This window comes from Rattus rattus, chromosome X, assembly GCF_011064425.1.
Source record: "Rattus rattus isolate New Zealand chromosome X, Rrattus_CSIRO_v1, whole genome shotgun sequence".
NCBI lineage: Eukaryota > Metazoa > Chordata > Mammalia > Rodentia > Muridae > Rattus > Rattus rattus.
Window position 1 is genome coordinate 93821852 of NC_046172.1, and position 144179 is coordinate 93966030.

The window sequence follows — 144179 nt, forward strand, 5'->3', positions numbered from 1 at the left end:
AATTTTGGAATGTGGTGTGAAGTCCATAAGAAAACACCAAGCCTAGATCTCCCTAAGATACTGTTAGTGCCTATACTGATAATTCTCCATCACTCCAGCGAAGGTCTCCATTACAGTTTTTCAGCCATTACCTGGAATGAGGTCATGCACTAAATACATTATCAGTCATTAATACTTTCCCCTGAAATACATTTGTCAAATTAGTCTTTACAGAAAACTGAGGCCCCTGGAGAAATGGGCTAGAAGGACAAAGTTCAATAAGGTGACAAAACAGGATTTTGCTTACTTGGACCTTTTACTCTTTGATGCCTGATCTCTAGATCAGCAGTACTACTTCATGGGAGTTGGTTCACCTGTCGACAAATAGCCTTATAATTGGAATAAACATGGGAGGGGTCCGTTCCATTTCATTGCAAGCAGCTTATTACATTGTCTCCATTCAGGGAGTCTTCTTCAAGCACTCTGTGCTGGGTCCTATAGAGAATGTGGAAAGTATTCCACGGTGTTCTTTAATGAGCGTGATTCCTCCCCTGTTCTTTCCCACACTTTTCAGCTCCCCCATCCCCTCTTGGCAGGTTTCACTCTGGGAAAAACCTATATTTATTCTAATCCCTACTCTTCTGTACCAGGTCACGCAGAGGCAATGACTAATCCTCCATCTTACCCAGCACCCCACACGCATGCTTTCTAGTAGTGAGAGCTAAGTCTGTAAAACATGCAATGTACACAGTTAAGAGCTGTCTAAGTGTGGTGATGAGTGCTTTAGAGAAAGGTTTGCACCGGGTGTTTCAGATGGAGCAGTCCAATTGGGCTTTTGAATAAAGATGGGAATGTGCCTAAAACCTTGAAAAATGAATATACTTTCAATGTGAACAGAAGAAAATGACTTTGTACACAGCACACAAACCATGGTTTAGACTTGGGAAAGAATCTGTAATATGTGTGGAGGACTCAAGTAAGAGATAAAGGTAGAGGCTAGAGAGGGTCCAGCAGTTAGGAGCTCTGGCTATATTTCATGGTGACTGAATTTGATTATAGCACCCATATCATATACAGCACCCATGTTCACAATCATCTGTAACTCCAACTTCAAGAAGGAATGTAATACTCTTTCCTGGCCTCCCTGGGAGCCAGGCACACAAGTGATAGACACACACACAGAGAGAGAGAGAGAGAGAGAGAGAGAGAGAGAGAGAGAGAGAGAGAGAGAAAGCAGACAAAACACCCATATAAATAAAATAAATTTAATTTCTTATAAAAGATAAGAGTAGAAAATAGCTTTATACCAGTGAGTAAAGAGCAGAGGACTGTTCATTTGAACATTTGTGGCAAAAATGAACATGCCCCAATTGTTATTGGTATCTCCGAGGCCTCAAGTTTTTTCCCTTAAGTAAGGAAGAGAAGGGCAATGAGTATTTGGGACTATAACTGGTTCAAGGAACAGTCTACCATCTCAGTAAAAATGGCCTGAGGATAACATTTAAGGGAATAATTGGCTTTGAAACATAGATTGAAAACTGGGAGTAGGGCAGTTATGAGAAGAAATAACCACAGTAGGCATTTGGGTGCCAGGCACCCATGTGAATCAAGCACTGTGCCAGCTCTCAGTTTGTTAATAATAAGTACCGCCATTCCTGCTGTTATAATCACTGAAAACTTTCTGTGTGGAAGACAGTATGCCAAGAACTTTGTGGGGCATCGTGGGTATTTGTCATTTGTAATTGCTTAGCATCCAACTGCCTTTCAGGTTTGGAAAGATTCTCCAATTATGTGACATTTAGTGTAAAGTTGGATTCTGCATCTCATAGTAAAAGCCAGCTACTTCCTTTCTCTGTCTTTGAGTAACTAGGATGTGGGCACAGAACTTATACTGAGTCAACTAGATTATTCTATCGGACTTTCAATCTGAAACAACTGAAGCTAAGATGGTGAGACAGAATTTAATCACAGAGGTAGGCAGTGTTTGCTGTGGTAATGGTCCTCTGGCCAGATTCTGCCATTCAGTCACCCATTCTTTAAGTAAGTTACAGATTGGCAACTACAAATCTAACCTATTAAGAGATTTAATAGAATAAAGAGATTTTAGAGCAACATCATGCATAGTCGTATGAAAGTTGTCTCTGTCTGCTTTTGTACTACAATGGAAGACTTGAATAATTGCATCAGATACAATATGGCCTACAGAGCTGAAAATATTGACTATTTGGCCATTAACAGAAAGTTTGGTCACCTCTAGACTTGTTTGATAAAGGCATGCAGAGTTCATTTCTGTTGCTTACAGTCAAGAACTTTAACTGATACAAATGAATTAGCTCATCCAGTCCCTATAACAATGCTGACTAGTTTATCCCCAAGCATGCCTCCATGCTCCCCAAACAGAAGGTAAGAAAACTGATGCCTGGAGAGACTATCATGATCATATTAGTTAGTAAGTGCTACTAATTGACACTGCTGAAGTGCCAATATAGATATGACACTATCAAACATGAAAGAAATGAAGAAAATGGAGGTAGAACTACTTACTCATGGTCCTGTCCTATTTTGAGATAGAAGGAAAGACTATCATTTCTCACCCAGTTGTTCAGAGAGGCACTCAAATGATCAGTGCTTCAGAAACAGAGAAGAAAAATAAAGAGAGCAGTGGCAAAGGTCTAAGAGGATTATCTCCTTCTTGGCTGTCTTGATGCAGTTAATTAGCATGTTGGTTAGAGCCTCTGTCAAAAAATTATACTGACTTCTCAATTCTTGGGTCCTCCACCAAACTTTGGTTTGCTGAGAAACTACAATATGTTCAAACTATGGTCCAGACTATGCTGTAGGCTTTGAAGTTTGAAGTTTGTCCATTTGGTCTATGTGGCCTACACTGAATTCAGATATCAGTAGCCAACAAGTAACAATTGAAACCACTATGAAAAGCTGCACCCTATGAAGGCAAGGCATAAGGTTTACCCTTTATGTTCACGTATATATTGAAATGTGAAATCTGTGCCTTCTATTAAGGAGACTCATATGCACATCTACAGAATATTATTTCACAGGAAGCCTTCTCAGTGTCACCTTCATGGTATATGCAGGATCATGGTGTTTTTGATAAATGCAAAGATACTGGCCAATAAGTCACAGATTTATGGTAGTAGGGTGGGATCTAACACACATAACCAGGTCCAGAGTCTCTTGAGTGTGAGACTGGCAAAATGCTGATCATGATATATTCTCTGCACTGTTTTATTGGAATAATTAAGCGACAAAGGTAGTGAAATTTCAGTTGGAAATGTCTGTAAAGAGATAGAATCAAATTTGAGATTGGTGAAGGAGGCTTCTTGGAGAAGGTTAATAGTAATGTCATTGGACTAATTTCATGTGGCTGCATATTCATATATGCATGTACCCTTCAGCTAAAATAAAATACTTCTTATAAGTAAGGTGATAACGTTTGGAAATTTTTTTATCTTATCACATGTTCTAATGTATTTTCCTTTGTGATTTTTGCCCCTCATAACTTATTTCTGTCGTAGGTAAAGAAAATATTTTAACGTTGAAGATTGGGATCTGAGGATTTATGGGAATCTTACATTTTGTTGCATATGAATGTTCTCTCTGGAATATCTTTTAACTGTCTCTTGCTCATATGATCATGATCTGGATGATACATGCACCCAGAATGTATATCAATGGTATTTAAAAGTAGACATGTCTTTGTTCTGGGTCAAGCCAAGTTCTGTGACCATTTAAGCTGGCCATTTTTCAGACGAGTGCCTGGAGCTACCTACCAAAGCATAAAGACCAAGAAACCTTCGTTAAGGTTAAAACTCTTCATTCTTACTTTTTGATGTGCTTCAGACAGTTGAGCCAGCCTGAAGTTCACCCATCTTAACCCCTTCAACACCTTCAAACACATTTATGACCTAATCACTGTGCTCCTACCATATTCACCAAGTTTTGAATTCTTTTCTAGAGCCCTTTCCAAGTGAAGCTTCTCTCAACCTTCTCATCATTTAAAGAAGGTACAATGATTAGGGGTCACCTTTGAGGTCAGATGTTCAACAACTGTGCCTTTCAGAGGCCAAGTGCACAGGTGTATATGTTCAGATGCCCTGAACTTGAGGCAGTGTGGTATTATTTGTCAGCCCAAGAATAAGCATAGCCTGAGGAAACTGAGTGCCTCCAGCATGTTTTTTTTTTTTAATGATTTTAAATGGCTGATGAGAGATTTTGACTCATTTGCTCGGATCCATTGATTTTGCTGTAAAACTCTTTCAAATCAAGTCTATTCTTTCCTGGCCTTACTCAACATTGATCTTTAGCCTCTCAAGTCAAATGCTCCTTAAAAGTGAGCTTATGAATGTTATGGAAGTACAATGATGCCTTATGCGATCTGAGAATAGTGGAAAATAGATCTCCTATTGTTCTCCCAGAAGGGAAGCAAAAATGTTGGCAAAACGTAGGAGAATGGTTCATTCTTCACTGGATTCCCACATGCAGAGTGGGGAGACAATCACATCCAGAGTGCAGCCAGCAAACAAGATACAAATTATAACACTATCCACAGGCAGAACTACAAGGTAATATGAGCACTATCTCTTTGTAGACATCACATGAACTGTAAGAGCATTGGGGAAGGTACTCATGACCATGATGGATATGACTCTGTTAAACAGGAGAAGACCTCATATCTATCCTGGAATTAATTGGTCATGTGATTCCAGGCATGGTGAAGGAAGGAAGATGCAAGGTGTTAAGAAAGAAATTAAGGTCATCCTTGACTACATGAATTTGAGGCCAGCTTGGACTGCATGAAACTCTGTCTCAAATACAAACTGCTGATACAGGTTGATGTTTTACCAAGAAAATTCATTAACTTTTGTGTTAATGTGGGTGCATGGATGATTGTACCTTTGATAACTTGTCCACTTCAATTATTACTTAGAGTGGAGCTTTGGATGTTCTAATGTTCTAATTGTACATTAGAATCACCAGGAGGATTTTGAAAGCAACTAGGTCATATCCTATTTCAGGCAGTTAAATACTATATGGTTTAAACAATGGAAATTAATTTTCTTGTAATTCAGAAGACTGGATATTCAAAACCATCATGGAAGCATGGGCAACCTCTGGTAAGTGCTTTCTCCCTCACTTTGTTAGACAGTTATTTTCCTGTTGTGTTCTCATGCAGAAGACAGGTCTGATGCCTCTAATTCAAAGTTCTACATTATAACTTCATTTAACCCGAATCACTTCTGTAAAGGTTCTGTCTTCAGTATAGCCACATTCAGGGTTAAATCCTCAACATATAAATTTGAGGGAAATACCATTCAGTCCAAGCATGCCTTGAGTGAGAAAGTCAAATCAGAACTTCTAGAAATGAAACCAGGAATGAGTAATCTTTTAAGCTTCTAGGTGATTCCAGTAGGAAGCCAATTTTTAAAAATATTAGTTTCCTTCTTTGTTACTAGAATGAAACCCATTGATCAGTAATGTCAACCTCACCTGGGAGCTTGTTAGAAGTAGAGTCTTAGATATCACCCTCAACCTATTGAATCAGAGCCTGTGCTTTAATGGGATCCCTAGGTGATTTATGGGCACAGTATTATCTTGAGAAGCACTGACTGAGAATATCTAAGATGTTCCTACACTAGATCCTCTTTCTCCTTCTTTATGTGGTCAAATGTTTGCAGCAGTAGCTGTGTGACAGTATGGTGTTCTGACATTTTCTTGATGGAATAGAATGTATGAATGGCATGCTGGAAGGCTGATGCAGATCACTAACGACAGGGCTGGGCATCTGATCACTCACTCAAGTGCCAAGCACATAGCTGGGTAACTTCCAGAAAACATATCAAATGAAGGTTGTAGGTTCTCTTCTAAAAACAGGTATATTCTCCATGCTCCTCTGAGTTATTTTTTTTTCCTTTTGGATTAGTTTCGCATAAATGTCTTCTCTGAAAAACCGTTTGCACCTTCTTGTTTGGGCTATGGACTCCACTTATTATGCTTAGCTGAATATTGCCAAAGACTTGTTTTTTTAGGAGAGTTTGCCATTAAACTAGTCTAGATGTTTCTACATGAACCACTCATATTTAGCTGTTTCCATGGTTCCCATTATGAATCAATTCCTTTGTCTGGTCTTGTTGCAACTTAGTCGTTAATTGCATGGCAGTGTTTCTCTTTGGCTCCTGCTACACTAGACTACATATTTTCTTTATTTTCATAAAAATGCATTTCACTAGTTTCAGTTGTGGAACATTAAAAATATGATAAATGGTAGTGATGGTTGCCCAATATAAATGGACTTAATGACACAGAACTATGCATTTAAGCATAGCTAAGAGGGAAAATGTTATGTATGTTGCCACAATTTAAAATGGAAATGAATTTTGCTTATTGTGGTCCAGAATCCTTGTTTGGATCCTCTAGTAGAGAAAGCATTAATATAAAGTTGTTAAAATATGAATAAAGCAGAGTGCACTCTTAATTGTATTATACCAGTGTTAACATCTTAGATTTGGGAAATTGGGGTGGTAGCAAAATTCTAATTTCTGCATTTTCTTTTTTAAATTTTATTTTTCTTGGATATTTTATGTATTTACATTTCAAATGGTATCCCCTTTCCCCCCTTCTCTCATACCCCCTCCCCATCCCCCTGTTTCTATGACGATGCTCCCACTCCCATTCCCACCCACTCCAACCTCGATGCCCTGGCATTATCCTGCATTGGGGAAACGAGCCTTCACAGGACCAAGGGCTTTTCCTCCTATTCATGACAGACAATGCCATCCTCTGCTACATACACAGCTGGAGCCATGGGTCCCTCCATGTGTACTCATTGGTTGGTGGTTTAGTCCCTGGGAGCTCTGGTGGGGTCTGGTTGGTTGATATTGTGTTCTTCCTATGGTGTTGCAAACCCCTTCAGCTCCTTCCTTTCTCTAACTCCTCCATTGGGGTCCCAGTGATCAGTCCGATGGTTAGCTGCAAGCATCCTCATCTGTTTCAGTAGGGCTCTGGAAGAACCACTCAGGAGAACCCATATCTGGTTCCTGTCAGCAAGCACTTCTTGGTATCAGCAATAGTGACTGCATTTGATGGCTGCATATGGGTTGGATCCCCAGGTGGGGCAGTCTCTAGATGACCTTTTCTTCAGTCCCTGCTCCACTTTTTGTCCCTATATTTCCTCCAATGGGTATTTTGTTCTCTCTTCTAAGAAGGAATGAAGCATCCACATTTTGGTCTTCCTTCTTCTTGAGCTTCATATGATCTGTGAATTTTTTCTTCGGTATTCCAAGTTTTTGGGCTAATATCCACTTATCAGTGAGAAACATGTTCCTCTTCCATGATGAACTATATGCCCTCAAACATTGAGGCCAAAATAAGTCTTTCTGGTTTTATGTTGTTTCTTACCAAGTATTTCATTAAAGCAATAAGAAAGTGGAGCAGGGGCTAACCATTGGACTGAACAAGGAGACCCCAATGGAGGAGTTAGAGAAAGGACTGAAGGAGCTAAGGTTTGCAACCCCATAGGAAGAACAACAATATCAACTAACCTCACTACTCAGAGCTCTCAGGGACTAAGCCACCAACCAAAGAGTATACAGGGCCTCGTCTGTGTTCCCACTACGTATGTAACAGAGAGGACTGCCTTACTGGGCATCAATGGGAGGGAAGGTACTTGGTCCTATGGAGGCTTCTTGTCCCAGAGAAGGGGGCTGGTAGAGGGGTGAGGTGGGAAAGAGTTGGTAGGTGGGGGAACACCCTCTTAGAGGCAAAGGGGAGGGGGAATAGAGTGGGGGTGTTCGTGGAAACCAGGAAGAGAGACATTTAAAATGTAAGTAAATAAAATAGTCAATTAAAAAAAAGAAAGCAGCGGGGGCAGGGGGAAATGAATAATCTTGAGCTGGGAAGATGACTCAGTGGTTAAAAGCACTTCATGTTCTCGCAGAGGACTCAGACTAACTTTCCAGCATGCAGTAGCTTACAACCACCTGTAACTCTGGTTCCCAGAGATTCAGTGCCCTTTTCTGAACTTTCTGTGCACTAGATTAATGGGTACATATGCATACGCTGAAGACAAATAAACAAAATATTTTTACATTTAGAATCGATCCTCACATACAGCCACCAAACTAGATAAGATTGATGAAGCAAAGAAGTGCAGGCTGACAGGAACTGGATGTAGATCTCTCCTGAGAGACACAGCCACAATGTGGCAAATACATAGGCGAATGCCAGCAGCAAACCACTGAACTGAGACTGGGACCCCCATTGAAGGAATCAGAGAAAGGACTGAAAGAGCTGAAGGGGCTTGAGACCCCATATGAACACCAATGCCAACCACCCAGAGCTTCCAAGGACTAAACCACTACCCAAAGACTATATACATGGACTGACCCTGGACTCTGACCTCATAGGTAGCAATGAATAGCCTAGTAAGAGCACCAGTGGAAGGGGGAGCCCTTGGTCCTGCCAAGACTGAACCCCAGTGAACAGGATTGTTGGGGGGAGGGCAGTAATGGGGGAGGATGGGGAGGAACAGATATATAGAAGGGGAGGGGGGAGGGTTTGGGGATGTTGGCCTGAAACCGGGAAAGAGAATAACATTTGAAATGTAAATAAGAAATACCCAATTTAATAAAGATGGGGGAAAAAAGAATCGGTCCTCATATTCCCTTAGTTTGAATAATGCTTTTGCCACTTTTCAAATATATGAATGTGGATTTATCTAACCTTCATTGCATCATTTTCTTCATAGATAAAGTACTTCCAATAATAATAATTCATAAGGGTTTCTTGGGGAGAGTGGTATACAATAAAACCATCCTTTGGATGTTTAATACCAACCCAACTCATAGTTAATGCTAGGTGTTACTGTTACTGGTAAGGAGATAGATATATCTGTGTGTGTGTGTGTGTGTGTGTGTGTGTGTGTGTGTGTGTGTGTGTCTGTATGTGTGTATTTCTATGCCTGTGTTTATATCTAGATATTTTCCATATATATATATGTATATATATATATGTACCAATAAATCTCCTTTGGATACAATGTGCTAAAATCGTAAGTGTACAACATAAAGATTTTTGACAGTTAATTCCCCTGATGATTCCAACCACTCCACAAACATTATCTTCACATCAGAAGCCTCCCATCTATCTCATCCCCCTTAGTCTGTCACAGCTTACTCCATTTTTTGCTGTTTCTATTCATATAGCGATTGTCCCAGTCTCCGCCTCCTATGGTTTAAGCTATTTAGAGGGTATATAAAGGATTAGTATACTTTAAAAATGAAAACCATTTATTAATAATTTAAAATTTATTTTTACCCAATATTTAATTTGAAGCCTTCTGGTATAATTGACAGTCTCCTCAACTCAATTAAGTGTTCGTAAAATATTCTCAACTCAGTTAACCAGTATTCAGTGAGCAATTACTTTGGCAAACTACTTTCTTTGGAAAGAAAAATATAGTAAATAAAAGACTGTCTTTAGATGTTCTAAGCATTACTTGGGAAACAGAAATTTAGAATTTTAGTACAAGATCTATTCTGAAGACAAGTTCTACATGTGGAATGGCCATTCACAATAATTACAGAAAATAAAACCATTAATATACCCCTTTGTAACTAACTAACCCAGCAAAAAGCATATTAGATATTTTACTGACACAGTTTATAATCCCTCCTAACAATAAGTGCAAATGACCTGAAAACATTGTAGAATATACCTCATTAAAGAGTGGTAAGGTTTATCACTAAAAGATGTCCAAACTTATAAAGTAAATGTAATTTCTATGAAAATACCAGGAGAATATTTTGAGGAAATTTAAAAATGTGTTTATCAAATATCCTATGTGTAGAAAATAAAATTAAAAATATAGCAGTTTATAATTTGAATCACTGTATCAAAAACTAAGTGTAGAAAAGTAAGATTAAAATTTAAGAGTTTTTTTAACATTTGAAATTGTATAAAACTTCTTGACACACCCCTCAAACCACAAATCTAAATTTACAGAACTTACAGATTTTATTGCATCAACTTTAATATTTCCAAACCCATGAAGAACTACCATAGACAGTGTTGCCAGATTGATGAAAGACTGAGAGAAGTCATTGGTTTCTGTGCTATCCAAAGAACTATGGTAAATTAATGAGAAAAAAGACCAAACTCGTAATCGTTACAATGGGCAAAGTATATTCACAAGATGGGGAACACAGAAGGGAAACTAGACTGGCCAGCAAATCTGTGAAAAGATGCTTTCCTTTTACTGGTATTCAAAGGAATAAAATTAAAACAATGAATTGGCTGACAACAATGAAAAAGTCAGGCAACACCAAGTGTTTTCAAGCATGCAGAGAGACAAAAGGAATGTCCACATATTACTTGTGGCATTGCAAGTAGACAGCATTTGAAGAGTAACTATATGTATTCATGAATATATAAGTATATTCACAAGAATATATATGTATATATAATATACATATATCTTTAAGACACTTATAAAATAAGAACTAAAATATAAATAGCTGAAAGACACTTGTCTTGATTTGAGTACACGAAAGTATAGATAGTTGATAGATACTTCATACCTTGAAAGAAAGCATGTACCCACATTGTAGCATTAGAGAAGGTACCTGTGAAGGGACAGGGATGGGAATGAGAAGGAAGACATGTGACAGGAATGAATAAGATTTTGCATTGAACTGAAGGGTCTGATTAATTTAGGTCTCTATGGCTTATTTCTTCACCCAAAATAGTTATTTTAAGTGATATGGAAAGGAAGATATTGACTCTAATCAGGGCAATTGGTTTGGAAAAGGTCACATTTGAGGCAAATTTTTGAGAATGGACAGAATATTGGTTAGAGAGTTCTGGAAGAGAAGAATGTCTTTAGCAAGTAAACCAGTTGATTCAAAGCCAGGCAGTAGGAGAGTACAAGACAAGCTTAAGTTATCAATAAAGAGTTATATCTGAAGTCTAGGGCAAGTAATGGTGTTTAATAGAATATAAGCCTGTGAAGACAGATAGAAACTGAAGGGTGAAGGGCTTTCGATGCCTGCTGAAAGAGTTCAGGTTTTATTTGAAAGTAATAGGTGTGATTCACAGTTTTTGAACAAGGCTGCAATAGGATCATAACTAGGAAGATGGCTGTCCAAAAAATGTTAGAAGAATTGCAGCTATGGTTGTATATGGAGGCTGTTGTCACTCTCTATGTGTGATCTAATGATGGACTGAGATAAGCTTCAATTGTTGGCTCTTAATGAGACCAATAAGAAGGAAGTGGATGTGGGCTTGGAAATTGACAGTGCCTGAGAAACAAATGAGTATGTGTCTCATGTGTATACTCAAGGTGGAGGAATCTACAGATGGTGAATAAAATCAGAAGTGAGTAGCAGTATCTATTGTGCAGAATAGTGGGGGGGCCAAAGAAAAGGGCTATAAGAAAGACACCTGAAGAGCTCACGGAATGCTGCTGCACTGAAAGCAATAGAAGAGCTTTCAGAAAGAACAGTAATAATTACTGCAAACAAGTCCTATACATAGCATAAGAACTTAGTGTGTTCACTGGTTACTTTCCCAAGAAGACTCTCAAGATACAGATATTTGTCAATCTAGGGTGCTAAGAGTTGGAAAAATAGGAAAACGGAAAGCAGAGGCTAGGACTTTTGACTGGTCTATCAAATAGTTTGTTCTTAAAAAGTGGTAAAGAAATTATGTAGCTTATGAGGAGAAAGGGTTTTGTTTCTTTGGTTGGTTGGTTGGTTTGGTTGGTTGGTTGGTTGGGTGGTTGGTTGGTTGGTTGGTTGGTTGGTTGGTTGGTTGGTTGGTTGGTGGGTGGGTGGGTGGTTGGTTGGTTGGGTGGTTGGTTGGTTGGGTGGGTGGTTGGTTGGTTGGTTGGTTGGTTGGTTGGTTGGTTGGTTGGTTGGGTGGTTGGGTGGGTAGTTCGTTTGTTAGTTGGTTGGTTGGTTGGTTGGTTTTAGTACCAAACAGATAAAAACAAGATTAAAGATGAAAAGAAAGTAAGATGCAAGGAAAGGAAAGATGGGCGGTCTTTCAGGCAAAGTTCATTGGATGCTAGCCTTGGTGGGTCTCTTTCTTCTCCTTGTGACCCTTGGCCTAGTTTTCTCTTCTAGGTGGACTCCTAATAGTCATCACCCCAACCCCTACACTTGTTTAGACTGGTTGAAACAAGACTAAGAAGAAGCCTGTCTTTGTCAGTCACAGGAGCAATTTGGGTGCTCGGTTCTCAGTCCAAAGGACCTGAAGCACTCAAAGCCTGAAAGGGGAAAATCCCTGAGGGTTGTGTTCCAGTCAGCTGTAGGGGACAATTGTTACTACTCTTGGCTGAGGCAAGTGTCACTGGGGACCTTATATGTACAGAATTCTCTGTGAACTTTATCTAATGATTGCCAGCACCAGATCTAGAAGGTTTATGAAATCCTCATAAAACCAGAGAATGAAAAAGATAGAGACAAAAGGGAGGGGGGAACATGAAATAGTGGGGCTTCCTGACCAGTTAACCCTCCCAGTGCAGGCTCCTAAACTAGCCAGCTCCTTTGGGCAATCTTTTTCTTTTACGAGTCCTGTTCTTTGGCAAGTTTTGCTTCCTGTTTTGCTTCTTCTGCTTCCTGTTCTGATCCATTTGCTTCCTGTCACACCCTCCTTTCACAGTTTTCCCCACGTTCTCTTGACATAGTTAATGGATTGCCCCTAGCTCTTTTTCACCCGGGAACCAGCTGACAAATATATTATTTAAAATGTCTTTATTGCTCTCAACTCTAAGCCAACAGTTGGCAACAGTGAGTTCTGACCAAAGTCAATGAGTGGAAGAAGGAACACACACAACATTAAGAACTCTAACAAACGTAATTCTTTGTTGAGACTTGAACATGAAAGCTGCTTTTCTATCTACATGGGACATTTAATCCTGACCTAGAAGTCAGAATTTCTATTTCTACAGTAGTGAAAAACATTTCTCTTTCAGTGTACTATTAGACCAAACACCATGTTCTTCAGTAAGGCTATATATGGCACAAAATTATTAATAGTCCCGTGAATTTTCTCTAGGTACACAGCTTTAGGGTCCTCTCTCTGGTTTATGACTCACTAAAAAATGACTGAAATACTACATACTGTACATAAGTTACACCGATAGGTAGTTCAGACTTCGCGCTTTGTGGGAAGCTAAAATTTCTAGCAAATCATCATTTGACAGGAATTGCTAGCTCTCTCTAGATGACTTTCCAACCTTGGGCCCAATATTAGCTGTTGTGATAGAATCACAGCTCGTGCCTAGACAGAAAATACCAGGCCAATACAGTCCCACGTGGAAGAGGGACAACGGAGACAGAATAGGGAGAGAGAGAAAAAAGAAAAGAGAAAGGGGGTGGGAAGAGTCTGCCTTTTATTTAAACTGTGACATAACTCCTCCCAGGTAAAGATGGGAGTTGAACCAAAAGTATGCTGAGAATATATTGCCATTGCCATGGCAACAGGTGTCCCTGTCGCCTGTGAGTGATATCACCACTGGGTTCAGAGGCAAAAGCCGGTTCCTCATACCAACATTAACTATTCTCACAATGCTCTAAAAAGTCCTATTGAGTTTGTTCTCCTGTTCAACTTCATTCTCACCTCTGGGACTCTTGATGCATCATACAATCCCCAACTCTGGAAATCCCCACCACCTGTCTCATCTATTCTTCTTCTTGGCTGCAGCTATTGTTTGAAGAACACATTAATATATACAAACCCAAGAGCAGTGGTTCTCAACCCTTCTAATGCTGTGTCCCTTTAATATAGTTCTTCATGTTGTGGTGACCCCCCCCCAACCACAAATATTTTTTGCTACTTCATAACTGTAACTTTGCTGCTGTTATGAATCATGTGAGAACTTTGTGAAAGGGTCAGTCTACCCTCAAAGGGGTCAAGACCCATAGGTTGAGAACTAGTACTCTAGAGTCAATGGAGCTCTTGGTACATCTTGGCAAGTCTTAACATTACTCAGTGACCTTCTTGCCATGTCCTCTGCAGCGTTTCCTCTGCACTTTAGTCACCCTTGACTCAACCACTTTTTTTCTCTCTGCTTTTGACCTAGATTCTTATGGTCATTGAGGGGATTTAGATGAATTTGAAACCAATTTTCTTTGCTTCCTTTTTAGTTACCAAAACTTGTCCTGAGTCTTTTCTTCATGGTCACCTTTCACTCTCTAGTATGGAGGACTCATAAACCTGTTCCTGAGTCTTTTCTTTACATATCTCCTTTCACATTCTAGTATGGCGGACTTAAGGATGAAATTTCCAAGACAAATTAGTCAGCAGTATTTTGACTTAGAATTATATCCCTCCTACCCACTATGACCTTTGTGTATATAGTTTTTCTTTCTTCTGAGTTAGACAAAGATCTGTATCTTAGTTACTTTTCTATCAATGAGAAAGCTTGACCAACACAACTTATGAATGGAAGCATCTAATTAAGACTATGTTTACAATATCAAAAGGTTAGAGTCTATGACTGTTGTGGTATGGAATATGGCAACAGACAGGCAAGCATGGTGCTAGAGCAGAAGCTGAGAACTTACATCTGATCCACAGCCACAAGGCAAAGAGAAAAATGTAACTAGGAACATCATGGACTTTTAAAACCCTAAAACTCACCCCCAAATGACTCAGCACCTCCAATAAAGCCACACTCCCCATTTTTTTTTACCAAATCATTCCACCAACTGAGGACCAAGAATTCAAATATATGAACCTATGGGGCCATTCTCGCCCAAACTGCCACAAGCACATTGGAAGGAAGACCTATTTCTATAACCAACAGATAGAATCATGCTTGGTACATTGTAGAGATTTGATAATTGATCCATAAACTGATGAGTTCTTAAGGGACAGAACAGATGAATTTCTGTTCTTTTGTCCTTGGTGTATCTACATAGCTATTTAATAAGAGTGCCTCTGAATAGCCAGGAAGTGTAAGGAAATTTTAAAAGATTTAACATGCTTTACATCCAGGGTTTTAGACAGAATTTTGCATAATATCTTGGTGGAAATTGTCAGCATGGAATTGACTCATCATTTAATAAAGGAGTAGTGGACAGAGCACTGGGTTGGGACTAAGATGTGTCTCTGCTAGCATCAGCTGTATTTATACCCATAGTTACTTTATTCAGCCCTTTGCATCCATTACTTTCTTATACATAGGAAGGGTCATCCTTACCACATCTACTATAGCTTCTGGCTTATCTTCCTTGTGCATTCAGAACTTGATTCCAACTACCCATCATGTAAAGTGAAAATAAATCAGAAATCTGAAGTCTTTATCCTTCAGAACCCACCCCCACTCCTGTCTCCTCTTTGGCCTAGGTATGTATATCCGGATAGTTTTACTAGTTCACAGGAGTGACTGTATATAGTAGGAGGGAGAGAAGGTAAGAGAGCTGTAAGTCATCCCAATTTTTTAATTCAAATCTGTTTTTATGCCTGTTTTATGGATGCTTCTTCTTCTACTGCATTGCCCTTTCTGGCCTTAACATGGTGGGGAGGGGTGTACCTAGTCTTGCTGCAACTTGATATGGTCATGTTTGGTTGGTATTCATAGGAGTCCTGCCCTTCTTTGAACAGAAACAGGAGGAGAGGAGTAGATGGGGGACAGTAAGTAGAGGGGAGTTGGGGGAGGAGAGATTGGGAGAAGAGGAAGGAGGGGAACTGTGGTCAGGATGCAACAAACAAAAATCAAAAGTTTTTCTTCACAAGCAAAAGAAAATAAAAAAAAAACAATTCACTGCTCGCTAGAAAGCATAATGTAAAGGAAGTCAGAGTACCACCAGCCTTACCACTTTGGCAGACTCCCATGGTTATGTACGTATTGGGGTTCGAACTTGTGTCTTTTCATCTTCACGAGTATGGATATGAATATTGCTCTAGTTTTCAAAGAATACACAGTGTTCACTTGCCTGAGAAGTATCCTGGCAGTGTGTGAATATACCCTTTTCATGGTTTTCCCCTGAGAGATCTCTGGGTTCTTTAATAAGTGAGTCACGGTAGAGAATTTCGTGTTTAAGAAGCAGTAGTTTGTTGTTGTCTGTTACCTCTAAAGTGTCACAATGTGAAGGTGCCTCTCAAGAAAATGTAGGAAGCCAACATTGGTCCAGATGCAATCACCTCATACCAGTCAGTATTAGACCAAAGAGCATGTAGTAGAGCAATAAAGGATAATTTATTGTCAGAGGAAAATGCTGCAAGTACCCCTTATCTAATGGAATAGACACGCTACAGCAAAAAAATTGCTCTAAAGTGAACGTCTGGCAGGTTATATTCTGCTGTGATTTTCATTATAAAACCATGCTGTTTTGATAGAAAAACTGAAAGAAAAAACATTGGCTCTCGCTTGTAATTAAACTGTATGCTTAAAAATAAACCACATATTTTAGCACTAAGTCTAATCGCTTTAAAACTATAATGAGAATCCTGTGCCACATCATTTGTCCCTGCTTTTCACTGCTTTAAATTCTGCTCCTTGTTTCATTCAATCTTTTCCTGCTGAAAACTCTTCCTCGTGAATCTTTAGTCATTTAAGGGCTTATTGCCTTAGGAACCCAATAAATGAGAATTTTGTTTTGAAATTGGACTTTACTTCTTCTCTTTGCCCCCAAAGCAAAGCTTTGCAAATGGAATGAATGCATAGCTCCTTTCCACATGTGTCTCTCAGGATGCTCAGAGCACCACAGAAAATAGGACGGATAATATAACCCCATTTTGTTGATGAGAAGACAGAGGTCTAGAGATTAGTCTCCTTTCTCCAAATCATACAGCAAGAAATTGCAAGTGGGAACTTGAACGTAAAACTCTTGTTTTTTTTAAAACGGGAAGATTTTCAGAGAAGCTGAAGCAACATCCGTGTTTGCTGGCAAGCATTTTAGTTGTAAACAGGCCTGCACGATCATTCTTGAGGTATTCTTCTAAATTCTAAGCAGAAAAAGAAAATGATAACAAATTAAGTAATCCATGTCTTTGCAACAAATGTACTGGCTGTAAGTTAAATTCATGCCAAATAGGGCCGTATGTATTTTCTCATACACACTGGGACTATTTGTATAGACTTCGCATCCATTCCAAGGAATGTACAGTCTCATTCAACCCTTTGTAATACTTGCAGAGGGGTTTATTTTGTTTCTATTTATATGATCAAATATTGCTCATATTTACAATTTTGTTTGACTTCTTGGTTCTTCCAATGTTCAATTATAGGAAAGTTGGTTCTACTTTGATCCCTGATATGGATTTAAGAATGGGTTCTGGAGAAGACAGACCTTCAGACTCATCAAACCATTCACCTCTATCTAGATATTCCCCATGGATAAAGGAAAGTTTGCCATTTAAAAACTAGATACTCCCATTATAAAATAAGTGGATTATGTCTACATTCCCTCATCTCCTCCTAAATAAATATGTGACCATTGGGACACTTAGAGCATCAAAATATGCCTACTAGAATCTGGTAAACTATCCATTGGCCAATAGGCTTAATAAATAGGGCATTTTGATTGCAGAACAAAAGAAATAATTTATATTCATAACATTTAAGTAGTGTCATTGCTTGAAGTACATTTTCTGATTTTATTAATCCTATTGGTACACATGTGTTTCTCAGTTCTCGTTCCAGTGAAAAATTTTGGGTGGAGTGAGATAAACGCCTTTCATATCAATGAAAAATTAACATGTTTTTCCTGGATAGCTCTTACTGTGGGTTTTATTTCTGTATTCAGAGCACTGTATAATGTAGAAAAGTGGGGAAAGGACATCACCATTACATTCAGAAAGGGAACTAGGAGTGTTGGTGGAAAGAGCTACATAGCAAGAGTTAAATTTATCAATCTGAGATTTGTCTTTCCCAACATTTCAACATGCTGACAACAGCCAATGGAACGGGTATGTGTGTGTCTGCAAACACAACTTGTAGATGCATGTTCATGCCAGGCAGTGCTGGCTGTTTCAAACACTGATTGCATCTGAAGAACCAGAAGTGTTTTCATGTAGGCTTGGAGAGCCAGATTCTGATACCTCTTCCTGTGCAGTGACACAGACAATTTGGGAGATTCACTCTTTGATAAATGCCCATCACTGTCTATCTACAAAATCTTTGTATAGTTATCCCTTTGTTTGTTTAGATAGGAAGGATTATTCCTATTACTGGCTGGCAAATGTGAATGATGTTGATATTATCAAATCAAAGTAGAACTTTGTAGGTTACAAAATTCTGTATATCCATATAAGGAGGTTTCGTTTATGCTGTTTGGGTTTTTAATATTTTTATTGTTTTGTCTGTTTACTTGTTTGACTCAGGGTCCCTTGTGGCCCACACTGGCCTCACACTGCATTACCTGTGTAGCCAAGGATATCCTTGATCCTGATCCTCCTGCCTCTGCTTTTCAAGTGCTAAGATTACAGGTGTACACTACTATACCCAGCTAAATCATTTAGTTGCCAAATACTACCAACATTTTTCCACCACAGGGGTACTCCTTCAGTGCTGCTACTAGGAAAATGACCTCAAAGGGCCCTGGCTCTTCTCATCTTAATTTTTTCTAATAAAGGAGCACAGAATTGATTGGAAATCCCTAACACTAAGCTCTACCACTGCGTAGCTGTGAGACTTTAAGGCCCATTGGTTTACTGTTTCTCTGCTTAGTGCTCACATCCTGCATCATGATGGCATTCTGATGACACAAAAGAGGGACTGAAAGAAAATCGTTCTGAATTCCCTTTCGTATTTCTGCTCTTGAACATATATTCATTGATATCTGCCTTATCGTATTGTATGACTAGTCTCTTTCGGCCAGATTCTGTCACATTTTTCATCCCCCCAAGCACATTCCCTATAAATAAGATAAGAATAAGAATTACAGTTATAAATTAAGGATGATTTGTAGAATCCAAGCCAACTCTTCCTGCACGGGAGCTCAAGAATCTCTGTATTCCATTCCTCAGGAACTCCTGGGGACGCACCAGGCTAGCAATAATTATTCAATCTCATTTGCCTCGAGTTAATAAGAGTTGGAGGAGTCTTTAAAATAAATCTATGTACACATTTAATTCTCTATTTTCATTCATTTCACAAGTAGGCTTTTCTTCTCCAATGTTGTTTTCAGTGCGTACCACGCTCTAGATACTGCACGTCCAAAGATACTGTGTCGTCCCTTGTCATTTCAAATTTTCCAGGCTAGTCAAAAAGCCACTGTTGTCTCTCACCTCAGACGTTCCAAGACTTCTTACATACAAACAGTCCAAACAGGAACTCCTCATCTGCCACCACAGGCTCTCGAGCTCCTCAAGTCAATGTGGAGATTTCTCAGAGGCCCTATCACATAACATGGGAATCAACCTTTGCACCTCCCTCAGTGTCACTCAACAAGGCGAGTCTAACGCAGCATCTTTGTCACCTTTACTCTCTGAAATATTGCTCGATGCTGCCTTCTCCCCAGCTGCAGTCCTAAGAATCTAATGCAGACCACGGAGGTCACAGCACTGATACTCCACCTCAGCTTCTGCTGCCCGTACACTTCCCTTTCTCTTGTGGCAAAATGAGAAAGAAGTAGAGGTACATTGAGCCATAGAAATCAAAGAATTCTGGAGGACTTGCTGAAATTTTGAACTTCTGAACGTCACAAGCCATAGTCTGTTAAGGAATGGCAGTATGCTAATAACCTATTGTTTATTGCACAGTTATTCTTCTAGATACCATGCAAAGCTATCTTCAGCAGGGATTCAGCAGTGTGGCCATCAGTCCAATAGCATGAGCACCACCTGGGCATTTATTAAATACACATATTTTTAGCCTCACCTAACTAGTCTGAAATGGAGGGTGGGCTGTGGTTATCTGTCTTTTTTCACTACGTTCAGGAGAATCTGCTGCATGCTAAGGAATAAGAACCATGAGTTTCACTAATTGCTTTGCATAAAATCTGTACGTGCCCTGCAAAGGGGCCACTAACTTATCTTTATTTGATATGAAGATGAGTAAAGTGAAGTCATCCTCTGTGCCATCACCCTACAGTGATGAAGAGGGGATGTGAATCCGGGACTTTTTATTCTGAATCTTTTCCCCTTAGATAATCGGTCTCTAAACTCCAAACGTAAGGATTAGAAAGTAGCTTATGGACCATAGTAAACCTCTTAAGACCCAGGGTCGTCTGCTTTTCTTCCCTGTCCCACTTTGCTCAAGCTAAGTCTGGCTCTTGCCCACCAAAGTTGATTTGCTAATTTCCACAAACACATTGTTCTCTATATTTGAAAGGCATTCACTAACATATTATTAAATGTTTCCTTATGTCTCTATCCTCTTGCTGGACCACACATCTCTAAATTCCTTTGGCACTGGTGCACTACAAGTTTTAAAGTTTATTGCATACGACTTTATCCTCAACCTCTTCTTATGATGAGCCTGCTCATTCCCGGGAAACAGGGTGGGCCATGTGGTAGGTTTTCTTATGTATTACCATTTCATTAGCTACACATAGATACATACATGTCTAGTTCAGAACTCTGTCCAAGATGGAAACTGTTGAATTAGTTTGATGGTGGGCTATGTACAATTGTTTTCAAGTCAGAAAATATTCTATTATCTGCCATTACCTACCCAAGTGCCTGGCATAGGGAAGATGCTGAATAAATTCCCTGTTGTGGAGGTGGCTGCCAATCAATCTAGGGAACAAAATCATTCTACCCAGAACTCAGAACACAGAGACTGCTCAGGATGTAGTCACCACATATTTAAAAAAATAAACCTTCAAATCTTTAGAAGACATCATGATGCTTTGTTTCCAAATGTTGATATTTGATGAACTTAGGCAATTCTCTTTTTCCAACCCTGAACTGGGTAATTCCAGAGTCTTATGCAGATCTATTTTCTGTGGTCCTTTGAGAAGTCCTTTCTTGATTGCACTCTCTTGCACCTGTGTAGACTTCCCAAGAAGATACCATCCTTTCTGAGCCACTGGCTTCTCAGTACGTATATTCATTCATTAGTTTCTCCATCCATTCACCAAACATGTATTGCCAAGCACTGAGATAAGTCTATGGGAAGTAAGGCATGAGTCTCAAGGAGCTCATTCTATCTTTGCTGGAACCTGGAGGATACATAGGAACTAGCCAGGACAACTAAGTTCACACATAAAGGCAATGTGTCAGGAATGAAACAAGACTGAGGATGGTAAGCTAATGTGGAAATACCACACATAGGGGAGAGATGAGGAAGTCATGACGTAAGACTATTGGGACAGAGACAAGCACATATATTTGGCTTATATTTGAGGTTGGATTGAGCATCCTTACTGATGATGGATTGAATGTGAGAAAGGAAGTGATGTGGAGAGGATTGGAGGATGGGATTGCAGAGAAAGCAATAACCCAATAAGCTCTTATTGGAGTTGAACTGAAACATCACAGTGCAGGGAACAGCCAAAGCATTGGCTGTAGGCTTATGGCACATTCAGAGGAGAAATCTAGCTAGAGGTTCACACTTGATTGTGCGTATTAAAATGTAGCTTGTGTTGCTTTAGCATAAAGTAGGAGCAGACACTGAGGACCCCAGAGTCAGGGAGAACGAGGACACAATCTATAAAGAAGGGAGAATTGGTCTCACAGATGTGGGTTGTCAGTATACATACTCCATCATCCCCTGACACCCCCTGCCAAGGCTCCTCAATAGCATCCATGCATTTCTCACTTAAACTTGATAAGCATGAATTATTCAGTCCTAACTGCCATATTCTATCATGAACGATACCTAAAGAGAAAAGGGAATTGATTTTTTGTTCTAGGTGCAAGGTATGTTTTCTAATCATTGACTCACTTAAATTCTAACAATAATCCTACACAATAGTGGGTATCATGCCCAAACTGTTGATACTCAGAATAGATAAGAAGCTTGCCTATGAATACAGCTAAAGTGGCTATGAGGAACTCTGGTTCCAGGGCCATGTAGCAGTGCTGCCAGACCTCACCACCTCGTAGAATACAGCTGGATCCTCAGGAAGGCTACCGTCTTCCTTCCCCTGCTTTGTAAATATCACTTGCATCCCTGGCCTAACGTTTTGTTCTCCATTAAAGGACAAGGCTCCCCTTGGGAAAAGTAAACCTCAAAGTCGTCAATCATTCATGCCCCAGTGGGAATGAGTTTCAGATTCTTAGGAACACATTTTAATTTTATGAGAGAGGACCACTGGAATCTTGAGGGAGGAATAATAAGGCAGAAACACGGCAAACTATGCAGTCAAATTCTTCCATCAATTTTGCCATCCCACCTCGTTTCAAGTATGTGCTTCTAAGAGTCTTAGATGCTATTCGTGCATATTTCTACTATGTTATAGGTACTTCCATTAATGGGTCCATTACACTAATTGTCTGGTTCTAATCAAAGATACACTGACTCCAAAACACCATGATCAGGAAGAGATAGCCAGCTTTAGCTATGGTTGTAGACCTGTAGTCCCTGGCCTTGGGCACAATTCCGAACCCTTGAGAATTAAGTCCTGCTGTGTACATTAAAAAATGTTGAGCAGATGGAGGCAGGAGAGCTTGTTGGAACAACGTAGAGGAGTCCCTTCTGCCCTGGATAGGTCCATCTGCCAAAATAAATGACATGTATCAGGGCATGGCACTAGTCCAAGCCCATTGAAATTCTGTGAGCCATCCAAACTGTGATGGCGCTTCAGATTGGGTCTGTGATCGGAGTTAGAGAGAGAGAGAGAAATGATGAGTGAGCATCTGGCTGCTGCAGCCTACTCATGGGAACAGTCCCAGAGGAGGCTCCAGGGTGAGAGGGAGACAGCCTCAATGGCCCCCTAGGAAATCTGCCACAGACAGACAAACAGGGTCTAACACCGAAAGATGATAGAGTTTCATGCCGTTCCTACTAGCTATGCGACCTAAAAAATAATCTCCCTTTTCTCTCAGCCTCCTCCACCCAGTATAAAATAAACCCTGGGCTAAATGCTCTCCAAGGCCCTTTCCCTGCTTGAACATTCTGTGACTTCGTTGACACCGGTTTGATTTCTCTTTCTCTGTGTGTGAAAGGCCCACCCACCCACCTGTTTATCTGCAGGCTCTGTGTGCCCACACTGACCTCTGCTGGCCATAAGGAAAAATGCCATCGATTATGTCTGCGGGGGAGTTGCGGGGGTGGGAGAGGAGGGGGGGGCGACAAAACAAAATATAATGCAGTCTATCGGTGATTCAGTATGAAGCTTAAGTACCACGCTGAAACTCTGCACTAGAGATGGGGGTGAGTGAAACCAAAGCAATGCTAAGCATAGATCAACACACACACACACACACACACACACACACACACACACAACACACACACACTAAAACACACACACACACACATACACACAAACACACACACACACACACACACACACACACACAACCAATCAGTTTCTCCCTCCTTTAATCAGAGCTTCCTTCATCTGTTCCTGGTGCTCTATGCCACGGTGTGAAAGGATTTCCGTGGGTGGCAATTTCTTGTCTCAGTGCACTACAAGGCCTTGGCACCACGCTGGGGAAGGCAGTTCGAGATAAGCCTCCAGCCACCTACCAGACACGGTCCTGTGCTGAAGTGAACCTGAGAGGTTTCCTTCCAGGCTGCCGACATATCCAAACAACATAAACAACCTGAGACCAGCCCCCAGCATCTTTGTTTCTCCAAGGGGTAACTTCCCCAAAGCCCCCATTGGATTTTTTTTTAATTTCGTGATTTCTTTTAGGTGACTTACCTTCAGCTTTCTGGTAAATTAATGTGCTCACTCAGACAAAAGAAAGGAAGCCGTTTTCTCACCCATCCCCTGCTGGATCAACTCAGAATTCTATTCCAGGCCCCTTGCTTAGCATTTCTCAAGCCTAAGTTTCCTTGTCTTCCTATGCTGGTGAGCTTGTGTTCAGAAATCTAAGAGAGCAGATGTGGATGCTCACATTGGGCACTGTTTGAGCTCCCATAGAGTGGGAGCAGAATGGGAACTGGGTCACATGACAACCCAGTCTCTTAGTACCTGTCACACAGTGTATCCTGTCCATCTACCCTTTATGGAAGAACCCTTTTTGGTGGTTCTGAGATTGGGCCAAACATTCTGTGGTCTGACTGGATCGTCTCTGTTAGTAGTAATACGAACAGCTCCAGGAAGTCGGCCATGTCTCCGTCCTCCCACCGAGCAGTCCTCTCCCCCAACAGCTGGTTCTTTCTTATCTACTTCCCTTGTTCCTGCCTCAGGGGGGCTGCCCCAGTGTCCTGATGATGCCCACATGTTCTCTACGACGCCTCCTGAGGAGTTACAGTTCTGAACACTGCTTTCTGCTTAACTGCTTCTCCAGGTCTGATCACACCATGCCTTCAATTTTCCTTCCTAACTCTCCAGGCCCCTTCCAGCTGGAGTTCACTTGGCCTTCCCAAGTAGCCATGACTCCTCCAGCCAGGGGCTAGGTGTTGTGCTCCATGGGCAGCCTTTCCTCTGTGTGCCTGAAGTGTTGCTCTCTGCACCATGTGAATGGGCAACTTTTGAGTGCTAGATGGTAATGCAGAGAGTTGCTTCACATTGGCTAGAACATCTTTCACTTCTTTGCAAGAGCTCTAGGTCTTCATGGGCCTGATTGACACTGCAAATTATATCCCAAAGGACCACACAGCGGGTGGGTTCAAGTATTAGCAGAACATAACTCTCAACACTGTATTTAAGGTGCTGTTTTCAGCCTTTTAAAGTTTAAAGCTTGAGGATGATTGGGAAGGGCACTTCAATGGGCTTTTTCAGAGTTTTCACTGAGTTTTAGGAAATTATGGGCAGTCACTAAAGGGGCAGGGAGATGGGACTGGAAGCACTTATGCAAATGGGATTTCTACCAGATACCAGATTCTCAGATAGGTAGTACACATGGCTAATGGTTTGCACTTTTCAGCCAAAAAAAAAAAAAAAGTCCCTCCTGGGATTTGTTCTAAGGATAATCCAGGCTGTCTGCTTTGTACCTACTGGGGTTAATTCTCAGTCTCAGACTGCTTTAAAATCTCAGCCTGAACTCTCAGACTTAATTATTGGCAGACATTTTATAACCAAGGCATTCAAAATCTTCAGGCTGCTCATTCCTGCTACCGTAATTGATATTTAGTAGCTATCCCCAGGCTTCTTGTGCTTTACACATTGGGTACTGTGCAAATAGAGGGAGGGGGCTGAAAAGGGGTATAAGAAGGAAGAGTGAAATGACAGTGTGGGGAGAGGGGTCCCTGTAAGTATTTGTTGCCAGGTATAATGACGGGGTCCTGGGATCAGCTGAGAAAGATGCATTTTGAAGATTATGCCGTTTCAGTGCTCACTGTTCTTTGCTCCCCTGGGGCAGCATTCTTTAGACATGGCCATTTCTGAACTTCAGTGCAAGCATGCGGTTGGCCATTTGGATGTGACTTATAAAATGCCATGATGCTCTCCGGTGTTCTGTTCTTTCCCTATTTTGACAATCTGATGGATGGCCTGGCATTAACTAGGAAGAGGACAGTATTATCCAGCCTGAATAAGCAATCTCCTAAGAAGTACAAAGGTGAAGGATCTTGGTGCACATGAATCTTACTAAACGTGCTTATAAAATGTGTTCTATCCAAATAAGCTTAACAGCCCCTAAAATAGCCCTTTCTGATCCCTGTCTGGAACACTGGCAGGCCTCACAGATCTCTAAGCCAAAGTTATTTAGTGAAGTGGTGCCCGTGCTTTGTGCGTGAGAAAATTGGAAATGTTGATGTTAAGTCTTCTGTTGACTAATTTTCAGTCTTTCTGTCCATCTTTAGGGGCACACTGGGCCAATTGGAACTCAAGGTCCAGCCGGTCCTGAAGGGTTTGCTGGTCCAACTGGTTTATCAGGGTTGAAAGGAGAAAGAGGCTCCCCAGGCCGTCTGGGACCATATGGACCCAAAGGAGATAAGGTAAGGAGCACTTTTGTTGCTAGGGTGGAAGGAGAGAACTCAATGTTCAGTCTCGGTTCTAAGGGGAATACTTTTGCTCCTAAAATTTTTGGTCCTAGGGCACACATTTAAGAAGAGCTGAGCCAAAGTACAGTATGTCCTTGTATGAAAATGTCTTTGTGAAATATACAATGTACAATGGGTATACAGCAGTAAAATAAACTATGAAGAAAACAGAGAGAGGGGTGAGGAGGGAGAGAGAGGGAGGAGAGAGAGAGAGAGAGGAGAGAGAGAGAGAGAGAGAGAGAGAGAGAGAGAGAGAGAAGAAAGAGAAGCACCTGGGCATGGTGCTGCACATCTGTAATTCTAACACTCAAGAGACAGAAGCAGGAGGATTGCGACAAAGCTCAAGGGCGGCCTGACCTACTTAACAGGTATTAGGCCAGCCAAAATCTATAAAAATGTCTATCTCAAAGAAAAAGAAAGAAAGGAAATGGAGTGACTGGTGGGTGGGTGATGGAGGAAAACATTTCTGGAGATTCTCAAAGCAGGCAAACTATCAAGTGAATATATTAGTTGCATGCTTGATAAGTTGGCTCATTCGTGTCAAGACACGGGGATTTGAGCTGAGTTTGGGTCAAGAGTCTGATCAGTAGAGATCAAACATACAACAGGTCACACTAAAAAGCAAGAACAGTGATCTAAGATCAAGAATCAACAAATGGGACCTCATAAAATTGCAAAGCTTCTGTAGGGCAAAAGACACTGTCATTAGGATAAAACGGCAACCAACAGATTGGGAAAAGATCTTTACCAATCCTACATCTGATAGAGGGCTAATATCCAATATACACAAAGAACTCAAGAAGGTAGACTCCAGAGAATCAAATAATCGTAATAAAAAAACTGGTGAACAGAACTAAACAAAGAATTCTCAACTGAGGAATACCGAATGGCCAAGAAGCAGCTAAAGAAATGTTCAAGATCCTTAGTCATCAGGGAAATGCAAATCAAAACAACCCTGAGATTCCACCTCACAACAGTCAGAATGGCTAAGATAAAAAAACTCAGGTGACAGCAGATGCTGGCAAGGATGTGGAAAAAGAGGGACACTGCTCCACTGTTGGTGGGATTGCAGACTGGTACAACCACTCTGGAAATCAGTCTGGAGGTTAATCAGAAAATTGGACATTGAACTACCTGAGGACCCAGCTATACCTCTCTTGGGTATATACCCAAAAGATGCTCCTACATATAACAAGGATACATACTCCACTATGTTCATAGCAGCCTTATTTATAATAGCCAGAAGCTGGAAAGAACCCAGATGCCCTTCAACAGAGGAATGGATACAGAAAATGTGGTACATCTACACAATGGAGTACTACTCAGCTATCAAAAACAATGACTTCATGAAATTCATAAGCAAATGGATGGAACTAGAAAATATCAGCCTAAGTGAGGTAATCCAATCACAAAAAAGCACACATGGTATGCACTCACTGATAAGTGGATATTAGCCCAAAAGCTCGGATTACCCAAGATATAATTCAGAGACCACATGAAGCTCAAGAAGAAGGAAGACCAAAGTGTGGATGCTTCAGTCATTCTTAGAAGGGGGAGCCAAAATACTTGCAGGAGGAAATATAGAAATAAAGTGTAGAGGAGAGACTGAAGGAAAGGCCATCCAGAGACTGCACCATATGAGGATCTATCACATATACAGCCACCAAACCTATACAATATTGCTGTTGCCAAGAAGTGCATGCTGATAGGAGCCTGATATAGCTGTCTCCTGAGAAGCTCTGCCAGAGCCTGACAAATATAGAGGCAGATGCTCACAACCAACCATTGGACTGAGAACATGGTCCCCAATGGAGGAGTTAGAGAAAAGACTGAAGGAGCTGAAAGGGTTTGCAACCCCATAGGCAGAACAACAATATCAACTAACCAGACACCCCAGAGCTCCCAGGAACTAAACCACCATTCCAAGAGTACACAGGGATGGACCTATGGCTCCAGCCACATATGTAGCAGAGAATGGTCTTGTCTGACATCAATGAGAGGAGAGACCCTTGGTCCTGTGAAAGCTCAATGTCCTAGTGTAGGGGAATGCCAGGGTGTGGAGTTGGGAGGGAGTGGGTGGATGGGTGAGGGAGCACCCTTATAAGAAGCAGGGTGCTCTTCTGCTTCTGAGAGATGGGATAGTGGATTTCTAGAGGGGAAACTGGGAAAGGGGATAACATTTGCAATGTAAATTTAAAAATCCAATAAAAGTAAAAACAGAAAGAAAAAAAAAGAATAGTCTGCAACATGACCTTTGAAATTGTGTGCTAGTGGGAGGAGAAATCTGACATCATAAAGCTGTCCTCTGATCTCCATCAACTTGTGCCCTCATGACCAGAAAAAAAAAAAAAGAACAGGCAAGATTTAGAACAACCTGGGCCATAAATATAAGGGAATGCACTACCAAAACAAGAATGGTAATAACATGATGACTGATTTATAAACTCAACTGAGATGCTCTGTGTACTTTCATCACCTCTTGTTAATCTCATATTTTAGGGAAGGGATCACCACACGAAGTATAAGGGTAGCTGAAGTACAACAATTATCTGGACACATGAGGTTGATGGCAATTTTCTACTCATGAATGAGGTGGATGGCAATTCATGAGTCATATTCACATCTTAGGAAAGGGAGCCATTATGTAGCATGTAAGGACACACAGACTTGTACTTGGGAACAGAGTGAACCAAGAGGCTACAGGTGACAAGCTTTGGCCTCAAGAAGTTCTGGTGGCCCTGGCTCCTGAAAGAGGGTGTGACTTGACTTGTTTGAATAAGTCAGTGGCCTAGCCTGAACTGAAACTGATATTTGTGGACGAGTAAGAGTTGTACTTGTCTTCTGAGAATAAGGGTGGTGTAGCTTAGGACCCTTATCTGAAGGAGCAAAGTGGGGAGAGATTTTTTTGTTAGAATTGCCAAAGCCCTTCTGTTGTTATCCAGATGTAAAGGCTGCCTAGAATATTGAGCATTAATTTTAGGGCTTACACTACACAAGAACTTGTTTCAGAACATAAGCACACTCAAGACTATTCTTCAACCAACTCCTTAGATTTGGGATAGGAAATATGGCAACACAGCATGAGGAAGGAGATAGAAAACACCCAAACTTAGGTCATCAAATCCCATCACTAAACCTATTGACCTTAACAGACATCAATTTGATTGTCATACACATTTCTCTTTTCTCCTTTCTTTAGGGTCCCATTGGAGTTCCTGGCTTTGTTGGCATCAGTGGGATTCCGGTAAGTGTGTACACGGAAGTGACTTTAATATAACATTTCAGGTTCTGTCTCCTGGCTGAAGTACTTTGACCTTACAGACATTGTGTTTCACCAAGGGCCGTAACAGCCAATAGAGAGGGCAAGCAGGGCTTGCCTCCCAATAGAATATTCAACATCAGCACAATAGACACTGGAGATGGTATAACTCAGGGTTTTGAGATATCCCAGTTGTTTGTTAGAGCTCTTGTCACCTGCCACAGATGCATATTTATAAAACATTTTCATTTAAAATGAGTTGAGCAGGGGTTGGGGATTTAGCTCAGTGGTAGAGCACTTGCCTAGCAAGCGCAAGGCCCTGGGTTCAGTCCTCAGCTCGGAAAAAAAATAAATTTAAAATGAGTTGAGCTTGGAGACTCTAATGGAAGAACAGGAGGAAGAATTTTGGCCTCTGAGGAGATCAGAACTCCACAGGAAGACCAACAGAGACCTGGACCCTTGCGCTCTCAGAGACTGAACCACCAACCAAAGAACATACCCAGGCTGGACCTAGGCCTCCCTTCACAACCAAACTTCATAATCCCATGCCTTTTCCTATGTTTTCAGGCAACCATTGGGCCTCTTAGACTATATCCCACATGATTAATGGAGACCACTGTATCAGAAGAAAGTCTCCTTTACAATATTCTTACATAGAAAATGTTATTAGAGCTATAGGAGTTAAACAGACTACTCATACAAATGTGTGAGTCCAGACTGCTAAAAGGACGGCTTCAGCTTTGCAGGGGAAATAGGCTGCATACTCATGCCTTGACTCTTTCTTACCCACTGGGAAGGTCAGTCTCATTCTCTGGGAAGAGCTCCAGACCTGTCCTTTTGCTGGCGAAACTTTTGCAGGTTGAGGTTGGACCTTAAAGCTGGAAAAATTATTCCTTTTCCTGAATCACAATTTGATGGGTAGATTTTTGTCTTATATTAGATCATAGTCACCCCAGAACATAAGTCATTCCTTTACTGATGAAGCCAACTTTCATTTTTTCACTTAAAGAAAGTATTTTGTTTCTGTTTGTTGTATCCAAATCACCAGCATCACTATTCTTCTGCTTCAGGGCCATTGTTAAGTAAAATAGTTATGTGAGCATGAGTACTGTGAGACTGCTGTGACAATTGATCCGATAACAAAGGTAGCTACTTAGTGACTAATAGGCTCGTAGAGAATGTAGCATAAATATTCATAGATGTGCTAGGGAAGGGGATGATTTACATCACAGGTAGGATGGAGTGGATTGACATTAGTGATCATTACACCACTCAGCACAATGTACACTTTAAAATTCATGAGTTATTTCCATGGATAAGGAGGGACTACCGGTCATTCGAAAGGCTCATTTTGAACACGTGATATGTTTCCCTCAAATTGTTAAATACACATTTACCCTTTGAAAGTATATTTAAAAGAACGTAGTCGTCTACCTACCTTTCATTGACCTGTCCAGATGATCTATTAAGGTCATCTGTTTGCACCATGGCCCAGATACAACGGCCTTTTACTAGATTAAAACATTATGCTCTCCAACTCGGAAATGTACTGAATTCATATGAGCTATATGAAAATGATTTTTAACTCCCCAGCTAAACAACTGCCCTGATAGAGAATGTGGAGAAGAAAAGATGGAGTCTTAACTGAAACAATTACCTAATGAGCAGCTGGGACAAATGGAGTGCCAGTGAGACTTGTTAATTTGTGGCCAAGCAGCTTTCAATCGAGACGGGGCTCAGTTAACCAAGATCAAGCATCTGTTCCCATGCAGAACTTCCATTCAGAAAGCCATCCAGGGATCTGCCTGGTCTGGGGAATCTCAAACCTTGGCATGGTTCTCTGTTGATAGCAGTTCAGCTGCCAGCTAGCTAGACCCCGTTTTAGTACATCTCTATATTCAGGGAAGGTGAAATTGTAGTGCCTTCATGATTGTTCATGTTTGAGCCCTTTAGTTTCAGCTTAGATATGATTAAAGCACCAGTTGTCTTTTTGAGTGGGATAACTTGAGTTGTGATCTTGGCAACATATATCTGAGGACAAAGGAAACACTTAAGAGCATGCATGATGATGCTGAGGGAGAAGACAAGAAGCCAGAATTTAGCAGTGCACTTGGCTGTTCTAACTGTGAGCCTTTTAAAATAGCTAACAATCCTGTAGCTGACTTAATATCTCTTCTTTTGTCTTTGAACAGGGACACCCAGGCCAACCAGGTCCAAGAGGTCCACCTGGCCTAGATGGATGTAATGGAACTCAAGGAGCTGTTGGATTTCCAGGCACTGATGGCTACCCTGGGGTTTTAGGACCACCTGTATGTTACCGATCTTTGCACCTTAATGCACATGCACCTTCAAATGTGTTTTTGTTCATTTGCTTGTTTCTCTTGAAACTTTGTTAAGTCCTTGTAGACAGCCACTGTACTAACTTTCTCAGTGCAAGAGTTTATTTATACTGATGGCACCACAATACCAAAACTCTTTTAAAAATGCTAGTTGTGTGGTGAACACATTACGTGGCTTTGGGTTACTTTCTAATGCTACCTTTGAAGTTGTCAAGATTGTTAAAACAAACAAATAAATAATAGTTATAGCACATTTCAGAGCAAAGCATGCACTTGAGCTATCAGACACTTTGCCATATCTGGTAACATTGGGATATTCTGGGGCTGGAGAGATGACTCTGCAGTTAAGAGCACTGACTGCTCTTCCAGAGGTCCTGAGTTCAATTCGCAGCAACCACATGGTGGCTCACAACCATCTGTAATGTGATCCAATGCCCTCTTCTGGTGTATCTGAAGACAGTGATGTCTTCAGATGTCTTTGGTGATGTGATTTTATCACATACATAAAATAAATAAAATCTTTTTTTAAAAAATGGGATCTTCTTGGAAGACCTTCATGTGATCATATGCATATGAAGAACCCAAAGGCCTGGCAATCTTGGTTTATACCACTAATTCTCTGAACTGGAGGGATCAATCACCAGTCAACAATTTATTCCCCAAAGTGTACCCCTAACACTATCCCCTGACTTTCCCTTAGATGCCATCATCTCACTATCCTCCCTAGCACAGGATAGAATACACTCTATAACATCAAAGAATGCATTTGCCCAGTGTCAGTCATGCTGAAGCTAAGAAACATTGTAATTAGTTCGTTCCTTTTTCCCACCTCACATCATCACCCTTGGTTATAGGGTTGATCTGCTATTTTTGGTCTCATGTTTTTGCTTTTGTTTCATTTTATTCATTTAGATAGAGCTGCGATATTCAGATACAGCTATGATGTACATAAGAGGTACCATGGCCTCACAAGGAGTCACTTATGAGTGCTTGAAAGGAAAAAAATAACACATTTCAAGCTCACTCTCAACGTAACTTGGAAAAACCTAAATCTATAAGAGTTGTCATGTAAGGCTTTTTGAAACTAGAAACCATGCCACCAATTAGAGAGACCTCATGCTTCTATGAGTAGCCTTCAATGATCAAGTTGTGGAGCATGAGAATACATGAGGAAAAATGACAGAGAAGACAGGCAGAATACAAGCCCAAACTGGCCTAAAGGACCCTGCTATCAAAGGTCCAAACCAATATACAGCAGCGAGATAACAGGGAAAGGTATAGTCCTAAATCATCTACAGAGTCAGAAAGGCTCCTGAATGCTGCCATGGCAACAGAAAAGGCGAAGAGAATAGACAATGAAGTCCAGCAAAGTAGGAGTTCCTCGCCAACAAACAGAATAAAGAGTCTGAGATAACAGACATCCTCTGAAAGATAGAACCCCAGAGAGGAAACCTCAACGCAGCCTGAAACTTTACCTTGAGCTTACAAAGAAATATGGGCATGTGTTTTACTAAGATGAACCTTACCTCCCCCTGAATATCCATTCAGTAAGTCCCTTTGAAGCTTCTCTGTAAAGAATGGGGGAAAGAGAAACAAAAGGAAGCAGACAATGTTCAGAACTGATTTGTATGTCTAGGACCTTGTTTTACTAGAAGTGCAGTAGTCCCTGGACTTGGGGAACTCATCATCAATCAACCATTTATTCCCCAGAGTGTACCCCTAATATACAATTTATTCCCCAGAGTGTATCCCTAATATACAATTTATTCCCCAGAGTGTACCCCTATATACAATTTATTCCCTAGAGTGTACCCCTAATATTACCTAATACTAATCCTGACTTCTCCTTAGATGTCATCATTTGCTACTAAGACAGCAAAAATAAATCTGATTGAAAGACTGGAATCAGGTATATAGAACTGATTTCCACAATAGTAATGAAACACACCAGTTTCTTCAAAGGTTTGAAGCCGAGTTTGTGTAGTAGAAACACGGGATGAAGTTGGTGTCATAGCTATATTTTATCCCCATGGCCTACATGTTGGCCCACAGAAGCACCTCTAGCCCATTTTAAAAATAAATAACAAGAAAAATATGCAACAGAGCCCAGATTTGACTTACAAACTTAAATGATCGAGAGTCTTAGAAACTTTAGTTGACCTTTGACCTAGACAAAGACCCTGTTAGTAATGTATAACTGTAAAGGGTTGAGCTTTACCTAACCCAATGTTCTGCATAGATAGTCTGCTGCTTTCTACCCCTCATCCTTTCACAGACCTCTGACATAGAGACAGAAGAATAGCACCCAGCTTTGAGATGACCTCCTCAGAGGTTGGGCTATGACCTTTAACACAGCCAAATTTTCCACAGCATAAGACACATAGTTTCAGGTTCCCATTCCCCAATCCTCTATCTAATTAGGTAATATTGCTATCAAAACTCTGTGTGAGTAAGTGGGTTCTTTCTCTTTGTTTTGTTTTTGGTGTGTGGGTGTGTGCATGCGAGCAAACACAGATGTTTTCTCACAAGTTTTTCATATGTTATCCAGGGGCTGCCTGGTCACAAAGGTGCAAAAGGAGAACCTGCTTCCTTTCAAGGCAGCATCATAGGAATGAAGGTAAGAGATCCTAAAGCAGGCAGCTGAGTGGGTGGGAAGCAAGGTTTCACAGAGCCAGGACCTACCTCACACTAGGCCACTTCCAGAACTAATAAACCTGTGCCCTTGCTTAAGGAACAGACCCAACTGATTTTAAAAGGATTCCAAGCCTTTTGGTGGTAGAAACATTAGCAGAAATGTTTGCAGCTATGCTGTCTAGAAATTTGATTTCCAGGATGTGCACCAAAAATAAGAGAGAAGTTGGCAAAGAGTTTGCATGTTTTTCTTTGACAAGCCAAAACATTTTCTAGAGGCATATACTTTTTTTGTTTCCTCTAAAGCCTTAATTCTTACGTATCTTGGTTTGAATCTGTATATAGTCTTATACAGCTTAGTATGACTACCACCCCAGCATCCAGGTCTCTCCTGTCTCTAGATTCCTGTCAATGCTAAACTGTAACCTGATCTATTGTCAATAATATTGTTTTATTGAGCCTTCATCTATTTCTAATTGGTAGCTTTGTGTGTCTTCAGTAAACCCTGGTTTCAAATGATTGACCCTACTCCTCTGTAGACTGGGAAAGAATCCATCACTGCTCTCAGGATAACAAATAGGAATGTGTGTGCCTGCAAGCTTACTGAGATAATTGACACCACTCTCCCATAACTGCACAGGGCCAGGAACCTTAGAAACTGGCCATAAAAGTAGTGGTGGGGATGGAACCTCTGGATAACTAGAGAAGAAGCAAGGATATTTGGGTTCTTGACTGTGGATGCCATAGCAGAAGGTAGAACATTAAAATTGGCAAGGGCCTCATGGTGTTTGGATTCATGTCGCTTATTAGACAGATTGAAAATCTAAGGCTATGTGACTTACTCAGAGCCAGATGGCCAGTTCTCCGAAGAGCGAAACTTCAGGCAGCGTTCTTTCCATGCTACAGGGAGCTGAGAGGTTTTTACTGTAAGCCAAGCAGTGCAAGACTAGCAGGTGTCAAAGTACAGCCATTGTCTTAGCAAAGGTTGATGAAATGGTTTTTCCAGAAATCAAAGAAACCTTGGATCCAGTGGAACGCGGCAATTTCCACAAGATGGTTATATTACAGATTCATACAGTGGCTTAAGATGCCGCAAAGTAATTAAAACGTAATCAGAGTCTGTATGCTCTGTTGATTTTCCCTTGAAATGTCTGATTTGCATTGTATACATATAGGCACAGATTCTCTGGGGATGAAGGCACATGGGAAGGTAGCTTTGCTTTCCTCCAAAAAAAGAGCAGAAAATCACCAGCCTGCAGGAGTGTTTTCTAATGGATAAGTTCCTAGCGAATGTGAAAATTAATTAATCTAGGTAAAATAGGAAATCTTGTTCAGTCAAGGCTATAATGTTTGTTTTCTAGAGTCCAGAATGTTCACAGGGAAAAAGAAAATGGGTAGATACAGCCAATGTATGTATTATTTAAAACGCAAGACCATGAAAGAGGCCTAAGTTGCCTCAATTTGTTTCTATCCCCATGAATCTCCAGTTGGTTGTCTGAAACCCTGTGGTGGGCTTAGCGTAGTAATCTCTTCCGTATGTTGTTTATTTCTATTTTTATTTCTCAGGGGGATCCTGGGCTGCCTGGACTGCATGGAATCACTGTAAGTCATGCTTCTTGTGTTGACGTCTCAATGTTCTGTCAAGATGTCAATGATATCTTTTCATTCTTCATGGTGGAATTCAAAGATCTTTGTAGACTTATTCAAAAAAAAATCTGGAGTATTGTGATAGAACAAATTATCCTGGCCACATTTTATTTTCAGATAGAAAGCCCTAAGTAGATGAATTGTTGAATTCAAGTCTTAAGACAGGCAGTCTTCAGACTTTAGGTCAAATCGATGTCTGATGCCCCACCCCCCAACTCCCTTATGGATGCCCCCGATGGATGCCTGAAACCATAGACAATACTAAGCCCTATATGGACCATTCTTTTTCTATGTTCATAGACTTAAGATGAGTTAAATTATTAGTGAAGCACGGGAAGATATTAGCAACAATTTCTAATAAACTATAACATAGTATAATAAGACAAAGTAATGAAAGTTATGAATCACTTCTCAAAGTAACTTAGTGTGTTGCACTTGTCATTTCTCTTGTAAAGATGAGAAACAATACAAATTCTGTCGTGTTACAAAGTGAGGTAAATAATATAGGCTCTGAGACATAGCATCAGGTAACTATGAAAAGGTTACTTGACCATAAACACTTCCACATTTTTTGTCACTGTTCTTGAACTGAGGTTAACAGGGTACCTACTAATATGGAAACGAAAACAATGGATGAGAAGATCTACTCTATTCTCTTCAATGTACCAGGAAGTTACCAAGTCTTCCTTTCAACAACCATGTACTGTTTTCTGTGTGTTCATGGTTATATAGACACTTCTTTTAAATGTATCCCATACAGAAATTTCCTTTAGGGCACTGGAGTACATGAAAGTCCACGAGTTGTACTAATAATAGATTTCTATTTCCTTGCAACTCCATATTTTCATTGCTTTCTTCTGTTTTTGCTTATTTTCCTTTGTTTTGATAGTTTTCAATACATATGGAGTATCCAGTATGAGCAAAGTGCTATGAACTATCCCACAGACAATGTACACGTTGTCCCTCCCACAAAGGATGTGAAAATGTAAGGGTTGGAATGTCTCCGAAGAATTCTAGAAGCCCCTAGGGAAGAACACTGTGTATCTAAAATTCTGGTAGGAGATATGTATCTATGGAAGAGAATGTAGCTTTGAAGAAGCATGGGTGGAGTTCAGACGTGCTGACTGTAGGTGGATGCTTACTTATACAAGAGATGGGAAGTATGCGAGCCCACACAGAAAACAAAAATGACTAACGATCAATGTATAAGAGTCCCCCAGAGCTAAACAAAATTGACTTTAAAAGTGTGTTTATTAAATTCGTGTGATAACATTCACTCTGTTTGCTTCACAGTTTCTCTTAGGGATTCAGCCTCCTGCCCACAGACATACAGTGCTTGCCTGTCAATACAGCCATGACGCAATACATACTTAGCTTTGAGGACATGATCTGTTAGCTAAACACAACGGGTTTCTGATCAATAAGGAGACCACAAGTTGTTCCTGGTTGCCAATCCAAAATTCTATTAAGTCACAGAACATTAGCATCATTCTCTATCTCACCTTTGTGATTATTCTTCTGTTTAAATTAGTAGTTCATAGCATCTCATTTCCGGAGAATCTTCTAAATGTGTATCCCAGGCTGGCCTCGAACTCCAGATCCTCCTGCCTCTGCCTCCTTCAGCAAATCCTACCGGCCTGCGCCACCAGAACCGGCTCCGGAGAATCTTCTAATTCCCCTTTCTCTTCCTGTTGTCTAAACCTTGACCTCTCTTGGACTTTCCCTTCCTTTCTTGTGCACATAACACCTGTGTCCTGCTACCCCACTGGAATGGAGCCTCACATTTCCCCAGAACGGCTTTCTCATAAGTTCAGTCTTACTTTTAAGTATTGTTAATCAATTCTACACATCTTCTAATTTTCCATGTGAATTTTTCTTTTTCCCTTTGAACTATGGAATATTTAGAAATGTTCTTTTCTCATTCCCCAGCATGACTGCTTTCTAGCTACCTTTCGATTATCAATTTCTAGCTTCAGTCTATCAAAATTGAGGACACACTCTTACTCTCATTAAATTTGCTGAAGTTTGGTTTAGGACCAAAACTTACAGAGAACATACAACCAGCAGTTGGTGGTGTAATGATTTAAGCAACATCTATTAGGTTAAGATAGTTGATGGTGTTTCAATAGCCAGTAACCTGGGTTTTTTGTTTGTTTGTTTTTGTTTTTCGCTGTAATTGATTGTTTTTGTTTTAAGTTCTACCAATTACTGAGGGAAAGATACTGAACTTGTTTTAAACTATAACATAGTTTATCTATTTTGCCTGCTTTTTTTTTTGCTCTATGCATGTTGAATCTCTACAGTTAAGTGTAGATACATGTAATACTATGATGTCTTCTAAAAGTGACACATTTATCATTATGAAAGGCCTCCTGTCTATATCTAGTTGATAACTCAAAGCCTGATTTTTCTAATACTAAATAACTAGGGTTTTTCCCTTTTAAAAATTTTAAAAGTAAAATTTCAAAGGCAGAGCCAAGTACAGTGAATTTTATAATAATCACTAATAACTTGAGTATTTTACTATAATCTCTTTATCACTCTCCTGTCCATCAGTGTCTATCCATCAGTTCACTGATTTTAATGAATTTCAAAATGCATTGTAGAATTATTCCTAAATGTAATTGCATGCCTATTATTAAAGTTCAATATTTGATTTGATTTTGTTTATAAAATACTAAACATATATTTAGTATATTTACCATATCCTAAACCCACAAATACTAAATATTTTTTGTAATTTTGACAGATGCGTAGTCCTAGGTAATCTAAAATTCTATTAAGCCACAGAATATTAACATTACCCCATAAAAGAGGATCCTGCCTCTTCACAGGATCCCTGTCCCTAGCCCGCCCTGAAAGTAAATCTCATTGTGATTACTCTTCAGTATAGATCAGCTTTCACTTGCCCTGAGGACTCATATGTACAGAATAATATCATATGCACTCTTTTGGGTCTAATTTCTCTTGCCACCGTGCTTTTCAGATTCATCCGTATTGTTCCATATATGAGTAAAATTGCTGCTTTTCCCAGTTGTATGTCATGGTTCATTTATCAATCCCTGGATCAGTGACTACTTGGAAGAGTTCTAACAATTTGTATTGTGAATAAAAATGCTGCAACAAGTCTTATACAATTCTTGTGGGCATTTCTTTTTCTTTTTGAGAAGCTATCTTGCCTTTTGACCTTAATGAAAAAAAATTTCTCTCTCCAGGGTCCATCAGGATCTCCTGGATCTCCTGGAGATGCAGGACCCATAGGACCACCAGGCTTCCAAGTAAGACCAACTTAAAACTAGTGCGTGGTTGCACTTTCTTTACCAGGCCACGGATACAATACAGGCCTATGTAATTTAGGTTCTCTTACAGGAGGGCAAAAGCCATTTCTGGAAGACTAGAAGGAAAAAAGGAAACATGCTCCTCTTTTTCATCCCTCCTCCTCTCATTCCTCTCTCTTTTCAAGACAGAGTCTCACTATATAGCCCTGGCTATCTTGTCACTCACTTTTAAATATTCCAAGGCCAGGCTGTCCTTGAAATCACAAAGATTGACCTGTGTCCACCTCCTGAGTGCTGGGATTAAAGACATCTTACCACTCCAGGCTTGAAACACGGTCTTGTTAAGAGCTATGGGTTGTCCTTGGTTTGTTTGGGTTTTATTGTTGTTTGGTTGATTTTTCCCCCCTAACTATTATTCTGTGCCCCTTAAGTTTACTGGAGTAGCTCAACATAAGGTATAGCCAAGAAAAGACAGATACTTGACACATCTATTGGTGCCTTCTGCTCCCTCCTTATGTCAGGCATTGCTAATTAATTAGTTAATTAATTAATCAATCGATCAATCACACCAACCACTATCATCACCCTTCTAATGATACTTCCAAATTTTTCTCAATTCTGCACTTGGACATTGTACCTACCTGTTTTTCTGATGCCAAAACTATTTATCACTGGTAAAGGAGGCATATAACTGTCTCTGGTTCTGGGAAGGCCCTGTCCCCAGATCATTTTCACCAATACCTAAGTCCCACTACATACTTACTACTGTCTTAACTTCACCTAGAATGTTATGAGGATAACACATGATATTTTTACAATCTTCACATGAGTGTGACTACCATGCTAATTTGGAAGATGTCAAAGGAGAATAAAAGAAATAATGAGAAGGAATGGAAAGATGGCCCAAGGGTTAAGAGCATATCCTGCTCTTACAGAGGACCAAAGTTTCATTCCTAACACCCACATGGGATAGCTGACAACAACTACAAACTGACTGTAAACTCCAGAACCTCCATGGAATCCAGTCACGGTCTAGCCTTGGTAGACAGACACCGCATTCATGTGCACAAACCCACACTTGGGCGCGCACGCATGTGCGCACACACACACACACACACACACACACACACACACACACACACACACACACACACACGTACAAATAATTAAACCATGAGAGATGGAGCTAAAAGTTCACTAAAACAGAGCCAATCTGCATTGAGCAGGGAGCCAGCATATCTCTGCTCGCTATCATCCAACACTGTTATGGTTGTTTATCTGGTTAGTAGGTTGGTTGGTTGGTTGGTTAGTTGGTTGGGTTTTTTGTCTATAATTAAGAAATGCTCATTCCTTTCTATGTTGTTAATCTAGGGTCCACCAGGCCCCCCTGGACTTCCTGGTCCTGATGTAAGTATGCTTTGGGATCACGTATGTCCTGCCATTAAGTTCTCTGTTTTTTTGTTCCATAAAGATACTGGTTTACAACTATTTTCTAGTTAAAAAAGTAAAACTAACATATTCCAAGTTAAGTTGTTGGAACTTATTAGTAATTGATTTTCTTTTTCTTCCCTGTACCCTTGTGCCCCAGGGAAATATGGGGTTAGGTTTCCAAGGAGAAAAAGGAATCAAGGTAAATAGAGTCTGAAAACACAATCCATGTCCCACATGCTCAAATAAATGTCTGTAGTTACACATATATGCACAGTTGTGTAAATGGATTTGTTTTCTGCCTTAAAATATGACCTTTTCCATCTCACATCGGTTCCCTATGGGATCCATTGAGGGCTACATGTGCACATGCCGCATACGTGCGCTTTTGGAAATTTTTTCTTTCAAAAATTTTCATTTCGCTGTTTCCTATGACTAAGTCTATATTGCCTCTCTTAAATATGCTCTCTTAAAATGTATTATTTCCTTTGTTCCAACTAGGTACGTCTCTGCTTGTTTTCATATGCTATTGCGTGTTATTTTCCTGCTTCCTGTCTAACCTTCTTCCCCTTCCCCTCTTCCCTCTACAAGCATGTATACACACAAATATGTATAAACATACTCTCCTACCTCTTCTCTGTCTCTTTTCTTAATCCCTCTCTATTTTTAAAATTTTCCTTATCTGTTTGTGTCTGACATGTGAGTGAAGGTACCCACAGGGGTGGGGGGATGTCAGAACCCTGGAAGTTGGGGTTACAGACAGTTGTAAGCTACTTGATGTGGGTGCTGGGAAATGAACACAGGTCCTTGGCAAGAGCGATATGTGCTCTTAAAACTGAGCCATCTCTCCAAACCTTTAACCTCTCTTTTAATATTCTCTTCCCTTCCTTAGACCTTTGAACCAATCAGACATGTCCAACCTTTTGACGTTGTGATACAATTTTACTAAAAGAAGATATGGGGGAGGTTCTCATAACTTTTTAAGCAAGTTTACAATTTTGTGTTGGGATACATCCATAGCTACTTTTGATGGCACACAGCCATATGTAGCCTATGGAATGAATACAGGTTTTACAAACCCAATAGAGTCTTATCACTGTTGGCAGGAAGAAGCCGTTCCCCTTATTCAAATCTCCACATGACTCCTTCTCATTACTTCTTTGTGTATGATCATGCAGCTGTCAATCTGTTTTGGCTTTTTTTTTCTCATCCATTTGCCTTTTCCCTTCACAGTGATACTGCACAACTCACTCTTGGGCTTAACATTCTTCTTAATCCCTTACCAATGAAACCTTGTTTTCCCCCCCCCCTTGGCACAAGGGTAAAGTGGATAGTTTATTTGTGGATTGCATCCAGAAGACATGCTGATCTTTTGCAAATATTATCTGTATGCTTATCCTTTGTTCAATGGTCTTTTTGATTCTACAGGGGGATGTTGGCCTCCCTGGCCCTGCAGGACCACCTCCATCTACTGGGGAACTAGAATTCATGGGATTCCCCAAAGGGGAGAAAGGTTCCAAGGTAGTAAATGTTTACTATAGGAAAAATTAAGAGACCCTTTCCTGCTAATACTCGAATTCAAGTCTAATATTCAGACTAACCTGAGCCAATTCCAAAAGAGGAGTAATGGGTTTTTCTTTGGAAGGGAAAGCAAAGCTGTCTTTGTTTTCTCCTTTATGGAAAGAATTCTGAAAATCCTGAGGGTTTTTTTCTGGTATGTAGATAAATGTTAGTGTACCTGTATCTGACTATTCGTGTAAGAATTTTTTTTTTTGCTCAGACTTGAGTATTAAACTTTTAATCTGCCAAATAACTTGAAATGCACATTAGATGCTTATATTTTTCCTACAAACTCAAAACTTCTCAATATTTAAATTGTCTACTAAATACATTAAGTATAAATGTTCCCTTTTGAGTTTTCTTTTTATTTTATTTATTTATTTTCACACTCCAGATTTTATTTCCCTCCTGGTCCACCCTCCAACTGTTCCACATCCCCTCTTCCCCAACCCCTGTCTCCACAAGGATGTCCCCACCCCACCCACCCCACCAGACGTTTAACTCCCTAGGGCCTCCAGTCTCTTGAGGGTTAGGTGCATCTTCTCTGACTGAACCCAGGCCCAGCAGTCCTCTGCTGTACATGTGTTGGGGGCCTCATATCATCTGGTGTATGCTGCCTAGTTGGTGATCCAGTGCCTGAGAGATCTCGGGGGTCCAGACTACTGGTCCTCCTGCATGGTTGTCCTCTTCCCCAGCTTCCTCCAGCTTCTCCCTAATTCAACCACAGAGGTCAGCAGCTTCTGTTGATTGGTTGAGTGTACATAACTGCTTCTGACTCTTTGGGGTGCTTGTTGGGTCTTTTGGAGGTCAGTCATAATAGGCCCCTTTTTTGTGAGTGCTCCATAGCCTCCATAATGGTATCAGGCCTTGGGGCCTGCCCTTGAGTTAGATCTCCCTTTGGGCCTCTTGCTGGACCTTCTTTTCCTCAGGTTCTTCTCCATTTCCATCCCTGCAGTTCTTTCAGACAGGAACAATTATGGGTCAGAGTTTGGGGAAGGAGGGAGGGACTTGGAAGGGGAAGGAGATGGGTGGGGATCATGATCTGGTATTGGGTGAGAGAAAAGGACTGAAGCCCTGAGGATCCGCAGAAAGAATGGAAACAGGTAACCTCAGGAGGTAAGAGATTGGGAGGAGACTCTAGAAAGTACCAGAGACCTAGGAGGTGAGAGACTCTCGGGACTCAAATGGGGGTGGGGGTGACCCTAGATGAAATGCCCTACAGTGGGGAGAGGGAACTTGTAGAGCCCACCTCTAGCAGAAAGACTGGGTATCAAGTGAGGGATGGGATTACTATCCCACAGTCAAAAACTCTGACCCATATTTGAGTTTTGATTTTTGAAGAAGATATTTGCCTTCAAAGATTTATTTTAAGGCCTGGGGTACAAGTCAGTGGTACAGTGCTTGCACAGGGCCATGGGTTGTTTTACAGCACTGGAGGAAAATAGTTGACTTTAAATACCAGGAATATTGTTAACAAGCAACAGTAGATGATATAATTTGTCTTACCTGAACCACCAAGACTTAAGGTTATATTTTATAATCTGTCTATTAAAATGAAACTGTATCCATGTTGGTATTTCAATGGTTCTATTCTGCTCAAGTGTACAGATATCTTTCAGGGACCTGCATTCCCTTCCTTCCTGGGGTTCATTTAAATTTGTGATTCTATTTCCATGGTGAAGGGACCCAGATGGAAACATATCAAGTCTCACTTCTTTAATTTTGTCTTTGTGGACAACCCCAGTTCCCTCTAGCTTTATATTGGGAAAATTCTTGATTTGGGACTAGTCTAAGAGTCTGTAGGAGGATTTTTTTACCCCTCCAATCCATCCCTAAACCATAGGGAGCTTTTCCATGGCCTGTGTAAGATAAATAAGTACTTAGGGAAAGGGACGTTAGAATATAATGTCTCTTTCCAATCTTTGATTCTTAACATTTCCTTCACGCCATTCTCATCTTTGTAGCCTATATTTTAAAAACAGCTTCTTCCACCAGAAATGCAACAGCTAACCATTCTTCTATCTCCCAATTCACCCGAGTGTTTATGATTATGTATTAGCTATTGGCTTTCCATAGACCAAGGAGCTCCCTAAACTAAGGCTTCCAGCAAGCATATAGATCTACACCACTGTCCCATAGTGTGATAGTCACACTTCTGGCTCCCTACTGAGCAGTCCAATTACTTTGAATGAGCATCTATCCTTCATGTTCATTGTATTTTTGTCGCTACTCATTAGCCTTTGGTTAATTTTTCAGGGTGAACCAGGGCCTCCAGGTTTCCCAGGCAGGAGTGGCCTTCCAGGTATCCCGGTAAGTCTTCTTACTTTGTAAATATATATTCAGGTTCTGATTAAATAAAAAGCACAATATCTTTAACAGGAAAATCTCCTTCCATGGTTACTGCTGTGAATGTTACCATCTTCACAGAAAGCCTTGAAAGAAATATTCTTGTTTCCTGACCTTCTGAAACATTTAGCATAACTCTCCATGAAGCTGTGTTTCACATGCCATCAGCTCAGACTTTAGAGTTAGAACAGACCTAGGCTTAACTTATGGGTCAAGAATCTCTTAATATTTCTGACTATTTTCCTCGCCTACAAAAAGAGGACAGCGATGGGCTTTATCTGAAGATTAAACGAGATTAGCCACACTAGAGAAAAACTTTGTACATAGTTGACACTTATCAAATGCTCAGTAAACAATATCTTTTCTCAGTAATCCCATCTTTACTCTCCTAGCTGCCTTTCTAGCTTAGGTTCTTACACTCAGCAGATGTTTTCAAAAGGCTTCTATGTGCCAGGTTTTCTACTGAACTCTGAGGCTATAAGAGCAACTAAATAAAAGTTCCTCTGTCCTTGAAATTATGTCCTAATGGAAAACTGATAAAGAATGTAAAAAATGAGAAATGAATCAATAGCAAACGCAGGGGCCCATAACGTGGCTTATTGGTACACTGTTTGCCTTGCATGCCCAAGGCCCTAGGTTCTATTCCCACTGGCATAAAGAAAACTAAGCAAAAAAAAAAAAGTCCATTCAATGGTGATATATACAAGATGGAAGACGTATGCAGTGATGGAATCTAGAAGAGAAAACACTTGGGAGAGAGTGGTCAACAAAAGTCTCTCTGAAAGAGGTCCTATATAAGCCAAGAACTGTATAATATGAAGTAGCGGGTCATGTAAATATTATAAAAAGTGTTTGTAGGCTGAGGGCACCCTGAATACCAACATCTGTGGTTGACTTGCTCAGCACTCCAGAGGCGCAGCATGGTGAGTGGTCAGAGCCCAGGACGGTAGTATATAACTATTATCCCATTAATTAGGAGGCTGAGGCAGAAGGATCACCATGAGTTCTCAGAAACCATGTGCTACACTTCAAGACCTTATCTCAAAAAGTCAAAATAAAACAGCCAAGTGGAAAGGAAATGACAAACTGAGAGATGTCAATAAACAAGCAGAGACTTTGGAGTCCGCCACAGCTAGCTTCAAAGTCAACTGTGGCTATTATTCAAGAGTCACGATGGTGTGTGTGTGTGTGTGTGTGTGTGTGTGTGTGTGTGTGTGTGTGTGTGTGTGTGCAGATGCACATTTATACGTGTATGCATGTGTGCAGAGGCCCAAATATGGCATAGGATGTCTTCCTGGACTGCTCTTCACTTTATTTATTGAGGCAGGCTCTCCCACAGAACCATGACCATCCCAGGGATCCCTTCCTTTGTCTTCTGAGTGCTGGGATTGCAGGGTGTGTTAAGTGGGTTCTGGGAATCTATACGCTTCTCTTCACAATTGCACGGCAAGCATTTTATCCCATCTCCTCATCCCTGGGCTGTGTTACTAAGATCATTTTGGCTGGGTAAGGGAGAGACTGGAGGATCCGGAGCAGTAAGCACATGTTATTACAGCGGCCCAGGCAAAAGATGGTGGTGATAGCTCAGGCCCTGGTGATAGCAATGAAAAGGGAGGCAAGAGGGAAAGATAAACATTTTCTTGTGGGACATTTCAAACACATAAAAAGACAATGGCATCATGATCTTTGGACGTCCACATTACCTTGCTTCCCTAATTAGCAGCAGCACGTGGTCTGTCTGAAGCATATTTCATCATAAATACTTCTGTGTTGTTCAAAAATAAGGACTTTTTGAAAACTCAACAATTATTATGTAACATTAACTAAGCAGGCAGAGGTCTATGATCATAAATGTAGTTTCCTGGTGCCTTGTTTACGTGAGAACCCGAAAAAGGCCACAGCATTGTATTTGGTAGTCTCTTACCTCACAAAATGTGTTTGGAAGAAACTGACAACATGTTCATGGATTTGGGTTACAAACCAGGAGAAAGTGGCAGAATCCAAGATAGCAAGGCCTGTCCCCACTTGCCTGCATGGGGGAGTAACTGTGAACTCTAGACCTGCCGGTTGCACTTTGAAATTCTTGGTGTCTTACCAAGTGGTCAGGAAGCACAGCCAGAGGAGCCAGTGGCACAGACTGCTTCCATAAGGGCTCCTGTTACCCCCACAGGACAAAGGGACATAAAGAATCATTTGTTCTATGCCCTTGATTTCAATCAGTTTTGCAGCTAGTGAGTGGGAAAGGAAGTAAGGCACAGTGTTGGAGGTAGAACACCCCCACCTCAGCCTCCACTCCTGAAGCTGCTGCAGTATTTTCTGTGTATGTGCAATACGGCAGTGGCCATGGCTAGTCTTCTTCCCGAGGCCCCAAATACACTGTGTTGAAGATTGTTTTTCACAAAGCTTGGCCTTGTAATGACATAATCTGTAGCTCTATGACTACCGACCCAGCTCTTGATGTGTGGCTCATCCAAAATGAGATGATCTGTACTGTAAGCAAACACACACTGGATCTCAAAAACACCAGAGTGCATAGAGTAATTTGAGACAGTTCTTATTCTTTCCTGGATTTGGTAGCCATTAAAATCTGTATTCCACTTTTAAAGTACAGCTACTGGAAAACTGCAAGTGCCATCATGTATTTGTATCAGATGGCATTTTGCAAGGAGGTTTGGGAATAAGGCTTGCACCATTCTCCATAGAGCATTTTGTATAGACTCTAGTCACCTAGCATCATCCCTGTGAGGTGAGTGAGTGAGTCCAGGTTGGCCCCTCTTCTCCTGTAGAGGACATCATGCCCTGAGCAGGTGAAGAGGCTTCTCCAAAGACGCATAGGTTCTCAGAGAGCTGAGACTGTCATTCAGTATGGAATTTTGTTGTTTTTATTCTCAGGATTTTCTAGTTGCTTTTTTTTTTTTCTCAGAACGAATAAATGTTGAATCATTTTAACCAATTATTTTCCTTTTATTGAAATGGATTTTTTTATCACATATACATCCTGATTACAGTCCCCCCCCCTCTAGTTCCTTCCCACATTCCTTCCCATTCATTTCCATTCCCTGTTTGTCTCCCATTAGAAAACAAACAAGGTTCTAGGAGATAATAATAAAATGTAATCAAATAAAATAAAATAAAAAAGAACACACTGGAATTGTACAAAACAAGAGCTCATGACAAGTCACAAGACAGAGATCCACTCATTCACACACTCAGGAATCCAATAAATATAAAACCGCTAAACTAGAAGCCATAATATACACACAGAGTACCTGGTGCAGAAGTACAGGCCCATGTTTTCATGCAGTATTGCTGAATGCTGGCAGTTTAGAATCTGTTTTCTCATACCATACTGCCCCCTGCAGTCCAGTTCATCCAGAGGAGATGTTTTGGCTCTAAATCGCCAAGATTTAATGATCTCTGCTGCTCTGGGATTTGGGATTCACTGACCAAGCTCACCACCTCCCTCCCCTTTCTGTACTTAGACCCGGGAGGATTTCCTCCACTGCAGTATGGATGCTTTCCCTTTATGCCTGTAAAAGAGACTGGCTGACGACAATACTTGCTGGTAAATCGCAGTACTGTTCCCAGCTCAGTAATTTCAACGTTTCATAGTTCTGGTTGAAAAACAGAAACCCTAGCTGGAAAAAAAAAAAAAAAGCATCGAAGCTGGGAAATACCTCCTTTTACATACCACCCCGTATTACATAGAACAGAAATCAAGGATGAGCTTCTCAGCTCACTGCTACACGGATTCAGTGGGTGACAGTGGCTAAATCATAAACAGCCTTCACTCTTCTTCTATCTGCCTGCTTAATGTGGATGCTTGTGAATACCTCAATACTCCTGACAGGGAAGTTACCAGGGGAAAGCTGACAGCATATGTGAACTGTCATGAGCCCCCATCATTGAGCTTTCAATAACCAATGCTTACTGAAAAACAAGGCCCTGCGGAGGACAGAAATCTCTAGGGACTCAAAGTACTCCTCTTATTTCCCACTGTAGCTGGAATCTTTGCCGGAGATAAAATGCCCAATCTGATAAATGTGTGCCTGGCATTTTTTCTCTTGCACTCCCAGTGGTAAAGAAAAAAAAATCCCCAGTTTTCTGGCTTTGTCCCAGCATCATTCACTTTACCTCGCTTGTCCCTAGCAGCATGCTCACACTTGTAGGTCACAGGTCCTTCCATGCCGGTTGTCAGAATTGTATACACACGTGCCTTTTATTCAAGGACTACGGACGCATAGAAGAAGCTAGAACGGCAATGTTCAGGGAAAGAACAGAGATGAAACTGGCAAATCCTGAGGGTTAAGTAGTCAGTAGATCTGAGGGAACTCCTGAGTACGTGGAGTCTCACCTGACTGAGTCTCCTCAGAAACAAAAAACAGCACCAGGAGCTGGAGCTTGGGAGGGGGATTGGAGGGGCTGGAAGGCTAAGCTAGTGCCCTAAGAAGTCTTCTGGGCTTGGAGGAGCAGGAGGATGGGGGCAGCGTGCAGGCCTGTTTGAGTCAAGGCCAACAGTAAAGGGTCAGGTCCGGATATCCATCTAGAACAGCTTGTTCAGCAGGGTCTCTAAACAGTGCTTCCCTGTGCTGGGACACAAGCTGAGACCATGGTCGGGAGCTCGCCAAGCCATTCATCTTTTATTGGCTCAAATAGAGAGAGGAAGTGGAGAGAGAGGAAGACAAAGAAAAGAGCAGAAAAAAAAGGAGAGTGGGGGAGATTTCCTTTTTCACATATTTATTTATATTATTATTATTTTTTATTATTTTTATTATTTATTTTTCTTCATACTTTTCACAAACTCTGGACCTCAGAAAGGAAAAAAATGCAGGTTGTCTCACTTTCTGAAGCCGTAAAACACACCTTCTATTTCTACTCCTGGGAAAGACAGGGCAAATTACAGTTCCTAAGTATGTTGTTGTTGTTGTTGTTGTTGTTGTTGTTGTTGTTGTTGTTGTTGTTGCTGCTGCTGCTGCTGCTGCTGCTTTTGTTGCTGCTGCTGCTGTTGTTGTTTACCGTTTGCCGTAGTTTTATTCTCTGTGTCACTATTGCACTCAAGTCAGCAAGTATTTAGTGGATCACTTTGCACATGTGCAGTTGGCAATAACATGCTTCAGAGGGAGACAGGAAAGACCATGAGGAAGGTTTCCCACTTACAAGACTTTCTTACATTTAGTCTTGGTGACTAAAGAGTTTGGGGCAGCACTGCAACATTTTTGGGCAGGTCAGGGAAGGTTACTTGAATTATCCAACCTTAGAGGCCACTAGACATTTTCCACAAAGTGGCAGCATACTTTGGTTTCCAATTTGATTTTTTTGGTTTTGTTGTTGTTGGTTTGTTTTGGTTTGTTTAATTTTTTTAGGTTTTTTTAAGACGAGGTTTCTTTGTTTAGCCTTAGCAGTCCTGGACCTAGTTCTGTAGAGCAGGCTAACCTCAAACAAACTTCTGCCTGCTGTTGCTTCCTGAGTGCTGAGATTAAGGTCGAGTGCCACCATACCTGGCTTTGTTTCCGATTTGAAATATGGGGGTGAAGGAGGCTAAGATTTCAAAGAAGTTTGCATTCCATTTGATTTTTTAAATTATATTTTTATTTAACATTTGAGAATTTCATAGAATATATTTTGGTCACATTCATTCCCTTCCCCCAACTCCTTCAAGCTGTTCTCCCACCTTCTACTCACCCAACTTCATGTTGTCTCTCTCTAAAAAAGGTGAAGTTGGGGAGTCCAGACGCAGTTGTCACAGTTCTTTAAATTGACACTGATGATGGCCGCTTTAGAAACATACTGCCAGAACAGACACCATGACCAAAGTGTCTTATAAAGGACAACATTTAATTGAGCTGGCTTACAGGTTCAGAGGTTCAGTCCATTATCATCAAGGGAGCATGCCAGCATCCAGGCAGGCATGGTGCAGGATGAGCTGCGAATTCTACATCTTCACCTGAAGGCTGCTAGTGGAAGATTGACTTGCAGGGAGCTAGGGTTAGGGTGTTATGCCCACACCCACACCTATTCCCACAGGGCCATACCTTCTAATAGTACCACCCCCTGGGACGAGCATGTACAAACCATCACAAGAGCTGAACTCTGCCAAGACAGAGAAGGAAAAAGAGAAGTACTAACCAAAATCCTATTTGAACTGTACCCTTCAAAGATACTCTCCCCTCAATGAAAAAACAATAGAAGACCCAAAATTGAATTTTTTAACTCTTGAGTCTACAAGGAGACACAGGGATATTCATCTAGGTTGCAGTACTTGTGGTAATACACAGACTTTTTTAAAAGTAGAAAAAGGTACAGATGGGATCAAAACAGTGCCCTCATACCAGCTGAGTCAGGTGACACCGAGGAAACAATGAGAGATATGCCACATCAACAGTTAGCATCTTTTGACAAGCTTATATTTGAGAAAGCTACATTTCCTCCTTTGTTTTTACAATGGAAATAAATGCTGCTTGATTAAATCTATGCTCCAACAGGTATAATTTTAAATAGCTACAACTGACTTAAGTTTTCCATGAAAGACTTTATTCACTTTTGTAATGATTATTTCTATAACTGGGGCCTGGATATTGGCTCTGGACCCAGACTTGACAAGATTCTCTCAGAATGCTTCTTAAATTTCCTGTTTGTCTCTAGGAAGCGCATAAATCAAATCCATAGCTATAAGTCCTCGGCTCTTGTAGGCAATGCAAAAGGAACTAATTAGCACCTAACAAACCCCTTTGGTGTATTCCTAGCATATGACAAGGTACTTAATAGTACCAGTAAGGAGCTGTCAATTGAACTATATCTTTCCCATGGAAAAGGATGCTGTAGTTCTTGTATGTAAATGTCTTCCTTCTAGTAGAGATTCCCAAGCATTTATTTAATCTCTCATTGTTTTGTCAGAATCAAGTTCCTAGATGGCAGAATGCAGCTGCTTCTCAAAAAGGGCTCTGGAGTCATAGAAGACACAGCTTTCTCATTGATTTTTATCCTTCCTGGAAGTTCCTTTCCTGGTCTATAAAATCAGTGTGGAGGTTTAGGCACCTTTCCATTCCACGCTGTTAGCTCATGATGCTGCTACAAGGGCATGTGTACTGGCTAGGTTTGTGTGTCAACTTGACACAAGCTAGAGTCATCACAAAAAAGGAGCCTCAGTTGTGGAAATGCCTCCATGAGACCCAGCTGTAAGGCATCTTCTCAACTAGTGGTCAAGGTGGGAGGACTCAGCCCATCATGGGTGGTGCGGTCTCTGGGCTGGTGGTCTTGGGTTCTATAAGAGAGCAAGCTGAGCAAGCCAGGGGAAGCAAGCCAGTAAGCAACATCCCTCCCTGACCTCTGCATCAGTTCTTGCTTCCTGACCTGCTTGAGTTCCAGTCCTGACTTCCTTTAGTGATGAACAGCAATGTGGAAGTGTAAGCTGAATGAACCCTTTCCTCCCCAACTTGCTTCTTGGTCATGATGTTTGTGCAGGAATAGGAACCTGACTAAGACAGCTTGCAAGAGTATTTTAGGGGAAAGGCATTACTTCTAGAAGCACATGGTAACACTCAATGAATAGTCCAAAAAACAAAGAACATTCCCTAAGAAATCAGTAGAGTTGGTTTGAAATTGCCTCCTTCCTTTGAATGGAGCCAGACAACCAGTGAGGAAATGATTGATTAATTGATTGGTTTGTTGATTGACTAATTGATTCATTGGTTATTTGATTGAGATATAGTCTTGCTACGTAGCTTTGGCTGACCTGACATTCACTTGTATAGCCCAAGCTGGTCTCGAATTCCTTTTCTGCCATCTCAGAATCTTTCTGCCTTTGCCTCCAAAGAGCTGGAATTATAGGTATGTGCCACCACACCATCCCAATGAGAAAATGAGTGTTATAATTTGTGGCTTCTCTTTTCCTTCAGGAACTTGGATCTATTGGAGAAAAAGGAGAAAGGGGGATCCTTGGATTGCCAGGACCTAGGGTATGAACCTGGAGTACTATTTGCCTATGTTTGTCAAATCCCCTCCTCTAATTTCTTTTCTTTTTCTTTTCTTTTTTTGAAAGAGATGTAGCATTTTCTTGTCTTCACATTATTTCTTGTTGGCCCTTTTCTTATGTAACTTGATGGCTGGCTAAGCTTCTTTTCTCTTCTCAACGTCCTGGCAGGCTTGCCTCTCCACTTCTCCCCATTCTTTTGACTGAATGGCTTCCTCGAATAAGGAATGATCTAACCACTACACCTAGGTGGCTGCATAGTCCACTTGCACTTCCGACATTCATGAATAATTTTCTTCTGAGCTAAATAATGGTGCATATGTTTTCTTGGTTTTTTTTCTATTATGCTCTAAGGGAACACAGGCAAGAAGTAGAACAGGAATAGAAGAGTGACAAGTGTAATCTTCACAGGACATAAACTTCTAGAACACAGAGAATAATGTGTGGAGTCAGCACTTTGTAAAATTATCTTATTTTGAGTGGAGACATAATTATCATTTCTTCTGATTTTTTTTAGCTTTCAGGAACTAATACATTAGGTTATAAGAAGTTGGTCAACGGGGTTGAGGATTTAGCTCAGTGGTAGAGCGCTTGCCTAGCAAACGCAAGGCCCTGGGTTCGGTCAACTTTTATTTATCATAAGCATGTCTTAGAAAATTGTGCTTTTACTTTGTCAATGATGTTAAGTCTCTGAGTATTTAGCAATACCTCATTGCTCTGTCATTTCTTTACCCGCTATCCCTTATCCTTTTTCTTGAAAAACTCATAACCACCAACAAAGAATATGTTTATAGTAGCAGACAAGAGGTCGTCTGATAGTCTATTTAGAATCCTCTGACTTGGAACCAATGCAGTTATGTATAATACCGTACAACCCTACTAAGGGCCTTCTAATGTTTCAGTTTACTTAGTCTAGGACGATTTTCTTACCTGGGTTTAGGAGCTACTATTCATAACTTTGTTATGTGAGTCTGGCTGACTTTTTTCCCTAGTATAATCTATTCATCTTTCTAAGGTGTGGTTCTTCGATTTACAGGGTCCCGTGGGTTCAGAAGGAATACAAGGATATCCAGGGAAACAGGTATTTTGAGTAATATCCATAAAGCCTTGATATTCAGAATCCTAATCAAAAGATAATTTCGCTTTTTAACTGGCCAAATGGAAGTATTCCTTATGATGTAAATCGTCCACTTTCTTTAATAACGTAATTTTATAATCTTAGGGACTCTGATTTTTTGTTGTTTTTGTTGTTTTTACCCAAAAAGATGGATAACATTTTGTGTTTTGCCATGCCATAGTGCAGTAGTGTATGGTGCACGTTATCAAGAATCAGCTTGCATTCACGCTCTTGTGACTCTTATGCACTTTAATATGCAAGTTGACTACCAGATGCCATATTGTCATCTGGAGAAATTTACAAAGCTGTACACACTCTGTATGACTGCAAAATCCCTATACAATTTTCCCTGGCCTAATCCACAGGCCAGCCCACTTTATATACTCTACATGGACTTAGTGATAACTATGTTTCTATCACCAGGGAAAGAAGGGGACTTCAGGTTTTCCTGGGACTAACGGGTTCCCAGGAATTAAGGTAAGATCATTGGGAAGTACAACTCCCAGATTTGAAAAGTGAAAAAGTGAGGGATTCCTATAAATGGCTACTTATGAAATAGATTGTTTTTAATATTTTGATATTTTAGATGCCATATTATTTTCTTAAGAAATGCACGCACATAAAGCTGATAACCATTCCTCAGATGTTACCAACATTTAGCATTTAAAATTCTCTACTGACAATGCATCCTCTTATTGTCGACCCTAACACCCACTCTGGGTGTTTCTCTGAATAAGATTTTAGTCACTGAGTCTGTATTTGTGGAGATTAGGACTCTAGACTTCCTTTGTCATTATTCAAACAAGGGTAGTAGCCTTTAGAATCTTAAGCCTGCTGAGAACAGAAGAAAACGATTGAAATTCAGTTTTCTCCTTAGCTGTGTTATCTGTGTTGTGATACATTTCCCAGGTCTAGAAACAAACTGTCTTATAATGGTGTTGTAAAAGCAACACTGAGAGCTCTAGTCCTTGACAAATTTGCAGATCCAGCTACCTATATCACCTTCATCTTCAATTTACTATCCTTAGAAATTAACCTCTGAATTACATGACCCTGGAAATGAGGAGTCAAGGAGGAAAGGACTTTCTACTTTCCTGGGGTTTGCTTTGAAGGCACATAGATCTTAGGTGACAGCGTCAAGACATCTTTTGTGTTTAATCTATTTCATCTTTTCAGGGTGAAAAGGGTAGCGTTGGTGTGCGAGGCCCAGACAGTTTCACTGATGCAGAAGGCACTGTGATCTCAGGTATAACTCTTTGTTGATCTGATTGGAGAAGAAAAGAGATTGGAGAAGAAAAGAGAAAGTGATAAATTCTATAGCTCCTGTAATTGTTGAAAAGATACATTGTCAGCCACTGGATTCCTGACAGTATCAAGGACCACTCACAGGTCCTGAATTTACTGAATGAATGGAAAGCCAATCTCTTAAACAGACAAGACAAGCCCAGCCTCCCTTTGTGTGTGTGTGTGTGTGTGTGTGTGTGTATCTGTGTGTGTGTCTGTGTGTGTTTATCCATCAACCACAAGAATTTAGGCTTTCCTAGGCCTGAATTTACTTGGCAGAAAGGTTCTCCTGGTAATGCTTAGAGGATTGATACCTTCCTCAGCTGAGCTGCCTTTAGCCTAAGACTATTGAATATGCAGGGTCTCATGTAAATGATCTGAAGCATGCTGCTGATCTAGTTGCTAAGAGACCTGAGCAGTATAATACTTAGAACGTTTGTTCTCCTCTGTCCTTATCCAAGTCACTGGGTATGGTCTGCTCTTCGTTTTCCCTGTGCCAAAGATCTAAATGTTCAATGTTCTACTCCCAGGAAACCTATAGCATGACTGTAAAAACATTGTTAACCATCTTAACCTCAACAGTAGACATTTAAGGCAACAGCAGTAGAAGTAGCTTCCTAGTACTTTCTAGGTCTTGTCAGAGAAGTCAGGCTCTAAAAAGACCAGGTTTTAAGTTAACAGTAACTTGCTATGATGGTACATGCTTGTGAATCCAGACCTTGGAAGTCTGAAACAGGAGGAAAGTAAATTCAAGGCCAGCCTGGATTATATGAGAACAAGTTAAAAAGTAAAAGCGTATCAGAGGCTTATCTCTGGTAGGCTCATTGTCAATTAAGACCATTAGCATCTAGAAGACCTAGGAATAACAACATGGAGCCTGCCAGGCCTATGATAGTTCCCCACATCTCTTGTCAGGCATTTTGCAGCAAGTGTGATCTGTTGTGTCTATTTATTCTTTTTTTTCACTGTAATGCCAGGTTTTCCTGGAGACCCTGGTATGCCAGGCCTCCCAGGCCTTAGAGGAGATGAAGGCATCCAGGGCCAACGTGGCCCTGCTGGCACGGCTGGCCTTCCATCGTTAACAGGTGAAACAGATTAATCCACTCTTTGCAATGAACAGTCTTCTCTGTACTCTAATTCCTAGCATCTTCCTCTATAACTCAGAATCCAATAACATGCCTGACCAAGGTCAAGGAAGGCTAAAGGATAGACTTGTCAGTACATTCTCCCATAACTAGCTCAAAGCTGGTTAGTGTATGTATAGAGAGGGCCTGGGTAAGCACTTTCCATTGAGATAAATGAGTCTCACAGATGGAAAGACAATTCCAGACTGCCACTAAGGCTGGAAGTAACTAGCCATCCGGGATGGGTGGTTGAAGCCCTCTCACTCTTCACTGGATGTGTCATCCAATCTTATACTTGCCAAGAGTTTTTAACAAATGAGAAGCTGGCTGTGCCTGAATCCTTAAGGTGGCTACTGGGGGAGTGGCTAAAGGTGTTGCTCAGTTGAAGATAACTCCTTGGAATGTGCGAAGCAATGAGTTCTATTCTCAGCATGAGATAGATAGAATATAGAGATATGAATGATATACCAGATAGGTAGATAGATAGATAGATAGATAGATAGATAGATAGATAGATAGATTGATAGAAGCAAAAATAAGATGAGATAAATCTGTATCTAGACCCTCCTGTAGACTTCGCTGTAGCACACAATGCTCCCAGCATCCTTTGGATGATACCCTTGAACCAAGCAATGCAGGAGCTGCATGCCATTCTATATGGCAGAGAAGTGCATGTCAGAATCTAGAAGACAGAGCTGTTCCTAATATAAACCCTCAGATGTGGGTCTATTAATGTCACTAGTTTCTAAATTCCTTGGAGAGAGGGGCCTCTGTAAGGATATTTGTGTTTTTAAGGCAGACATTCATAGGAGGCACAGTTAGACCCAGCACTGAAGTAGAACAAATGAAGCAGTGGGGGACTGGAAACCTAGGTTTGTCTCACATGTTAACCAGTTTCCCTGACAGTTAGGCTAACTGATCCCCAAAAACTTTCCTAACTGTCATGAAAGAAAAGAGCAAATGAGTTCCCAAATTCTTCCCTTGTATTGTTTTGTATACTTACTGCTGATTGGAAGGAATGTACCTAAACAGTAGTTTGCTGTAAGGAGCATTCTGTGTGGGTTTATCCTTCCAGGTCTTCCAGGTGCCCTAGGGCCTCAGGGATCTCCAGGCCTGAAAGGAGACCGAGGGAACTCAGGACGTACCACCTTTGGAGAAGCTGGCCTACCTGGCAGAGTTGGTTTGCCAGGTTTACCAGGCCTGCCCGGCCCATCAGGCCCACCTGGTAAGTTATCCCTTCCTTTTTTTTTAAAAATCTTGAGACAGGTTATGATCTAGAACTGCTATGATTTTGAGGGGGCCCCTCACAAGAGAAACAGTTCAGCCAGGATAGCTAACACCATTGGGGCACTGTATTAATTAGAGGTTTAGTCCATTATCATGATAGGAGGAAGGAAGGTAGTGTCCCTGCAGACATGGTACTGGAGAAGGAGTCCGGAGTCCTGCATCTTGATCCAACTGCTGCCTGGAGAGGACTGTCTAATGGGCAGCTAGGAGGAGGGTCCTTTTTTTCTTTTTGTACTGGCCCAAGCATACAATCTCAAAGCCACCTATATACACAGTGACACACCTCTTCTAACAAGGCCAGACATCCTAATACAGTCCCATTTCCCACAGGCCAAGCTTATTCAAACCACCCCAGGCAGCAATCAAAAACCCTACCCCATCTCTATCAGCCTCACCTATACTGACAGCAACAGCACTGGAGTGTGCATTTGATTATGAAATGAGCTCGCTAGCAGCCTGATGATCAAACACTAGCTTCTATCCTTCTGTAGTACACAGCTCTTAGCACCCACCACTCTACTCCCCACAGAACCCCTACCCCACTCCCCACCTCCTATCCCACTACATACCCCCCTCAGAATTTGGCTTGCTAGATTCTAGGGAAGCAGAACTGGATTTTCTGAGTTTGCTGTATTCAGCAGGGTTCCAGTTAGGTGGGCTGGAGATCTGAGGAAGGAGAAGCTATGCCTAGATCCTCAAGGTGTCTGCTAAAAATCCTTCATGAGGCTAGATGGGTAGCCCAGTTTGATAGAGTTTTCTTGCCATGTGCAAGGCAACAAGTTCTATTCCCAGAATGAGACTGATGATAGATTGATATATAGATATATAGATAGGTAGATACATACATACATACATACATACATACATACATACATACATACATACATAAAATATGCACAGAGCCTGTTCTTCTTAGATGGGATTCTGGATTGTGAGAAAAAGGCTAGAAGTATTGCCCAGCCTGTTTCTTTGCAGTCTAATCCTCTGGCAACTACTGCTGGCACCTACTTCCTCCTTTGCCCAGAGGAAACTTTCTGGGGTAGAGACTGGCACTGCTGAGTTGTTGAGTTATTTTGTTCATCTCTGAGTGCCCAGAATCTAGTGCAGTATGTGGAACCTAACAGTCATCATTCTGTTAGTAGAGTGAATGGAGCCAAACGAGAGTTCTGTTGGCTCTTCCCAGCAGGCTTGGCAGGGATTTTGCTCCTACTCTACTCTGTGTGTTAAGCCTCAAGGACCCAAGTCTTCGAGACTGAGGTGAGTCCTTAGGCTTACACCAGCCTCTAACCTTTTGGGTGCTTTTAAACTTTGCAGGTCACACATTTGTGTCTGGACCCCTGCTTAGCATAGAGCCTGGGTTACCTGGCCTCCAAGGAGAACAAGGCCTAAAAGGACATCAAGGCATCAAAGGAGTAAAAGGTCATTTTGTTTGTCTTCTCCCCCCACCCAAATCACTAGAGAAGCTTTAAAGGGATGGATCAAAACAATAGCCTTGGGAACCTGAATGTAAGCTCTTAAGAGGTTAGGGTATAGGACTGTTGGAAGTGCTGTAATTAGACCTCTCAGAATGAAGCTGGAAATTGAGGTCACACAGGACAAAAAGAGGCTTACAGGCCACTCTTTCCACCCCTAGAGCCTACTGAAGCTATTATCAGCATCTCAGCTGACCAGCACCTCTAATCCCAGTTTGTAAGACTTTGGCTAAAAACTGCTTCTCAACACCATTAACGTGAGGACTCTGTGTAGGTCAAGACCTGAGGCATAGAAAAAAACCACCTGGCTCCAATAAAGTGAATAGAGTCCCAGAAAGCTGCCTTATAAACCAAAATCCCCAATATCCAGGGGAGGCATCTAAGATGACCATTGAGAAATACAAATTGACCATGTCTATTCAAAATGCTTGGGATCAGAAATGCTTCAGAATTAGTAGTCTTTGGATTTTGAAATATTTACATCGACTTTGCCAGATAATAATAATTCCTAATATGAAAAATCCAAAATCTTCCTTGCTTAGAATTTCAGAGCATTTGTGCTCAGTGTTCACTAATCCGAAGAACAGATGATTCTCTCAGCGTTTCCAAGATCCCAGTTTTCTAAGAGTAAGAAGAGATCCTTCGGGATCATAGGGAAATGCAGCCACCCACATTTGTCACTTCTTGCTCTACAGACCATGCTCATGGAATCTCTGTAGACTATTTGGTTGTGTACTTATGAGTCAATAGCACAGATGCCGTCTGATGGACAGTGAACTTAGTCTTGGTCTCTGAAAGCTATTCGAATTCCACCCAAGGGGGGCTAAATAAGTCACTCTTTTCCCATGAGTTTATTGATGTTGTCTGTTTTTCCTTCAGGAGACTCTGGCTTTTGTGCTTGTGAAGGTGGTGCCCCCAACATTGGACCACATGGGGAATCAGGCCTGCCTGGGATACAAGGTCCCATTGGTCTACGTGGTATTAAAGGAACAAGAGGAGATCCAGGCTCTAGGGGCGCATCTGGCCCCGCAGGGACACCAGTAAGTCTTAATAAAGGTCCTCAGCACAGAAGGAGGAGTGGAGGATTTCAAATGTTCTTCACCCCCTATCACTCACTTTCCTAAGACACATGAAGGAAAGAGGAATAAAACAAATCTGTGATAACAATCTCAGGAGATTTTCTTTAATTCATGCAATTAGCCAAATCAATTCTTGTTTACTATTGGCAAGTAACAAATCACAGTGTTAATCGGGTACACAAGAAACTCCCTCAACAATTGAAAAGCTACAAGCACTCATTTTTAAAACTAAGCTCTAATTGAAAATTGTATAGATGGAGAAAATTTCCTGCAGAGGGCAAATTGAGAGCAACTTAGGAAATAAACAAAACCAAAACAAAACAATGGGCTTTTGATTTGTCACATGAAGAAAGCTCACCAGATGGTCTCTAAAGTCTCTTTGTCGGGGTTGGGGATTTAGCTCAGTGGTAGAGCACTTGCCTAGCAAGCGCAAAGCCCTGGGTTCGGTCCCCAGCTCTGAAAAAAAAGAAAAAAGAAAAAAGAAAAAAATAGTCTCTTTGTCTCCCTCCCTCTCTTCCTCATGCTAACTTAGTTCTCTGACCAGGCGAGGCTGCTTAGGGATGAAGATAAAGATCCATCCTCATAGATTTTAAAATTTAGAAAAGAGAAACTGTGAAGTAATTACCAAAGACAGTACATGATCACTGCCCAGAACAGTGTCAAAAATATCCTCAAAGTGCCTACCTGTTTTAGGTCATATCTTTGCCAAGCACTAGAGTTCTATGAAGACTGTATCTCCTGACTATTGTCTTTTGTTTCATTCTCAGGGGCTATTTGGACCTAGAGGTCAGACTGGCCTCAAAGGAAAGAAAGGAGAACCAACTGTCAGTAGAGGATCAAAAATGGCAGGGGACAAAGGTGACCCTGGTCCTCAGGGGATCCCAGGTTTGGCAGGAGCTCCAGGCAAGGATGGAATACCAGGTTTACCAGGCTTCCCAGGCACTCAGGTAAGTAGATCATTCCTGAATGATTAGTCCTATCAATCACCCTATTGGAATTAGGGACAATCGTTAGTAATCACTTTATGGATAAGGTAGACCAGGGAACTTGAGTCTCCTAACATGTTGACTCAATGCTTTCATTTTTCTGTAAATATAAGAATTTTTTTCTCAGAATGCTTATTGGTAAGTGCTAGGAAGAGTTAAACATGTTAATTTAAAAAAACTCAGCTTCCCAAAAGCTCCTTCCTCCTCGTTGCTTTCTTTGACCTCAACAATTGTTCATATCCTGCTTTCCTACTGTAGACCAGTGGTTTTCCTTCTTAATGCTGCAACTCTTTAACACAGTTCCTCATGTCGTGGTGGCCCCCAACCACAAAAACATGCCCACGGCTACTTTAGAACTGTAATTTTGCTACTGTTATGGTTTTTAATGTAAATATCTGACCTGTGAGTCCTATGGGGGTCGAAACCTACAGGTTAAGAACCACTACCAAAGTTAGATCATCCGGAGTTGATAAGACCCATTTTCTCTAAGAAAACTGAGAGGTTGATCAATAAACAACTAGAATGATGGAGAATTTGCACAAAACATTGCTCACTGACTGCTCTTTCCTGTGGTTAGAAGCCTTTTCAGAAAATAAAAGAAAAAGAAAAGAAAAAAGAAGCCTTTTCAGATAAGCCTTAGAATTATCTTTTGTTTTCTTTTTCTTTGTTCTCTAGGGAGACGATGGGTCTGGCTTCCCAGGTGAAAGGGGGTTACCAGGACTTCCTGGTGAAAAGGGCCATGATGGTCCAACTGGACCACGAGGAATTGGGCTGCCAGGACTTCCTGGGCCCCGTGGACTTCCTGGAGATAAAGGAGTGGATGGGTTACCAGGGCAACAAGGCCTCCGTGGAGCTAAAGGTGAATCATACAATCAGACAGTTTTGGACTTAAAAAATCAGCCTTTTGTAGAATGACTATGACTCATATGTATGAAATGCGTCATAAAAAGAGATTTGGCTAGCTGTAATCACTACCATCAGTCCTCAAGGGTTTTAAAATAGGAAATGGATCATAAGTATATTGTGGTAAGTTCAGAAGGTAGAACAACGTGGATTTTAGTTCTGCTTAATGAAGACCTGTTACTTGAGCTGTCTGAAAATGTCGCAGCTATTTTATGAGCTACGTTTATGAGCTCATATACCATACAAAAAAATTCAAAGGAGAGGATGGATGACTATGTTCCAAATACTATCAAAGTAGTTTGTGGCCAGATCGATAAATAGTCCTCTAAGTTGTATGATCAGCAGACATAAATGCTTTCCCACATTGTTCAGAGATTCTAACCTAAGCTTTATCTGATACCTAACTTCCTCACCTTTAGATAAGTTATTTTCCCACTTGCATTTTGAGAATTATAATAGGCAACATTCCTGCTTTTATATTATGAAGGTCCCATACCATAACTTGTCTTTTGTGCAGTCGGGACACCTCTTCATCACAGTTCTTTTCTGTTGTGACTTCTACAATTCCGTTAGTAGCACTATACTTTTTACTATTAGTGGCATTGTACTTCTAATTGTCATCAAAGTTTAAAAATTTAGGGTTATCTATTCTTACTTGGGAATGCCTCACATTATTTCCTTTATCTTCCAGTAAGTTCTCATGATCCCATACCTAGTTTATCAAATACCTATAGGCTTTTAGAAAAGATGGATGGATGATTGGATGAATAGATAGATGGATGGGTAAAGGAAATTTTTCTAAGTAGTTTCTCTTCTATTCCTTGCTGACTTTCCCCCAGTAAATTATATTTATGCATATTGTAGACAATTAAATACCCTTTTGCCATTTAGTCTTCCCTTGACTACTATATGTTGTTATTATTTAAATTATGCCCACTTCTACTAATGGTTTTCCCTTTAACAACAATATTGTAAAGTCTCTAGCTACTAAAGTAGATGTTACATCTTACCCTCACAACCTGCCTGGCAGAGTAGAACATTCCTTAAGAGACTAATATTTACTTACAGAAGAAAAGCCCTTCCTAATAACCTTGAATGGTCCAGAAATAAAAATAAAGATATCATGTCTTATATGTTCACGGTTTAAAATCTCTCTTAATTGATATAACAATCAGGATGGCACAGGCTAATACTTCATTCAAGATTCTTGAAACCAAGAGTCTTGAACAAGTTTGAAAAGCATTCTTTCCTAGGCCATATCTTATCAAACAATACTGTTTTCCTCTGAGAAGTTCTGGTTTCAGCAACAGATTTACTTCCCCTGTATTCCCCAAGGATATTAGTCATGGCCATTCTATTGCTCTTCAACTGCTAATGGATCATTCTAGGTCAGAGCATTTTGGAGGCAACCAGATTTTAAATTCAGTTATAACGCTTATAAACTTGTATGTCCTCAAGTCTTTTGGATATTACCAACAGTCTATTTCTTTATTTGAGATGAGGCTGCATCAGTGGAAGGAATCTTCATTTCTACCCCAAACATTACTAGTTCCTGGACACAAAAAGCCCTCAGGAAGACAGTGCTAATAAGCCTAGCCTGGAAGAAAATCTAGCCTTATATGGAAATCTACTTTTTGAAGTACCTAATTTTCAAACAAATACTTTATTTGGTTTTCATGTTGGATGTGCTATACGGTTGGTTGGTTGGTTGGTTGGTTGGTTGGTTGGTTGGTTGGTTGGTTGGTTTTTTGAAACAGGGTCTCTCTACATGGCCTTGGCTGTCCTAGAACTCATTATCATAGATGAGGCTGACCTTGAGATCAGCCTGCCTCTACACTTCGAGTACTGTGATTAAAAAGGTGTATAACACCATGTAAAATATACTTCATTTAGAGTGTTACCTCTTTTTTCTATAAAAGTTAAATATAAGTCACTCAAAGTAGTATACTTTCCAATCATTTAAACACAATTTTTGAGACTTCTAGTTTATGTGCAATAGCCATTTCTGTTACCACAAAATGTAAGATATTGTTCCTAAATGTTGCCTACTCTTACCAGTGGTAGCCCAGGATTAGCCATAGCCATTGGCAGAGAAGGGCAGGCCGGCATCAGAAGCTCTTCAACCTAGTGGTTTGAATTATTACAAACTCCAGGTACATTGACAGCTTATGGTCCCCAGAGAGGCTATGGCTCCAGATTCTCAATGTAATCTATCATTCAGGTTATTATCACAAGTCACTTCTGTATACTTGAGCATGTGTGAGTGCCAACACTCCACTCAATCCTCAAGATGAATGTGGTTGGCAGGTATATCTATCTAGGATGTACACAAACAAGACCTCCCTTAGGATTCAACAAACATGTGTCTTGGTTTCATTTTCTTCTTTCCTTGATTGGTCTAGGTGATTATTGTTGCAGCGGGGGAACTATTCACCTATTCACATTTGTCTCTGACCCCAAGAGTGTCTTAAACTACACTGTACTCTTTTGAAGGCAGGGTAATTGTGAGGCTTGGATGCAGAGGTTGCCACTGGCAACTGATTCTGCTTTAAGGCTTCCTTAGCACATACTTCCTGGGAACTATAGAAGTAGGTATGCAGTCCCTGAGAGGAGCTGACTTCCTTTACCTCACATGTTGATGGATTGACCAATCTCTAACTAATTGTATTCTCTGAACTTATTGGGTATAACTTGCCTTGCAAGATGCATGTACAAGGAGCCAAACAATTCTGGTCTCTATTATTTTGTCTCAGAACAAATAGAAAAGATAGACTCTTGAAAACTAGAGGTGCTTTATATTCTAAAGATTAATTTTGGCATTATACTGAAAATTCTGACTAATGTGATCATCGGTTGCACTTCTAAAGCATAGCATGGCTAGAGCAGACTTCTGCTTTATTGAGAGTGTCTGAATTCAGAAACAGGAATAAATGGTTAAAATCCAGATATGGTACAATGTAAGTCTTTAAACTTACCATTTTAAACCCCTCCTTGAAATAAAAATACAGTGTGTCTATGTCCAAATTATAAGGGGGTAGTTTTTTTTCCCCTTTCATTCAAAACTCTGGGCACCAGAAGAGTATAGGATTAAAATCTCTCTCTCTCTCTCTCTCTCTCTCTCTCTCTCCTCCCTCCTCTCTCTCTCAGTGAAGCATCTTACTGAAAGGTGCCTTTCAATGTCACACATTTCTACAATGCACAAGTAGCTCTCAGAAATAGTTCTGCCCCCTCGGTGTCTGACATAATGGAAGTGGGTATAACACATGCAAGAGGATTCATGCTTCAGGCATTGTACCTGTGGGAATATGGCCACAGGAGCACAATGTCTAGCAGGAAGAAAGCAGGGGATTGACTTATAGGAGCTCTTCTGAAGATCTCTCCTTAAAGAAGATAAGAACTGCTGCTATTCACTGAGCATATAGCAGAATGCCTGGCACTACTTCAAGTGTTTCTACCCCTGTTTCATGCACTCCTTGCAGATGCCATTAGGCACACAAGGCTCAGAGAACTTAAGTTTTTCCCACACAGGTGTGTGATAATAGAAGTAAGTTCTGTTTGACTCCTGGGCTCAGTACAATCAGTACATTATACTGTTCAAGCCTCAATGTTGATTTAGAACTAACACAAGTGATTTTTTTTTAACAAAACTTCATATTGGAAAGCAGGAAGGAAGGAAGAATGTCAGCTACTTGAGTAAGCAGTCTGAATCACAGGCTTTATTCGTAGTTTTCAAAAATTAATCTGAGGCTTACAGGTAGTTTTTAAAGCCATGTGTTTATATTTTTGGTTTTTTTTTTTAATATAGACAGATGCTGCAGAGTTTTAATGGAACTATTAGCAATGTGGCTTAAGACAGACCTTGGTGGATTGTTCTAATAGGACAGGCTAATTTTAGTTAACATAGCACTTTGAGAAAGTCCTTTTACAGACCGTCACTGGTAGTTTATTAAACCTCCCTTCTGTGATCCTATAGACTCTTTATTTGCAGGATAAATGAGCAAAAAAAGAATTTCCTATGTAAAAGACTATGCATGCTAATTTCAACATTTCGAATACTGAAATTGGCTAGCTCTATTCCCTGAGTAGCAGAGTTTATAGTTTCCAGTAAGGAGCTGAGGAGTCACAATTTGTCATGATGAAGTTCTTATGTGTTTCCCTAGTTTAGATATACAAATATCTGAACATGGATGGCCAATAAATTTTGGTAGGTTCAAAATGAACTGCTTTAGAAGAGCCCCATGATTTGGGGGGGGGACCTCCTTGCCAGAATAACGTTAGGACAAGAGAGTTGACACGGTGACTTAGAGCACTGGCTACTCTTCCCAGGACATGGCATCTATCCCCAGCACCTACACAGAGGCTCACAATCAGCTATAACTGTAGTTCCAGGAGATTCAGCGCCCTCTTATGGCTTCCTTGGGCACCAGCCACACATGTGATGCACAGATACACACACAGGCAAAACATCCAGAGGCGTGCAATTTTAAAAATAAAAAAGTTCAGATGTGAACTTTAATTATCATGGCTTCAAATTATCCACTCTAATAATATAGCATCATAAACCCTTAGTAATAAAACCCAAGCACCCATGCTACGGAGAGAGTTTATCTAAGGGAATGGTAAACAGACCATTACTGCTCACTGCTGTTCCTGCACAGGACACCACTAAGGATACCTGTGAGGTAACATCCTCTGCCTAGGTGATTGCTTGCCTGTCAGGTACCAGTGGTTTAGTGTGTAAAATTCTAGCACCCTGAACTGTAAGAACAAAGATAAGCATCTGCACTGTTATTGTCTCCCAAGAGCTACTCATGTCAAGCTTTCTGTGAGTCCTCCTAGCTGTTGGGTGGTGAGAGCACAATTGTCAACTAAATAAAATAGAAAAAAGGAAGCATGTAAGAGAAACTCTTTCCTGACTTCGTGAGCTCACAGTTCCATGTGTTATCATTTCCAGGAGTCACCTTGCCTTGTATTATCCCTGGGTCATACGGTCCATCGGGATTTCCTGGAGCTCCCGGATTCCCAGGTATGGACAACAGCACATGAGGGTCCTGCTGAGGGATTCCTCAGCAACTGAGGTAATGGCTTCTGAAGAGTGTATTATGAGGAAATGAGACTCTGGGAAGTCAGCAAGAGAGTAGAATACTTGAATAGACATTATAAACCTAACCTATCCATGCTAGTGTTCCTTTCTACTCACTACATACATTTGGGTTTTCAGGCTCTAAGGGAGCTCGGGGCCTCCCTGGGATTCCAGGCAAGCCCGGCACTCACGGAAGCAAAGGAGAGCCTGGAAGTCCAGGTTTAATCCATCTCCCAGGATTTCCGGGTAAGGAACAATGTCATCCACATCCCCCTGGGTGGCTGTTAAGTTTGAACTGTTTTCATCCTCCATCAAGGACTGTAAAGTAGGGTCTGCTCCCTGGATTGGCTGAGATGGTTTGAATTGACTTCCAAGCAAAACTGCCAAAGAGTGAGAGTAGAACATAGCAACAAGGGCCGAGAGAAACCAATGGAGTCAATCCCTTGGCTCTCAGATAAGGAAACTGATGCTTCACAAAGCCACTAGTGACAAAGTGAGGAGGCTATGATCATCTGCTTATCAGTCCTCTGGCAATATCTTAGATGAGCTTTTCAGAGGTCAAAGAAGAAAGTTCTCATCAGTCCAAAAGGAAGCTACCCATTTCTTCTCCTTTCCAGAGTTATTCCAACCTGAACTCCACAGGACTACAGTGTCCCACTGGTTCTCCATCTGCATTTCCTGGCTCAGCAACTACATCACCTGGGAACTTGACAGTCGTACACATTCTCCACCTTTTCACAATAGCCAGTGAGCAGAAACTTTAGAATAGAGCCAATAACCTATGTGTTACTCTAAGTTTCCGAACCACCGTTGTTCTAGTAGTGAAGTGTATATCATCTGCTCTAGTGTATAGCATCACTTTATTTCTTTCTACTATTCTCTGCCCACTCAAGAAGAGGGAGGCCATGACAGCAGAAGGTTTAAAACTGTAAGAGAGACTGAGCTTTGACTAGAAGGCTTTGGCGTGACTCGCATTCTTAACAACTACTGAGCCCCAGAAACAGAAACAGGCTGCTGAGCTGTGCCTACCCCCAGCATCACCAAACTAGAGCTTCCTTGCACTCATGTGGGGTAGTCCGAACCTCTGTACAAGTCCTCCAGAGTGGGGATCGCTGATCATTATCAATATGTGGCCTTTTGTATTAGAGAATTCAGTCTCAGATCTCTATCCAGACAGATTGGCTCGAACCATCCATGTTCTTTTGCTTTTTACCTTGTTACATTTAGGATTCCCTGGAGCTCGTGGGGAGAAGGGACTGCCTGGCTTTCCTGGGCTTCCGGGAATACATGGCTACCCGGGAAAAGCTGGCAGTCCAGGGGTACCAGGTTCCAAGGGAGTTGCTGGTGACATCTTTGGTGCTGAAAACGGTGCTTCAGGGGAACAAGGTCTACAAGGATTGCCAGGGGACAAAGGATTTCCTGGACACTCCGGCCTTCCAGGACCCAAGGGTAACTCTCTTGACCTCTTACTTAGCAATATACAGAAAGCTTTATAGTAACTGCTGTCTTTGCATGGATATGTGAGTAAAGATGCATGGCTGAATCTGGCATGGTTAATTAGGGAGCTAAATGACATTCTATTCTGTGTCTCTTTGGGGGGAAATTTTCCTAATGTGCTTGCAGTTCATGGTCCTTTTGTCGTAATTCCAAGAGTAGCTGTTGTAACCATTTATTACAGTGCTGCTGATGAGAGAAGACACTGTCATCTGACGTGAATCCTGGGCCAAACCCTTCCATCAGAAGATGGTTTGGTGACCTAGTGCCTCCCTGTTAACCAGGCTATAAATATCTGCCCCCTCCTTTTTATTAGGTTTGAGCGGGAAATCTGGTATGCTAGGCCCCAAGGGTGAGCGAGGCAACCCTGGAACATCAGGACCACCAGGACAGCCGGGACCCTCAGGGTCTACTGATCCATTTGGTATCAAGGGCACATCTGGACTCCCAGGAGCACCAGGCCTTCCAGGCATTTCAGGTAAATCCATTGAAGGATGAATCCCAACTTGACAGACTTTAGTTAGGCCTTTAGCTAAGGCATCCTGGGGACTGAGTGACAGTATGACATGCTCAGCATGTAGGGTATTTGACTTCCCTAACCTCTCTAGTTTCAAATCTCAGATCACCCTGGCTAGGCCAGACCAAAACACATTGCTACTGTTTAGCTTTTGAACCATGACAACAAATCTCTGTCACTTCCCTGTTCCAGGGCCTCCTATCCCCCTTTGATGCTTTGGCCTGCCTCTGGCCTTTTTCTATTAAAGAAACCACCCCGTGTTGAATTGTGTTAAACCCTCACTGCGGCTGTGTTAAGCCTGCTTTGAGCTACAGAGAAGCTGGAGCTAAGTGTGACCCCTCCCTCCCTCCCCTCCCTCCCTCTCCTCTCCCTCCCCCCCCATCAGCGGCCTGCCTGTAAGGAGAACAGACGGCTGAGAGTCCATGAGCAAAGAGTGGCTTTCCACTCAGTATTGGGGACTGACACGCACTGGTTGCAGCCTAACATTTGCAGATCACCTTTTGTTTGTCTGTTTACATCATCACCCTTACTCTGCCGCCTAGATTGCATCACTGACCGAGTGACTGAAGCTGGGTTATTGGCAGAGCCCATTAATATCCCTTTTATTTTCTTCATCCTTCTGTTTCTGGCTTCTTGATATAAGTTACTGAAGTGAAGGTCAAAAAAGAAAAAAGCCCACAAGCTCACTGACTAAGACTCCCCACTGGGGAGTTATGTGATTATCTACTATAACATGGTCTTCCTTACAAGGGATCCCTGGATCCCTGAACCCCTGCTATAGGGTTCGTTCCCATTGTAGTCCCCTCTCTTGTTGTAGAGTTACCTTCATAGCTTCCCATTGGAGTCCTGGGGCTCACAGTTACTTGATGTTTTTTCATTTCGTAGAAAGCTATGTCAGCCATTCATTGAGATCCTTGGGAGCCCAAATACTTCTGTCGTCATTGATTTAATCCTTTGGCTTTTTCATTTCCTTGCTTTGTACCTAGACATTCAACTTTAGCTGCAACTCAGGAGGTTAATCCCATTGACCAACTTCAAGCCCTGGTGAAAGAAGACTCAGAATACCTAGGAGACCAAATGGGCCTTGTGGGCTTCTACAATACTTGGCACTAGGGGGTCTTTCAAACCTAATGCCAAGGAACTGGCTGATTTAACTGCTTGTTTGGGGGATTAAAGGGGCAGCCCTGTATGCAAGACTCCCCGGGAAGCCAGAACAACAGCGGTTCAGATTTAACCTCTGCTTCAGGAATTGGCTCAGGAAACAACCATTGTAACTTGATTCAGGGTAGAAGTACCAGGGAAATTGGAGCCCAATTGTCACCCTGCTCTCCTAGAGCTCCATTTAGCGGCTCCTGTGTGAACCACATTCATAAAGGGAGAAATTATAATTACAAGGTGGTTGCTTTTTCTGGCCACCACTGTGCCATGCTGGAAGTGAGAAGCATTTAGGGTGGTGCTCTGGGTGGGTAGGTACTAATGCTCAGACAAACTCAGCACTGGGCTTCTTGGCATCTCTCTTTGGGTATTGTTAAAGGACTGTGGACAGACCCCTACTAGCCAGCCAATTAGAACCTGTGGGAATAAACAGTGACCCAAATCTGACCAGTCTCACTAGCTGACCTGTGTTCTCTCTCCTGTAACCATTCAGGGCACCCTGGAAAGAAGGGCCAAAGAGGAGACATGGGTCACCCTGGGTCAACTGGAAAACGAGGTCTCCCTGGAATAAAAGGCCTTCCTGGTCCTCAAGGGTTAGCTGGCTTCCTGGGGAGCCCAGGTTTGTCAGGAGTCACTGGGTTGCCAGGCATCCCAGGCCAAAAGGGTAAGTGAATTAACTGGGAAGACCAGTAGTCAGGGATTACCCAAACTGAGCATGCCAACTGCCCAACTTGCCTCCTCCCCTCCTCTCTGCCCAGGGACAAAAGGGAGGCAGGGATTTCTGGAGCAAGATGTTTAGACCAGGCTGGTTCTAAAGGAAGACTGTCACCTAACATGAGTCATTCAAACTGCTTGCTGTGTAGAACGGTGGGCTGATCAATAGAAAAGGCCAATAACATGAGTCACTCAGCCTGCTTGCTGTGTGGAACAGTGGGCTGATAAACAGAAAAGGCCAGCTACGTATAGATCACTCAGTAGGACATATACCAAGGAGCCTGACAACCCTCACTTCCTATGACTGACACAACAGTGGTTAGGTATATGTTATCTCTGTTTTAAGTAGGTGAAACGTGGCTCGTCTCAGAGCAGCACACATAACTGGTTAATACAAAGGGGCAAGATTGCACTCATCCCTTCCCCACCTGGATCTACACTTTTCTTTTCTGTGCCCCTACATGTGCGCTGAACTCAATCCAAGTAGAAGGGCCCATGTCTTCATTACTTTCTGGTGCTCAGTGCTATGTGCCTGTTCAGAGGGACTTTAGAATGGGTAATAATGAGCATGCTCGGTAAACACTGAGACTTTGGAGTTAGAGAAACCTGTATTCCAATCCTTCCTCTGCAAATTGTTAGCTCTGTAACATTGTACAAGTGCTTCGACCTTTCTGTGCCTCCCATTGTTTCCTTGTATGTACACCAGAAAGGACAATAAAAGAAAGTCTTACCTTTCAACAGGTGAAAAGGGGTCCTCTGGACCAGTAGGGTTTCCTGGGTTACCTGGTCTTCCTGGTCTTCCTGGAGCTGATGGATTAAAGGGATTTTCTGGGTCATTTGGAAAGGTGGGACAACCTGGACAGGCTGGTACTCCTGGAGAAAAAGGTGAGGGGTTGGGGGTAGACAGAGACAGAGGCAGAGAGAGAAACAGAGAAAGAGAGAGAGGAGATTTCAAAACAACCACTCTGTTTTCCAACGTGTATTTTTCTTGTCAACTTTGTCGTTCATCTGATGAATGTCAACTTCACATTTGGCAAAACTTTGGGCTTCCAAATTAAGTCCTTTGAAACCAAAAAGACTACCCACTTTAGAGTTAACAGTATGTGTTATAGACTATGTTAGTGAGCCTTTGACAACTAAAAAGAAAATTCTAGCATAAACGGGGTTTTTTTTTGGTTTTTTTTTTGTTTGTTTGTTTTTTTAAGGAAAAGACATATCTTAGCTCTTGGTTTCAGAAAATTCCATTGCTGATCAGTTGACTTTGTTGATTTTGGACCTGTGGTGACCCAGTGCATCATGGGACAGAACTTCCTTTACAGCAGCTGCAAAACAGAACTGCGAAGGAGATAGGAATGGCAGTGTTATGGTCCCCTTCAAGAAGATACATTCAATAACTTGACTTTCTCCCACTCCACACATAAAACATCCCTGACGTCCCTATGAAGTCTATGCCTGAGAACCAAGCCTTTATCACACAGATCTTTGGGGAACACTTACACAGATCAAAAAGGAACCCTCCACAATACACTCCCAGAGCATCCTTGAAAGAGAATTTAGAATAAGGCCTAAAATTATTGGTGATTTTGGGTCCCAAGAAAGGGAAAGCATACATAGAAATGCAAAGTTAGAGGATGGGGGTGTGGAAGAGGACAGAAAGTTCTCAAAACTGGGTGAGGTATGTGTGGGAAGAAACAATATGAAAGGTCATATTTGTGTGTAACTATGTGTAAACTGTGACTCTCTGTGTAAACTGTCACTCTCCTGATGACTGCCTGATCTACCTTCCTTCAGGAGACAGAGGGGATCCAGGGCCAGTTGGCATATCTAGTCCAAGACCTCCAATGCTAAACCTTTGGTTCAAAGGAGAAAAAGGATCTCAAGGTTCTGCTGGATCAGATGGATTTCCTGGGCCCAGAGGTGCTGAAGCAGGGAATATTTGGGAGCAATCTCATGAAAGGATGTATAGCCATCATTGGTTTCCTTCCCAAGAAAAACAAAGCTCAGCCCCAGGAAGAGCAATGTGGGAACAATAATGAGGTTCAAGGAGGCTGTCTTTCTTCTTCCTAATGGTCCCTTGCTCTTTGAGACTGACTCATACTATTGTCACTGTAGAACTGAAGGTTTTGGCCCACAGCCTGTGGTACCCCTGAAATAGCCTGGTAAATAGCAAGACATAGACACTGAGCTACTTGCCCAACACTAGAGCCAAGATGGCAGCAATGGCACCACCTTCCACTACCCTGACCCCCAAACTAGCTTCTGCCTTACCTGGAATATGAGCACCTGTTCCTAGACAAATAGATCTTTTTTGCCTCACCTTTTTCTAATGGGTTTTTGCTTCTTTCCCAGGTGACAAAGGAGAGCCTGGCATCCCAGGGTTACCAGGTGCACCTGGAGCTCCTGGACAGTCCAATACCATCAAAGGACTCAGTGGGAGTCCAGGTTCCCCTGGATCTATGGGAAGAAGGGGATTACCTGGCCTGAAGGGGTCTCTGGGGATTGCAGGTTTCCCGGGAATACCAGGAAAAAGTGTAAGTTTCTCCAGATTCTTGTCTCTTTGCCATAACTGAACCTTTACAGCATGGGTACATATCCCACATACCCATCTTTCTGATTCCAGGCTACTTCCCAACCCCTGTCCTCAAGATAACCTCAAAGTCCTTGCTCTCCATATGTATATGACACATCTTTCTACCTTTTCCTTCACTACTTCCTCCTTGTTCCCTTATTGGCCCCGTGCGCCAAAGCTTTCTGCCTACTTTGCAGTGTCCAACACATCTCTGCTCTTCAGGAGCTGCTCCACTCCTGCTAGGTCAAACTGCTCCTAGTTGGTTCTTCATAGAATCTTACTTCTTCAGTGAGATTTCTGAGACTTAACAATAGCCTCATGAGCCTTTTGATCTGCACCCCATAGCCCACATCAAGCTGGACAAATTGTACAACTTCACAGATTGTGGGAAAGGCTGTTAAGGCAAGGTCTTACTATGTTGTCAAGGGAGACCTTGGCCACATAATACTCCTGCCTCATCTTTGCAAGTGCTAAAATTATAGGTATGCAACCATCACACCCAATAAGAAATAAGTGTAGGGTTTTGGAATTTTTACTCAGGATTAAACATATAGCCTCAAACATTATAGGCAAGTACTCTATTGTAGGCTTAGATTTTTCAAAACCTACTTTCAATAAGGGTTCTTTAAATGTATTAACCTCCCTTCTAGCCCACCACCCAGCAGAATTAGTGGAAAAGAAAGGTTATTAGGACACGGGGAAAGTTGAGTTTTTATGAAATAGTTCTTTGGAGCAAATCCAATCTGCATTGTTAGGGATATCAGCAGTTCAGTTCACAAGAATTAACTGCGGCAGCTGGATCAACTCTCAAACACCATTCACAGCGGGTCAATCCAGAAGAAGCCTTGAGATTCTGCTCTATGCTGTTTAGAATTAGTTCCTTGGGTCAATTTCAATCTCCAATTCTCAGGACATCAGCAGTCCAGATCAATAGTGTCAGGATAGCAAACCGTGAATCAGCAATAGTGGCACAGCATAGCAGAAATAGTCAAGCTACCACTGAGTTGGCAAAGTCTGCATGAGTGACCAGAACTAGCGGAGACTCCAGGAAAAGTTCTCTGTAGTTCCTCTCTTAAGGAAGTGAAGATCAGCAAAGAAGACAAAATACCAATAAAGCACTGCAAAATTAGCTATTCAAGCCCACCCTCACTGTCCGTCAAGTCCTATTTATACTCACTCCAAGCTTCACATGTCCTCCCACTGGTTTTGCCTTCCATGGGTCTTGCCTCCCACTGGTCTTACCTCAGCAAAACACCATGTCAGTCTACCTTATCAAAACGCCACATGAGTCTATCAGCTAACATATCCAGAAACTTTCACTTCACTCTGTCAATCAGCCCTGAGTCCACAGAAGCAGCAAGAAGCTGCCGGAACACCACCAGAAAAAATTTGGTGCTTTTCTCTCTATGGAGTCATGACAATTGGTGACCAATAAACAATGGTAAGGCACCCCAATGTCATCCAGCATCATCCACTGTCTGTTGGGTTATATTTGTATTCCTTTTAAACATTATGCACCCCTTTTCCTGTGTGCCCCCGCAAAACATCATTTGACATAACTGATTTGCCATAGAAACCAGAAATTTCCACTTTGCTCTGTCACTGAGCTTTATCTTTGAGCCTAGCATTCAGAGATTTCTTGATAGCTTAATTGGAAGGTACTTGAAGTACCACAGAGTACAAGTACCAAAGAATCAAGTCTAGATTATCTGGGTCTTTAAAAGGCAGGGTAGGGTCTATAGAAAGGGCTCAGTGATTAAAAGTGCTTCCTGTTCTACCAGAAGACTTGAGTTTGGTTCTTCGCACTCTCTTGAAATATGCTACAGCTCCAGGAGATCCAAAGCATTCTTTGGCCATGGGCACATGTAATATTCTTTCTGTGTGTGTTTCTCTCTCTGTCTCTGTCTCTCTCTCCTCCCTTTCTCCCTCTTCTGCTTCTCCCTCCTCTCCTTTTACCTTTCTCTCTCACTCTTCCTCTTTCTCACATACATGTAGACATAAATTTTTCTCAACCTCCTTTAATATGGGTTCAATGTCCCATTGAGCCTGCTACTAGCCAGAGATAGTGGGAAAGGAAAGTTGTCAGGACATGGGTAAGTAGACCTGTTTAGAAATAGTTCTTTGGGGGTGGGTCCAATCTTCATTGTCACTACTATATCAGCCGTCCAATCCTCTAGAAAAACACCAACATAAATGGGCAGTGGCAGTCCAATCCCTTCAGCAATCACCGCTCACGAATCAGCAGCTGCAGTCCAGTCCACTGAGCAGACACCACACAAGAATCAGCAAGGGCAGTACAGTACAGAAGAAATTACAAGGCTCATCAACCAGACTGAGTCTACCACAGAAGCAACCAAGAAGCCACAGGAACCCTCACAACAAGTTCTTTGAGGAGTTTCTCTCTTATTATGTCACCATAAGTAGGGCTCAACAATGGAATGTAAGGCAAACCAATACATACATATCCTTAGCGAAGAAGAGTGAGGTGGAGCAAGTCGAACCAATGCTTGAGTTCCTACTGTGTGTGGGGTCATATTTATATTCTTTCTAAACATCATGCATCCTTTCACAGGTCTGCTATAGTAAAAGATCATTATACCCATGTGACTTCAGCAAAACATTCTTTCTTTTTTTATTTATTTATTTTTGGACACTTTATGTATTTACATTTCAAATGTTATCCCTTGTCCCGGTTCCCCACTCTCCCATCCTCCATCCCCCTGCATCTATGAGGATGCTCCCCCTCCCACCCACCCACTGCCACCTCAACACCCTGGCATTCCCCTACACTGGAGAAATGAGCTTACACAGGACCAACGTCTTCTCCTCCTATTGATGCTAGGCAATGCCAAAACGTTCTTTCACATGTCTGCTTCAGCAAAACATCCTTTCAGCTGTGTGTCCCAGCAAAACATCATTTCATGCAACTGACTTTCCAGAGAAATCAGAAGTTCCCACTTCACACACACACACACACACACACACACACACACACAAATTTCAAAACATAAATCTTAAAAGGCAGAGTAAACTAGAGTAGGTTTGACACAGATGGACTTGAGTTTGAATGTCAAACAGCTCCATCACTCATTTGCTCTATGATCTTGTGCTTAATTAACATCACTGAGCCTTATTTTTTCACCAGTTTAAAAAAAATGGTAGACTAATATCCAAACATTTTTCAGATAGTATTGAAGCTTAAGTGAGATGAGACATGCAAAGAACTTAACATTGTGGTCAGACACATTGCACATTCTATATAAATGGTAGTCTGATCATTGGGTCCAGAATACCTGTAGTCACTACAGGCAAATTCTTGTCTTTCAGAAGCATCAGTCAATCTGGTAGAGAGGATAGATCTACATGGCTCAAATATTAACTAAAGAAATCGTTCTAGATTTAAGGTCCCAACAACTCACCAAGGAGGAGGGATAGAAATAAAGTGGGAATGCATTTGGGGAGGCAAGAGTCCCAGCATAAGCAGAGACTCGCATTAGGAGCATCTGTCTCTACAGCAGTGTGCTACATGAAGTCAGGCCAGAAAACAAGCAGAATAGTAGGGGCATCCTGGGTAGTGGTGCAAAGAACAGTGAGCCAGCCCATGACTCAGCCTCCTGCGCAAAGCATTAGCCGGAGCACAGTTTTACTGCGTACATCTCCAAATACCTCAACCTATACTAGGTGCCCTGCAAAGAGTTGAAAGCAGCTGACACGAACACTCCCCAGATTCAGAGTGTGTCAGAAAACTGCTGACGAGTGCAGGCGACTTCTACTGCAAATAAGGATCTATTCATCCCAATGCAGACTAGCACCTGCATGCTTACAGCCTGCTACCTGGTAACAACAGGACAACCTCATGTTCTTTGTGGGGCCCGCAGCAGAGGTCTGGCACAGCTCAGTAAAGCAAGACTGCCGTTTTTGGGTGATTGTGTTTTCCCAGTTTTGAGATAGGGTCTCAATATGTAGTGTGAAGTTTCTGCCTCTATTTCCTGACTGCTGAGCATGTGCCCTCACATCTAGCTAAAGCAATGATTACATGAGGTGACTCTAGAGCTTTGGCCAGTCTACCTGCAGAGCAGATGGAGTGCCCTGCCCAGGAGTCACGGTCTATGTTTCCTGCGACTTAATAAGTAATGCAGTCATACATTGATTCACCAAGATAGAATATTTCCCCCTGAAAACCCTAAGCGTGTATGTAGCTCGGCACTTTCCCATGTCTGGGATCTACCTCTAGTTCTGTATAACACAGTGAGTAATCAGCATCTCCCAGGCAATGGCTAGGGGTTGGAGGAGAGGAGGAAGAGCATGAGCAGAAATAATGATTTCCATATTGCTTTGAAGGGTTCACAGGGCCTCACTGGGACTCCTGGCCCCCTGGGAGCAACTGGTATCCCAGGTTTAAAAGGTAAGGAACATTTTGTCTTTTGATGCATTTGCCTACACCAAGGTGGTGTTATACCAATCCACAACTCAGGAGTAGGGGGATCTGTGTTAAGGGGGAAAATGAATTTTGTTTATATTTCCCATTTGACAAAACACACCGTGCATTGTTTGTTCTTCAAAGACATTGCAAGCAACAGTGTCACCTGCCAAAATCTTTTCCCCTGGACTTTCATGGACAACAAACAAACAAGCAAACAAACATTCCTGTTGCTTTGTATTTCGACACAGCAAAACAACAACATAGAATTTCAACTTAGAGCACCTCTTCTGCTGATGAGCACAGCCCCATGTCCTAGACCTAGTGATGTTTCCAGTAGAGGGGTGCTGTGTATAAAACATCTCATTCTAGTAGTTTGGTAGCATCCCAGGTCCTTTTACCCAATGGGTGATTTTGTCAAGAAGCTCCTCTGACCATTTTGAATCTGGATTCAGGGGGAAATATACTGAAAAAGACTCTTTTGGGTGAAAAAATGAACGATTGTTTCTTCTGACCATTTGAGAAAAAATATTTTTCGTACCTGCAGGAGATCAAGGCCCAACACTTGGCATTTCTGGAAGCCCAGGACCCAAGGGACAGCCTGGCGAATTAGGTTTTAAAGGTAGGGCTAGGACATTTTTGTCCACATCTCACAAATGCTTCAGAACTGAGGACTAGAGTGACTTTCAGAGATCAGTGCCAAGTTTAACTTCCATCCAGTGGATACCTGGAGTTTTCCCAAGCAAACTGATGTGCACCAGCTACCTCAAACTTCACTTACCTATTTTCATTAAACTTTGCTGCAAAAAACATCTCAGTCCATCATTCTTGCTTCTAGAAGGAACCCAGAAAATGTCTACTTACTTCTCAGCTGGGTAACACCTTCCAAATACAAAAACTGCCACTGTCACTGAGCCAAGTTCCCTCAACATCTCAAAATGCTTTCCCCTTCCTACTTATGTTTTCCCATGGAGGAGTACAATTCCAGAAATACAGATTAAGCATTCAGCAATTGTTTGATCTTCTAGGTGTCAAAGGAAAAGATGGACTAGTCGGTGATAGAGGTTACCCAGGAAACAAAGGTGACAGTGGAAAAGTTGGTAGTGCTGGAGATCCTGGTTTCCCTGGCTCCCCAGGTACCATGCTACTTGAAAACTTTAGCTTGAAGAAGTTAGGATTCACTTCAAGCCATACCCTATACTGAATGTCCACCTTGGTTTCACACTTAGGACTTAAAGGGATTTCAGGTATGAATGGAGACCCAGGCTTCCCAGGTTCCTCTGGCCATGTGGGATTGATCGGCCGTCCTGGACCCTCTGGCTTAATAGGACCTAAAGGTATGTGTGTTTGCTAGCAAGGAGTGGGAAGAAGTGTCTTTCCCCCAATAACAGATGGCAACTCATCCATTTTAGAATGTAGCAGCTAGGCCTAAGCTATGTACAATGAGGTGTTATATGAAGATTAATTAAAAAGGCTGGTGAAGAATGAGCAGAGGATCTGAGTTTGATTTCGAGCATCCACATGGTGGCTCACCATCACCTATAACTCCAGTTCTAGTTGGTCCAGTTCCCTCTTCTAACTCCCATAGGCACCAGGCACTTTTGTAGTACACAGACATGCTTGCAGAAAAATAAATCTTATACACATAAAGTTAAATAAATATACAAAATTAATTGACAAAACAGAGAGAAAGGAAGGTGAACAATTATAAATCAGAATAGAAGCATGTCAGATCCATGAAGAAAAGAATTAACAGAAAAGACATTAGTTATCCATTTCTAAAATGAAATCCTTGTGGTTGGTCACTTAGAAAATAAATTTAGCTTATACTTTTTTAGACTCTAATTCCAAACAACTATGTCACTGGCTTTTAAGGAGGAATATCCCCTAACAATGTCACCTCGTGGGGATGCCGTCTATGTCACCTCATGGGGGTGTCATCATGGCAGATTATGAGAGAGAAAGAGAGAGAGAGAGAGAGAGAGAGAGGAGAAATCACAAGCCAAAAGAAAGCCAAAGTGAAGGGTAGGGCAAGTCATGATCTTCCATTGCAATTCATGATTCTGAGAGCTCAGGGGCGATGAGAGCTACCTTATTCCTCCTCTGTGGAAATCCTAGTGAGCAAAGCAACTTTCATTAAGCCCCACCTGTTAAAGATCCCACTGTCTCCTAATATCATCAAAATGGGAGCTTTGAGAACCACACTAAAATTATGTCCAAGTGTAATGGTTAATACTGTCAACTTGTTAAGAGCTAGAATCATGTAGGAGACAAGCTTTGGGGATACCTTTTAAGGGACAATATGGATTAGGTTAGCTTTGGATATGCCTGTGAGAACTTATCTAGATTGGGTTAATTGACTTAGGTAGACCCTCTTTAACTATGGGAAGTGCCATTCCATTGGCTGGGGTCATAGACTGAATAAAATAGGAGAAAGTGATCTGAGAACCATCATTCCATGCCATCTGCTTCATGATTATGGATGCAATATAACCCCTGCTTCCTCAAGTTCCTGCTGCCACATTTTCCTTGATGTGATACATGGGAAACCTCACTGCAAGCCAAAATAAGCTGCTTGTATAAAGTATCTGATCATGGAAATGAGAAATATAACTACTATATGAAGCCATTGAAGAAAGTTATTGCCCTAGCATATGTTGTCTTTCCCTGCTTTAATGATAAAGCAGCAAGTTTCTAGAACCAGTTTCTGGGAGAAGGCAACTCGAGGGCCTGGCATTGCTACTCCTACATTCTATTAAAAATGCCTACCATGGGGGGGGAAAGGATGTAGTTCAATTGGTCGAGTGATGGTCCAGTACATACAAGGCCCTCCCTATGTTCAATTCCTGGCACTGCATAAAGCAGGAATGATGACACGCTTGTAACTCTGCACGCTTGATGTAGAAGCAGGAAGTTGAGAAATTCAAGGTCAGACTCACCTAAATAGAGAGTTCTAGGCATCCCAGGAGCCCTGAGACTCTATCTCAAACAAACAATAACAACAAAAGCCAAGAAAAGAGGAAGAACATATTTATTGGAGCTTGTGATCTTAGAGGTTTTAGTCCACAGTCGTCACTTGGCTTCATTGTATCTGAACCTGTGGTAAGGAAGGTTATCATGATAGGGTATATTGTAGGGCTGGGCTGCTCACCTCGTGGCGATCAGGAAGCAGTAAGGGCAGTACGAGGCATGCTTCCAGTTACCTTCTTCTTCCAATTGCACCCCACTTTGGAAGTTTTTCTACCGCTCAAGAACTCACTCATTCTTTTAGTCAAATTGAATTAATACATTTCTAAAGTCAGGATCATTGTAATTGAATAATTTTCTAAAGGTTCTAGGGAATAAACCTTCAATACTTTGGCTTTGGGGAGACATTTCAGATCCAAACCTTATCAGCTAATTAACTGCCATCTTACTCTAAAAGCTGCAATAGCCTTTATAAAAATCATGAGAACCCAAGGTATATGTTAGAAATTGGCTATTCTTCTAGAAAACATCAAGTAATGCCTCAATATGGATAGAATGGTTTCTGATGTTTTCTCTCCTTAGGATTCCCTGGACTTCCTGGTTTACATGGACTGAATGGACTTCCAGGCACCAAGGGTACTCACGGCACTCCAGGTAAAGAAAGGCCCTGAAGATCAAGGTTAAGAATATAGGGGGGTTGGGGATTTGGCTCAGTGGTAGAGCGCTTGCCTAGCAACCGCAAGGCCCTGGGTTCGGTCCCCAGCTCCGAAAAAGAAAAAAAAAGAATATAAAGCCCTTCCAGAACTGGAAGGAATTGGCCATGTGTTCTTGACTACAGTATATCCCATATCGTGGGAGTTAGATCTTCTCACTTGTCTTCTATTGGAGAAGGAAAGAGGATGTTTCACCTTTCTGTGGGAATGAGCTCTTCTTCTAGACCACAGGGAAGTCAACTAGGCCCAAGGACTGTCTCCCTCTGAAATCTGTCCCCTCCCTCTACATTTCTTCCTAGGAGCCAGTATCACTGGTGTTCCTGGGCCAGCTGGCCTGCCTGGTCCCAAAGGGGAAAAGGGAATGCCAGGAATTGTCATCGGAGATCCAGGGAAACAAGGCTTAAGGGGACAAAAAGGTGACCAAGGTAAGTGAGCCCAAGTCAGGACTTGCAGAAACTGAATGAGGCCTTGGCAGGGGATGAGGGTTTGGGATTGATTGGAGCCAAAAGGTTGATAGGGTAGACTTGTGCTTGTTCTTTACATCTTTGAGAGTCTCAGAACCCTTAACAATGACTTCAGAGACAGGGATGAAGGGTATTCCTATGGCTTCCCAGCAAACAGTAGTGGGAGCATTCTACCAAGTGCCCCCTGGCTCTTTTCAATTCAACTCTGGACCTCTTTTTCCCACTTGGTCAAAGTCAGGATGAATGCTTCTAAGGAGCACAGTTGGTCTCTTTTATGAGATCTTAGCTCCAGTGTCCTTAGTGCTCCATGAGGATAATAGAATCCACCTGGCAGAAGAAAGCCAAGACCGAGAAAACATGGTCTCCTGAGGCCAAGCCCACAGGCTGCACTCTACCAGGTTAGGTTGTATTTTCATTAACCAAATTCCACCCTGAACTCAGCTTCCCACACTGTTTGAAGTCTCCCTAGGTGTCCCATTCTAGAACTTCTCTAAAATTATGATTTCTCATTCTTCAGCTTCCTTGGCAGTGTTCTGGAGACTCACATGTCTCCCACTATATATGAAGCAGACAATGAATGCAGTCAGTCGTGACCTAAGAGCCTGGCCTTGGCATTCAAATTCCAGTTCTCCCTTTCACTGAGCTGTGTGACGCTAAGCAATGAAGTTACACACCTGCCTGTCAATGCCAACCAAACTCAGTTTTTTTTTCTGTAAAATGGATATAACAGGGCTGCCTCACAGGTTTTCTGAGGACTCTGTGAACAGTAAGGTAATATAAGTCAAAGAACATATCTCAGTGCCTAGCAGATGCCCCAGAAACACTAGGCACCACGCTATTACATGCCACTTGGGAAGTAGTAACTGCAGTACATTTGGGGCCTGAGGTCTCATCACACTTTCTGTTTACATAGTGTAGGTTTCCCAGAAACCATAGTCATACATTAATTCATTTCCTGCTGTAATTTGAATTGGGGCATCTGTTGTTTCTGTGTTTAACTCTTCCTTTGGTCTGGGCAAACTTGTTCTTTGGGGAAATCCAGGAGCTTCTCCAGAGAAAGGCTCAAAGGAGGGTCTGAGCCTATAAAGGGACTGTGGCTTCTTTCCCAGGACACGGAGGAGAGGGAACCAGATGGAAACATATGGCATTTCTTCTTCTGTTTGTAAATCTTGCCTGTGAATTTCTAGTTATCAAATTATTCATTTACTTTAGCTGACATAAAAATTGTAATTACAATTACAGTAAACAGTACACATCAAGATGGATATATTATAGAAACCTAATTATGAAGGGCAGCATGTCACAAGGGAATACTCTTGGTGTGGTTCTCTCATTAGATGTTCAAAATAAGCAAAACAACCAACATACTGTCTAGGGATGCAAATATTCACGAAGAAATTACGATGAGAAGGAAGGAAGTGAACACAGAATTTGGGACTGGTTCTCTGGGAGGAGGGGGTGGAATCTATGGAGACTACACACATAATTACTAAGATAATGCCAGCTTCGTTTTTCTTTCCTGGGACAATGAAGTACAGATGTGTTCATCGTACCTAGATTATTCTTTACTGAAGCAATGTGTTTAAAAAGAATATAGCATGTATTGTGCCCACCAGAGAAAACACTCTGTGATTGGTAGTGGAAGTAAAACAGACTGAATCTGAGAACACTCCATTCCCTGTGTTCACGATACCTTTCGCTAAATGATTTGCAATTATATTGATGTTTTCATACTTGCATCACATCTTTAAAGCCTACATTTCTGTAGTTAAAGTTTCTCGGGCTTTAGCATTGGAATGAGTTAGCAAACTGGTTATTGGGCATGTGTAGCTCCCTACTTAGAACATGTTAGTTATAATAAAAAAACATACAACGCTCAAAGAGGGCTCAGTGGATACAGATGCCTAAAAAGCCTGACAGCCTGATTTCTACTGCTCAAACCAAACAAAATAAAGGGTGAAGGAGAGACCCAACTCCACAGAGCGACCCTCTGGACTCCACTCCTGCACTATGGCGCACCCACACCCAAACACACATGAGACTGCTAGGTTGTTAAAACCATGGGACTATGGCACTACTTTTGTTCAATGTATTTATTTACTATTTGATGATAAAGTAGTTTAATTATAAAGTCAAGAAGCAGATAAAGAGCATGCAAGTCTTTAAAACATTGACATGGAGGACTATGATTCTGTGAACTGACCATGCTTACTCCATTATAAGGGGTGATATGGTATTTTGCTTGTTAGTTTTGCATAATTTCAGCTGATATAAATATATATGTTTTTCTATATGCATATATATATATATATATATATATATATATATACCTCTGTTTGACGGGAAAAGCATGCAAAATCTATCTTTCTTTTCAGTTCCTCACCTTAATGAAAAAGAAAAGTACTCCACAGAGTCATCACGACACAGCTGACAATATGTGCAGCTTCTTTTGCACTTGGTTTTTTTTCCTAAACTTAACAAGAATATTTTCTCAAAATCAACGTTTTCATCTCTAGTTTTCCTTGTGATCCGAAGTACTAATGAGCTATTTTAAACATCTGCTTTGGATAATCTACCACATCTCGTTACACATTTACACAGATCTACTAGCTTTTAAAAGATGGCTATAAGAAGAGAAATTGGGTAACAATATTTTTGGGTTTTTTCCTCTCACACACAAAAAGGAATCTCAACCAATGGGGTTTGATCAGGCACATTCCACCGAACTTTCTTATTTGACTCTCCATCGGAATATGCCAGTTAACACATTTGTTTCCTCCTGAGCATACAGCAGGAACTTTCACATGTGTTTAGATAGTTTTGATGTTTCCCCTTCAAGATTACCATATATGTGTTTATCATACATTAAATAAGTATTTTGTCATTTGATGGCAGTTTTTGTTTTTAACATATATAGAAATTGTTCCACAAATCAAAAACATGTAAAGACAGGAGTCTGAGCAAAGAACATAACTATATACTTTGGCCAAAGGGGGACAGATATCTAGTACGAGATATGTTCAACAGACAACTAAGCTGTACTTCCACTCAGTTACCTACAAAATACTGGTTGTTGTTGTTGTTGTTTTTTGCCTAGATGTGCCAGAAGAGAGCAGGGAAACTTAGGACACACAGGGGGACCCATAATATTCTTGCTGCCTCGGTTCTGGATGGTCTGTCCTCAGTCATACACTATCCATAACTTTAGGGCAGCTTCAGACAGAACTGGCAGTTGGGAAAGTTTGATGAACCAGTGTGTTTAATAACAACACTTTGAAAACCTAAATTCCAGCTGCTCAGCCATGCTTTCTTTGACTTCTAATCTGGAGGAAAAACAGCCTAAAATATTTCCACCACCAGTGAAATTGGGGAGCTAGAAATTTCCACAGCTCTCGCCCAATAAAACGGAGCTCCAGCTGGACCGGAAGAATCTCAGTCTTATTTACTGTTGTCAGCTTGCTGAGAAGTTAGCATGCATGGGAGACAGCCCTCTACTGGTGTCCTCTGGTCTTGCAGCTATCTCATCCCTTCCAATTTCTGAATGCTCTTGGCCCCTTTCCTAAACATGAGAAGCCCTCTGAGCCCCATTTTATTTATTCGTTACAGGTTCCCCGGGTCTTCAAGGTCCTGCTGGTACTCCTGGAGCCCCAGGCATCTCCTTGCCCTCAGTCATAACAGGACAGCCTGGTGACCCTGGGCGGCCAGGCCTAGATGGAGAACGAGGTAAAAATAAGAAACTCCAAACACATCTGGCCACCTTACTTTGATGTAGGCAGACATGCTGTATATAATGCAGCACTCTCCCTGTTGCTGGACATGCATGGATCTGCTTGGCCTCAATTTATTCCCTCCAATCAAGATTTAAGGGACTGGAACTAGCTGTATTTTGCTGAAGTGTTTTGGAAAGTCTGGGCATGGGAGATTCCTGAACTGCAACAAAGGGCCCTGCACTAGGAGTGGGCTTTCTTAGACCTTCAGTAGCTTCCCATCTCTTTGCACTTCATTAATTCTCCAATCTTATCCCTAGGCCGCCCAGGTCTCCCAGGCCCTCCAGGTCCCCCTGGACCATCCTCAGATCAAGGCGATCCTGGAGACTCTGGCTTCCCTGGAATTCCAGGCCTTCAAGGGCTCAAGGGAAACCAGGGACTTCCGGGTTTCTCTGGGCTCTCTGGAGATCTAGGGCTAAAAGGTAAGTCTGTTCCACCAGCTGCAAGACCTATTAGTCACCACTGTACAGTCCAGTTGCCCCGAAGAGGCTCATGGATGGTGCTTTTCCTGACCAATCTCCCTCTGTCACCATCATGTCAACACCTGACATGTTTTCCTTTGGCCCTTACCAGGCATGAGAGGGGAACCTGGCCTCATGGGGACTCCTGGCAAGATTGGGCCGCCAGGAGACCCAGGATTTCCTGGAATGAAGGGGAAGGCGGGGCCAAGAGGTGAGTGCAGGACCAAGCCTGAGCTATGGAATAAAGGGGTACAGCATGAAGTTGGGGTTCTTTGGGAAGCCACATTGTCTACCACACCACAAAACCAACTAGGGCATCCCAAATCCAGGAGGTAGGTTCTCTCCTCTGGAGATACCTCTGTGTCAATGTACTCCCAGAACTGAGGTCCTTACTGCTTTGCTACCATGGGTCCTGCCCTCCCTCTGAATTACTTCTGCATTTCACCTAGACCACTAACCTCATTTTCTACGTTCAGAAAAGAAGCAAAATTCTCTCTATCCATTCAACTATTCAGTCTATTAGCAGCCCCTGAGGGCTCCCTCTTCTAGCATGCCTAGCATCTGTGTACTTCCCATCAATTCTGCTGTGCCTTTGAGGTCTAAGCCATCAACGTTTCTCATGTAGCAGCCTTCCTCTCCCAAAGACAATTTTTCATGTATAGTTACTGATAAAAGGCAAACCATTCTATTCATGGCATGGAAAAGAACCATGGCCCACAAAATAATATATGACACCTCCCTCTGTCCTCATGCCAACCTGTCCTTTTTACTGTCCATTGGCATCTCAAATATTGTCCCAATTACCTTTTTTGTCCTCTTATCCCCATCCTATTAGTTCCCTTTCCCCTAATTAATCACTCCTATGTTTTTTTGTCATGTATGTTCACGTGACATGGTGCTCTCCAATTGTATTCATTTGCTTCTACATGATATGCTTCACTTTTCACCTGACTGAAGAAAGTTCCTTCCTGTATATGTGTCCCATTTTCTTTGTCCATTCATCTGTTAATGGACACTTAGTCTGTTTCCAACCCTTGACTATTGTGAATACTATAGGGATTAACATAAATTGCGGTATCTCTATGGTATGCTGACTTGGAGTCCTGTGAGTATATTACTGAGAATTGTACTGTTGGATCATATTTCAATTCTAGTTTTAGGGTTTATTTTGAGGAGCCCCAATATTGATTTCCACAATACCAACACTACATTCCTGTCAATACTGTATATGTTTCATAATGCTCTCTTATCCTTCAATTCTTTAAATGTCTAGCTCCCCCTGATACTTCTGATGGTTGAATAGTTTCAGCATAACTGTCACTGGTTATAAGAAGCCACTGGTAACTCTAAAGCAGATCCCTCTACCCAAGTTACCCTATGCTCCCTCTCATTGTCACTACATCAATTATTTCCTTCCCAGTCCTTCTTAAGATGTGCACAATGGGGTTAATGATATTTGCCAAACTGTGCTTTGCTCATCTTCATCACTAATCCATAGTCTCCATAAAGGTCCATCACTGCTCCTGTTCCTCATCTCCCAGAATCTTGACAGATAGTAAGGACCCAAGAATTACTTGATTAATGAATTAGTAAAACAAGTTTATTCTATTTCTAAAGTGGCTGACTTGGTAGGTCTTTTTAGGCTGGGATACTAACTGCACCTCTGGTGCATTCTGACCAGTGTGTAAGTAAACATCTGTTCCATCCCTAAGCCAAGGCTATTTGCAGCAGACATTTCCTGCCTTCCACCATACTGAACTATGGGGGTGGGGTTCCAGGGGACAATAAGTATGATTTGCTCCCTGCCTTGACCACATGAACCCACCAAGTCACTAAGAAGGAGATGGGGAAAGAAGGTTCTATCAAGAGTTCTGTATTCTGTATTGGAAGCCTCAAGTGGGAATTGCGAGCACAAAAAAAAAAAAAAAGAGAGAGAAAACAGTTGGGTGATTGCCAGGTAGAGGGAAGGATGCCTTATTCCTCTCTGTTCCAGACTAACCTGTACTGTTTCACCACCCACCCTCAGGCTTTTCTGGCCCCCAGGGTGCTCCAGGACACACACCAATTGCTGAAGCTCGGCACGTTCCTCCAGGACCTTTGGGTCTGCCAGGCATTGATGGCATCCCAGGCCTCACAGGAGACCCTGGATCTCAAGGCTCTGTGGGTCTGCAAGGTAAGAATGACACCAGAAAAAGGGGACTCAGTGGGAAGCCAAAAGGCCTTGGTTCAGAGGCTGAAGCTACTGGATTGGCACAGTTCTGAGAAAGTGCCTTCATCAAACATTTCCCTAGCTACTTCCCAAGGCTCCCAAACTCCTTGCCTGGGAAGGAAAAAGCTAGAAAGTTTTTGGACACTCTGTGCCTTCCATATTGAGTGCTCCCCTACTCTGTGCATTTTCTCTCTTACAGGTTCCAAAGGCCTACCTGGAATCCCTGGCAAGGATGGCCCCAATGGGCTTCCAGGCCCATCTGGAATCCTTGGTGATCCTGGTCTCCCTGGACTACAAGGACCTCCAGGATTTGAAGGTCAGGTTAACACAACTTGGGTATTTAGTCAACCATGTGGTAAATTTGCCACTATGAGGTAGCTCACAGGCTGAGTTCTTGTTTCTCTTAATGTTCTATTACTACGAAGAGAAACCATGACCAAGACAACTCTTATTAAAGAAAGCATACCAGGATTGGGGTATTCCTGTGACAGGCCTGATCATGCTTTTGTTGTTTGGGACTTTGGACTAGAAAAGTGGTTGGATACATTAAGCAAGGATTAAGGAGCCATAATAACAAGAGCATAGAAGACAGTATTGAGGGAAATTTGAACTTTGGGGGCCTGGCTGAAGAAATTTCAGAGGGGAAAAATATTGGAAAATAGGATAGATACCATTCTTATGATATATTTGACACAGAATGTGGCTGCTTTTTGCCCTTCCCATAAAAATCTGCCTGAGAATAAACGGAAGAGTTTTGGATTAATGGTGTGGGCAGAGGAAATTTCAAGATAGCCTAATGTTGACTGTATTGTGTGTTTTTGATAACTCTTATGCAGATCCACAATGAAAAGGAGCAGGGGAAAGCAAGGAAAAAAAATACAAAATGTACAGTGTGAAAAGGAGCACCAGGAAAAATACAAAATGTAAAGTTTGAGGAGAAAGGGAGTACCAGGAAATGTTCTGTTGGAGTCAATTCTAGTGCTCAAGGAATAAAAAACAATTAAATCTTGCTGCTAAATAAAATAAAGGGAGTGACATCAGGGCAAGACCCCACTTTTGGTACCATCTTATGTCTTTCTCACTGTTCTATTGCTGTGAAGAGACACCATGACAAAGACAACTCTGAATAAAAAAATAATGTAATTGGGGGCTTACTTGCAGTTACAGAGGTATAGTCCATTATCATCCTGAATGGAACATGGCAGCAGGCAGGTAGGCACACACTTTCTCCAACAAGGCCATACTTCCTAATCCTTCTCAAATAGTGGCATTCTTGATGACTGTCTTAGTTAGGGTTTTCCTGCTGTGAACAGACACCATGACCAAGGCAACTCTTATAAGGAAAACATTTAATTGGGGCTGGCTTACAGGTTCAGAGGTTCAGTCCACTATCATCTAAGCAAGAGTATGGAGGCATCTAGATAGGCATGGTGCAGGCAGAACTGAGGGTTCTACATCATCTGAAGGCTGCTAGCAGAATACCGACTTCTTGGCAGCTAGGATGAGGGTTTTAGAGCCTATACCCAGAGTGCTACAATGCCTCCAACAAGGCCAAACCCACTCCAACAGGGCCACACCTAGGCTGAGCATATACAAACTCTTACACTAAGCATTAGGCTATATGAGCCTATGGCACTTATTCTTATTCAAACCATTACATTGTTCTTCTACTCTTCACATTGCACAGCCTCCAACCTATGAATGGAATTCCTACATGATTCAAGAAGGCAACAGACTTATCCACATCATTGTCTGGGTTATCCTCCACCTTTCTATTTATTTATTTATTTATTTATTTACTTATTTATTTATGCATTACCAGTGTCTTGTTGCATAGCCCAGTTTGCCCTCAAACTCACTATGTTATCCAGGTTGACTTCAAAATCTTCCTGGCTTTCCTTTTTATGGCTTTCTGTCCTATCCTGACATGGATGAAAGAATACAACAAATCACTTGTCCTTAGTACAGAATACTTCTAAAGCTCAGTAGTAAAATGGTACAGTCATATCTACCATGGACAAGAGAGGCAGATGAAGCTTTGTCCGTCTAATGCTAATGTTATTTATAATGCTTCTGATTCAGGAGCTAGTTATGCCCTGTGAAAGACTTCAAGGCTGGTCATGAGAAGAATTCCACTCCATTCACTCTTAGAACAGAAGGCCAGTCTGAAGAAGGATAATGGATGGTAGACTCTTGAAATGGAAACCAAATAGCTGGGCACACATGAATTGGACTTGGAACTCCATTAGCGTCTAGTTGTGGCAGCTCAGAACCTCATTTTCCTCAACTGTAGAGTAGGCTGATAATAGTGCCAACTCCTGGGGACATCAGAATCAAGTGGTTGAACACCTGTATATGATGTGCCTTACAAATGTTTAGGATCAATGAGTGGCTAGTGTTATTAGCATCTGCATCATACTTACTTATATGTTCTTTTCTTCTCAGGAGCTCCAGGAAATCAGGGCCCCATTGGGCAGCCTGGGATGCCTGGACACAGTGTGAGAGTGGGCTACACACTAGTAAAACACAGTCAGTCAGAACACGTGCCACCATGCCCCATTGGCATGAGCCAGCTATGGGTGGGTTACAGCTTGCTGTTCGTGGAAGGGCAGGAGAAAGCCCATAACCAGGATCTGGGTAAGTACTGGCTTTGACAGCTAGTCCACACTCCATGTCCCTACAAGGATTGAGAACTGACCACTTTCTTCTCACAGCCCTTTAGACCTACGGTTGCAAAATAGGCCACAAGCATTAGCCCTGGAGTCAAAAGGATTGTGATCCAAATGCTGGTCCTACTGCTTCAAAGTCACATGCCCTGGGTAAATTATTCAATCTCTCCAAGCTTTCATCCTCCCTTAATGGGACTAAGCTATTTCTACTACCTGTCACATAGAGTGGTGTAAGGAATTCATGAATCACTCAATGTAAAATATATTTAAGCCTCCATTAAGTATTAGTGATTAGTGATAACAATAGTAACATGACCTGCAGGGCAGTGATGATTACCCAAGTATTAATTGCATTAGCAGCAGGTGTGCTAAGTCTTAGACATGGATTCCATCCATTAAATGTTGGTTTTACAAAGCAGATTAATTAAGGAGTCATTATTCACTTTATCAAAAGATTCGTGTCATTATTCAACTCCCTTGGTACCTTTAGGATACAATTTGATCCTCAGACTCCAGCACCTACCAAAGTCACAGAACTGTGAGGAGAGAGCTATACTGCTCTGAGCAAGCATTTAAATGGAATTGACATCTTCAGTCACTCCAGGCCTCGTGCCTCTGCTTTTTCGCCAGCACTTACCTGATTCTTGCCCATATTCTCTTCCCAGGATTTGCTGGCTCCTGCCTGCCCCGATTCAGCACCATGCCCTTCATCTACTGCAACATCAATGAAGTGTGCCACTATGCCAGGCGCAATGATAAATCCTACTGGCTCTCCACTACTGCCCCTATTCCCATGATGCCTGTGGGCGAGACCCAGATTCCCCAGTATATCAGTCGCTGTTCTGTATGTGAGGCACCCTCACAAGCCATTGCTGTGCACAGCCAGGATATCACCGTTCCACAGTGCCCTGTGGGCTGGCACAGCCTCTGGATTGGATACTCCTTCCTCATGGTGAGGCCTTGAACCATTCTGTCCCTCAGTGGAGAACACAGTTAGAGGGTCGGATGCGAAGAGCTTAGGAAGGGCCCTCCCTTTGATCCCAGGCTCAAGGGGAATGGTTAGAAAATAGTTTAACAAGAGAGATGAAGATGTAAATTACAATTTTTGTGGTTGTAGGGAGGGGGTACATAGAATTTGAACCTGGTGTTCTGGACTAAGAACCTGTATGTGTCACAAGCCAAGGCCCTACTCTATGTGTCCTTCAGTTTTGTCACTACAAAGGGAAGACTAGAACTGTAATCTGAACATACTGAGAGAAATGCTGTCCTCAACTGAGGCCAGCACATAATTGTACTGATTAGACTGAGAATAACATTTACCACCTTGCTGTCTACCCTTTCCAGATCTGTCTAGCTCCTGCTCTCTCCTCTTAAAGCTTAGCATGGAGGCATGCTCTGATTGTACGGCCTTGTGAGCATTTTGTTGCTTCTGCAATTTTTGTGGTGTGAAGGCATGCTGTGTGTCTAGCTAGGAAAGAGAACATCAGTAATCCTGAGGAGATGGTTCTGTAACTATCTGGGGAGGTTTCTTCAAATGAGATCAGGAGTAAGACCAAGGCAACTCCCAGAAAAACTATAGTATAAAGCCTACTGAAGTCCCTGGTTGGGCAGAGCTTCTCACTGAATCACCAAAGACTCTGATGTAATTGCTCCCACCCAAAACTGATATGATTTCATAAGCCCAAGTCATCAGCAAAGTATCATTCTCTGAAACTTAAGCAAACTGACTGCCTGCTTACTGATGCAGATGTGTATAAAGCCTCTTCTTGGTCTCCGTGCTTCCAGCTAACCTGAGGGGAGATGGTCAAGATGTAGGTCTGGAGGTATAGTGACTAGAGACCTAGAACACCAGGAACCTAGAAACTGAACTCCAAGGAAGCCCTCTAAAGTGAAGCCTGAGATATTTTAGATCAAATAATCAAATACACCCAAGCCTTCCTTTATTTGTCAGGGTAAAAATACTGTGTGTCACTCCAGAGAGTGTAGCACAGGTTGAAAATTAAAAGTTCTAGTGGAGGTAATTTCAGGATGAGAACTACAGGGACATGCTTGTTACAAGAAAGAGCATTGGGGACTATCATACTCTTTCCCTTCTTAGAGAACAGTGTACCATAATGGATTTAAAGCTCGGTTAATTCCAAAACCTAAATCCAGCATTGCTCAGATGTATATGTCTGAGGGCCAACAAGAGGGATCCCTAGGCAAAGGCACTTAACACTAAGCCTAACCAAACCCCCCACAAAATAAATAAGTGGTGTGTGTGTGTGTGTGTGTGTGTGTGTGTGTGTGTGTGTGTGTGTGTGTGTGTGTGTGTGTGTGTGTGATCACTAACCATGCAGGACACAAAGGAGCTGGGGTAAGGGTGTAGCATTCCACAGCTGCTTCAGGGAGGATGGACAGTGCTTGCCTCTGAAGCCCAGGTTCTTCAGGCTGGCTAGAAACTGAGTGACCTGGACCCCAGTAGGACCCAGAGTTCTAGAATGGGGCACATATGCAGTCCTGTAGAAACAGGAGTACCTCCAGTGTTGGGTTCTGCCAGAGCTCACACAGCACTCTCCCTTCTGTTTCAGCACACTGCTGCTGGGACTGAGGGTGGAGGCCAATCCCTAGTCTCCCCTGGCTCCTGTCTTGAGGACTTCCGGGCCAATCCTTTCATCGAGTGCAGCGGTGCCCGTGGTACCTGCCACTACTTTGCCAACAAGTACAGTTTCTGGCTGACAACAGTGGAGGAGAGAAGGCAGTTTCAGGAACAGCCTGTGTCCGAGACTCTGAAAACGGGGCAGCTTCACACCAGGGTGAGCCGCTGCCAGGTGTGTATGAAAACGCTGTAGGGCATTGCCCGTCATGCAGTCATGCAGCCCCTGATCTCCCTACCCACCTCACAACACTCACCTCAACAAGTCTGAACCATCTGAGAAAGGAAGACCTAAGCCCATCTGCCTGTCAAGTTGTACATCAAAGCCTCATTTGGACTGGACTACTGGACATTGGTCATCCCAACCCTCAGGCCCAACAGATGAGCCCACTGTGCTAGGATTCAATTCGCTCTCCTGTTTCCATCCATCTGGTGCTAATGTTCCATTGTGTGTGATTATTCATGGCTACCTCAGAAAGGTGTGCTAAACCGCCATTTTCTAAGGCTGCTAGAGCTGTCCTCACTGCCAATAACCAGGAAACTCTGTAACAGCTAAGTTATTTATGACAAGACATCACCACATATTATTTGAGTCAAACCACAACTCAGAATTTCTACCCTAAAAGTATGTTTCTGGCTGAACATTATAGACAGTTCAAGTCTGCCTAGGGCTAGCCCTCCCTACTGAAGGCAGCCTATTATAGTTAGACAGGCAGCAGTATCGGAATGAGGAGACAGCCTATAGCCAGAACTGAGCTGTGAGTCCTTCCAGAGTTTTGTTACGTTAATGCCCCATCTTCACTAGGAAAGGCTGAAAGGTCCTGGATAAATCACTGCCCCCTGGTCCACATGCAGAGAGATAGACAAGATGGCCCCGTGCAAAGCGAAACAAAGAATACAGTAAATGTGACCAAGCTTACAGAAGGAAATGAGAATCACTTCTCTTTCTTCTTGGCCTAGGGCAGAGTGATGAATAAACATAGAAGTTGCAGTTCCTGAGTCCAGGAACAAAAATGTAAATCTCATGTCCCCATTCCTCAGAAATCCCTAGTTATTCCAAATGCCACCCAGATGTGTGCAGGGTGACGAACTGAAGCTACAATATGTTGGCTCCCTGCATTCTGAGGCTACTACAGAAGTTCTGATAAAATGGCCATTCAACTAATCTCCCACAGGTAGCTTTTTAAACTAGTTGACAGCTTTTTTTAAATTTCATAAAAATCTAGCACACAGCACTGTTAGCAGACCTGAGGCACAGTCTGAGTTGGCCATGAAGTATTGCCTTCTGTTTGAAACAATTCATTTTAATTACCAGTTGCGTAGAACACAGTCAGTTACAGTGATGTGAAGCACTCCCTTCCAGGTCCTTCACTTCCTTGAGTATTATGTAAAGTGTGCCACTGCAGGCAAAGCGTACCCAGTATATTCTGAGCTGTTGTCGCCACCTCCTAGACAAGTAACAAATGGTACATAGCAAATAAAATTAATGAAATGCGAACATTTGACTTGTCGAGACTCTTTGAAAAACTTTTCTAATATCCATTCTCGCTACACTTTATAACAAAACATTGAGACGGGGAAATTAGAAAACTCTCTAGTCAAAGGTAGAAAGCGCCTTCTCCTGATTAACAAACCCACAACAGGTTTCAGAATTAGCACACCACTACTTTTATCTCTTTCACATGCTAGAGTTCAAGAAAGGCATTTTCAGTGGCCTCAGGATCATCTACCAATTAAGTTAAAATAAGGAAACATTAAAAATCAGTCAAATGAAACCTTCTGACTGGAGAGATGGCTCAGCAGTTAAGAGTGCTTGCTGCCCAAGCAGGAGGACTGAAGTTTGGGTCCCAACACCCACATGAAAAAGCCACTAGTCCTGTGTATGTCTTAACCCCAGCTTCGAGGGAAGTGGAGACAGGAGGATGGCTGGGTGTTACTGCCTTCCACCCTAACCAAGAAAACATGAGCTCCAGGTTCATGGAGAGATCCTCTCTCAAAAGATTGTACAGAGAATGATAAAAGAGGACACCTGATGCCCAAAGAGAGCCTCCACTTCTGCCAGGGATGTCTTGCCTCTGTGAGTCAATGCACATGTGCATATATGCACACAAATAAATATTAAAAATGAAATCTAAACTATATGTGGACACACGTGGATATCTTTCATGTGCAAAAACTTAAATATGTTTACATATGCATAAAACAATTCAGTGGAAGGATAAACAAGAACAACCCAGGAGTTTTCAGGGAAGGAAACCGACCCGTGGGAGAGAATGGTATTATCCTGAATACCATTTTTCACCTTTTGAATTTTAAACCTATGGAATATATAACATACTGGCAAAAAAGAAAGGAAGGAAGGAAAAGGAAAAGGAAAAAAGAATGAAACCTAAGGAAAGAAGTGAGTTGGTCAGTACAATTTTGAGACTCCAGATATTGGCCTCCTGTAATCTCTGTAAAGAATGAAGATGAATTGTAGACCCATGTGAAACACACACTTAAAGGGGCAACAAAAAGAAGATAGGTAGATACTGTGGAGAGTTGAGCATCTTCCTTGCCGCATATTCAGCACAGGCAACTTCATGAGTATGTCCTTCCAAACTTAGAAAGGTGTTAGCCCTAACATGTCTTGGACTTTAATGGACAGACTGAACGTCATCATATGACTAATTCTTTCTACATATAGTTCCCAATAAAAACAGTATAATTCAAACAATTTATTTAATCCTTCAAACAAAAATCAATGCTTTAAGTGAGTGATTGGCAAGGCCAGTCCAGCCCTCCACTTGCTTTTGTAAATCAAGTTTTATTAGATTACAGCCATGCTCAGTCACATGCATATTGTCTGGGGCTGTTTTTACAGAGTAAGATAGTTATGACAAAGGCCACCAGGTCTACAAAGCCTAAAATAATATCTTTACAGAAAAAGTTTGCTGACCTCTGCTTCAAGTGATCGTGGTTTGATTTAAGGATATGGTGACATCTAGTGAAAGTATAAGTAAAGATGGAGATTGTGACCTATCAAATAGGTTTCTCCAAAAAGGAAGACATTTAAGAAGTGTACATTTGACAAATATTTTGATAAAAATTATAGTTATGTAAACTGCATATTCAGATTATTTAACAAGAGTATTTCTCCCTGATTCATTTATTTTATTATTTGAGCAAGAAAACAGATTTCTTCTTCGTATTTAGCCCCAAAGAGGTCACACCTGAAAGGGTGAGGAAAGATCGTATAACTGTCTCTCATCTGCTCAGAGTTGCAGCAAGATGGGAGATGCTGTCTGTCTTCCAAATGCCCTCGTTTCAGTTGCTGAAGAATTGCTATCACCAAGACGAGCTGGGAAGCAATGGATTCTGAATCTTCTCCTAGACTCCACGATTTTTCTGTCTTTCAGGGATGACTTGGTGTCATTGGTTTGCTCTTTTTTGTTTTAGTTCTGAGAAAAAGGGCAATCGGCTCAGTCACAGTTGCTGTTTAGTTCCTATGCTATTGGCATATCAGGCACTTGCTGACCAGAAAAGTTTTATGTAACAAGTTCATGTTCTTGTGATGCCAGATTGAGGGCAGAAGAGCACCTCATTGAGTTCTCACTATCCTACACACTCAGAATCTCAAAATCTTCCTCCAGGTCAAAGTCCTCCAGTTGTTCAGTAGAGTCTATGAATTCTGTTGGAATAGAGAAAGGAGAAAGGAGAAAAGCTTGACACTTGGATGGATGCTCCCCTCCCCCCCGTCAAGATACTACCCAGCCACTGCCATTCTGAATGGTTGAATCGATTTGCTAAAATCAAGGTTTGTCTGGAGGAAATATACAATGAGACCTACTATAAAGTATTAAACTTTTTCTTTAAGACTCAAAGTGATCAGGTCTGTTTATATAGGCCTGATCACAGTGGTCTGCTTGAGGTGCTCTTTGGCTTCCAGACAGTTTCTCTGTTGAGAGGCCTTGGGATGTAGTGCAAGCTGGCCTGGAACTCAGGATCTTTAACCTCATCATTTTGAGTGATTACAGGTACACGAATACCAACCCAAACATCAAGGTACTTTTTGACTTAGCCAGGCCTCTGGTTTGTCATTCTAAAACAAATGTTAGTCATCTTTATTTCACAATGATAAATCTTTTACACTGAGTTAATATTCTTTTTCTTATCAGTCTTTAAAGCCAACAAACATCAGCTTCTTTAAAACTTATAATAATTAAAAGCACCATACTTTGCTCAGACTGGATGAGCAGAAATTTCACTTTTCATAAATGAGATGAACCACAGTTGCCTTTATATCAGCAAACAGTTGTAACATGTTGGGTCTGCTGGCCAAGAGCTTACAAAAATAGCTTACCTGCCCCTGTGGTTGTCACTTCTGGCTTGGCTGGAGGTACAAAGGGAGGCCAGTGTGATGGATGTTTCTGAACTAATTCAAACATCCTCAAATTCTCCTTTAGAATTTCCTGGGTAGACCAAGAAACAGCTGTAAATACCATGGAGTCACTACTCTTCTGTTTAGTTCGCAATTCATGAACCTAAACCCCGAGCTTAGCCTGGCAGTTGGCAAGTGTACAAAGAATACCTAGCAAATATATTCATCCTCAGGGCTGCAGAGATGGCTCAGCGGTTAAGAGCACTGACTGCTCTTCCAGAGGTCCTGAGTTCAATTCCCAGCAACCACACGGTGGCTCACAACCATCTGTAATGGGATCTGATGTCCTCTTCTGTTGTGTCTGAAAACAGCTACAGTGTATTCGTATAAATAAAATAAATAAATCTTAAAAAAATACATTCATCCTCTACTTGAATCATCTGACAACCCTGGCTGACTTCAATTCTGGATTCTGTCGATAAGGCAAGAAGGACACTGGAGCTCATAGCTAATGGAGCCTAGTATGGACTGATCATGGGACTCAGAGAGTTTACTGGGAATCCAAGGTCAACTCAGTGAACACATGAGGTGTTCCTTAAAAAGTCATTCAATTCAATTCAATTCAATTCAATTCAATTCAATTCAATTCAATTCAATTCAATTCGATTAAATATGCCCCAACAGAATTCTGGTACAAATTAGCCTGCTTTCAGTTCTTGTCCAAATTTAAGAAACATATCCTAGGGGCTGGAGAGATGGCTCAGAAGTTAAGAGTACTTGCTGCTCTTCCAGAGGTCCTGAGTTCAAATCCCAGCAACCACATGGTGATTGTTCACAACCATCTGTAATGAGATTTGATGCCTTCTGCTGGCATGCTGCTTTATTTATAAAATTTATAAACTAATTTTAAAATTAAAAAAGAAAAATATTTAAAAAAGAAAAATGGGGGTTGGGGATTTAGTTTTAGTGGTAGAGCACTTGCTAGCAAGCGCAAGGCCCTGGGTTCGGGTCCCCAGTTCAAAAAAAAAAAAAAAAGAAAAATGTAAATGATACAGCTATCATTACATTGTCATCTGGCTTCAAACAGAATGTAGAGCTTTACTACATTCTGAAATGGAAACACATCCTTTAAAAAATAACTCTCTTGGAGCTCAGTGGTTGGGATCACTCTCTGTTCTTCCAGGAGCAAATTTAGTACCCAGCATCTACAATGGGCAGGTCACAATATGTATCTAAGGCTCCAGAAAACCCAATGCCCTCTTCTGGCCTCCATAGGTATCTGAATAAACAGGGCATAATCACGCAGACACACAAAAGTAAATTGCAAGCTGGTACAATCACTCTGGAAATCAGTCTGGTGGTTCCTCAGAAAATTGGACATTGCACTACCTGAGGACCCAGCTATACAACTCCTGGGCATATACCCAAAAGACACATGCTCCACTACATTCATAGCAGCCTTATTTATAATAGCCAGAAGCTGGAAAGAACCCAGATGCCCTTCAACAGAGGAATGGATACAGAAAATGTGGTACATCTATACAATGGAATATTACTCAGCTATCAAAAACAATGACTTTATGAAAATCATAGACAAATGGAATGAACTAGAAAATATCACCCTGAGTGAGGTAACCCAATCACAAAGGAACATACATGGCATGCACTCACTGATAAGTGGATATAACCCAAAACTCAGAATACCCAGGATACAATTTACAGCCCACATGAAGTTCAAGAAGGATGACCAAAGTGTGGATGCTTCATGCCTTCTTAGAAGGGGGAACGAAAATATTCATAGGAGAAAATATGGATTCAAATTGTGGAGCTGACACTGAAGGAAAGGCCATCCAGAGACTGCCTCACCTGGGGGATCCATCCCAAATACAGACACCAAACCCAGACACTATTGCTGATGCCAAGAAGTGCATGCTGACAGGACCCTGATATAGCTGTCTCCTGAGAGGCTCTGCCAGAGCATGACAAATACAGAGGCGGATGCTCACAGCAGCCAACCACTGAACTGAGGACAGGGTCCCCAATGGAGGAGTTAGAGAAAGAACTGAAGTAGTTGAAGGGGTTTGAAACCCTATAAGAACATCAACATCAACAAACCAAACACCCCAGAGCTCCCAGAGACTATACTACCATCCCAAGAGTATACAAGGATGGACCTATGGCTCCATTGGCATATGTAGCAGAGAATGGCTTTGTCGGGCATCAATGGAAGGAGAGGGCCTTGGCTCTGTCAAGGCTCGATGCCCCAATGTAGGGGAATGCCAGTGAGGGGAGGCAGAAGTGGGTGGGTTGGTAACAGAGCACCCTCATAGAATCAGGGGGAGGAAGAATTGGATAGTAGGTTTCTGGAGGGGAAACTGGGAAAGGTGATAACATTTAAAATGTAAATAAAATAAAGAAATATTTCTCTTGAACTGGACATGGTGGCTCATATCTAAGGTACACTGAAGGTTGAAGAAGTATCGTAAAATTCTTCATACTGAATTCCAGGCTAGCCTGAACCACATAGCAATAGCTTCTCTCAAATAAATAAATAATTGTAAACTCTATATTTCATTTCACTAAACTATTATCTGAGGTTACAGGTTCTATTAGGGATGTCAGTGCTAATTATGTGTTCATTATGAAGAAAAATATTTCCTCTCTTTGTATATAGCATTCTGGGCTCCTGTGATCCTTTGGTTTTAGAGCTAGAGCTTCGTGTCTCAGGTACCCAACCTGATGCTTTAAATAATCACTCCCTGTGATCCCCCTTCATTCATTCATTCAGTGAATGTATAGCAATATATGACGTCGATATTGTATGTGTTAGAGACTGACAATGAGGGAAATGGATACAGAGACTGGTGAACCAATGTACAATTCTCTATTAAACAATATACCAAAACCAGAAAATAATCACTTATCACATTTCTGCAAATGCTAATCCCTTTCAGTGGCCATGTGCCTGTATTTTATATAAACAAGCCAGTTAATAGAATGAAAAGTCCTCTAAACCATAATGAAATATACTGGGTTGTAAATAAACCACTAAACACCTAGAAAGCACTTTCGTCTCTTTGCTCACTTTTACAAACACAGGAAGGAAGAAATGCTGACTAAGCAATGTGAAATGGGCAGTTGGAGGTTGGAACTGCCTGATATTCGCTGAGCATTTCAGGTGCCTTAGCGAGCTGCAATGCTAACTTTCACTGCTGAGTCTATCTTTCGGCTGATACATGCAAAGGCTTAAAAGTCTTTATTCACTTTCCCCAAACTTATGTCCAGTTCTCCACATTGGACAGGTTCTTTTTCATCTTATATCAAACTGTTTTCATGTTGTTATATAAAAGTAATCCTAAAAACATAGTCATCATTAGTAGCTTTCTTTCATGTTTATGCTGCTTTTAAAAATCCATACATACTTACCTTCTGAACAAGACTACACCAATTATCAAAGTCTTTCTCTTCTTTGCAGAAAAATCCCTTGGGTGAGGAAGAAGAACACTACTTAGAATTCCCCCTTGCAAGATTGAGCTATTTTCCCAGAATTAGGAAGTGGGCCACCATCTTGCCATGCATTTTCCTGGTGGCACATGAAGTCTGACTGGCTGGTCTTCTCTCTCCCCTAAATCACTGCATAAAATTTGCACATACCTTGCAATTCTTTCTCTTCTTCCCTCCTCTCCCTCCTTCCCTCCCTTTCTGTCCCTTACTTCCCCCTGTCTCCTCCCTCCCTCCATCCATTACTCATTCTCCCTCTTCCTCCTGGTCTCTAGCTTCTGTCTTGCCTTCTCCCTCCGCCATCAGCACTGCTGGACATTTTAACTTGTATGAAGCAGCAGTGTCCTTCTGTCCTGACAGTCATCCCTCAGTAGGAGAAATGGTCCTGAACAAAGGGTTACGGCTCAGTCTTAGTCACTGGTACTCTGATGGATGAAACAGGGGATGACGATGTAGACAGCCCTTTTCAATGTATGCTGACAGCAACCACACTTTCCCCAGCTACCCTGAGACAGCCTGCGTTTGGGCATCAAGAAATAGATGCTGACCTCTCAAGGACTCTTACTCCCTTATCCCTTCCTCGTCCTCACCCACCTTAAATTTATATGGCAAACATTTGAAGGCAATAAGGAATAGGATGAGAGATATTAATGCTACTGACTTTTATACAGTGAGTACATTGTGCCTGATCCTGTACTGTCTATATATGTTACATCTCACGTAACCAAATTATGAGGGAAGTAGCGTGTTCCTACTCCTAGACATGTGAAGACTGATGCTCAGAAAGGTTAAGTGACTTTACAACTACATCGTTAAGTAGCAGAGCTTGGGGCCTAATGTGAAAAGCCTGCCTCCAGGGTCCATTCTTTACCTACCATATCACTGTGCCTCATTTAGGGGTGCTGAGCAAGTATGCTCTTAACAACCACTGTGCTCCCTAACAACCACTTGCCAAGGAACCTATTGTAAAGAGGTTACCACCAAAGCTCCTTGACCCACCAAGGCCACAGAAGGATCCAAGTTCAGGATACTCATCCGCTGTGGAGACTGCAGGCAATGGAAAGTGTGGTCGTCTACTAGTCCACTCTCTTCAGTGTCAACGAAGGTCTGGGTTGTGTGAGGATCCAAGAAAATGAGCTCGTCACCTGTTTTATGAAGGCACTGTTACTCTTTGAAGAAGCACTGGTCCTGGCCCCACTGCTGTCCTAAGGACAACCTCCCCCACCGACCCCCAGTTCTCCGAACCCCTTCCCTTTCAACAGTGAGAATGGGATGACAGGAAGCCCAAAGCCACGGTGAGCATGCTTGAGAGAAACCGCGTGTGCCAAAATCTAATTATTCAAAGAGAAATTTGACCTAACATCTCCTCTATATCCAAGTCCCCAGATGAAAAGGGATAGGTTTGGAAAAGGTGGGGATGACAGAACACAGGACAGCATGGTATGGCAGGCTCTGTGAGCAGCAGTTGCAAAGAGAATCCCTAAAGCTGTGCGCTCTAATACCACTAGGGGGCGATCTACATCTTTCAGCGTTGGAAAACATCTTGAGACAGACCACTGATTCTCAGATCCAGATTCAGAGATCATCTCTAGAAATGGAAAAGGCCTTGGCCTCCAACGGATATTCTACCTGCACGCAACAGGGATGCTAACCTCTGTGGATCAGAACCCAATGAGCTGACACCGGCTCACTGATTAACAATTAGCTAGTGGGTTAGTCATTGTGAGCAAGCTTGTTAGTTCCCATCAGAAAACACAACCTCTGTCACGTAAACTTCAGTATAGATGAACTTCACTGGAAAAAACTACTTGGGATGACTAGCTGACGTGTGTGTGTGTGTGTGTGTGTGTGTGTGTGTGTGTGTGTGTGTCTGATCAAACTCAAGACTTTGTGTATATTATGCAAACATTCTAACCCTGGGCCAAAACTCAAGTCCAAGATGACTGAGTTTCACATGTAAGAGGAAAGTCATGCTTCAGTAAACTGCAAACGCTCAACGTCAACAACTGTGGAGGAGATCTGAATGATAAAACATCCTGATCTAATGGTTAAAGGGCAGACAGTTCCTTTGTTGCAAAATAGACATAAATGCCTCAAGAAGCACCTGATCTCCCTGTCCAGCCCCAAGGCCACCTGGATCTCTATGACCTCAGCCGTCAGGTGATAAAAGATTATTTACTGGCAGCAAGAAAATATCCCCTAAGACTTTGGAATTTCATGCAGGGGGCACATCTATGTGATTCTACTGGCAAAGACTATGTTGCCGATGCCTGGTGCAAAGTGTAACTCTTCTGTCTCAGAGATAAAGACAAACTGCTTACCTCTTCCCCCTTTCAAACACTGTTGTTTTCCATGGCTGTCATGGGGCCTGTTCTAGTATCTTACATATCCGTAAGAACCAGAAAGGTTCACCTTTGTGAAATGTATGCAATACAATACCCATCATAAAGACATTTTAATTATCTCACTTTGAACCAGACAATGTAGCTAAGAAGCACAGAAGTCAGCATCTCTATAGAATTTACCACATGAAAGTCAATGTATAAATTCCTCACTAGACCACGGTGGGTGAGAACAGTAGCACAATAGCCTCAGATCACACCAAAGACCAACAAGCCAAGATGTGCAGCATGAAGCCTAGGACCTCACAATAAAGGGAATTGGAAAGGGAAGTTGGAGACATAGAAAGAGAAATCCCAAGGGGGTAGAACCCACCCGCCCACCAGAGTACTTTAAGTTGAAAGTGTTGGGAATGATAACAGCTTGTCAGAGTATAGACATGACCTTTCCCCAGCTGGGGAGGGGACTGCACGGGTAGGCTCCTTTTTCTGAGAGTGCTCAGAAGAGATACAGCAGAAGACATGATGTCCAAAAGTTGACGTTGAGACTAAGGGTCTCTGCTGAGGTTTGTGGAGAAGAGGCAGGCTAGTCAGCCATCTGCATAGACCATAGCTAGTGCTGTAGCTCTCTCTACATGGCAACCTGTACCCAAGAGTAGAACACAAACAGCCCCTTCCTTCTGAGCAAGCAAAATCCGACAGCCAGAGGATCAACATGGCCAGAGCCTCCCACATCTAGACCTTCTCCAGCTGCCCACTTGGCAGGAGGGCCTTAGGAAAAATATCGGGGTGGAGGATGAAACCTGGCTTCCACTTCTGTTACCTGAGTGACATTGGGAAAATGATCTTTCAATCTTCATTTCACCATTGTAAAATGAAAAATAGCCTCTGTCTCTGCCCTGTCTCTGCCTCTGCCTCTGTCTCTGCCCCTTTGGCTCCCTGTCTCTCTGCCATCCCTCTGTCTCCTCTGCCATCTGCCTCTGCCCTGCCTCCCTCTTTCCCTGCCTCTCTGCTCTCTGTCCCTAATGACTATTGGAAAGTATGCCCTGCATCTGTCCCCTGCCCTCTGTCCCTCTGGCCTCTCTGATCCATGGTTAGCCTCCTAGCCATGGGAAACCCTGGTTCTGCCTTGCCTCTAGGTTGCATATTTTTTCTCACTTTTTCCTGACAGGAACTCCAAAGCTTAGACAAAGAGGAGCATCTGAATGTACATCGTGCCCAATACTGGGGTTTGTACTTAGAAAAAGAATTAAGTGGTACTGTGAGCTCCAGCTTCCCATTAAGTTGTATTATTAAGGCTGCGCCAATAGATGGCAGCATTACAGAAACAGAGGCAGCTGTGTTGCAAGCTCCACAGAAGGACTGAACCGAAGAATAAGGAAAGACAGGGGTGTTGGCCCTCCCTCTGAGTTTACTCTGCACTTTGAACCTTACTCTGCCCTCTAACTTGTTCTGCCCCTGTTCCCCTGCCCTCTGCCCCTGCCCCTCTGCCCCCCTGTCTCTGCCTGAGTTTCTGTTTTGTTTTTTGTCTCCCCCTCCAGCCCTCTCCCCCCTGCTAGCTGTCCACTGTCTCTTTTGCCTTGTTGCTGGCCTCTGCCTCTCCCCTGCTGCCTCTGGGAGATGATCTCCTCTACACTGTTCTCTGCCTCCTCTCCCCCTGCCCCTGCATCTGCCCCTGCCCTCTGTCCTACTCTGTCCCCTTGTGAGCCATCTGCCCTGCCTGAGTCTCTCTGACTATGCCTCAGTGTCTGCCTCCTCTCCACTGCTCTGCCCATGCCCCTGCCTCTGCCTCTTCACTTCCTCTCCTGCCCCTCCATCCTTCCCTCTGCCCTGTCCCTCCGTCCTGCCTGTCCTGGTTCACCCCAGCCCTCTCTGGCTCTGCCTCCGCAGCCTTGAAAACCTCCTCAAATCTCAGGTCCCCTGCCCCTGCCACCCCCTGTCCTCAAGTCCCTGCCCTGACTCCGTCCTCTGCCCCCCATCTGTCCCTTCTGGACCAGCCCTGCCTCCCTCTGCCCTGTCTCTGGCTTTTAATGTCTCTGCTCCCACTACTGATAAGGTGAGATTTCTGCCTTACAGCCCCTGCCCTCTGCCCTCTCCTGCCTTAGGAGGTCTGCCCTGTTCAGCTGCTGTTTTGCCTCTTGTTTTCATTTTTGCCTTCTGTTCTGGTTTAGAGACAGATCTCTGCCCCTGCCCTGACAAGACTGGAATTCACTATGCCTCTCTGAGCCTAAACTCTGCCAATTGCCTCTGCCTCTCTGCCTCTCCCTCTCTGTCTCTCCCTCTCTGCCTCTGTCTCTCAGTCTCTCTCTGAGTCTGTCTCTATGCCTCTCTCTGCCTCTCTGTCTCTGCCTCTGCCTCTGTCTCTCTGTCTCTGTCTCTGTCTCTGCCTCTGTCTCTGCCTCTGCCTCTCTGCCTCTCTGCCTCTCTGCCCTCTCTCTGCCCCTCTCTGCCTCTGCCCTGCCTCTGCCCCTGCCTCTGCCTCTGCTGCCTCTCCCTCCCCATGTCTGCCTCTCTGCCTCTGCCCTCCTGCCTCTCTGCCCCTCTGCCCCTGCCTCTCTGCCTCTCTGCTGCCTCTCTGCCCTCTGCCTCTGTCCCTGCCCTCCCTGCCCTCTCTGCCCTCTGCTTCCTTGTCTTCTGCTCTGCTCTCTGCCCCCTGCCTCTGCCGCCTGCCTCTCTGCCCCTCTCTGCCTCTGCCCCTCCTCTGCCTCCTGCCCCTGCCCCTCTGCCTCTCTGCCCCCTGCCTCTGCCTCTGTGCCTCTGCCTCTGCCTCTGCTTCTCTTCTCTGCCTCTCTGCCTCTCTGCCTCACTGCCTCTCTGCCTCTCTGCCCCTGCCTCTGCCTGCCTCTCCTCTGCCTCTGCCTGCTCTGCCTCTGCCTCTGCCCTCTCTGCCCCTGCCCTCTGCCCTCTTGCCTCTGCCTCCGCCTCTGCCCTCCTGCCTCTGCCTCTGCCTCTGCCTCTGCCTCTCTGCCTCTCTGCCTCTGCCTCTCTGCCCCTCTCTGCCTCTCTCTGCCTCCCTCTGCCCATCTCTGCCTCTCTGCCCCTGCCCCTCTCACCTCTGCCTCTGCCCTCCCCCCTGCCCCTCTGCCTCTCTGCCTCCCTCTGCCTCCCCTCTCTGTCTCTCTGCCCCCTCTGTCCCTGCCCCTCTCCCCCTCTGCCTCTGTCTCTGCCTCTCTGCCTCTGCCTCTGCCTCTCTGCCCATCCCTCTCTGCTCCCCTTTCCGCCCTCCCCCCCCCTCCTCTTTTTCTCCCTCTCTGCCTCTCTGCCTCTCTGCCCCTCTGCCTCTCTGCCTCTCCGCCTCTCCGCTTCTCTGCCCCTCTCTGCCCCTCTGCCCCTGCATCTGTCCCTGCCCCTCTGCCCCTCTGCCTCTCTCCCCCTCTCTGTCTCTCTGAGTCTGACTCTTCGCCTGCCTCTGCCTCTATGCCTCTGTCTCTCTGCCTCTGCCTCTGCCACTGCCTCTCTGCCTCTGTCTCTCTGCCTCTGCCTCTCTGCCTCTGCCTCTGCCTCTCTGCCTCTCTGCCTCTGCCTCCTCTGCCTCTGCCTCTGCCTCTCTGCCTCTCTGCCTCTCTGCCTCTCTGCCTCTCTGCCTCTCTGCTTCTCTGCCTCTCTCTGCCTCTCTGCCTCTCTCTCCCTCTCTGCCTCTCTCTGCCCCTCTGCCTCTGCCTCTGCCTCTCTGCCTCTCTGCCTCTCTGCCTCTGCCTCTCTGCCTCTCTGCCTCTCTGCCTCTGCCTCTCTCTCTGTCTCCCTCTCTGTCTCTCTGTCAGCTCTCTACCTCTGCCTCTCTGCCTCTCTGCCTCTCTGCCTCTCTGCCTCTCTCCTCCCTCTCTGCCCCTCTGCCTCCCTCTCTGCCTCTGCCTCTGCTTCTCGCTCTGCCCCTGCCTCTCCCTCTGCCCCTGCCCCTGCCTTTGTCCATGCCCCTGCCCCTGCACCTGCCCCTGCCACTTCCCCTGCCCTTTCCTCTGCCTCTGCCTCTGCCTCTGCATCTGCCTCTGCCTCTGCCTCTGAATCTGCCTCTGCCTCTGCCTCTGCCTCTGCCCCTCTGCCCCTCTGCCTCTCTGCCTCTCCCTCTGCCTCTGCCTCTGTCTCTGCCTCTCTCTGCCTCTGCCTCTGCCTCTGCCTCTGCCTCTCTGCTCTGCCTCTGCCTCTCTGCCTCTCTGCCTCTCCCTCTGCCTCTGCCTCTGCCTCTCCCTCTGCCTCTCTCCCTCCCCCTCTGCCTCTCTCCCCCTCCCTCTGCCCTCTGCCCCTCTGCCTCTCTGCCTCTGCCTCTGTACCTCTGCCTCTCTGCCTCTCTGCCCCTGCCTCTCCCTGCCTCTCTGCCCCTCTGCCTCTGCCTCTCTCTCTCTGCCTCTCTGACCTCTGCCTCTCTGCCTCTCTGCCTCTCTGCCTCTCTGCCTCTCCCTCTCTGCCTCTCTGCCTCTCTCTCTCTCTGCCTCTCTCTCTCTCCTCTCTCTCTCTCCCTCTCTCTCCCTCTCCTCTCTGCCTCTCTCTCTCTCTCCTCTGTCTGCCTCTGCCTCTGCCTCTCTGCCTCTCTGCCTCTCTCTGCCTCTGCCTCTCTGCCTCTGCCTCTCTGCCTCTCTGCCTCTCTGCCTCTCTGCCTCTCTGCCTCTCTGCCTCTCTGCCTCTCTGCCTCTCTGCCTCTCTGCCCCTCTGCCTCTCCTCCTGCCCTCTGCCCTCTCTGCCTCCCCTCTGCCTCCTCTGCCTCTCTGCCTCTGCCCCTCTGCCTCCCTCTGCCCCTGCCTGCCCTCTGCCTCTCTGCCCCTCTGCCTCTCTGCCCTGCCTCTCCCCTCTGCCTCTCTGCCTCTCTGCCCTCTGCCTCTGCCTCTGCCCTCTGCCTCTGCCTCTGCCCTCTGCCTCTGCCTCTGCCTCTCTGCCTCTCTCTGCCTCTCTGCCTCTCCTCTCTGCCTCTCTGCCTCTCTGCCTCTCTGCCTCTGGCTCTCCCTCTCTGCCTCTGCCTCTCTGCCTCTCTGCCCCTCTGCCTCTCTCTGCCTCTCTGCCTCTCTGCCTGTCTCTGTTTCTGCCTGCCACTCGGCCTCTCTCTGTCCTCTACCTCTGCCTCTCTGCCTCTGCCTCTCTGCCTCTGCCTCTCCTCTCTGCCTCTGCTCTCTGCCTCCCCTCTCCTCTGCCTCTCTGCCTCTCTGCCTCTCCCTCTCTGCCTCTGCCTCTCCCTCTGCCTCTCTCTCTCTGCCTCTCTGCCTCTGCCTCTGTCTCTGTCTCGCTCTCTGCCTCTGCCTCTCCTCTCTCTCTGTCTCTGCCTCTCTGCTCTCTGCCTCTGCCTCTCTGCCTCTGCCTCTCTGCCTCTGCCTCTGCCTCTCTGTCTCTGCCTCTGCCTCTCTGCCTCTGCCTCTCTGTGCTCTCTCTGCCTCTCTCTGCCTCTCTGCCTCTGCCTCTGCCTCTGCCTCTCTCTGTCTCTCTGCCTCTGCCTCTGCCTCTGCCTCTGCCTCTGTCTCTGCCTCTGCCTCTGCCTCTGCCTCTCTGCCTCTCTGCCTCTGCCTCTGCCTCTGCCTCTGCCTCTGCTCTGCCTCTGCCTCTGCCTCTCTGCCTCTGCCTCTCTCCTCTGCCTCTGCCTCTCCCTCTCTGCCTCTGCCTCTGTCTCTGCCTCTGCCTCTGCCTCTGCCTCTCTGCCTCTCTGCCTCTGCCCCTCTGCCTCTCTCTCTGCCTCTCTCTGCCTCTCTGCCCCTCTGCCCCTCTGCCCCTCTGCCTCTCTGCCTCTGCCTCTCTGCCTCTCTGCCTCTCTGCCTCTCCCTCTGCCTCTCTGCCTCTCTGCCTGCCCCTCTGCCTCTCTGCCTCTGCCTCTGTGCCTCTGCCTCTCTGCCTCTCTGCCTCTGCCTCTGCCTCTCTGCCTCTCTGCCTCTCTGCCTCTCCTCTGCCTCTGCCTCTCTGCCTCTGCCTCTGCCTCTCTGCCTCTGCCTCTGCGACTGCGTCTCTGCCTCTCTACCTCTGCCTCTCTGCCTCTGATGCCTCTCTGCCTCTCTGCCTCTGCCTCTGCCTCCTGCCTCTGCCTCTGCCTCTGCCTCTGCCTCTGCCTCTGCCTCCTCTGCCCCCCTACCATTGAGATCCAATGAATAAGAAGTGAAATCAGAAAGTCTGTTCCTTAATATAATGTTGTGCTTCCCAGACCTGGGGTGTGCAATATAAGGGGTGCCTCACAGATTTCTGAGGTGCTTTTCACTGTATTCATGAAAAAATTTGGCCTTTTAACTGTAGTAATGTCTTTAGCAAGTAGCTTCTGGGCCATACACACTGTCTCCTAATGCATTTCTTGCTCAAGCCACAATTCTCTTAAGTCTTCATGCTCTGCTTCCTTTAGCTCTAAAACCATGCTGAATGCTGTCTAAAGCACCCACAAAATCTTTTGTATAGTTTTTATAAACATTTCTTTTTCCAGGTATAATAATCATCACTTTGAAATTCAATCCTCTATAAAACTCTAAGATAGGGCTATAGCTCACTAAAGTTCTTTGCAATGGTTTACAAAGGTAGCCTTTACCCCAATTCTAATAGGATCCCCATTTGCATCAGAGTAGATTCCCTGGACTCTCCATCCTGTGAGACATCATGAAAATTGAGTATAACATTGTTTCCAGCATTCTATACATTTTCTAACCAGCTCCTTTGAACAACTTCAACCACTGCTTATTACCCAATTCTAAAGGAGCTTCCATGTTTTCAGATAGTTACAGCAATTACTTGATTCTCAGTGCCAATTCTCTGTTTTAAGTCTATATTTGTATTTCTGTAACAAAATATCAATTCTGAAACTTCAGAAGAAAACTTTAAATTAGATAAATCTTGGAAACTGAAAGTCCGAGATTAGGGAGCTCAATTAAATAGCCACAGGTAAGGGCTTCATATTGATGGCATCACCATTGGAAGGTAGAGAGGTAGAAGAGAATACATGGAGGAACAAGAAGTAGCTGAGCTTTCTCTTTTATAACACTGCACTCTCATGTAACTAGCCAGTGTCCCCATTAAAAAGGCCATAATCCTCTCTAAGAGTGCTGTTTTCAATGATGTAAGTACTTTCAGATAGGTCACACTTCCTAGATGTTCCACTACCTCCAAAGGAAGCCACAACAGGTACTAAGCAAGCACCCAGTACATCTAAAATCCAGGGATCTTGAGCTCTCACCATGTACAAAATAAACTCCAAGTGCATTCAGGGTGAAGAGGTAAGCTCCACAGTACAAAGCCAGTACAGAAAACACAGTGAAAAGCTGCCGTAGAGTTAGTTTGTGCAATAACATTTAACATAACCTCAAAAGCGTGGGCAACTAAGGTGAGAATAGACAAAATGAGATTCCCTCAAAACAAAAGTCATACAAAAAATTCATTCAGTGAAGAAATAGTGTACGAAATGGGGCAAGGGGAGTAAGTTGTAAAAGTACTAAGGGGTTAATATGCAAAATATATGAGAAACTCAATTAACTCAGTTGCAAAAAACACCAAGAACTTGAAAAGGCATCTCTAAATAATGGTCAACACATATATAGATAAATGATTGATATCACTAACCTTCAGAGATTCAACTGAAAACCATGAAAAGATTGTATCTCACTCAGTCCTGCTATAATGACAAGTGCTGATATATTGTCAGTGGGAATGTAAACCGGTATAACTACAGAAAACACTATAGAGGTTCCTTAAAGGCTGAAAAATAGAACTGCCACATGATCCACCTAGACCTCTGCTAGGTACATACATAAAATACTGTAACATTTCAATGCAGTAGAATATTATTCTTTAATAAAGAGAAATAAATGAGCTGCCAATCCATTAAAAGACCCTGAAGGACCTTAAACCCATATTTACAAGTGAAACTAAAAATAAAAAATTACAAAGTAAATGAAACTAGCGTGTCAAACTTATCCTATGTCCACAGTAACTGCATTCACACTAAACAAAAAATGGAATGAGCCTAAGTGTTCATAAACAGATGAACAGATAATCTATCTAAAACCTAAATCAAAGAAATAAAATCTAATTATAAAGAATTCTACAACAAAATGAACAAAGTCATTTTGAAATAGAGGCAAAGACTTTTTATAGTAAGGATAACCAGAGTTCATTGTAAAGAGAAGGGGAGTATACTCTACAGGACTGAGAATAAACAACAGCCAAGAGGAACATCATATAAGGCACAAATGCCTTAAAGCCAAAAGGTAACCATCATAATACAAGACACACTAAGAAATGAAATTACAAACCAAAGAAGAAAAAAAATCTTAAATTATGCATCTTTTAAAGGGTTTGTCACATGAGCACTCGTGTATGTATGTACATTTATATATATTAATATAATATTAATTAATATATAATATATTAATATATTATTTTATATTATATTAATAATATAAAATAATATTAAAATATTATATATACAGTAATAATGTAAATATTCCAAACATTAATGTGCCAATAAATGGACATTTCTTCAAAGAAAGTATTCATATGGCTGAGAAATACAAGAAAGGATATTCAATAACTAGTCATAAGGAAGCAAGGAACTACATGAGCTACAACTACACATCCTCTAGAAAGACTTAACAAACGAAGATGTAAGGTTAATAGACAACAGACAAATGCTTTCTAATATACTAATAAAATAACAACAATAATTGCAATAGAAGAAGGAGGAGGAGGTGGAGGAGGAAGACTACAAGGACATTGAGATGGCTCAGTGGCACATGGCCTCCAGAACCACATTGTGTAAGAGAACAAGTTCCTTCCAAGTTGCCCTATGACCTCCACATGTAGGCACTGTAGCATGTGTGCCCCCCACACTCATAAATACACACACACACACACATATGTATATATATACATATATATATGTATATATATACATATATATGTACAGAGACAGGTAAAAACAATATTTTTCATGTATATGCTTGCTACTTTTTTGCAAAGGTGGTATAGTAGATAAGACATAAAATGAAGAAACTTTTTCCAGTTTCTATTTTTCTCCCTCATACTCTGTTATGACATTAAGGAGAAACAATTACAACATTGTTACAAGTATGTTATCATAGATAACAGAATTCTTTGTCACTTTTTATTTTTGAAATTGTAATTTAATTACAATGTTTCCCCTTCATTGTTTCTCCCTCCAAACCTTTCCATATAGCTCCACCCACTGTCCTTCAGAATCACGGCATATATTTTTCACTAATTATTATTAAACACATATATATTTTTAAGTTCTTAAGGTACATGGGTAGATCCTGTCTTTATAAAAGGGACAAAAGAACTAAATACACACATTACCAAAACTCTTAACAATGACAAAAATACGTTGGGTGCAATGTTAATTAGGGGCTTGCAAAGCAAAACACTGAAATGATACTAAAGATCTATCAGAATGACTGCAGTCCAAGATGCTGCAATATCAAATGCTAGCAAAAAATAGAGCAACAGCTGCTGCTGCCAGGAATGCCAAAGTAGCTAGCCACCAAGAATGCAATAGTAGCTAGCCACCTTGTAAAACTGTCAATCTTAGAAATAAAGAAATTTGATTAGTGGGTTGAAGAAAAAAAAAGACTGTCAATCTTTCCATGTAATCTCACAGTTGAACTCTTTCAATTCACCCACTGAGTTCAAAATCCTAAATATAAATGTTAGTGACGGCTTTATTCTTAACTGTCAAAACATGGAAACAACCAAAATGTCCTTCTATAGGTGAACAGTGTTTTAAATACTGTAACATTCCAATGCAGTAGAGTATTATTCTTTAATAAAGACAAATAAATGAGCTACCAAGCCATTAAAAGAAACTGAGGAACCTTAAATCCATACTGACAAGTGAAAATAAAAATTGAAAAAGGCAAAAGTATACAGTGAATAAAGTGACAAATGTCTCATGTCATATTTTCTGTTACATGCAGAATAAAATTCAACAACATGAGAGTAAAATGGGAAGAGTTGTCCAGCTACATGAGGGAAGAGGACAAGAGAAGATAAAATGTCAAAATGAAACTCATTTTATATAAAATATACTGATAAAAACAAAAAGTTCTGAAAAAACTAATAACATGACACTAACCAAGTATATTATATTTATGTATTTAGGAATATAAATGTATGTATGTGTATGTAAGTAACAGAATTAATGAAAAAGACCATGCATTTTAAAGAAAAAAAAGGAATGTATAAGAGGCATTGGAGGCAAAAGGGAAAATGTAATTATATCATAATCTTTAAAAAATACAGATAAAAACAAAAGATCAATGATGAGTATAGGTTTGGATTGCTGAGAGCAATGACTAGGTCAGTCACAGGGAATTGTAAAGCTATTCAGTAAAATAATACAGTGGTGACTATATGGCATTATACATGCTAAAACTCACATTTAACTGCAGGAAATAGACTCACCCCAATGCCCACCATGAATTTTGGTTAGTAAGAATGTATCAGTCCATCAGCTGTAATAAATATAGCACATGCAGTTCCAGGACAGCAAGGGTTACACAGAGACCCTGTCTAAAAAGGAATTTAAAATGCTAACATGTTTGATTTTCAAATACAAAGATAAACTTCTCAGCCATGACTTCATAACAAATTTGAACAAAGTGAGAAATAGAAGTTAAATAATTAATATCAAATTCTCTGTAGACAAGCCATACTCAGCTAAGTGCAACAATAGTAGAGAGTTCTCCTCTGCAAAGTTAAAGGTATGAGTCTTTTATATACTCAAGTAAACACATTGGGGCTCAGTGATCCTATGGTTATAATAAGTAGAAAAGCTGAGGTGATCAGAATTATTTAAAAGCTTCAAAGTTTAAATGATATTTTAATAATATTTGAACTTTATAACTAGGACAAAAAGAGACAGACCACAGAAATGGAGAGTAGATAAATTCCCCCAAAGAACATACTATATATAACAATTTAGATATATTACGCAACAGTGGGAAAGAATGAATTATTCAATATTTGCTGCTGTGAAACAACTGAAGGGAAAACAATTTAGAAAATTACCTCACACCATACTGCAACATAAATTTCTGAGGGATTAAGCAGAAGCAATGAAAACTAAACAAAATCTATTCAACACTTATTAAATTTTCAATGAAGAGCTGCAACATAATTCATGAGAAGAAATTACAAATCAAGCGATGGATATAATCATGTACAAATTAAGATTGCTGTGTGTAAAAGTTCTTTTAAAATGAAGACAGGCAAAAATATTTTCATAGTGGTGAAAATGGCCTAATGTCTACTAAATACAATAAAATAAATAAAAATCATTTAAATTCTCAACAGGAACAACATACACAAAAAGGAAACAAAGAAATATAAGAGGTATTCACATACACTATTTTAAGAATAATCATTAAAGCAACTATTTTGCCTGTCAGGTTAGCAAAAATATATATGGTGCAGCTGCATGAGCAGACACTGCCCATCTTATACAGCACATCAAGTGATTTTAAAAGTTAGCACCCATAGGCCCACCAATGCCTCTTCACTCATTTCAATAATTCATTTTAAAAATTATTATATAAAATTAGTAGATATTAAAGGATATAATAATGAGCAAAATAGGGGGAAATCCTCTCCATACTTTCTAAGGTAAAGGTCTAATATGGAATCTAGTCGGGTGATGATGCAAATCAAAGAAAAGAAAAGAACAGGGGTACAGATTGCAGGAGATGAGTTTGCAGTTTGTTTGGTTTTTTCTTTTGTTTTGTTTTGTTTTGTTTTCCCTAAGATTATTATAGAGGACTTCAGTGCAGTAGCATTTGAGTGGAGCCCTTAAAGAGGTAAAGTTCAAAGAACAATGATGTATAATATGCATAAGATATATGCAGAGCTACTCACAATTGAAAACAATTTCAACAGTCAATATTGGGCTGTCAGATAATGATGCCATAAAATTATGCAGCTGTTAAAAATTCTTGAAAGCTGCTTAATGAATTGAAAAGTCTCAGAATGTAGTATTAATGAAAAATAGTTATGACACACACAAACATACACATATGCTCATGCGCGCACACACACAACACTAATGGTCTTGTAAACACAGAAACACATCTGGAAGGAAGCATTTCAAGTTCTTTCAGGAGTTGTATCTTTAGACACAATTTCTAATTTTTCTATAATGAGGTTATTTGGTTTTTATATCATGAAAAAATAAAGGTATATATTGCAGTCTTGAAGTAGACTGAAAGTAGACTTTTAAAATTAAAGTTCTGGGAAATACTGCATAAGGGAATAAGTTCAGGATTAGCCATCACCCATTCGACAATCATGCTAATCTACTAGCCATATGACCTATGTGGACAACATTAGGAAAATGGTTTTCTGGACACACAGGACAGTTGTACATAGGAAGTCATAGCTGACAGGCAGTCAGCTTTCTCTAAAGTCAGTTACCCAGGTAAAGCAACCACATATCTGGGCAGGCTTCAGTCCCAAGTAGTTGGCCAACCCAAACCAAACTTTTTGGTGGGAATGGAAAAAATAAACTCAAACTTGAAAGGATAGAGAGATGAGAGTAGAGAGGTTTGATATAGGAAAAATTGGGATGGATATGGTCAAAATATGTTATATTAAAGCCTCAAATAATCAACAAAAGTACATTTTTAAAGTTATTCTGAAAGTGAAGAACCTGATAGAGAAGATATTCAAAAATGTATACCATATGGCCTGCAAGACTGAGGCTATACAGAGTAAAGGAAAGGTACAAAAAAGACTAACTGGTCTTTCAAGGTGTAAATGGCTGTTATAGGAGAGGAATGGAAATCCATGGAGCAATGCCAATAGGTTAGATGTTAAAATGTGTTTCAGACCAAAATGAAGAATAACTTGAAGACAATAACATGTGCATAACAACATCAGGTACTGATTAACTCATCAGATAGTAGTAAACAGCCTGTCCTAGCAATATTCACACTGAAAGCAGGTGACCATATACACTGAGTGATGACTGTTATGGTCACTTGCATAATTCTGTCTGCAAGCACCTCCCTTCCCTTCACAAGAATCCATATAATACTCATTTCTTTCAAGAAAGCATTTCCAAACTGAAAATCAACCCTCTAAATACGCAGCCTGGTGATTTTTATTCTTCTTTCTATGGATACTGGGGAGACATACTGTGTATAGATTTCAATACCTTTTAAATCATGTTTCAAGTATAAAGCATGTTTTTCTATTACTACACAGCATTTACCCCTAGGAAGAACATGCCTGAGCCATTGCATTTCAGCATACAAGATAACCACCTCTTCTGCTTCACAGTGGCCTGTGCCATTTTACTCAGTGTCTTTCACAGCTTTCAAAATGCCCATAATGGAAATAGCACCTAATAGCAGCTTTACTCCAGATCTTAAGAGAAAGTTCCTTCAGCTCTCAGGACAGTCACAATTTCAAACATCTGGAGAATACAACAACAAAGAGTCCTCCCCTATGGTGTCTTGCAAAGCCTCAAAGCACTCTGTTAAAATGTTCATTGTTAGTTCAGTAAGTGGCTAAACTTGAAACATATGCACAAGTGGTTAGAACATATTATTCTATAAAGCACTATAGAACCTCATAGCTAGGTCTAGTCCAACCTCCACCCCCCATCCCACAACTATCAAAATTGAGGCTCACACAAGTCATAAAAAACTAAGTCAGTGTCCAATTCAAGAATAAATTATAAAATTAAGCTATCACAATCCATATAGGGAGAGGTTTTTTTTTAGTATATGATTATTTGCAAAAAAAAATGTTTTCTTTGTCAGGCGCCTTTTACTATAAATTGTTGACCATACAAAGTCTTGGATCTGAAAAGGGTCCTGGTGCAATGAGAGTATAAGTTAAGCTAATTCATATCATCTGATTTTAAAGTAAGATTACACTCCTTTGGACCTAAGCCTGGAGGGGATCATTCTTTTTCCCTACTATTGCAGTATTAGCACCTGCAAGATATCTACAAAATGGTTATGTATCATCCAACTTCAATGTTAGTAAGCACTGTGAGCTTCAGGGTGAGAAGGACTCAACACAAAATTGAGTACTGTTTGTTGGTACTCAACTCTCCTGTAAAATGCAACGCTGATCACATCTTTCCTCTTAGAACAGTACATTCTCCTCCCCATCTAAACCTCTTTGCTAGCATTTACATGGGTTTATCTCCTTCTCTTATAACCTAAATATATTCACCAAAATACCACAGTTGTATCTCTTTTCTTATTTCAAAACTTGAGAGACACTAGCGTCTCCACATGGCTTCTTTGCTGAGCTCCAAGCCCACATTTCAGCTACACTCAGTAGCTCGTCTGAGATTCAGCAATAGCATTACTATCTGTGTGAGTTCAAACAAATCAAACCACTCAGCCTGTCCAGATCAGATTGCTCACAATTAGTGAGAGCTATGCTATCTCTTTTGCATATAAATCTTTTTTTCCAAGCTGGCCTTCAATTGCTTATAGTCAAGATCCCCACCTATTTGCCAAACATTTCTTATACATATGTTATTTCATCATATACAAGTGGCCATCCCCAAGCACTATTGTCTAAAGTCTGTCTAATCTTAAATGCACAATTTAAAAATCCACTTCCAGGAGTTGTCTGTGTTCCCTTTGAAGCCCTTTGCATCTCTAATGGCTTTGGATCTTACATTCCTACTACATGCATTGCTTGCATATTTCTTCCCTTCCTATTTTACTGTCATCTCAGACCACAGAGACTAGTCTAACCCATACTGTGTCTCCCATATTTTCTTTGGACTATTTTAAACACATAGTAAGCCTATATCAAATGGAGCCAGCTTAGACTATGTCAATTACCCTACTTAAAAACCCTTTTCTCAGGCCAAATATTTAATCCAAAGATTAAAATTCCTTCAAAAGACCATGTATGTCTCCTCTCAGGTGTCAATATATACTTTCCCTCTTACCCTCTCTTCCTCTCTCCCTTTCTCCATCCTTACCCCCTTCTCGGTCCGTAGACAAAACTGCTACACCACTTCTATCCTAATTCCTATGCTTTTCTACGTATCTTCAATATCTCCTCCTTATGGAAATAATAAGTTTGCTATGTCCACAAGCTTTGCTTAAACCCCAAGTTCTCTATTAGATATTCTCCCCATACTTAGGCTTCACAGTGTTCAGCACTAACTAAAATGGCTTGGTTGTGTGAATATCTGATCACCAGCCTCTTCCCCATTAATGACAAACCTCAAGCAGGCAGAGAACATGTCTCTTTTGTTCACCTTTATTATCCTCTTCATAGTGCCTAACTACATAACCAAATTCACTGATAGTGAAAATAAATACCTGAATTAAGTTTAATGAACACCACGCTAGAACTTTGCTACTTCGACTGTGATCAGTGAAACAGTCTAAGGATCACCAGGCTGTGTATTTAACTATTCCAGCCCCACTCTAAAATCCCAGATTAGAATTAGCATTATAGAATTATCCCAGTGGACATCACTTTACATTATTGTATATTAAAGTCTGAGAAGCACTGCCCCTGGATGGCTTCTGGAAACCTTTACACCACTGAAACTTTATAAACTTCAGACCAAGACCTTTCAAATGTGAAATTCTCTGAGGGTGAATTTATTACTGCACCAAATTATTTTGTAAATGGAAAAACTAAGAGTCTTGAAGGGGAAGTCATGTGTCCAAGAGAACTGGCAAATCACCAGAGGCAGGAATAGAACCCAAGTTCGTAAACAGTGCTCTGCCCTGGCATGATTTATTCCTTTTCTTTCTGGTCATACTGGATCCCTTTGGTGACATTCTAACAGTTTTTCTTCTAGCCTCCAAATCACGTATGGACTTGAAGTCACCACTATCCCAACTATCTCCTTACTAATATTTCTCTTAATCTTGACCTATTCTCCACATCTTTTCTCTAGCTATTATGTTGACCTTTGGCTGTTTTAGAATGACTAGCCCCAAAGGGCCCATGGTCTTTAGAAATACAAAAGAGAACTTTGTTTGCAGCAGTCCAGACAACAGCAGTGAGCTAGTCCTTCCAAAGATCAGATCTTGTACTATCAGCATTTCTTGAGAAAGCTCTGGAATGTGAGTCTGAAGCTGACAAACAAATGGGCTATTATGCCACATGAATAAAAAGTCTAGTTTCCAGAAGTCAACCCTGATTCTTTAATTTGTATAGTATCATTAGACCCACTATTTGAGGAAAAGACATGACCACCATCTTCAACTAGGTGAAGAAAAATTATTTAAAATTAGCAAGTTTCTTCCAGACATTTCCAAAGAGCCAATGAACAATAATTTTTTTCTAAAATTTCTGACGTAGTTGTTCAAAAACTATGAAGAACCACATAATGAGCTCTCTATCACTGTGGGGAATTTAAATAGACAGCAGTCAACAAATGGGGTGCTGAGGACAAACTCAAGCACTAGGTACAAATCAGTTTAATGGCTTTCAGGAAGCCTTCTAGTTGGAATGTTCTACAATTCACAAATGTTTAGCCAAGCTCTCAGAAAGTAACAGCAAGACCTATTTCTAAAAGATAGTCTGAAGGTACACACAAATTGGTTTTGGCTGTGACCATGAAAAAGTAAAAGTTTTTCTAGGCACCCTTTCCAAAACAGAAAGTCGGTTGGCCAAGATCAGTCTTCTAGGGTCCTTGATAAAGCCTGGGTCCCACATCACTCCCAGTTCCTATTGCTCTACACAAGGTCAAAGGTTGCTCCCCAAAGCCATGAGCTGCCATTCCTGCTGCTTCTGCACTTGCCAGCAGGGAGTCACTGGTGATCGAGGGGCCTGTGCTTTCATTTCCCAATGAAAGTGGCTGTGCTCTGTCATTTAACAAGCTTTTAACCTTGCCGTACCTCAGTTTCCTCATCAGTCAACCACAGATAATGACACATTGAACCCTCAGCCCAGATCAAAACACATTAAACACTCAAATGTTAGTGATTGGTACAGTTTGTTCAAAAAATAATTACCAGGTCCATGACAGTGTCACTAACTCCAGAGAGAGGCCTCTATCTAGTAACTAGATCCTGTTTCTTACAAGTTTAGGGATAATACAATAGTTTCAGCTAAGTCCTCTCATAGCTTCAAATCAACCAAAGTGGAGGAAACAACCCTTAATAATCCATACCATTCATAAAGGAAATCTTAGCTCCCCACCCTCTCCTCTCCTACCCAGCAACCCCTCCCACAGCCACAGGCAGGGGGGCAGCCTACTGGGAAGAAAGCTCTTCACAAACCATCAGGTGTTTCCATCCTCCTCCCAAGGACACTTCTGGACCTAAGAAAATGCCCATCTGTAGGGGATATGCAAAATCTGAATTCTTGGTCAAGGCTATCAGCACAGCTCTACCTGGGATTAGGGAGGTGGGCAGGCACTGGGGGCTTCCCTCACTGAAGCAATAAAAGCCTACCAAGTTTGTAGAACTGGGGCTCAACCCCACTGTGAGCCTCTCAAATGAAGGGGGAAGGGCTCCACCTGCTTGAAAGGAAGCAGTTATTTACAACTTTCTACTCACTTGCATCTGGGGACTGCAATAGGGAGAGGGAAGGGGCTGCACAGTCTCCTCCTTCCTTCTGATTTCCAGCAGCCAGACACAGCTGCAGAGAAAGAGTTAAGGAGGGAGCTCCAGCCATTACCCCATCCTCGGTGCCTAGGGCTTTCTGAGGGGTCATGACAGTGCTGTCTGCTCTGGCTAGGGGCCACACTGTAGCTTTCTGCAGCAGCTGTCGGGGCCCCCCAAGCAATTTGCAAGGTCAGTGCTGACCTGCTTCCAAAGAGGAACACAACAACCCACTGACAATGAAGCAAATCGCGCATACACCACCACATCGCAACCCCCCTTCTTCAAACCAGGTTTTACCCCAGCGCCTCCCAGCCCAGATGCCGCCTCTGGGCTTCCACCAGCCCCACTGGGGAACCCACGATAGCATCACAGCTGCAGAGCTTGTCTCGCCTCCCGACCAACCCAAGGAGACTCTCCTTAAGGGGGAAAGAGATGCTATCTGGAAAGGAGACCTGAGACTGGGGGGAGGGGGAAGAAGGAACATCTCTGTCTCTTACCGAGTGCCACAGTCACTTCCCCGAAGCAGAGAGGGAGAAAAGGATGAATGAACTGAAACAAGTTGGAGGCTAAGCCCTGATAGAGCGTGGCTTCTTTTCTTTCTCTAGATGTCTCTCCTAGTCCCTATCTCAGTCTTTCTCTCTGCTTTGCTAGCTAGCTAGCGCGCGCTCACGCTCTTCCCCTCTTCTCTTCCTCCCTCGCTTCCTCCCTTTCTCTCTCTCTCTCTCTCTCTCTCTCTCTCTCTCTCTCTCTCTCTCCTCCTCCCTTTCTCCCCTCTCTCCCTCCCCCTACCTTCGTCCCTACCTCCCTCTCTCCCCTCCCTCTTTCCTTCCCTCCCTCCCAACCTTCCTCCCCTCCTCCCCCCCAACCCCTTCCCTGGCTTTACCACTGCCTAGTGCTGAGCACGCGGCTAAGCTGGGGTTCTGAATACAGAGCTGCAAAGGCTTTAAATCTGTGGTTGTTTTACGAAAGACTAAAGTAGTATTTTATTCTTTGAGGTTTCCAGCAGAGAAATCTAGGGAAGCTCAGAGAGAAGGGGAGGAGCAGGGCAAGCAAAGGGGAGAAAAAAGGAGCAAAAGGCTAAGAGCAAATAGAAGATAAAGGAAGTATGGATTACCAAGCCGCTGTGAGATGCTTACTTCCCTCTTCAGGACCAAAGTGTGAGCTTCCTCCTTTTTTCTCTTTTCTCCCTTCCATCTCTATGGGCGTGCCTTCTAACCCAGGCTCCAAATAAAGGTTTGACAATCTTGCCTGCTCACGTTCCATCTCCAAGGATAATAATGAGCTCCTAAAAACTGTACATCAAAAAAGTTGTCATTCACACTCCACTAAGAAGAAACAGTTCAGCCATACTGATCCCCACCCCAGTAAAGTAGAAGTGTGGATCCAATTCAAAACTGTCAGCTCAGGCATTCTTCAAGGGAATCCAGGGCAAGAGCAGGTACATAGTGCTAGAGAAAGTATTTAAGCTCAAGAAAAAAAAAGACTGATCCAAAATATAAAGCAAGGTAGAAAAAAACAGTCTGAGTAAAGTAACCCAGCAATGTAACAGAGTGGAAAGAGACCGAAAGGAACTTAGGGGTGGAGGATGACTTTGAAAATAATTATTGCCCTGAGTGGGTAAGTCATTTCTTCAGAATCATCAACAACTAATTGAGAGGTGATGACGTATATTGTTTTAAAAGACCCTGATGTATCTAGCAATCTAAGACATAAAAACTACTTCCATTCCACTGTTGGGTTTTTGGTTTTTTGGTTTGGTTTGGTTTGGTTTTGGGGGGAATTTTTTTGGTCTTTTATTTTATTTTGTTTTTGTTGTTTTGCTTTTATTTTATTTTTATTTATATATTTCAGAAGCAACATGAATGTGTGTATGAGTGTAAATAATTACTGCTATCAAAAATCACTCTCTCTTTTTATTCAGAATGATTAGGCTAAAACCATTTCTTTTAAATTTTAAGTGTATGGTTGTTTTATCTGCATGTATGATTGCGTTCCACCAGTGTGCCTAGTGCCCAGAGAGACCAGAGAGGGTGGCAGATACCCTAGAACTAGAATTATAGACGTTTGTGACCTGTTCTGTGTGGCTGAGAATCAAACCTCAGCTCTCTGCAAGAGCAACAAGTACTTAACCACTGAACCATCTCTCTAGCCCTCTAAAAGCTTTTAAAATCAAACCTTCTGGCCTATTCAGTCAGAGAAACAAAGGACATCTGACTGAAAATCCATTAATCCTCAATATTGAAACATTAACTGAAACAGTAGGAATTTAAAGAATTTCATAGTGCTCCATTTTTATTTAAACTATAGTGCTATTGTCTTTGTATTAATTCCTGATAATGTCTACCTCTATCCACCAAAATACATAGAGCACAACTATACATTTTTGTTAAACTATCATCTGTAGATTGATTGTGTGGGGAAGGATAGACACATAGCTCGGAATTGTGGAGCTGAAGGAACACAAAGATAAGCAACATTATACAAAAACAAAATGACTGAAGGAAAAAAAAATACACACAAGATCATGGTGCATCAGTGATAGGCTTAAGACCAACGTCTAGACTGCTGACCCCAGGGTTAGCATGTTTGCCTTCCAAGAAAACACCTATGCAAGTGCCTTCTTATTTTCTATATGTAGACTTGTTTGCACAAATGTCCACCGAATGCAGTGGGTTAGTAACCCAATTTAAGAAAAAACACATAACTTTATGAGGATGAGGTATTAGTTTTCTAGAACTTTCATAGCAAATGGTCATCTTTTCAATAGTATAAAGCAACAGTAATTTATTCTGCCACTATTCTAAAGGCCAGAAGCCTAATTGGGATGTTACTAGACCCACACTCCCTCTACAGGCTCTTGGGGGGGAATTCCACTTTGCCTCTCCTAGCTTCTGTTGGATCTTGACATTCCTTGTCACACAGAAACATCACTCCAGTCACTACCTGTGCCTTTTGTGTGTGCAAATTTACCACTCTTTCCTTTACATTCACACTAAATCCAAGATGATCTCATCACTAACTTTTCATTTTTGTCCAAGATACTGAACAAACAAACAAACTAGATAATATTTTTGTAAAGATATCTTAATACAAATCATTTAGCTGAAAATAAGCTCAAAACAAATATTCTTCTCTATCCCATAAAATTCTATTAACCTATCTTCATTGTGAAAAATAATAGGCTTCTTTCTCTGTGATACTTTCATAAATGTACACCACCAGTATATTAATGTATTCATCTGTCATTACTCTGTCCGGTCTTTCCATCACTGATGCTATTTTTCATCTCAGATACTCCTTCTATTTTTATGACCTATATTTTTTAATCCAAATGGCACATATACGATAAAGCATGAGATACTTGTCATTTTTAGTATGCAAGCACTAAAACGATGAGCTCACCAAAAAAGAGAAAGAAATTAAACTAATAGAGAGCAAAAAGAAGCAGAAAGTACACTATCTTGCAGACAAACCATGTTATATGTCACAAAGAACATAATAAGTATCAAGCAAGTATAAAGAAAGTGAAAGCTGACACATGGAAGAAAGTTTTGCCTGATGGCAGCCCCCAGGCTAAAGCAGTAAATAAAACTCCAGAGAAACTAGAATCACTATTGCATCTGCTACATGTTTAGCAATTGAATTGTAAGGGAAAATATAAATAAAAGCTTAATTCATAGCATTTGTCAAATGTACCTGCCATGTACAACTCTGTGGATAGCAAGTTAAGAATATAAGTACACAATCCCCCACACAATGTTTCACAGTCTATGGGACTTGAAGAATCAAAAGACAAAAATTCAGTGTGAATAACCTCAATTTGTAAGTAATGCGAGAAAACCAAAATCGATAGATAGATAGATAGATAGATAGATAGATAGATAGATAGATAGATAAACAGACACAAAAAATGACATAAGCTGGAAATCTGGTAAAACTTGTGAAACATATATATGGGAACAGAGTCCAAAAATGTAAATAAACCTGAAAAGATTAAGCTACTTCGCTATGTACTGAAACAAACAAAAATCAATACTCTACACAGAAATAAAAAAGAATAAAGAAATCAAATATACTACGTCATTCACAATGTTGAGGATGAGTTACAGATTTATAAGAAAACAGAAATATGAAAATATTATCAATACTCAAGAGAAAATACACTCAACACAAACTAACTTTTATTAAAACAAATGATGAAATCATCAGGAAGGCTTTTAAATGATTGTTCATTACCACATTAATAAAATAAGGAAAATGTATTTGCAATAAATGAGCAACTAGGAAATTGTAACAAGATAAGGAACTTTTTTTTTTTTTAACTTTTCTATTTTTCGAAGCTGGGGACCGAACCCAGGGCCTTGTGCTTCCTAGGCAAGCGCTCTACCACTGAGCTAAATCCCCAACCCCGATAAGGAACTTTTAAAAGATGCAAATTTTGTAACTAAAAATGAAAATGTCTTGACTAAATTTCACTGGACAGCACATTTGAAATGGTAGAAGAAAGGATTACCTAGAATATCAACATATTATCCAACCTGAAGTAAGAAAGAACATAGATTTTAGTGTTGATAATACATAAGGCAATAACAAACTTATCACATACATACAATTAAAGTGCCAGAAGAAGTCCAAAAAACAAAAGTATTTGAAAAACAATACCTAAAACATTTCTACACATAATGAATCTCATAAATTGAATACATTAAATATGTTCTGGTTATTGTAAATTAATTCCAATTCTAACAAAGTATTCCCTAAGAAGACAAATAACGGAAGCACATATATTTTCAAAGTCAGCAGTCTGGATGAATTGTAAGCAATATACCCGTTTAGGTATATAAACTACCTAAATAGATAGACTTTGGGAAACAAAGACAAAGGGAAAATCTTGAAGCTATCCAACAACAAACAAACAAAAAAGCCATACTTAGGAAGGATACTAAGGTTAAACAAAGATTTCTCTTAAGGAAGAAGCATTTTTATAATGTTTGGCTAATAATTTAGGAGCTTAGGTCAATAATAGAACATTTATTTCTCACACGCAAAGCCCTGGATTCACCCAATCACTCCAAAACTCACCCAATAAAATGATGATATTTAAAATTTGTAAATAGAGAATTATGTATCCACCAAAAGAAATGTTCTAGGAGAAAACTGATTTTTTTCTGAATAGTCTTAGTAATAATTTCATAAAATAATACCAAAGATATAGGCAACAAGAGCAATAAATATGCAGGTGAGGCTTCATCAAATTCAAAGTTTTCTGCCTAGCAAAACAAATAACTCAGCTCTGGTCAAATTTTCCTCATCACTTATGTATAACATTATGTCATTTGTAAACAGGGACAGTTTGACTTCTTTTCCTATTTGTATCCACTTAATTTTCTTCTCTTGCTCTATTGTTCAAGCGATTGCTTCAAGTACTATATTGAAAATGAGTGGAGATAATGAACAACCCTGTTTCATTCTTGGTTTGATTTATTTGACACTTCCTCCACTTAGGATGAAGTTGGCTATGGGTCTGAGAAAAGTAGCAGAGCAAACATTTTATCCAGAAAAGGTAAGGACAATAAATATGTATTAAAAATACTCAGCATCAATATTCATCATGGAAGACATAAAAACTAAACTGAAATTTCTCATTGTACTAGTTATGAAATCAGGGCCTCTGAACAGCAGTATGGAGCCATCTCTCCAGCTCTGATACTTCATTTTTATACATTGATCTTGTATACTATACTAATAGAATTACTAGGATATTTGTACATTTGTTTGTATTTCTCTATGAATATATACTATTATGAATTTAATACATAATTATGTATTATTATGAATCTAACACTTGTACTAATGTTTATTCTTATCAAAATGTATTTTAGCCTAAATACTACCTTAAAAATTATTTTACCTACGACATCATTTCAACTTTTATTAGCTGTCAGCAGTGAGATAGTAGAGATGTATATAAATTTTAGAAATAATAAATCATGCTAATTATCATGCATATGTTATCCCAGCTACATATTTTTATTAGATTTAGAACATTTATAATCTACTCTTTAAGTAATTTATAAACATATATTATTATGCTCAACATGTTGTATCACATAAATTCCACTAATATAATGTATAAATAAGATCCCTAATAATACCTAATTGTACAATTCCAAGCATCCATGACATCTTCGCAGATGCCTGCACCTGGTAGCTACTTTCACACACACACACACACACACACACACACACACACACACACACACACACAGAGAGAGAGAGAGAGAGAGAGAGAGAGAGAATAAAAATAAAATAAATCATTTCTAAAATAAAATGTATTTCATTCATTAACAAGTAAAAGTGAATTTCCACAGAGGGATATTAATTTTGAGAGTAAAGAGGAGTCAAACAAAAATGTATCTTAACATGGAAAACTATATAAAGTTTCACAGAAAGACAGTTTATAAAATTGAATTCTAAGACTTAGTATTAACAAAGTCTCAATTTTCTCTAAATATAATAAAAATTGACAGGGTTATCAAACAATATTTTATAGAGCTATTTGCAAAACCATAATGTTAAATAAAATAGTAAAAATTTACATAAATTGACAAGAATTTTATAGACATTTTCTAAAAATGGAAAATTCTTAGAGTATTTGAAGTCATTTTTAAAATGAAAAGCACGGCTAGAGAGATGGTTCAGAAATATATGCAGGGGCCTGGAGAGATGACTCAGTTGTTAAGAACAGTGAATGTTCTTCCAGAGGTCCTGTGTTCAATCCCAGCAACCACATGGTGGCTCACAACCATCTGTAATGAGATCTGATGCCCTCTTCTGGTGTGTCTGAAGACAGTGACAGTGTTCTCATATACATTAAATAAATCTTTAAAAAAATGAAAAGCAAACTTGAAAGAGTCACTGTCTGATGTCAAGAATTATATGAAAAGGCTCTAATTATGGTAGTGTGTGACTAACTAGATGAATAGTAGATGAATAGTTCACAAAGCAAAACAGAAGCCAGAGAAAGATTTATAGACCTGCAGTTATGTTCTCAAAGCAATCCATTCCATAAGAAATGATGTTGAACTATTTAGATTTTTTTCCATGAAGATGATGATGAATCCTAACCTTCTCCCACCTTATATCCCAAAGCTAATTTTGGATTTATCACAGAGATCAAAACAAAAGGAAGTCACTTCCTCATGGTTACATGTCAGTTGCTTTACCAACTGAGCCTCTACTATGTCAGATTCTTATTATCAGATAATAGGAGTTCTAGGAATCCTCCAGTATCTGGTTTCTAACCTCTGGGGTTACAGGTTCATTCACTATGCTCAACTTTTACATGTGATCCTATTCATAGGTATATAACCAATAGAATGGGAACCATCTGTTTACAAAAAGAACTGTACAAGAAGATTCAAAGCAACTTTGTGCATGTCAGGTCAGGGACAAAGTGCATAGCAACAAATTGACTAGGGATACCATCAAACCAAATTTTTCCCATGGAGAAAATCTAGACCAAAACAATTTCACTGCCATTTCAATCAACCATTCAAGAAAAGAAATAATTATAATTTAACAAAAACAAAACCTGTTTAAGGAATAAACCAAGCCACAGCACTCTTCAAATCATTTTATAGGACTACTATACTCTTGAGAATGTTCTGACTCGTGGATGTGAGTGAGAAAATCCATAAAGTTATTTTAAAATCATATCCAACAGTATATAAACAGCTTAATACATCATGACCTGGTTTTCTTTAACACAGAAAGGAAATTCTGGTTTAAAATTTTAAATGTAATTCACAACATTAATATTTTAGAAGAAAACCATATTTTGATTATATAAAGAGGCAGTATTTAAAAGTAAGTATTCATAAAATTTTATTTTTTATCTTTTCCAAAATTAGCAAAATGGAGAAGGAGATACATCTTTAATATGAGGCAATGAATGTACAAAACATATTCTGAGCAATGTTTCTCTCTGATAATAAAGAATCTGACATAGTAGGGACTCAGACAGTAAAGCAACTGACATGTTAACATGAATTTAGTCCCTCTGCTCTCATGTAAAAGCTGAGCATAGTGACTGAATCTATAACCCCAGAGGTTAGAAACCAGATACTGGAGGATCGCTATAATTCATTGGCCAGCCACTCTAGCCAAATTAGTAAACCTTATCTCAAAAAATAAGGTAGAGGATGATGAAGGAAAATACTCAGCATCAACCTCGGAATTCCATATGCAAACCCAGTGACATACATATATCTATCTGTAGGTACTCACACAAGAACTCCTACACACACACACACACACACACACACACACACACACACACACACACACACAAAACCACAAAGAATCTTACAGAATCTCTGTGCTCTCATCACTACTTCGAGCCATTAAATGGAGGCTCTAGTTTACTGCATTGCAGCTAGAATAAAAAAAAAATAAAACCCTAAGTAAGAAAAACAGATATAAAAGGCAATTATTCACAGGTTATATTATCAAGAATACAAAAAAACTATACCCCAGCAATGGGCAAAGAGATACCTTGTTGTTGGTGTTGTTCTCATATCAGTCAGGGGCAGATCAGATGGCAGTCCTTTGTTCATCCTAGCTTGATGCCTGGCTGGGTGGCCAAAGCTGTTCTATGCCTAGGACGTATCAAAACTAAACCAAAGCAAATCAAATGCAGACAGCAGAGGAGGAAGACAGATAGAGACCTATGGAGTGACGTGCCACCCACAGACCTGCCCTCTTGTGCATGGCACAGGTGAGCCATTGACATCTGCTTGCCAACATTCCACACAGAGGGGATGGAGAATGTCACCCAGGGGCCTGCCAGCTTCATGGCCAGCCTGCAACTGAAGCCACTACAATGTGTGTGTACATGGTGGTCAGATGGGAAACAGAAGTGGAGCAGCTTGAGCATTATGAAGAAAGATTGAACTGGAGACTTGAGGGTGGGGAGGAGTAGCCTGTTGAGTGGCCAGCCCTGCCACCTTGGCTATAGTGAGGTTCCTGCCCAAGCTGTCACTGAGAGCCATGTCTGAGTCCAGGGCTATGCAGTGGCAGGGGTCTGTGTTGGTATTGGTGACTCATATTACCATGAGAGAACATGGAGATGTCCCTGGTCAGGGAAGTCGTCTGAGACCACCAGAGTGTTCAGGGGCTGTACAGAACTGGCCTCACCCCTCATTTGGTGCAGAACTCTGAAGAGCTGGCCCCATCTTTCACCACTGAAAGCACTTGGAAGAGTGGTTCCCTCAAGTAACTAAGAAACACAATGGAGCTGGCCCTGATGGCAGGGGTAATGGTGAGCCAATCCCAAACATGTTAGTGTGGCAAAGTTGACTTACCACTCATCTGCCATGTGGTACACAGGCAAAGAAGTGATGTCCCTACCCCACACCCAACTCTGCCAATTGGGAAAGATGCCCCCAGGGTCTTGATTGCTGGAGAGGTGTCCCTGCCCCCTCATTGGTACAGGCAGCACTCAGAAGAGTGGGCTCTGCACCTCTCCTGGGCAGCACAGTAGTGATGGCCTTGGCAAAGGGGTGCTGGTGATCTGTCCCCTAAGGAGTATGGGTGAGCTATCCCTGAGGAAAAGAGTGGGAGAAAGCTGGCCCTGCCTGCCATGAGGTGGTGTGTTTGTAGGAAATATGCCATTTCCTCTCCCCCTTGCCAGTTGCAATAGTTGGGTAAACTGGCCCCAAGGGCATGACAGCTAGTGGTACTGGCCCTGATGGTGCAGGCACAGGTGAGCCACCCCAGAGGATATGAGAGTGGGGAAGCTTGTCTAGCCCCCTCACAGTTGCAACCCTTGGGAGAGTGCCTTAACTGGGCAGCAGAATGAAGCTAGCTCTGCAGGTGTGGGTACAGATGAGCTGGCCCCAAGGGCATGAAAGTGTAGTACTGACCCTGTCTCCTGCTGTTGGTGGCATTGGGTAGCCTACCCAGAGCAGTGCTAGAGAGCTTGCCCTGGTGGTGAGAATAAGGGAGTGGTGGTGGTCTGACCAGTTCTGCTACAACCCAGGACCAAATCTAGGGTTCTAAGATGGCCCATACCCTAAAATCTAGATCATCAGCGAACAGTTGAGACATGTTTAATGGTCTGTCCTACTGTTCCAAAGCTGCCTGATCTCCATTACACAGGAAATAATAGGATAATATGAAGTAGTCTAGCTGAGGATCCGATATTGATGCTGTCACAGAGGCCAGAGCTCTTGAGCTAGACTCATTGCAATGAACCTTTGCAACTGAAGATATGTGGACAGAAGGATATACTGTGTGACATACTGTAATATACTACAGCTTTCATGATGAGATGTATTCTATGTTTTGTTGTTGTTGTTGTTGTTGTTGTTGTTGTTTGTGTGTATGTGTGCATATTTTATTTGGTGAGGAGGTGGCTGGGGCAAAAAGCAGATATGAGGGCTTCCCTGAGCAGGTGGAAGCAAACAGAGTAAGGCATGGAGAGCAAGTCAATAAACAGTACTGCTCCATGGATTCTGCTTCAGTTCCTAATTCTATGTTCCTGCCTTGAGTTCCTGTCCTGACATGCCTCAATGGTAGAGTGTGACCTGGGATTTGTAAGAAGTAATAAATGCTTTTCTCCTTAAGTTGCTTTTGATCATATTTTTATCATAGCAATAGAAACCCTAAGATAATACTTTTACCAAACAAGACAATTAAATAAAAAACTCTTATGGGTTATTCTTTTCATGTTTTTGGCCCCTGGGGTTCCAAGCATTCCAGTCTGTTTCCATTACTCAATAGGGTCTCATAGATCATCTCCCAAATTCCAAGCAATTGTCATTGCTCTTAGTTACCATTTGAAATTTGATAGGAAGATCTTATTCCTGACAATACCATATATTTGAGTCTTGGGCATGAGAAATAAGGATAGTACTTATTTGGAAGCTTCACCACTATTGGGTAGCTTACTGCTAGATGAGTCTATGCATATTGGCAGGGGAGAAAAGTCATCGACAGTCTCTTAATTGCTACAGTAACAACTGACCTGACAATATATTCCCACTGGATCAATGGTGGCACAAATTCTGTGGGAATAACCAATCTAACCAATCACTTTTATTGGACTTAAGGCCTGTTCCATAAGACAGAATTTATGCCTGGTACCATTAACTAGGCCAAACAATGTGGTTAGCTATATCATTGTACCAATGGAAATGCTTAATTCTATTGTTCTGATAAATTCACATAGTAATAAACTGTTCCTTAAGTTTTACCTTCATACACAGCTAGTAGTGAATGTCTCAACCCTGATGAGAAAAATCTTTTTACAATAGATAGTGATTTAATAAAGAGGCCCACAACTAGTTAATGTGCAAAGAGACTATTGAAAATCAAGCATTCAATAGTCTCTCATTCTTTGCACATTAGCTAGTTGTGTGTGTGTGTGTGTGTGTGTGTGTGTGTGTGTGTGTGTGTGTACATATTATACTTTCTTTCCCTATAAGTCTTGGATCTAGTAGGGAGGCAGGAAAATTCTAAGACCGAGAGATAAGGAACATCTTTAGCAAAGCAGTATTTGCTAGACATTGCAGTGACACTGCATAGATGAACTCACCATGTCTGTGATTGCACACGCAACTCCTGTATAATTTTAAATCAGCCAAAAATCTCAAAACGAATGGGGAAGGTTTCACAAAGTCCCACCCCTAGCTGAGTTGCTATTGGCATTTCATGATTACAGAAAAGGAGAGAGAGAGTTAACTTTATGGTTACCAGTCCTGAGAGGTCACCCATGTTCAAATAGATGGTCCTACATCCACTCATATAGGTATCACTAAGTGAAATCAGTAAACTAAAAAATTAGAAACAGAACAAACATTCCCAAGTAAAACATAAAGCTTTTCACAATGGACTTTTAAAGCCCTAATTGTATGCTGTGTTCAAAAGATACATTCTCAATGTTAAGATGTAAAATTGTTTAATATAAAAAGAATAAAAGAAGAAATTCTTTTATGTCTTTCTGCTTTTAAATAAACCCAATGGCTTGAAAAAATTATTCAACAAAAATAGATGATGACTTGGTAAAAAAAAAATCAAAAAATATAAAAAAGGAGTCTTTAAAAGATAAAGAGGATTACTTCATAATTATAAAGTGACCAAGCCAACAGGAAAACTTCACAGTCTTGTATGAAGCTTGTAAAGAATTTCTGGACATCTGTAATCTACTTTAAATTCCAATCAAGGCAAGAACAGACATTTTACAAAAAAAAAAAAAAGACAAGCTGATTCTTAAATTCATATGGAAATGCAAAAGAGCTAATGTAGCCAAAGGCAATTTTGAGAAAACAAACACATCTGGAAGACTCTTATGGTAGCATGTTAACACATATCAAGGCATAGTAGTGAAAAAATCTGTGATAATGAAATAAACAACTAAGGTATAAACTAGTTCTTGAATTTCTTTTCACTTTTTAGACGCAAATAGTTTTATTGTATACTGGTGCTTTCTAGGATCTACACGGAAAAAAATGTATACCACTAAAATGAATTTTTTTTCTAAAGTTGGCCTTGCAGTATATGGATGAAAGGTTTTAGAAGGAAAAATAACTTTCACTTGTATTTAAAGGCTAGGCAGAGGAAATCTATTATCACAGGATTGTGTAGTCAAGCCTAATATACTTTCACTGGTGGGCATTTCTGAGTTCTCAGACCACACTTAGGCTCTCCTACTAGCAAATAAGCTACTGTCAGCCTGAGGAAGGGACAAAGAAAGCTACCAGGAGAGTCATTTGCTCTAAGAGCAACGAACAGTATATCTACATGGGCCAATCTTCTTGAAAAGAGTAATATAGAGCCTGACCTCATATTCTTCAGAGACTAGATGGTCAGGTCTATGGAGAGCGCAGTCTTGTCTCAAATTGTGGCAAATGAAGATGGCCTCAAATAGCTAACATTCTTATCATGAGGTAAAAATGTGCTCTCCTAAATATATCGGGGACCAAGCCAGTGCTGCAGCAGACAAATATGGACTGAATGCAGTGCATTACTACAGAGTGCTAGTTTATAATAAGGAAAAACTCAAAGATGAGTGTAATTTTCCCCTCTACCAAAAGCAGAGTAATCATGGATCTCGAATCATATACATTGCATTTTATTTTACTTTCATATGATTCTTAAAGTGAGGTAGCTAAATATTTTTGCTCACTATTATATTTGAAGCAATTTAAAATATTTTTCATCTACTTTCTCATTATATTAAAACATCTTTCAATATCACCATCCAAAGTATAATGCGGTACCAAAACAATACACCCTAAGAAAGCCCTTAGCAAATAATTGAGGGACTAAAATGCATCTGCATCCACAATAAATTTACTCAGACCCACATAAGCTCAGAGCTTTTGTAATGTCACAAAGATGGATGATGATCTGGTCCTAGAGCTGGGATACTAAACTTTCAACACAGGCTTCTGGGAGAACTTGGCATCTCTGAATGGATCATCCCTCAAACTGTGCTGCCCATTATTGCTGTGACTGTGAAAACACAAACTAAAGTTTACTAGTTAAAAATGAAAGTCAGATTGGGGAGGGCATTCCTTGGTCATGAAGAACAAGTACACACATTCCTGATTCAGCTTTCTTTAGTCAATTCAATTTACTCAGGATGTAACATTAACAATTTAGCCCAACAAACTTTTTTACTTTGTTTTATTCAGCATAATCAATGCAAATGAGAGATAGATCAACAATATTTTCCCAAGTATTTTTAAATTTTTATTTATTTACTCACTTTACATTCCAATATCAGCTCCCCTCTACTTCCAGTTCCCTTTTCCTAAGTATTAATGGTGCAATAAAATGAAAGTATAAGGAAAAATAAAGCTGGCAGAGAGCTCAGTTTATATCTGCCCTACCCATCATATCTTCTGTCTTCTGCAAAAGTCAGCAGCACATCACTGCACCTTGTCTTGGTCCTTATGACCACTTGGTTTGTTTTTTTGTTTGTTTGTTTGTTTGTTTGTTTGTTTTTGTTGTTGTTGTTGTTTCGTCTCAATGTTAAGATTCCACACATTAAAATACTACACTTAGGCCTATTCCCATGACGAGCTGATACCATTCAGGGTATAAAAGAATGAGAGAGAGAGAGAGAGAGAGAGAGAGAGAGAGAGAGAGAGAGAGAGAGAGAGAGAGAGAACCCTTCTGTATTTAATATCCTCCTCAAATATAACTTTGTGGCTTGCCCTGAAGAATGACTCCATTGATGGGGTTCTGTTTCTCAGGAAGACCGTATTTTTGTGATGTACAGATATATTGTTGCATAAATGCAACAAATCTACATATAGTTATAGAGGAAAACATAGGCAGTTCAGAAGCAAGGGTCATTTTCAATTTTTAATTAAAATACAGTTATATCATTTTTCCCATTTCTTTTATCCTCTAACCCACCCCATGGTACCCTTTACAACCTTGTCAAAGACTTAGTCATTGTATTCATTGACCTCAAATTTCTTTTCTCAAGACCCTAAAGACAAAGACTACCTGAAAGACTACTTTGTGCTAATCCACACAACAGCTTATGATCCCTGAAAACAGGCTCTATTCTATGCCTCAGAGACAGCTTTGTCCTCACAGGTATATTGCATTGGCTACAGTATCTACTATTATAATCATTCTACTATACTCACACATCATAGACTCCAGGCAAACTAAAAGTAACCTACTAGAGTAGACAGCTAACAACCATCTAAGCACTCAAGAAACAGCCAACTAAAATGTACTTAATTGTGGAACCATGAAAGGTAGCTTGGTCTCTGATTGAACTAGGCTAGAAACCCCAGAGACTCTGAAGAGACAGTAGGAGTTTCTGCCTGATTCCTGGGCACCAGGCCCATCACTAGCTGCAGCCCCCCATAGATTTGTGGCCATCACGTAAGTGCAATGCCCCAATCCCTTCCGCATGTAGAGGACATGATCTGTGGTCATGTAGGCTCAAGAAAGATCTCCATTTTAATGAGTTACCTAAAAGTCTGGAGGGCTTAGCCAATAAGCTTTCCTTCCCAGACATTCCTCCCCGCTGAAAAAGGTATTTAATCTCAGACCCACCATGAGACATGGGGTATGGTTTTACACATCTACCCTCTGCCGTGGCAATAAATGCCTTAAAAATGACTGTCTTTCCTTTTTTTGATATTTTTATTTACATTTCAAATCTTATTCACTTTCCCAGTTTCCCATCCATAAGCCCTCTAGCCCATCCCTCCTGCCCCTTTTTGCATGAGGGTGTGCCCCCACCCAACCACCCATCCTTTCCCGCCTCTCTGTCCTGACATTCCCCTACACTACAGGGTCAAGCCTTGGCAGGACCAAGAGCTTCTTCTCCCATTGGTGCCCAACAAGGCCCTCCTCTGCTACATATGCAGCTGGAGCCATGGGTCTGTCCATGTGTACTCTTTGGATGGTGGTTTAGTCCCTGGGAGCTCTGGTTGGTTGGTATTGTTGTTCTTATGGGGTTGCAAGACCCTTCAGCTTCTTCAATCCTTTCTCTAACTCATCCAATGGGGACAACATTCTCAATTGAATTGTTGGCTGCTAGTATTTGCCTCTGTATATGTCGTGACCTGGCAGAGCCTCTCAGGAGACAGCTATATCAGGCTCCTGTCAGCATGCACTTCTTGGCATCAGCAATATTGTCTGGGTTTGGTGGCTGCATATATATGGGTTGAATTCCCCAGGTGGGGCAGTCTCTGGATGGACTTTCCTTCAGTCTCTGCTCCAAACTTTGTCTCCATATCTAAAAAATATTTGTCTTTTGTTCTAGCTAGAACTTTTGTACTATATTGAAGAGAGAGAAGAGAGAGAGAGAGAGAGAGAGAGAGAGAGAGAGAGAGAGAGAGAGAGAGAGAGAGAGAGATGGCACACACTTTAGAGGAAATGTTTTTAAGTTACTCTCCATTTAATTTGATGTCGGCTATTGGTTTGTTGTATAATGCTTTTAATAGGTTTAGGTGAACACATTGTACCCCTGATCTCTCTAAGACTTTTAACATGAAGGGGCGTTAGATTTTTGTCTAAGGGTTTTTCAGCATCTAATGAGATGATCGTGTGTTTTTTTTTTTTCCTTTCAGTTTGTTTATATGGTGGATTGCATTGATGGATTTTTATATATTGAGCCATTACTGCCTCTCTGGCATGAAGCTTACTTGTTCATGGTGGATGATGGGATTTTTTGATGTATTCTTGGATTCCGTTAGTGAGTATTTATTGGGTATTTTTGCATCAATATTCATAAAGGAGATTGGTCTCAAATGCTCATTGTTGAAACTTTCTATAGCTTAGGTGTCAGGGTGACAGTGGCCTCATAGAATGAGTTTGTCAATATTCCTTCTGTTTTTATTGTGTGGAATTTTTTGAGGAGTATTGGCATTAGCTCTTCTATGAAAGTCTGGTAGAATTCTATGCTAAAACCATTTTACTTAAGCTTTTTTTTTCTTTCTTTTTTTTTTGGGGGAGGCGGGGGATGGGTAGACGTTTAATAACTGCTTCTATTTCCTTGGGGATTATAGCACTATTTATATATTTATATTGTTTCTTTTATTTACATCTTAAATGTTGCCCCCCTTCCTGGTCCCTCCTCCCAGAGTTCTTCATCCCACACCCTTTCCCCTTTCCCTCTGTGAGGATGCACCATATACCCCCACCTCACCAGGCCTCCAGCATCTCCCTTCCCTGGGGAATCAAGTCTGTACAGGATTAAGTGTGTCTTCTTCCACTAAGGTCAGACAAGGCATTCCTTAGCTAAATTTGTGCCAGGGGCCATAGACCAGCCCATGTATTTATGCTCTTTTGTTGGCGGCTTAGGCTCTGGGAGCTCCCAGAGGTCCAGATTAGTTAATACAGTTTTTCTTCCTGCCAGGTTGCCATTCCCTTCAGTTCCTTCAATTCTTCCCCTAATTCTTTTGTAGGAATCCCTGATCTCTGTCCAATGGTTGGCTACAAGTACCTGCATCTGCCTCAATCAGCTGCGGGTAAAGCCTCTCAGAGGATAGCCATGCTAGGCTCCTGTCTACAAGTAAAAAATGGCATCAATAATAGTGTCAGGATTTGGCACCCACCCATGAGATAAATCCCAAAGTAGTTTACCCCATCTTGATTTATCTTTGATAAGTGGTATCAATCTAGAAAATCATCCATTTCATTTAGATTTTTCAAATTTTGTAGAATACAGACTTTTGAAGTAAGGCTTAATGATTCCTTGAATTTCCTCAGTGTCTGTTGTTATGTCTCCCTCTTCATTTCTGATTTTGTTGATTTATTGATTACTATCTCTCTGCCTTTTAGTTAGTTTGGCTAAGAGTTTGCTCATATTCTTTGTTTTCTCAAAGAACAAGTTCTTGGATTTGTTGAATTTTTTTGTCTTGCTTGCTTGCTTTCTTTCTAATTTATTGATTTCAGCCCTGAGTTTATTTCCTAACATCTACTCCTCTGGGATGTGCTTGCTTCTTTTTTTCTAGAGCTTTCAGGTGTGTTATTAAGTTGCTAGTATGAGAACTCTCTAATTTCTTTATGAAGGAACTTAAGTGCTATGAACTTTTCCTCTTAGCACTTCTTTCATTGTGCCTCATAAGTTTAGGTATGTTCTACCTTCATTTTCATTGAATTTTTATAAAATCATTGTGTGAAGAGTTGTTTAGTTTCCGTGTGTTTGTAGGTTTTCTGCTGTTTATGTTGTTTTGAAGCCCAGTGTTAATCCATAGTGATCTGGTAAGATGCAAGGGATTATTTTAGTTTTCTTGTATCTGTTTAGACTTGCTTTGTGACAAAATATATGGTCAATTTTGGAGAAGGTTCCATGAAGTGCTGACAAAAATATATTCCTTTGGGTTTCGGTAAAATGTTCTATAGATATATGTTAGGTCCATTTGATACATAGCCTCTGTTAGTTTCATTATTTCTCTGTTTAGTGCCCGTCTCAAAGACCTGTTCATTAGAGAAAGTGGAGTATTAAAGTTTTCCACTATTAATGTGTGGTGTTCAATGTATGATTTAAGTTTTGTAATGTTTCTTCCAAGAATGTTGGTGCTGTTGCATTTGGAGCATATATTACTCAAAATTGAGATGTCATCTTGGTGGATTTTTCCTTTGATAAGCATGAAGTGTCATTCCCCTCTATTTTTTGCTGAAAGATTGTTTTATTAGATATTTAAATGGGTATTCAAGCTTGTTTTGTGGATGCTTTAGCTTGTGAGACATTTTTCAGCCCTTTAATCTAAACTAATGCCTATCTCTCCTGCTGAAGTGTACTTCTCATATCCAGAAGAATGATGATTTTGCATCTATTCTGTTAGACTGTCTTTCTATTGGCAAATTAAGTTCATTGAAGATGAGAGATATTATTGACTAATGATTGTTAAATCTTATTATTTTGACGTTGTTGATAATGTGTGTGTGTGCGTGTGTGTATGTGTGTGTGTGTGTGTATTTGTGTCCTTGCGTGCTTCCCTTATTTTGTTTTTGCTAGTATAGAATTATTTATTTGCTATGTTTTATTGTGTATAGTTAAAACAGACAAACAGTGGGTGGAACTTGGGGACTCCTATGGACTAACAGGATGAAGCATTGTTGCCTCTAAGGGATAGGAACTCCACAGGAAGACCAACAAGAGTCAACTAACCTGGATCCTCGGGGCTCTCAGTTTCTAGAGTTGAATCACCAACCAAAGAACATACACAGGCTGGACCTAGGCTTCCTGAACATATGTAGCAGATATGCAGCTTGGTCTTCATGTAGCTCTCTACCAACAGGAGCTGGTACTATCCCAGAAGCTGTTGGTTATCTGTGGGATATGTTCTTTTTGCTGGACTGCCTTGTCTGGCCTCAGTCTAGGTTGACATCTATGGTTTCATAGAAGCTATAAGATCTATGTCCAGGCCCTTCTAGCTTTCATAGCCTCTGTTGAGACAGCAGGTGTAATTCTGATAGGTCTCCCATTGTATGTTACCTGACCTTTTCCCCTTGCAGCTATTAATAGTCTTTCTTTGTTCTGTAGATTTTGTATTTTGATTATTATGTAATGGTAGGATTTTCTTTTCTGGTCCAGTCTCGTAGGTGTTCTGTACTTCTTGTGTGTTTATAGACATCTCTTTCTTTAGGTTAGGAAAGTCTTCTGTGATTTTGTTGAGGATATTTTCTGGGTCTTGGAGCTGGGACTCTTCACCTTTTATTTCTGGTATTCTTAGGTTACGTCTTTCGTGGTATCCCAGTTTTCCTAGATGTTTTGTGTCAGGAATTTTTTAGCTTTAACATTTTCTTTGACTGATGTAGCAATCTCTTCTATAGTATTATTTACACTCAAGATTCTCTCTTCCAATTCCTGTATTCTATTGATGATGCTTGTGTCTGTAGTTCCTGTTCTCTTCCCTAGGTTTTCCATCTCCAGGATTCCCTCAGTTTATGTTTTCAATATTGCTTCTATTTCCATTTTCAGGTCTCAAACACTTTTATTTATTTCCTTTTAATTGTATTTTCCTGTTTAATTTGTTTTTTCTACCAGTTTGATTTATTTTCCTGTATTTTTTTCATTTCTCTAATTTTTCTTAATCTTTTATTTGATTTTAATTTTTGGTTTAAGGGCCTTTTCTATAATCTTTTATAAGGTATTTTTATAGGCATAAACCTACTTTCTAATAAGGGTTCAATTTCTAGCCCACCACCCAGCAGAGGTAGTAGAAGGTAGTGGAAGGATTGGGATATAGGGAAGAGAACCTGTTCAGCAATAGTTCTTTGGGGATGAGTTTGATCTTCTTGGGAAGTAGTTCAGTTTGATAGCAAACACCAAATCCAATTCAGCAGCCAGACACCAGGCACAAACCAACAGCAACAGTCCAGTCCTTTCAGCAAGCAGACACCAAGTTTGCCAACTGGCCTGAGGTAAGGCCACTGAAGCTGCAACTGCCACAGAAACCTCAGGAGCAGTTCTTGAGTGGCTTTCTCTCAATGTTGGAGTTCTCACAAGTTGAGTTCAACAATGCTATGTAAAGCAAACCAATACATGTGTGGTTTTAGAAAAGAATAGCGATGTGGAGCAAACCAAACCAAGGCTCAGTGATCATCTCCCACTGTCTGTGGAGTCATATTTATACTCCTTCATTGAGCGTCCTTTCAAGTGTTTGCTATATGAAAACTTCCTTTCACCTGTGTCTGCTTCAGGAAAACAGTCTTTCATGTGTTTGCTTTAGAAAGACATCCTTTCACGTGTGTGCCCCAGCAAAGCATCATTTGACATAACTAACTTTCCAAAGAACTAGAAATTTACACTTCAGTCATTTTCTTATGTTTCAGTTGTATTAAGATATCCAGAGCTTGCTGTAGTGGAATAGTTTGCTCTAAAGGTACCGTGTTGCCCTGTCTCTTGCTGTTTGTGTTCTTACACAAGCCTTTAGCAATCTGGTTGTCGCTGGATGTTCTTCATATATCAGTTATTGGGAAGGCAGTCCTAATCTGGACGTTCCCCATGCAGCAGGCTTCCAGTGGGCAGCCTTGGACAAGATGTTCTTGGTATAGCAGGCCTGAATGTTCCTGGCAGGCCTGGTAAAGGCCAGTAATACAGTGGCCAGACAATGGAGCTGGGGGATAGCACATAGTTCACTCAGGGCACTTGGGCACGCCTCAGGGGTCAGACAGGGGGATGTGGAAGAAGAGATTATTGTTTAGTGGGCCTGATGGAGGCCATCAAAGCTGTGGTCAGAAAATCATATTTCTAGTTTTTATTATGATCCAGACACTTATTATCAACAATCATAGAAAAAACTCAGAAAATACCTTTTTATCCTTAGGAGATTTTATTATCATACAGAAAAGATTAGCAATATGCAAGCATATACATAATGGAATGAAGTAGCTAAAGGAGGACTCTCTGAGAAGCTAGAGCAATCATAAGTTAGGAGTTTCTAATATTTGATATGAAAGATGAAGTAGTATGGTCTTGAGTAAAAGCAGGGAGGACTGTATAATTACAAGGGAAGCTGAAAGAATTTCTGAAATTAAAGCCCCCCCCCCAATTTAAGCAGAATATTATTGCTGTGGGTTATTGATGACCCACTATTGGTCAGGGACAGAATGGGTTTCCAGGTACCAAACTGCAGCACTACTGGAGGGGGTGGTTTGGGGCTTTTATTTTGTTTCAGGATTTGATGGTTTTACTAATTAATATGAATGGAAATTTTAAAATTATAATTTAGAATTTTTCTTACAGTGGAAGAGAGATGAAATTTGTTGCCCTACAGGTCATAATTAAAATCCTTACAGAAACCATCTAGGGTATCAGCAAATCAAGATAAGAGGTCTTAGGGAAGAGTCTGAGGAAATCCAGCACTTGACAGGCAGGAAAGGCAATTTGTGAAAGAAATTGAGAGTGATCAAGAGGTAGGAAGATAATTAAAAAATTATAATTGAACATAATTAAGAGATTTGATGGTAAAGAAAAGAAGTTCCAGTGCTGTGGTAAGAGTCTGGGAAGAGAACAGGAAAACAACAGGTATAAGAAGATCTTCCAAGAAATGTTGCTATAAAAAGACATATACACCCACTTAAAGAAACAGAAGGGCTATGGTGTGTTAAAAAAGTTGTTTTGAATGCTTTTAATATAAAAGGCAATATAGCATATTTGTAGACAGATGGAAATGAGTCAGATAAAATGGAGGCTGCTGGCATATCAGGAAAAAAGGCGAGACTTGCTGGAATCCTGCCCTTGAATGGGATCCAAGGTAGCAGTAGAGGGATTAGTTTAAGGTACAAGTGCATATCATTCTGGGAACTAAAATGCAAGGCAGGGCAGAGTTTGTGAGTAGAGATAATGATAGGTGGATACATGAAATGGTATAGACATGAGCAACTGGACTACTTCTATCTTGCCACTGAACATGAAGAATGAAAATTTAAATAGAAGTGGCATTATACATCAGTTTTCTTACCATGGGACAATGAATGGAAAGAGAACTTGGCTAAAGATCTTAAAACTGTCTTTGTCTGCATACCTGGGGAAAACCACACTATCTGAAAGAAGCAAATCTTTAGGAAACAGACTTAATACCCACTGTAGCCACTTTTTAACCCTGTGGCTCAAGCACATACTCGTCAGACACATATCTTCAAGACAAGATTTTTGAAACCACAGGCTCAAAAGTAGAAGAGAGGCCTGGAAAAGAACACAGACAAATGAAACCTATTCCCTGATCTGCTCCATCTGTGTTCAGATTATAGCAAAGAGATAGCAGAAATAAGAGAACAACTTACTTAAGATAAAAGGCATGGTTTATACTCTAGATTTATCACCATATGTTTGTGTAAGCCCCTACTTGTTAACTTATGCTAAAGTTAACACTGGATATTCAGGCACAATAGAAATAGATGTAATTTTTAAAAATAAAACATAGAAGAATCAAATTTGCTTTACTATATCAATGTGCTTGTGGTACTTTCTGGTCTTTCAAAAACTGAATGAGTGTTTGCTCACACTATGAGTATCACCCAACATAATTTACAATTCTGAAAGTGAAATTTCACTCTAGTATGCAACTCCCATGCCACACTGCTATACTATTGGACAGACATTTCTCAAGGGATAGCCCACTCACCATTGTCAAGTCCAAGAAGCTGTGTCTTTTCTTCAGTGGTCTTCTGGGGTCCTCTACTCTAAGCATCTCACTGAACTAATAACTGCTCAGAGACATAACCTTCAAAAAATCAATAAATTGTAATGTAACACTAAGTGTTCATATGCAAAAAAGGCCTACAAATATTACTTCACATGGTATGAAAACTTGAAATTGGTAATAAACCTAAATGGGAGATATAAAAAATGATGTTACAGAAGCAACCATATGAGAAAATTTGAATGACTGACTTTGGAATAGAAAATTGCTTTAAATTTGTATATATTATTATGTACATGTAT

General features: G+C 41.5%; 2 protein-coding genes and 1 non-coding gene across 3 annotated transcripts; 2 read left to right on the forward strand and 1 right to left on the reverse strand.

Annotated features, from left to right (window-relative positions):
* The first annotated feature begins 23260 nt into the window (after positions 1–23260).
* On the forward strand, positions 23261–95034 carry Col4a6 (collagen type IV alpha 6 chain). The gene is made up of 43 exons (XM_032889457.1): positions 23261–23266; positions 25811–25945; positions 29190–29234; positions 31442–31558; positions 34137–34205; positions 35786–35821; positions 39082–39144; positions 40516–40551; positions 40733–40774; positions 42001–42093; positions 44389–44442; positions 52374–52433; positions 53484–53528; positions 53988–54041; positions 54741–54810; positions 55826–55933; positions 57048–57197; positions 58574–58678; positions 59611–59771; positions 60578–60757; positions 61472–61655; positions 66654–66725; positions 66921–67028; positions 68010–68231; positions 68593–68754; positions 70442–70612; positions 71404–71547; positions 72454–72579; positions 73012–73193; positions 77573–77636; positions 78199–78273; positions 78680–78787; positions 78881–78988; positions 81201–81272; positions 81631–81756; positions 85402–85518; positions 85823–85984; positions 86136–86234; positions 88050–88196; positions 88432–88548; positions 90678–90869; positions 91567–91853; positions 93472–95034. The coding sequence occupies exons 1-43, from the start codon at positions 23261–23263 to the stop codon at positions 93730–93732; spliced, it is 4935 nt and encodes a 1644-aa protein (XP_032745348.1). The 3' UTR covers positions 93733–95034.
* A 1204-nt stretch (positions 95035–96238) lies between these two features.
* LOC116888930 (cysteine protease ATG4A-like) lies at positions 96239–102619 on the reverse strand. Its single transcript, XM_032890172.1, has 4 exons — positions 102397–102619; positions 101323–101379; positions 97879–97987; positions 96239–97206 (listed from the first exon to the last, which is right to left on the reverse strand). Exons 1-4 carry the CDS (start codon positions 102430–102432, stop codon positions 97136–97138), a joined length of 273 nt encoding a protein of 90 aa, XP_032746063.1. The 5' UTR covers positions 102433–102619; the 3' UTR covers positions 96239–97135.
* A 27154-nt stretch (positions 102620–129773) lies between these two features.
* Positions 129774–129916, forward strand: LOC116889489. Its single transcript, XR_004386440.1, has one exon. It is a non-coding gene; the product is annotated as a small nucleolar RNA SNORA48 (small nucleolar RNA).
* Positions 129917–144179: the final 14263 nt, after the last annotated feature.

Coding starts and splice junctions, on each gene's coding strand:
- Col4a6 (XM_032889457.1), top strand. Junction 39,145..40,515: donor TAGGACCACCAGGCTTCCAA/GTAAGACCAACT, acceptor TTGTTAATCTAG/GGTCCACCAGGCCCCCCTGG. Junction 78,274..78,679: donor TGGCGAATTAGGTTTTAAAG/GTAGGGCTAGGA, acceptor TTGATCTTCTAG/GTGTCAAAGGAAAAGATGGA.
- LOC116888930 (XM_032890172.1), bottom strand. CDS start 102,432: ATGAGTATCCTGAACTTGGATCCTTCTGTGGCCTTG. Junction 97,988..101,322: donor GGTGTAGTCTTGTTCAGAAG/GTAAGTATGTAT, acceptor TGGTCTACCCAG/GAAATTCTAAAGGAGAATTT. Junction 97,207..97,878: donor AGTGACAACCACAGGGGCAG/GTAAGCTATTTT, acceptor CTATTCCAACAG/AATTCATAGACTCTACTGAA.